The sequence below is a fragment of the Mustela nivalis genome (assembly GCF_964662115.1).
Source record: "Mustela nivalis genome assembly, chromosome: 7".
Classification (NCBI taxonomy): Eukaryota; Metazoa; Chordata; class Mammalia; order Carnivora; family Mustelidae; genus Mustela; species Mustela nivalis.
The window spans coordinates 103,333,343-103,477,521 of NC_139026.1; the positions used below are offsets into that span (position 1 = coordinate 103,333,343).

General features: G+C 41.0%; 2 protein-coding genes, 2 long non-coding RNA genes and 1 pseudogene across 25 annotated transcripts in view; 1 reads left to right on the forward strand and 4 right to left on the reverse strand.

The window, feature by feature from the left end:
* Positions 1-9,082: 9,082 nt before the first annotated feature.
* LOC309868383 lies at positions 9,083-12,375 on the reverse strand. The gene is made up of 3 exons (XR_014313671.1): positions 12,205-12,375; positions 11,742-11,831; positions 9,083-9,333 (listed from the first exon to the last, which is right to left on the reverse strand). It is a non-coding gene; the product is annotated as an uncharacterized lncRNA (long non-coding RNA).
* Positions 12,376-18,453: 6,078 nt separating this feature from the next.
* LOC309868614 lies at positions 18,454-21,060 on the reverse strand. Its single transcript, XR_014313751.1, has 3 exons — positions 20,533-21,060; positions 19,865-19,951; positions 18,454-18,713 (listed from the first exon to the last, which is right to left on the reverse strand). It is a non-coding gene; the product is annotated as an uncharacterized lncRNA (long non-coding RNA).
* A 19,167-nt stretch (positions 21,061-40,227) lies between these two features.
* LOC309869640 (antigen WC1.1-like) lies at positions 40,228-88,485 on the reverse strand. 7 transcript variants are annotated; one of them, XM_082741073.1, is made up of 15 exons: positions 88,345-88,485; positions 66,278-66,616; positions 59,199-59,501; positions 58,788-59,105; positions 52,709-52,801; positions 52,320-52,634; positions 50,939-51,253; positions 44,603-44,644; positions 44,191-44,505; positions 43,926-43,958; positions 43,257-43,394; positions 42,799-42,891; positions 42,429-42,512; positions 41,806-41,943; positions 40,228-40,513 (listed from the first exon to the last, which is right to left on the reverse strand). In XM_082741073.1, exons 1-15 carry the CDS (start codon positions 88,418-88,420, stop codon positions 40,368-40,370), a joined length of 2,748 nt encoding a protein of 915 aa, XP_082597199.1. In that variant the 5' UTR covers positions 88,421-88,485; the 3' UTR covers positions 40,228-40,367. The 7 variants fall into 7 exon arrangements, with proteins under 7 accessions (XP_082597199.1, XP_082597198.1, XP_082597197.1 ...); XM_082741072.1 differs by having other exon boundaries at positions 66,278-66,598; positions 88,345-88,467; XM_082741071.1 differs by having other exon boundaries at positions 42,420-42,512; positions 66,278-66,598; positions 88,345-88,467.
* LOC309869642 (large ribosomal subunit protein eL6 pseudogene) lies at positions 68,152-68,677 on the forward strand (annotated as a pseudogene). Its single transcript has one exon. The product of its transcript is annotated as a large ribosomal subunit protein eL6 pseudogene (transcript).
* Positions 88,486-128,930: 40,445 nt separating the features above from the next.
* PEX5 (peroxisomal biogenesis factor 5) overlaps positions 128,931-144,179 on the reverse strand; it is a 17,683-nt gene continuing 2,434 nt past the window's right edge. For 6 of the 15 annotated variants that reach the window (XM_082742571.1, XM_082742578.1, XM_082742580.1 and 3 more), the window contains exons 6-16: positions 138,621-138,726; positions 137,997-138,087; positions 137,489-137,599; positions 137,161-137,253; positions 136,704-136,823; positions 132,342-132,485; positions 132,069-132,139; positions 131,462-131,674; positions 130,952-131,117; positions 130,531-130,688; positions 128,931-130,356 (exon numbers count right to left, since the gene is read on the reverse strand). In XM_082742571.1, the coding sequence (XP_082598697.1) occupies positions 130,155-130,356; positions 130,531-130,688; positions 130,952-131,117; positions 131,462-131,674; positions 132,069-132,139; positions 132,342-132,485; positions 136,704-136,823; positions 137,161-137,253; positions 137,489-137,599; positions 137,997-138,087; positions 138,621-138,726 (1,475 nt within the window). In that variant the 3' untranslated portion in view covers positions 128,931-130,154. The remainder of the gene's footprint in view (positions 130,357-130,530; positions 130,689-130,951; positions 131,118-131,461; positions 131,675-132,068; positions 132,140-132,341; positions 132,486-136,703; positions 136,824-137,160; positions 137,254-137,488; positions 137,600-137,996; positions 138,088-138,620; positions 138,727-144,179) is intronic. The other 9 variants (XM_082742583.1, XM_082742584.1, XM_082742585.1 and 6 more) reach the window with 4 other exon arrangements.

Genomic DNA, 144,179 nt, shown 5'->3' on the forward strand with positions numbered 1-144,179 from the left:
CAGTAGTGTCTCAGATGTGCAGTTCTTTCTGTTGTAATCCCCTTACTATCTGTCAGCCCAGTATGGAGTGGTAATGTGGGGCGGGGGAGGGGAAGCCTTCTGCAGGTCTGTTATCTGGTCTCAACTGCCTAGTGATCCTGGGACCCCAGGCTGAGACCTTCAGGTGTGCCCCTCAGGTATCCGTCCCCCCACTTAGGTGAGAGAGGAAGGCCGAAAGGGGCTGAAGTTGACTCTTCCCCTGCCCACAGGTCTTTTAGGCTCTGGGAAAATTCCAGTCTCTTAGGTTCTGATTAAATAGTTTCCTTTAAGGGCAGATCTTGTTTAAAAATTTTTTTTCTTAATTAAAAAAGAACAAAGCAAAATAAATCCTGAATGTTCCAGTATGTTTCCAAATGGTTACTTTTTTTTTTTTCCTGCTGGAATCACAAGGGGATTTTTCTCTCATCCTCATGGTGAGAAGCTGGTATGACTCTTAGAGGTAAAGGCCGCAGAAGTGTGGGACCCCTGAGTTCATCCACACTGAGCCTCTGGCCATTTGTCAAGAGCAGTGTAGACGTTCCTCCATCATGACCGGTTCCCACAGAACTTTCTGCTCGTGGGCTTCTGTTCCAGTGTCTTGTACTCTGTCTCTACCTGCCAGTCTCTAATTTGGGGGGTGGGGGGCACAGTTTGCCCTGCGACCTCAATGCTCTGGCAAATCCAGGAGATGGTGGTGGTTTTCAATTTGTTCAGCTTTTTTCTTGTATGGCTAGGAATGATGAACTCCAAGCTTCTTACATAGCAGATGGGAAGGAAGTCGTTCAGACAGTCACTCTTAATAGATCCAATCCTAGTCAACATTATTAATTTTTAGGTACCTAAATTTCTCCATTTATGGACAATTCTCCATCACTCTTGATTCTGCTCTGAATGGGACTATGATATTTATATAAATGTAGATTACAGTCCTAGGTCTTCAAGACATTGAGCGTAAATCTGACCATCTAATTTTCACTGTGCTTTTTTATGGATGCTACTGGCTTAACAGTTTACCCTTTTAAATTTGATAATTCAGTGTTTTACTTCGAAACAGTATCTGAGCATGCCCTTCAGTTATGTGATAAGCATTCCTTGCTCTATTGTATTTTCCCAGCTGCTCAAAGACTGCACCTCACAGCTCCTCCTTCTGTAGGGAGGTATTTTCCTACAAGGTAATACGGATGGTTTTGTCTTTCTTTTAGATGATACTCACACCCAAGATTGTGAAGATGCCGGCCACATCGCTCTGCTGGCTGGAAGTTCCCGCTTTCCCTTGGAAGCTGCCAGATGACTTGGGGTTTCCAAAGCCCACTAGGTAATTTGAGAAGCATTACTCAGTCATGGAAACTCAACACACAGATCTCCTACTGTCACAGAGTTCAGCATCTGTTTTTTTCCCTATCTTGACATTACCATGTATATTATGGGACTGGCTTCCTCAGTCTGCTAAACATTCAGTTTCCTTCTGGAAAAGAGTATGGATGATGAGGAAGTTGATCTTTTTTTTTAAGATTTTATTTTTTTATTTGACAGAGGTAGACACAGCAAGAGAGGGAACACAAGCAGGGAGAGTGGAGAGGGAGAAGCAGGCTTCCCATGAAGCACAGAGCCTGATGCAGGGCTCGAGCCCAGGACCCTGGGATCATGACCTTAGCCAAAGACAGACGCTAAATGACTGAGCCACCCAGGCATCCCGAGGAAGTTGTTCTTATAGAAAGCTTACAGAATTTATCAGGACTGAGCATTGGCTGAAGTTGTGGAGAGTGTATCAGTAAGGTAGAGGATAATTAGATCTCAGCTTTGAACACTGCTCATTAATAACTTCCATTCCTAGGATTTCTGTTTATTTTTATTATACAGAGTAGGATATTCACACTTCATTCTCTTAAGTATGACCCAGATTCAGTGCATCGAAATTACCCTTTATTTTTTTAATCTCCATTGCCTAACACAAGATACATGCTCAATATTTGTTGAATGTAGGTGGCTTTTTCTGGTAGGAAAACATTAGCATAATAAACAAGCTCTAAAGATTTAGAAAAACAAGCACTCATTATACAATGATGTCATGTATTATATTTATAATCATATATATTTTAAAATAAATATATACACATATATATTCAAAGGGCAATTCTAAAGCACCTACCAGTACTGAGATGAGAAAAAAAAAATCTAAGTCAACCTGGAGTTCTGGCATCAAAAGAGCAGTGTTTTCTCTCAAGTTCCAAGATCATCACTTACTAGAATTCAGTTTGCTGATGATTTTTGTTTAAGTGTCAAGGAATCAGAAAGTTTAACAAGATCTGATCACTCATGGCCTGTACCCAGGATAGAGTGGATGATCCAGGCATGATGGAGAAAGAACTTGAACTTGTGGAAGGCGCACACTAGAAAGCACAATGCTTTATAAATAGCATGGAGAAGATGTTCTAATTCCCAACATGGGTAAACTAGCAATATGGAAAATGCCATTCCTATGTCATCCAGAGTCAATTCTGAAAGTGTTTATGGGAGTAAATAAATACCTGATTTTTATTATAGGACATTCAGGCAGCGTCAGCACAAAATTACTCCAGATTTGACCAAGCATTCCAGTGACTAAGCTTGAGTTTCTCTTTTTTTTTCTCCCAAAAATATATTAAAATTACAAAACTAAGAGAAAAATGTAAGAAAAAAAAAGATCAGAGGCAAGGGGTGTCTGGGTGGCTCAGTCGGTTGGGCATCTGACTCAGTTTTGGCTCAGGTCATGATCCTGGGGTCTTGGGATTGAGCCCTGCATCAGATTCCACACTGAGCCTGGGGTCTGCTCTAGTTTCTCTCTCCCTCTCCTTTTGCCCCTCCCCTACCCCTCCTAAAATAAATGAATAAATCTTTGAAAAAAAAGAAGAAAAATTAGTAGAGAAGTACATGAAGACCATTTAGATGGTAACTAGCTCAGACAGGATGTAGTAGTTATCATTATAAGTCATCCCAAGACTTAACAGTATGTATGATTTCACCTCCTTCCTACTCATACACCATTCCTTAGTTATTGATGATATTAATTTATCTATCTGGAAAAGGTCAGTGAAAAGCTTAAACAAAAATATATTTTCTTTTTTTTAAGATTTTACTTATTTATTTATTTGACAGACAGGTACCACAAGTAGGCAGAGAGGCAGGCAGAGAGAGAGAGGGGTGGGGGGGAGCAGGCTCCCTGCTGAGCAGAGAACCTGATTCAGGGCTCCATCCCAGGACCCAAGATCATGACCTGAGCCGAAGGCAGAGCCTTAACCCACTGAGCCACCCAGGTGCCCCTAAAAATGTATTCTTTAAATGTGTGCCTTATGTTTCCATCCATATGATGTGAAGGACAAAGGATTAAGTCTAGATTATTCTAAACCAATTTTAATAACCAGCAATTTGAATTAGAACAATTATCCTTTGCAAATAGATACTACAAGTATAACTGTTAACACACTTAAAATTAAGTTTCTATGTTAGAAAACATTTTCCCTCAACAGTTCTGTTTAGTTTAGCATTGTGCTTAGTCTATCAATGTGCTAAGGCAGCCATTAAAATATACCACAGACCCAGTGATTTAAACAACAGGAATGTATTTTCTCACCATTTTGTATGCTGAAAGTCCAAGATTAAGGCATCAGCACGTTTAGTTCATTTTGAAGCTTCTCGTTGGCTCGCAGATGACCACCAGCTCTCCATGTCCTTACATGTTCACCCCTTGAACTGTGTTTATGCCCTAATCTTTCCTTGTAAAGATATGTCATATTGCATTAGGACTTACCCAAATGACCTCATTTCCCCCAACTACCTCTTTAAAATCCCTACCTCCAAATACAGGCATATTCTGAGGTACTGGGGGTTAAGACTTCAACTATGAGTTTTGGGGGACACCATTCAGCCTATAACACTTGGCACATTAGTTACTGTATGAAGCAAAGGAACATCTTTGCCCTGTCTAAACCTCAGTAAATCATAAATTCAGAATTATTAGAGCCCAAACTAAAGACTTTTTGAAGATTAATTTCCAAAAGCATTTAAAAAACAAAACCATATTCAGTTTCACCTTCCTCTTTCACTCTGATGTTATTCAACTGTTTCCTTGTCAAATAAATTATTTTCACATTCTGAGACTCCAAATTCTAGATTAACTTTTGAGGCAAGAAGAAAATTGTTTAAGGTCTGAGCATAGAAGGTAACTTTAGGATACAACATGAGCTAAATGTGTCCAGTGATCAGTTCTTTGTGAGGTGTGTGTAGGGGTGTGTGTGTGTGTTTATCTTCATATATTTAGCAGCTTTACTTAGAAAAAGAACTTACCTGGGCTCCTGGGTGCCTCAGTCAGTTAAGCATCTGACTTCAGCTTAGCTCATGATCTCAGGGTCCTGGGATCAAGTACCTCATTGTCCCTGTGCTCAGCGCCGAGTCTGCTTCTCCCTTTCCCCCTGCCCCTCCCCCAGCTCTTGCTCTCTCTCTTATAAATAAACAAAATCTTTTAGAATAGGAACTTATGGGGCGCCTGGGTGGCTCAGTGGGTTAAGCCGCTGCCTTCGGCTCAGGTCATGATCTCAGGGTCCTGGGATCAAGTCCCACATTGGGCTCGCTGCTCAGCAGGGAGCCTGCTTCCCTCTCTCTTCTCTCTGCCTGCCTCTCCATCTACTTGTGATTTCTCTCTGTCAAATAAATAAATAAATAAATAATCTAAAAAAAAAAAAAAAGAATAGGAACTTACTGTTTCTTCTTTTATAATTTCACGTCAACCTCCAAGTGTCTTTGAAAGAGATTGTAACTTTTGTGGAAGAAGTCAATTTACCCTATAGAAACCTGGCCCCAACAATATTTACAGAGAGAAAAAAAAAAAAAAGAACAGCTAAATTGATAACAACAGGTGATAGTAAAAGCTAAGTTACATGTATCACTGTTATGGACTAAATATTTGTTACACTTCCCCCCACCCCACTATATTAATATATTGAAATCTTAACTCCCAACATGGTAGTATTAGGAAGTAGGGCCTTTGGCAAGGAATTAGTGCTCTTTTTTTTTTTTAATTTTATTTATTTATTTGACCGAGAGGGAGAGATAGCAAGAGGGGGAACATAAAGAGGAGGAGTGGGAGAGGGAGAAGCAGGCTTCCCACTGAGCAGGGAGACCGATGCGGGGCTCGATTCCAGGATCCTGGGATCATGACCCGAGCCGAAGGCAGACACTTAATGACTGAGCCACCCAGATGAACCGAATTGGTGTTCTTCTAAAAGAGACCGGAGAGCGCTCTCACTCTTCACCACGTGAGGATACAGTGAGAGATTAGCAGTCAACGAATTGAAATAAGGCCTTCACCAAAACCCGACCACATTGCCACCCAGATCTCAGACTAGCAGCCTCCAGAACTTGAGAAATAAATTTCTCTTTTTATAAGCCAGTCAGTCTATGGTATTCTGAGAGAGTAGCCTGAACTACTACTTCTACTACAATAAACTGAACTTCTACTACAATAATACAACGAAAATCATTATTTGAGGCCAACTAATGGCTGTTCTTATGGTTAAAGTGTGTTTAGTTACATAGAGACTTGACTGTAGAAAGCACCATTTTCAAAACTGAGTATCAGAATCGTCATTTTTATTTTTATTCCTATTGGGTTTATTCATGATGGCTTTGGTCAATTGCTCTTGCTTCTAGTTCAGCTTCTTTGGATTTTGAGCATACTGTTCTTCCCACAGGAACTGTAGTAAATGACAATCTCAAGAGTGAAATAATGGAAAAAGCAATAGGCTTCATGGAACTCTAATAAGGAATGTAATAGAGAAAAGGAAGACAAGGATATGATAGGGAAATTTTTATTTTTTATTTTTTTAAGTTTATTTATTTTTAGGAATCTATATATGCCCAATGTGGGGTTTGATCTCACAATCCCGAACTCATGACCTGGACATCAGGAGTCCTTTGCTCGTCCAACTGAGAGAGCCATGTGTTCTGATAAGGAAAATTTTAAATCTTTAAGTCCCCAAACAGCTTTTGGGGATATTATAAATCAGGACACTTTGGTCCATGAATTTGATCAGAAAGAGTAATTAACCCAGCTGTAAGAGAATCTTGTTTTGAAAGCTTCTTATCAAGAGAGAGCGAGATCCTAGTCCCGTAGGCTTGATGTAAATCCCAGGACCTAACCATGCATTATGTGTGCAGTAAATGTTATGCAGAAATGTAATAGAGAGTTTAAATATTAAAGTTTAACCCTGACCTATTAAGATATGTTTAGTTAATATTTTGTTCTTCACTAAAATATTTCCCATATAAAATTGCTGAGATATCCCTATTTCTATTTATGGAAACTTCAGTTCTTTTATTAGAAAATGACTACATAAAAAATATGGAAAATATTAAAAGTACAATAATAAATGCTAATAGTTTTATTATTCTGAGAAAACTGCTGTTAATGTTTTAGAATATTTTTATCTGGGCGCCTGGGTGGCTCAGTGGTTAAGCCGCTGCCTTTGGCTCAGGTCATGATCTCAGGGTCCTGGGATCGAGTCCCGCATCGGGCTCTCTGCTCAGCAGGGAGCCTGCTTTCTCCTCTCTCTCTCTCTGCCTGCCTCTCTGCCTACTTGTGATTTCTCTCTGTCAAATAAATAAATAAATAAATAAATAAATAAAAGAATGTTTTTATCTATGTCTGGAATATAAGTGAATAGTATATCGTTCATTTATGTAAGATAAAGATTCTTCACTCTTACCACATAATTTTTCTTTGAACGTTCATTATTTCTAGCATAAATCTTATGGCGTTCTTGTGCATGCTAAGTCATATTTCTCTTGCTGTTTTTGAGATGTTTCTCTTTATTTTTTTAGCAGTTTGATTGTGATACGTCGAGGTGAGGAGTTCTTTATGCAATTCCCTCTTTCTCCTTAACAGGATCCTTAGTGACACACCATACTCCATCCCCTTCTTAAAAGTAATATGATTTTTAGTATATGCATCAGCTATATTTCTCAGCATTTCTTACAAGTAGGTGTGATTATGTGACCGAGTCTCACCAATGGAATGTGGGCCACTTCCACGCATTGTCCATGCTCTTTCCCCTTTCCACAGAGTGGAGCCGGATAACTGGCCATCCAATGAGTGGAGGAGTCACAGGGTGGGAAGAAGTCCCATTAGCAGCAGCACCAAATAAGTCTGCTATGTGAGTGAAAAACAAATTGCGTTTTTAGACCTTATGCATTTTTTATTCTCTTTGACGCAACAGTTTTGAGGTAAACTGTTAAGTGAAAAAGGAGTATCTGAGGAAGAAGAGAGGTACAGGACATTTATAGGGGAATATTACTCAGGGAAAGGAATAGCGAACACTGGTATGAATTGGGGGGGGGGGAGAGAAATTGAGTAAAGGATTCCAGTGCCCAGATAATGGTAAAAAAGCTACCTGTTAGATACATTGAGTCTGATTGTGGTGGTCCTTGTCTGTTATGTTAAAAAACTGTGGTGTTTTAAACACTGGGTCAATGGTTCTTGTGATACACTAAATACCATGAACAGAAGAATGTAGAGTTAAAGGCCAGGCAACTCTAACAAAGACGCCAAAAAATACGGTGATTAATGAACAAATACGTTTATTCTCTCTGAGGGAAATATACAGCAGCAAGAGTTGGCCTCTACTCTGCAAATTACCCCCAAGAATCCCAGCTAGAAAAGCTGTTCTCCTTACTCTAAACAGGGCTTCTGAGGTGACCTCAATTGGTTCCATTTCCAATTCAAGAACAGAGAAAACATTTTCTTTTTAGCCAATGACATAGATTTAGCATGGATTGTTTGTTAGCATTCTATTGGTTAACACTTAGTCACGTAGCTACTCCTTGCTACAGGGGAAGTTAAGAAACATAGCCTCTTGCTGAAAAGCCATGTGCAGAAGAAAAGCACAGATTTGGGGAGGAAGCCAAGAGTCTCTGTCTTAAATGCTTCTTAAAATGTGCTTCTTCAAAATCACAGAGATTACACCAGGGAATCACTATTCTTTTTCAGTTTGGAAGTTGACCCAATGAATGCCACAGTATAAAGGCACTAATATAGTTGATGAAGAGCCTCTGAAGACCTTTATACAAAGAAAGGACATGTTGGAACATGACTGTTCGGCTACATATGATGAAATGCGGAACATAACATGAAAAGGGGACAGATTAGTTCCATAATCTGAACTGTGGGGCGGTTAGAATGGCACAGGCACACGATATATGTCTCAGGACTATGACAGAGATATCGCCTGTGGTGAGGAGAGGTGGAAAGAGAGGAAGAGCAAAGCAGGATCTGGTAGACAGATGATGTGGTAGGTGAGGATAAAGGAGACTTGTGTGCTTTTATGGAAGACAGATAAAACTAGTCTAATTCAGTAGTAGAAGAGTCTCATCTGGGGAGCCAGAGAGCTTAGGAAAGAATGAGAGGAGATGCAGCAATTCCTCCCCCACACGTCCATCCATGAAATAGTATTGCACTGTAGGAAGGGCACTTGTGCAAGAGATTGATGTAATCTGGGCAGAGCGCTTTAGAATATTTATGAGATTTGGCTGTGAAATCATTTTGGGTGGAGGGAGGAAGGGCTCAGCTCTGGTCCTGGATTCAGTGTCTGTCTATTCATATATGTATATATATATTTTATATATATATAATACATTATATGTTTATAAAAAATAATATATTTTATATATATAATATATTTTATATATATTATATAAAATATATTATATATATAATATATATTATTTTTTATAAACATATAATGTATTATTAGCCCCAGGGGTACAGGTCTGTGAATCACCAGGTTTACACACTTCACAGCACTCACCATAGCACATACCCTACCCAATGTCTTTAACCCCAGTCTGTCTATTCTTAATATCAATGAGTGTTACTTCTCCAATGAGAGTGAAATCACATGCTGCTTTGAGAAAACAAATAACACAGGTCACTCACATAGGACAATAGAAGTATGCTTGGATTTTGATTTCTTAAAAGAAATGAGATAAAAGAGAGCAGATGTTCAGTAAGGAATTCCTTATAGCACTTTTCTGAGAGTATCAAAGTATTTATTATCAATTTCATTTCAGAAAAAAACAGATAATGAGGGTCTGAGAAGTCCTCTCCTGTCTGAGACGTGAGGTCACAGAGGATTCCATACAGGTTCAGCCACAGTTAAACTGATGTTACGGGGCAGATTTCCTGGGTTTGGTCTCCCACCACTTTCACAGTGAGTGAGTGATCTTGTCTCATCCCAGCTTCTTCCTCTCTCAGAGTTTCTCTCCCAGGATTCTGAAGAGGATGGCCTGAAACACAAGGAATACTCCTTGGCTAAGACTTAATGCAGCAAAATGACAGAACCCTATTTAGGCAGACATAATTTCAAGAGACTCAGATTGCAGATATTTCAGGACATCAACAAATATTTCGCAGCATTTATATCAGGATGGAATTATGTGGCTCATGGACCATAGGATGGTACATAATCCCATAAGAGATTATAGCCAGACAACCACTATAAAACTATCTCTCCATCTACATAATCAGTAAGAACATGAGTGTGAAGATGCAAACATTTCAGTTTGCAAAGTATGCATAAATTCACAAGAAATGGAAGGTAGGAAAACACAGCTCCAGATCCCTCATTCCTGTCCTGATTTACCAAAACGTCCATGTGGATAACCCCAACCTTGCTTATCCCCAGATAGGAGTGATTACTTGACACTCATAAACAAAAGTCACCAAAAACAATGCAACTCTTATTTTTTCCATACAGCTAGGAGGAAGAGAATTTTCAAATCTGTAATTGGAAAGATTGAGGCTTATATATTCTGTGGTTCCTCCTACCTCTAATTTTCTATATGTGAATAAGAAAATTTGTGATATTGTTTTCCTAAAATCTGATGTCTGACTATTGAAACTATATATATAAGAAAGTCTCAATCAAAATTACAAGGGTCGAACATATCACAAAAGTGCCAATATTTTAAAATCTACACTGGTTACCCACACTTAATCATATCTTGAGTTAGCACAAAAAATCATGACAGTCCAAGGAACTAACATTTGAATTTAGGAATGTGTGCATAAGTGAGCAAAAATGTGGGTAAGGAGAGAGGGATAACCATCTAACCTAACCTTTACCCAGCCTCTGTGAGGATAAAGGGGAATGACAGTAACACTTTGCAAAGGGCAAAGCTGATATTTAAGAGAGATAGGAGCCCACTCGGATTCTGAACCTCCAGATGGGATAGTTGTACTAACTTACACTTTCTATGATCACTTACAAGAGGTCCTGGGTGATAAAGCTTTGTCTGTTCATCATGAGGGTAATAACCCCTCTCCCATTGCTGTAACAAGAAAAGTTCTAGACAAAACCACTCATTTGACTCTTCTGAAATTATCACTCATTTGACTCTTTTGAAATTATCACTTGGGATATTATCATTCTACTTTGGGCTCTCCAGGCAAGCAGCAATCTCCAGAACAGTAGCAGAGTGATGAAGTAGAATGCAAATTGGGAACATGGAGGCATTTATACAAATGACTGAGAGTTACAGTGATTTCATGTGAAATTTGGGGCCATTCACTTAACTTCTCCAACTGCTATAGTAAATTGTGTATTCTCATCTATACAGTGGCAATGTTGGGATAGATACTGTGGTTGCTTACAATTAAAACTACCATATACTTTGGTTATGTTGAGGATGTGACAAATACAAATACACAGTCTACCATTCTTCCCTTGAGTTGATTAAAAAAAAAGTTCTCAAGTTTTATCATTCATCCAGGCAAAAATTTATCTCCTTCTTGTTTGACTTACCTTAAAGCAACACAATAGCCTTGGTAAGGGCATCGTAGAACATGTAATATTCATTTGGAGGGTACAATATGGTGGATCCCGAGAACCCAAGAATCTGGTGTGTTCTCTCCCTGTGATGCCATGAAGAGTCATAGAACAGCACAAAGAAGAGAAGAACTGACCCCACCTGGGGAGGGAGGCCACCTCACATACACAGTCTATGGGAACCGTGGTCAACAGAAGATCAGAATGATTTTCTATTTTCTCTAAAGGTCTCATCTCCACAGATGCCGGGATCCTTCTGTCTTTATTCCTATTTCAAAAATCAAATTTATAACCACTGTCTGGTTATAAATCTTTTATTTCCTTTCACTGGCTAGCACATAATATGGAAATTTCATCTCTGAGTCAATTAAAAGAGACCTTTAATAGAAAGAGAAACATCCACAGAAATAAACAAAAAGGTGGGGCGCCTGGGTGGCTCAGTGGGTTGAAGCCTCTGCCTTCGGCTCAGGTCATGATCCCAGGGTCCTGGGATCGAGCTCCCCATCGGGCGCTCTGCTCAGCAGGGGGCCTGCTTACCTTCCTCTCTCTCTGCCTGCCTCTCTGCCTGCTTGTGATCTCTGTCTCAAATGAATAAATAAAAAATCTTTAAAAAAATAAAATAAAAAGGCGAAATGCTTCTACTCACAAGAATTAATGACAGCTCAGAACGAAAACTCAGTTTGCTAAATGTTCTCACAAGAAAGAAGTCTCTGAGAGGAAGGGGAGGTCATTTGCAGAACATGAGGGGACTATCTCAGACCAAATATTTACATGTCTAAACTATCTAGCATGTGGGCTTTGGAACTCTCCAGAGCTTCCAGCTTTTTGTGCAGAAAAACTTAGAGGTTAAAGGCAAAGAATACTCACCTGGCCTCCCTAGACTGTCCATTTTTATAATGTTGTCCTCTTTATTCTTACACACAGCATTATACAGGAACAATCTGAATCTGAACAAGACTAAGAAAAAAATTCCCTGGATCAGAGACAAATAGCTGGAAACTCTATTATAGATCCCCAGAGTCTATGAGGTTTTTCCTATTCCTAAACCTGGGCATTAACCTCAATTCAGTCATGGTCCCAAATATTTCCTTAGGCTCTATACTTGTACCAGGAACGGGCTTCCTAGCCAGTCCTGACCTCTGTCCGCCAGGAATTTCCATCATACATGAAAGTACAGTGTCTAAGAACTCTTAGCCCAGGGTCATGGAAAGACTTTAAAGCTCAGAGATGAGGAAGTGTTTTCCCAGAACATGTAGTAAGGAACATATTTTCAAGCACCTCACATTTTAATGGATTCCCCACCCCCTTCTAGGCCCCACGTAAGACTTACATTTCCTTATGGGTTCATCAACCTTGCTGAAAATGGGGAAAAATGAGAAAAAAATTACAGAAAGAATGGTCATGGTAAAGAGGATGTATAGCCAGAAGGCCACGTTGATGTGTAAGCTGCTGCCTGATTCAAACCCACCCATGAAGACACAAATAAGAATATAGGATTCTCTGTCCCAGCCCTGTCACCTCCTAAGTGACAGGGTGATGAAGTCACAATTTCAGAAACAATGGGAGTCATGAATGTCTCAGTGGGGATTGGCCAAGCCTTCCAAAAACCAAACACTGAGGAAAATCAGATAGCTTCACTCTGCCAAAGCCTCAGTGACCCCTCTGAGACTCATCTCTTTAAACAGAGCGAGGAGGAGGGAGGACTCGTACACAAACTCTCAGAACGGATGTGCTCCTGCATTGGAATCATGTGTGTAGATTAAGGAAGTGGCCTCAGATTCTTCAGCTTTAGGACCAGCTTTATCTAGAGAATAAGCTATCTAAGTTGGAGGGGGAAGAAAGATCAACTTTTCCTGAACAGAAAATCCATATCTTTCCCTAGAAGCTCCAGAATTCTCTGTCTCAGTGTACTTACTCCCATCAGGACTGGGTGTCCCATCGACTGTAGGTTATCTCCCCAGTCACAGACATCAGGGGAAGAAACTTTATTTTCTGAGATAGTTATAATGTTTTCTTCCAAACTGAACAGAATATTAGGCAGAGGCGTTGCTCTGAAATAGCACCAGAATATGTTCTCTTGCTCCTTGGCAGCAGCTCTGGAAATGCTGGGGAGAGAGTCAAGGGATCGCACCAAGAGACCTGCTTCATGAACGCGGACTTGATCACAGATGGAATTTCTCTGAAACACTACCTCCTCTCAGTTTTAACTTATTACACAGAAACAGTGTCCAGTACTGGCTTGGACACGAAATATGGAGCCTTAATTAGTGCCCTCTGGGGGCTTCTCACCCCGCTGAGGAACTAAAACCCCAGGCTAAGAAGGCAAGGATCATTATGGGTTGAGAAAATTGGGGAATTCTTCATAGAACATTAGAGAAGAAAAATAGCTATTAAACAAATGGAACTAACAGGAGATGCTCTCCTGAGAGCCGGAGTGGCTCCCTGATTACAGGGGATGGAAACAGAAATAAGATGCCTGCGTGCTTCATTGGCTTTATTTTGAGAATACTCTCAGAAACTGAAGATATCTTCACCTAGATTTTTTTTTTATAAACATATATTTTTATCCCCAGGGGTACAGGTCTGTGAATTGCCAGGTTTACACACTTCACAGCACTCACCAAAGCACATACACTCCCCAATGTCCATAACCCCACTCCCCTTCTCCCAACTCCCCTCCCCCCAGCAACCCTCAGTTTGTTTTGTGAGATTAAGAGTCACTTATGGTTTGTCTCCCTCCCAATCCCATCTTGTTTCATTTATTCTTCTCCTACCCCCTTCAGCCCCCATGTTGCATCACCACTTCCTCATATCAGGGAGATCATATGATAGTTGTCTTTCTCTGATTGACTTATTTCGCTAAACATGATATGCTCTAGTTCCATCCACATTGTCGCAAATGGCAAGATTTCATTTCTTTTGATGGCTGCATAGTATTCCATTGTATATATATACCACATATTCTTGATCCATTCATCTGTTGATGGACATCTAGGTTCTTTCCATAGTTTGGCTATTGTGGACATTGCTGCTATAAACATTCGGGTGCATGTGCCCCTCCGGATCACTACGTTTGTATCTTTAGGGTAAATACCCAGTAGTGCAATTGCTGGGTCATAGGGCAGTTCTATGTTCAACATTTTGAGGAACCTCCATGCTGTTTTCCAGAGTGGTTGCACCAGCTTGCATTCCCGCCAACAGTGTAGGAGGGTTCCCCTTTCTCCGCATCCTCGCCAGCATCTGTCATTTCCTGACTTGTTAATTTTAGCCATTCTGACTGGTGTGAGGTGGTATCTCATTGTGGTTTTGATTTGTGTTTCCCTGATGCCGAGTGATATGGAGCACTTTTTCATGTGTCTGTTGGGCATCTGGATGTCCTCACCTAGATTTTTTTTAAAAAGATTTTATTTATTTGACAGAGAGAGAGAGATCACAAGTAGGCAGAGAGACAGGCAGAGAGAGGGAGGGAAGCAGGCTCCCTGATGAGCAGAGAGCCCGATATGGGGCTCGATCCCAGGACCCTGAGATCATGACCTCAGCTGGAGGCAGAGGCTTAACCCACTGAGCCACCCAGGTGCCCCTTCACCTAGATTTTTAAAAGATATATTGACATAAAAATACATGTTTGGCCAAAATTAGCAAGACAGGAAACAACATGTGTTGGAGGGGATGTAGAGAAAGGGGAACCCTCTTACACTGTTGGTGGGAATGCAAGTTGGTGCAGCCACTTTGGAGAACAGTGTGGAGATTCCTCAAGAAATTAAAAATAGAGCTTCCCTATGACCCTGCCATTGCAATCCTGGGTATTTACCCCAAAGATACAGATGTAGTGAAAAGAAGGGCCATCTATACCCCAATGTTTATAGCAGCGATGGCCATGGTCGCCAAACTGTGGAAAGAACAAAGATGCCCTTCAACGGATGAATGGATAAGGAAGATGTGGTCCATATACACTATGGAGTATTATGCCTCCATCAGAAAGGACGAATACCCAACTTTTGTAGCAACATGGATGGGACTGGAAGAGATTATTATGCTGAGTGAAATAAGTCAAGCAGAGAGAGTCAATTATCATATGGTTTCACTTATTTGTGGAGCATAACAAATAGCATGGAGGACATGGGAAGTTAGAGAGGAGAAGGGAGTTGGGGGAAATTGGAAGGGGAGGTGAACCATGAGAGACTATGGACTCTGAAAAACAATCTGAGGGTTTTGAAGGGGCGGAGGGTGGGAGGTTGGGGTACCAGGTGGTGGGTATTATAGAGGGCATGGGTTGCATGGAGCATGGGGTGTGGTGCAAAAATAATGAATACTGTTATGCTAAAAATAAAAAATAAATTTAAAAAATAAGTAATTAAAAAAGAAAAAAAAGAAGTTTGGAAACTGAAATAAAACAACCTATTAGTGATTGTACTTTACTTATTATAACTAATAACCAGTAGAAAAATTGTTATCTACTGTGTTTTGTTTTGTTTTAAATGCTTTTGACAAAAAGGTCACCACTGTTGATGAAGTGTCTTGGGCCTAAAGACAGTCAGTGACTCCAACACCCCTTTCTTCTCCAAAAAGTCCTTTTATCCTGATGCAGAATTCTTCAATATTTTTATTATTTTTCCTTAAAAGTCTGTGTTCCCACCTATAGACAAATTTGGGGGGAAAATCACCATTTATAATCATGAATTAGATAGTTAAAAAACAAATATTTGCCTTTCTATTTAAAAACAGTGTTTGAGGGGCGCCTGGGTGGCTCTGTCGGTTAGGTGTCCGACTCTTGATTTTGGCTCAGGTCTTGAACTCAGGGTTGTGAGATTGAGCCTGGCGGGGAGTTGGCTTAAAATTCTCTCTCTCCCTTTCCCTCTGCCCCTCCCCATCTCTCTCCTTCTCTAAAAATAAATAAATACAATGTTGCATAATGAGCTAAGATACTAAAGGAGAAAAATGTGGGGTTGTTGACATTTAAATGTATATCAAGATTATGTAGAAAGACAGTAATAATAGTTCAATGGAACCTCTTTTTACTTTGATATTAAGGATTATTTTTTCAATGGAGTGGTAATTGAGGAGTGAACAACATTCTGGAAGCATCATTCCATTGTATCTTTAGCAGAAGAGATTACTCCTTATGGCTTTGAAAATGAACCATGATAAACTCTTTGTTTATACAAATACAAGGCAAGTAACAACCTTTGTTTAGGAAGAAAACTCTTGGGCTAGCTTAAATCTCAATTTAAGTCCCAGAGGTTGAGTGATAATGGGTATCTGTTAATAAATACTTCAGGCCTATCACCACGTAGGGAACATTTTGGAAGAGCAATAGTTTCCTGGGAAGGATATTAAGACTACAACTTGGTGCAGTGCACATGAAGATATATAGGTTTAAATAATCAAGATTTGGGGAAAATAAATGGAAAGCTATTGTAATCATGGTGTGCTTCTAGAAAGGTGAGAAAGACAAGGGTTTTACTCCTTGGGACTAATATCAAAAGGGTGAGATGTCATCTTGGGCAATTATTAAGCCCTCCTGACCCAGCAGCCTGAAGAATCCCCGTGGAGAAAGGTAAAAGATCAGAAAGAGTATTGTCATGTAAGAACTACGTTTTCTGCTGAAGATAAAGCAGAAACTTCTTTTGCCCTGGATAGGCAACCCAGCTGCATGACCTCCTACCAATTCCTCGCGGTTCCTGCCCTCTGGTTATACTCTCTCTGAACAGCAGGAGCTGGAAGACTGAGTACTACATTTCCACAAGAATGGACAGTTGGAATCTGGGCTCGATTCCAGATTCCAGAACCAGGCTAGGTTCTCCCATGTATGGGAGATTTCGTTTTGTAGGGCCCTTTCCACTTGCCCTAGAAGTTGCTAGTCTTGGTTTTTGCAGCAGGGTGACCTTTAGCAGTAGTTTCCTAGGGTTTTTGAAACTTCATGTTGAAGATTTTGTAAGCACACAATTTCCTGTAGTAAACCACTTCCTGCTTTGAATACCTAGAGGGTTTTCTGTTTGATGTCTAATTTTAGAGCCCTGGGTCTCCTTAAACTCATTTAACCCTGGGAAGGATTACATTTTGGGGAGCAGAGCGATAAGGCCTTGGAGCTTTTTATTCTCTTACTCTAAAGTAGTGAAACATGAAGGAGGAAACATCTGCAAGAAATTTGTTGGGCAGATAGAAAAAAAGAGAAAGTGAAAGAAATTACACTTAGTAGGAGATAATCAGAAATAGGAAAGACATGCATAAGCCTAGAAAGGAAGGCCAGAAAAATGATTTAAAACTTTTTAAACAATCAGGATATTAAAAAGAATCAATATGTTAATAAATAATATATAAAAAGAGAATAAAACGGAAAATGGGAAAAAAGAATGTGCCTGCAGAAACTGCAGGAGGATTTGTGAAGAAAAAAAGAACAAACCAAGAGACTCCCCCTTCGAAGAAACAGATGCAGACCCAAAAACCAGACTGAATTGTTGCTTAATAGATACCCATATGGTTTTATCGACATCAAAGTGAATTGGTATTTAACAGTTCTGTATCAAAAGTTACCGTATTAGACAATGAAGGGACTTTTCCAGACAGTTTTAACTTCCTATCCAGTGTAGAAATCCCTCACATAACTGTTCTGACACTGCCAAACTGATCTTTAGCATTTCCACTGATAGTTCCTTTCAACTCAAAACAACCTATCCAGTGTCTCCAACTTGGATATCACTCCCCTCCTTGTGCCTTCCCTCTCTTCTCTCTCCCTTCTCCCCTCCTCCCTCCCCCTCTCTCCTTCCTTCACCTCCTCCTTCCTCCTCCTCCTCCTCTTTCTCTCTCCACTGTCCCTTATACACCTAACTAGAGGGTTCCACATGGATGCTTTAATGACCCATTATGACCAACATTATTAAAAGAGGAGAACAGGGGCGCCTGGGTGGCTCAGTGGGTTAAGGCCTCTGCCTTCGGCTCTGGTCATGATCCCAGAATCCTGAAATTGAGCCCCACATCAGGCTCTCTGTTCAGCAGGGAGCCTGCTTCCTTTTTTCTCTGCCTGCCTCTCTGACTGCTTGTGATCTCTGTCTGTCAAATAAATATAATCTTTAAAAAAAAGAAAAGAAGAGAACAGAGAGGAAGAGCAGATAAGTAGGTAAGAATGAATTATGTGGAGAAACTTAGACAAAAATAGTTTCATTTGATAATAAAGCAATTTGGGGCAGCCATGATGGTTTAGGTAGAAAGAGAAAATCTACACCAATTCCTTCCTATGCATCTATATTGTACTATAAGATATGAAAGGAGCATGGCACTTATATAAGAAAACAATCTGGGACAGAACATATTGACAGTGTTCAGATGAATTGAGAGGAAGGATTCAGCCATGGTCCTGGATTAAATGTTTTGTAGTCTAACAGGCACTATGAGCTTTTCTTCCCCTGAAAAAATGACTCTACCTGTTGCTTTAGAAGAATAAGATAGCATAAGTCATTCACCTAGCATTTCACCTGGAAGTGGGAAATTTGTTTGGGATTTGGACTGACTACAAGCAGCTGAATGTTAGAAGCTGTAAGTTCAACAAAAAATTCCTGGATATGTAGGACTTTTCTGAGAGTCTCAAAATATTTATTATCTTTTTTTTTTCATATAAACATACATAATGAGGGTCTAAGAAGCCCTCTCATGTCTGGGATATGATGTCACAGGTGATTCCTTAGAGCCTCAGCCACTCTCAAACAGATGGTCCAGGGGTACAAATCTCAACCTCAGAACTCCTGGGCTCCCTTGCTACCCTCACAAGTAGCGAGGGATCTCTTCCCATCCCATCTTCCTTCCTTCCCAGAACTTCTCTCCTTGGTGACTCCAGAGGACAGCCTGGAACAAGAGGAAAATTATTTGGTTATACCTGTGACCCAGCAGATTGTAACTGCCATTTTGGACAGCAGAGCAATGAAAGAGATGCAGATTATAAAATTTTCTGTACATCATTAAACACTCAGAAAAAATCCTGGCAGGACAAGACTATATATATGATTCTTGACTTATTGTCTGGGAAATACTTGTCATGAGAGATTACCGTTTCTTAAGTATATAAGAAATGTTTTAAGCTCGAAAGATTTGTTCCTCAGTGACCAATCTTTTCTTGTGCTTTGGCCTGATTCTCAAAATATCTGTGAAGAGAGCTATATAATATCATTATATAATATATAATATTATATACATAATATGTAATATATGTAATATAATATTATATTATAGTTGTATTATGTAATAATTGTTATAATAACTATATAATGGGATATGCTACATGAGCTATAAGAGTCAATCCTCATCATATAGCCCACCTCTTTCTTTCACCAGAAAGAAAACAAAAGTTCAACATGAAGCATTCATATTGAGGGAGTGTTATGGTGGACACAAAGAACTAACAGAACAGTACAAAGGAGGGAAGAACTAACCTTGCCTGGAGAAGCAAGTACACAATTTGCAGGGATTATAGTCACCTGGTGGTCAGAATGTTCCCCAGAACAATGGACTTTCAGTCTCCTCAGACTGTTGGTAAGATTCTATCCCTACAAAGTCCTTCTGCAAATATCCCTATCAGAAAAACAACTTTATAACAAGTTCCTGGAGAAGAGTCACCTAAGTTTTTTCATGGGCATGAGAAAATGGTAGCTTTGTCCCTGAATCATTTGAGAGAAAACCCTGATAAGAGGAGAAACATCATAAGTGTAGATGAGAAAAGAGAAACTTTTCCACCTAAGGAGGAATTTTCTACCTCCTTTTCAATCTAAGGAGACCTTAGATTATGAAGTTAGTGAGGGCTCAAAACAAAACTGCCACTTGAAAAATGTTCTCCCTGGAAAGAAGACAGAATTCTTGAGCTAAACAGAATGTGAGGGGGCTGCCTCACAAAGACTAGGTTAGAGAGTTCCCAGCCATCTAACATGTGGACATTGAAGTAACTAGAACCGCCCAGCTTATGAACATAATAAGCCCAGAGGTGAAAGGCAAACAATACTCACCTGGCCTTCCCAGATGGTCCATCTTTATCTCATTTTCTTTATTCTTACACAGAGCATTATGCAGAGAATACCTGCATCTGAGCAAGACTAAGACGAAGCACGGTGAGTCAGAGAGCGTCATCTGGAAATTCCTCACATATCCTGAGATTCCCCCAGGCTTCCCTATATCCTTATGCCTGGGCCTTACTTCAGCTCAGGCAGGGCCCTAGATACCTCCCCACACTCCACAGATGTATCACAAACAGGCTGTCCAGACCAGTCCTGACCTATGTCCCTTGGGTACTTCCATCATATATAAGATTATTATTTCTTTTTTTTTTAAGATTTTATTTATTTGACAAAAAGATAGAGATCACAGGTAGGCAGAGAGGCAGGTAGAGAGAGGGGGAAGCAGGCTCCCCGCTGAAGAGAGAGCTGGATCCAGTGCTCGATCCCAGGACCCTGAGATCATGACCTGAGCTGAAGGCAGAGGCTCAATGAACCGAGCCATCCAGGTACCCCAAGATTATTATTTCTAAATCCTTTAGCCCTGGGTCATTAAGACCTTGAAGATCAGAGAAGAGCAGACATTGTTTCCTTGTTCCCCGCTTTATAATGTATAACTTCTCCCGCCATACACACTCATACTTCTCATTCCCCTGTGCACCAAGGCCCTCCATGGTACTTACATTTCTTTATATGTTGGTCTATCTCAAGTAAAAAGGGAGAGAACATGACAAAGAGAAAAAATACAAAAAGCATAGCAAACAGGGCATAGAGCCAAGGAACACCATTTGGGAATAAACTGGATCCTGGTTCAACCTCCGCCATTTGAGATCTGAGAGTGTACACGGAATTCCCTGCCCCAACTCTCTCACCTCCCAGGTGATCAGGATGATGAAGTCACAGCTTAGGGAACAATAGGAGGGTTGAGGATTTGGATGGGGATTGGCCAAGCCTCATTCTATACATCCTATATAGAAACAAGGACTCTCGGGAAGTTTCACTTCTACTGCAGCTCTGTTGAACCAAAACTACTAGACTATCCAGCCAGACCAAAAGGAAGGTAGATTGCTACACAGATACTCAGATGTGTGGTTCGCTGCATGGGAACCACATCCATTCACAAAATGAAGGAATTGCTTCCCTAGACTTCATAGCCCTAAAGTTAGTCTTTGTCAGCAGAATGATGTCCAGTCGAAAGACCACATTTTCCTAAGGAGAGATTTCAGATCCTTCCCTAGAAGCTCTGAAATCTCTGTCTTTGTGTGCTCATCATGACAGGACTGTGTGTCACACGGATCATGGAAACCTCTCTCCGTGTCAACGGGGAGGGAAGAGTTTATCTTCTAAGATGGGGGTTATATTCTTCTAAATTAAACAATATCAGGCAGCAGGGTTTCTCTGATTATCACTGTCCTTTAAATATCTGCTAATTCCTAAGCTACTACATAAACCCATCAAACGTGCTTCAAAGAACTTAGATCAATCAATTCTCCCCCATTCAAAAGAGCACATAAAAGCAAAAGTTGTCTCATGCTTCAATCCACTCTCTCCAAAGATTCCCAGCCCCCTGCCCAGGCAACACCCCATCCCGGCACAACTCCCCCTGCACACAAGGATCTCAGATCCTTGTCTAAACTTCCCTTCTCTATCTCTAACGTGACCAGTGCACACCCAGTCATGAGATGCTGGTGTGTCTCCACAGTCTTTTCCAGCTCCCAAAACCTGTTCTGGACCATCTCCAGGAGCCTTCATGCCTAATCTCTACCTGCCATCTGTATGTACTTCCTCTTAAGGTCCACAAACTCCCTCTTGCTCACTCACCCAGAACAACAATAAGAAGTTATTGACACAATGACACTGCCTAAGCTTCGACAAAACAGGAAAAAATATACAGTGGAAAAAAGTCTCTTCAATAAATGGTGCTGGGAAAACTGGACAGCTATATGTAGAAGAATGAAACTCGACCATTCTCACACCGTACACAAAGATAAACTCAAAATGGATAAAAGACCTCAATGTGAGACAGGAATCTATCAGAATCCTAGAGGAGAACATAGGCAATAATCTCTTCGATATCAGTCACAGCAACTTCTTTCAAGATATGTCTTCAAAGGCAAAGGAAACAAAAGCAAAAATAAACTTTTGGGACTTCATCAAAATCAAAAGCTTCTGCACAGCAAAGGAAACAGTCAAAATAACAAAGAGGCACCCATGGAATGGGAGAAGATATTTGCAAATGACAGTACAGACAAAAGGTTGATATCCAGGATCTATAATGAACTCCTCAAACTCAACACACACAAAACAGGCAATCATATCAAAAAATGGGCAGAAGATATGAACAGACACTTCTCCAATGAAGACATACAAATGGCTATCAGACACATGAAAAAATGTTCATCATCACTAGACATCAGGGAGATACAAATTAAAACCACATTGAGATATCACCTTACACCAGTTAGAATGGCCAAAATTAACAAGACAAGAAACAACATGTGTTGGAGGGGATGTGGAGAAAGGGGAACCCTCTTACACTGTTTGTGGGAATGCAAATTGGTGCAGCCTCTTTGGAGAACAGTGTGGAGATTCCTCAAGAAATTAAAAATAGAACTTCCCTATGACCCTGCAATTGCACTCCTGGGTATTTACCCCAAAGATACAGATGTCGTGAAAAGAAGGGCCATCTGTAACCCAATGTTTATAGCAGCAATGGCCACGGTTGCCAAACTGTGGAAAGAACCAAGATGCCCTTCAATGGATGAATGGATAAGGAAAATGTGGTCCATATACACTATGGAGTATTATGACACTGCCTAAGAACAGAAACAGCAGCCAGTGCTGGCTTGGACAAGGAATACGAGGGCTTAATACTGCCCTCTAGGGGTCTTCTCACCCAACTGAGGAAATAAAACCTCAGGCCAAAAAGGCAAGTGTCATTAGGGGCTGGGGAAATTGGGGCATTCTTTATAGCACATGAGAGAAGAAAAATATCTATTAAACAAATGGAACTAACAGGAGATGATCTCCTGAGAGTCATAATAGCTTCCTGGTTTCAAGGAACATCAACAGGGAATGAAAAATACCTGTGGGTCTTTATTGGCTTTGTTTCTGGTTGGGTCTCAGAAACTAAAATCCTTCAACCCAAGCTTTATGAGAACTTATCAGAGTAAAAATGAATGTCTAGAAACGGAAACCAAAAACAGCATCAGTCCCATTTTATTGTTAACCACACTAATATCTACACGATTATGTTATTTTGTTTGTGTTGATGTTCCCACACAGAAAGCCTCATGAGCCTTCGGATAGCTTTTCTTGTCAGAGACGTTTCAGTGTTCAGTAGGGACAGGCTTTGTTGGTTCTCATTCAAGGGGCTAGGTGAATTTAATAAGAGCCTCTATGTGCATTATAACATTCTATAGGCCAACGGAAGGAACAAAGACACAGCGAAATAATCACACCAGTGGAATAACAAAATGTTACCCCTTGCCCTGAGAAGAGGGAGGTTAGCAGCTTTAGAAACGTGACTCGAGTGGGGGGGGGGGTGGCACCTGGGTGGCTCAGTGAGTTAAAGCCTCTGCCTTTGGCTCAGGTCATGATCTCAGGGTCCTGGGATCGAGCCCCGCATCGGGCTCTCTGCTCTGCAGGGAGCCTGCTTCCTCTTCTCTCTGCCAGTCTCTCTGCCTACTTGTGATCTCTGTCAAATAAATAAATAAAAATTAAAAAAAAAAAAAAGAAACATGACTTGGTTGTACAAACCATTCATGTTGGCTAGAGTAGATAGCACTGCCAGGTATGAGGGGTTGAACTGGGGTGGGATAAGCCAGACCAGAACCCCTCCTATTCCCCTCTTTCAGTGGTGTTCTTTCCATTCCAAGTACAGTGCATATTCTTTTAAATATTTTATTTGTTTATTTATTTGTCAGAGAGCACAAGCAGGCAGAGTGACAGGCAGAGACAGAGAGAGAAGCAGGCTCCCTGCTGAGCAAGCAGTCTGATGCAGGGCTCTATCTCAGGACCCTGGGATCCTTGTTTCTTCAAAACAAGTAATTCAAAGATAGTGGTATAAAGAGTATACTACCTACAACAACTATTTTCCAAGACATCATGCACCTGTTCTCACATCCGCAAGCTATTGAAAAAGATCAGAAATTACATATTTCTTGGTGAATATTGGGAATGTCAGGAGCTGGATTAGGGTCAGGTTTTGTGATGGTTGATTAGGTGCTGGGCCAGTCCGATTGCCTCAGCACGTTACAGCCATGGTGAATGTGGATAGTCTTCTCAATTCATATCCTAGAAGATATCCCACCTGTGGGGTAACTAGAACCAATTTGTGTTTTCAAAATCAAGGTACTTGAGAACACAAGAAATAACATCTATTTTAGCTAAATGTGTACGTGCTATACCCAGTAATTCAACCATGAAAAGGTATATTGTGCTTGGAAGCAAGTTGAATTGTGTGTTCACAAAGTCACAAAACTAACGTAAAAATATTCAGCTTCCGAGTGACTTTCGTACTCTACTATTCCAATTATGCTTCTGAGAAGTTTTTAGATTTATTTATTTTTACTAAGAAATTTCTGAAACACCTACATGAAATCAAATTCCAGAGTCCACGGGGTAGGGACTGAAATTATGCAAGAAAAGTAGGATGGAACCTTTCTGGAATATTCACATGTTTTTACTATGGTGTCATCTTGAGGAACAATACCTCAGATCTGGAGCTGGATTCATCATCTCCCTCAGTCTGATCCTAGATCAATCACCTGGGATTTCACTCAGGAGAAAATGTATTTGGATTAAAGCAGCTGGGGTATGAATTCTATAAAAGCAGTTTGTCTTAAAGTCTCTAGATATTCACAAAGATCTCTTGATAACACAGAACTGGTCTGAAAGGACAATTTATGTGGAAATGGAACACAAGCTGCCACTATCCTATCTGGATAGAGATAGTGATATTTTCTGGACCTCTAGTCTGGACCAAAATGTAACAGGAGTTTCAGTACAGGCATATTTGTTCTTCAAATGTCATCGCAGTGGCTCTAAGCTCAGCATTTTCACATTGAAGCTCATCTTCATTCAGGAGTTTCTCCTTTCCCAGAGAGTCACCCAATGAAGATTGTGAAAACCAACCTGCAAGAGCAAATTTAGGGCCTGGTTATAATTATTTTGACTTAGAGACTAAACAGAGTCCCCCAGAGGGCATCAGAATGATGGGCAAGAAGAAAACAGCAACCCTGGGGACCCAGATTGAGGCAATTTCTGCACAATATAAAACACATCAGGGAAATCATCAGATACAGACTGATTTCAGATCAGTAACTAGGAAATATCTGTAGTAGAGACTAAAGAACTCTGTCAGTAGAGTCTGTCAGTAGACTCTTCTGTCTGAAGAGTCAGTCAATATAAACTCAGTCGATATCAACTGCAGATACAGGAAACTGAAGAAAGGAATGGTAAGTATCCTATATTTCCCAATTAGATTGGGCTGAATCATGGGAATTTGGTGACAGCAAGGTACAACTCTATTACCACCTACCCCCGGAGTTCACTTGGGCACCAGATCCTAATTTCCCAAATGTCCATAAGAATAATCCCAATCTTTTTTGAAAGTCCTCAGATGGGTATAGCTGTTTCAGCTTCTACTGTTTTTCTCCTCCCAAGGAACCCCACCACCTTCACGTAGGCTGTGGTAAAAGATGATCCCATTGGGACTACCAACTCTGAATTGTGTGGATCCAGCTTCATGGGCATGTAACTTCATGCTCAGGAAAGCCCTATGTTTGGCCTGCTCTTACCATCTTCAAAGTCTTAGTAATTTTTGAACAAGGAATCCCACATTTTCATTTCCCATTGGGCCTGAAAATTATGAAACCAGTCCTGCCATGGGTCTTGAGGAAATATGGAATAATTCCTGCCCTTTATCCAAAACCTGCCTCCATGAAAACACATAACTTTTTAGAGTAATCTTATTAGTAACCTTAGACTATCAAAAGAGAGTCTCACATCAGTGTTTTGACCTTTTTTTTTTTTGATTCAATATTAGAACTAATCAGATTTTTTAATTAATATATTTAAAAAAAAAGAGTGGAGAGAGTGTTTTGACCTTTTAAAGACAATTTCACTTTGTCACATTTTGAATTACCCCCCCCCAAATATTTTGGTCATCTATATGGTGGTTGTGCTTGGGAAAATAGGATCACAACATCAAAAAATACATGCGTGGTTGGAACTGCAGAAAGTTTCTTTCATGGAATCCTATCTATTCCTATCCTCCCTAAAGATGCCAATTACTTGAAAAGCTAATTCTGGCTCTAAATAAGAAATCTTCTTTTACTTGTCTATAAGGGACTACTTTTTTACTTGTCTAGGAGGGACTATTCTTTGGGTTGTGTAATTTGTGGGGCCAGGTGCAAAACAAAATACCGATCTTCTTGTTCAAACACTATCAAGAAGTTCAAGATGGCAACTGGAGGGCAACAAACCAAGTGTGCGGTCCTTTTTAGTGCAGGGAGCTGGGCAATTACCCATAAAGATGGCCCTGAGCAGGTCCATCTCATCCATTCCACATAAGTAAGTCTCGGGAAGAATTTCAGGCACAGAAAACCTTTCATTTTTGTGATTGTATTCTAGACCATCTGTCTCTTATCATCTAAGAGCAGGCTAAGGCTTCTGGTGGAGATATAGGTGGAGTGGACCTACCCCCAGGGATCAGGATAGAGTCATTCTGGATCTAAGAGTGACTTATGCATGACTTTGAGACAGTCACATCTTATCTACTTTCAGTTACTTTATTTATACAACAGTATTTGACTATACAATTCCTATGATCCTTTCAAGTACCAATAATCCAGAGCCTATAATTAAAGGCATTCTGGATAATTAGTGGATCTACAATCTTAAAAATTTGGCAGCATTATTCCCATAAAACACCAAAATGTTCACCAAATCCCAATATATTTCATTAAAATGATGTTTCTCAGTTGTTTCCCACCCTGAGGTATTACAATGTTTTATTGAACCAGGTATCTTGGTTTGGGAAATACAGTCACATTACCAATACATGAACATATGCCTAAAACTCTTACAGCAGCTAGGTACACATAGCTCTCTAAGATCATGAGGCAGTTACTGAGGTGTTGTGGAAAAAGCACTTTAAACCAGCTGGAGAAATAGTCATTCAATTCTTCAGAAAATGTTCCCCAGAAAACCAGACTTCCCCTCTCAGAGGACTGAGGTTACAATCTCCCAAAGCTCTATTCCCTCTTCAGTGTCTCTTCCAAACAGGCCTTCCTACCCTCACCCCAATCCCAAGATCAGATTGGCCTGCCTTGCCTGCAGTATGTCACAAACTAACTTTGTCTTCATACTCTTGGGCACATGGTGGCAGCTTGGTCACAGGATTATCTGCCAGGTAAGAAACTTCCCAAGAATAGACATGAAAAGATAAATTTGCATCTGTGAAAACTAAGTAAGGGCCCAGAACCAAACCTCAGGCTTGAAATAATTTCTTTCCAGAGAGAAGACTTAGTATTCACTGAGGACCAGAGATTTTTGTTGATAGCCTTAGAGCATGGAGAAAGGTATGGTTCTGAGGAGGGATACAGGAATGCCATGTGTAGAAGCTGCACCCAACGATCCTGTTAATCCCCCCAGATAGTGGTTTATGGTCATAACATGTTAGAGAAGGCAGGGACATCTGCCTAAATCCAGCTGTTTCTCCTTTGTAGTTTCATGGTCATTGATGTCCTCACGTGCAGCCTCACATAGATAATATTCACAAGCAGGCAAGATTGATACAAAAGTCTGAGTCAGAAACTCATATAAAACCATCTTTGAAGTCTCTGAGTCTGCTCTCAGCTCATCAGAGCCCCTTTACTTTTCATGCTTTATGGGCACATCCTAGTCCAGTCATAACTTGTGTCCCTATCCCTGGTGCTGAACTCATTGCTGTCATATATGATACCGTATTTCCTTGGTCCTGCTAGTCCAAGGTCATTGAAGCTTAGAGTCCAGAGCAGTACAGATATCATTTTTCAGAAAAATGTAATAAGGACAAGAGGCAGCTCAGTATCTCACATCACAATGGGTCCCTTCTTGTCCACTGCCCACAAGCTTTTCTCAACCCTATCTCCTTTTTATTTTTTTTTAAAGATTTTATTTATTTATTTGACAGACAGAGATCACAAGTAGGTAGAGAGGCAGGCAGAGAGAGAGAGAGGAGGAAGCAGGCTTTCTGCGGAGCAGACAGCCCGATGTGGGGCTCGATCCCAGGACACTGGGATTCTGACCTGAGCCGAAGGCAGAGGCTTTAACCCACTGAGCCACACAGGTGCCCCCTATCTCCTTTTTAAAGCTTACCTCGGCACTTCATTTTCTTTCTGCATTGCTGAATCACCAGGAAAATGAGAAAAAGGAAGATGCAGGGTCCAAAGATGAAACTGAGGATACCTGTCACAAAGAAGATTCCAGGGCCAGGATCTGATCCTGAATTGGACTCTGAAAAAAACATATCTTCGGGATGGGAAAAGACATGGGGAAATCCTGTCCCTACTGTCACCTGTTGAGTTTTCAGGAGGGTGAAGTCATAGCTGAGGCACAATGGGAGATTGTGAGAGCCTGGTAGGTACTGGCCCAGCCTTTGTCCTTGGGGAAGCTCAACCCCATCCAATACTCCCCTGTGAAGTTACATGAGAGAATGCTAAGGTATCTCAGGAAGCTTCACACATTACCACAGATTCATAGGCTCAGAAGCACTATATCTAACCCCCTTTTCAGGGATAGAGCTCACCCATGTCAGAGCAGGGGGGAGAAAGCTCAGAACACTCTTGCTTAGGATGAGAATATTCCCAAAGCAAATAAGACCCACATGCATGGCAAGTGGTTTATTTTCCCAAATTTCCTGTCCTAAGTCAACCCAAGGAAGGGAAAATTTTCCCAAAAAGAGACTCCTGATCATTTTCTGAAGGGTCCAATTTCCTCAGAGCACATCTAATCTTCTCAAAAAATGTGTGCACCAAAGAGAATTTAGAATAGCTCTGATCATGGGGAAAAAAAGAAGGGAACACTCTACCTATGTGAATGAGACAGATTCCCCTATTGTCTGGATAGTAAAGAAAGAGCTTAAGGTTGTCCAGTTATCACCAGGAAGACCACCTCACTCCTTCACCCTGTTCCTGGGATGCCCTAGGATTCCCTTCTTCCAAAAGTACCTAGAGAAATCCATCAATTTAGGCACAGAGCCTGACCTGATATAAGAACCCTTATAGTCCCACTGAGGCACTTTCTGAAGGAACATTTTTACCTCCCCGCCCTGTTTCCTAAGGCTGCCATGACAAATTGCCGTAAACTGGGTAACAACAGAAACTTACTCTCTCCCAGTTCTGGAGACTAAGAGCCCAAAATGAAGATATCAGCAGGGCTATGCTCTCTCAGGAGGTATTAGGAGAGGATCCTGCCTTGTCTAGTTTCTTGTGTTTTTTGGCAATTCTTGACATTTTTTGGCTTGTAAATTCATCACTCCAATCCCAGCCTCCTTTGTCACATGGCATTTTCTTCATGTGCCTCTGATCTTTACACAGTGCTGCAACTACATGCCACTTTTCTTATAAGGGCACCAGTCAGTGGATTACAGACCACCCTAATCCAACATGACCTCATCTTAACTCAATTACATCTACAAAGATGCTATTTCTAAATGAAGACACATTCTGAAGTTTTTGGCATGAATTTTTGGAGAATACTATTCAATCCACTATAGAGCTCATCCCAAAAATTGTCAAAACCAGTTTTTCTTTAAAGAGTTTCAGTCTACAGCCCAGACATCTTCACTCATCAGACAACCTCACTCTAGGATTCTCTTTGCCCTTATGTTTTGTCTTACAGTGATGGCAAGCACTGGCTCGTGGGGAGGGATTGTCTAGCTTTGCACTGCACCTCACCCTGCCAGAGATTTCCATTCCCCAGACCAAACACAGCCTCCCCAAATAACCAGAGCAGGTATATGCACACCATGGTAGAAAGCACAGAGAAGAGAAACCACATCTGCAGGAATCCACTGATTTGCATGAACACATCCTAGATAGCATCATGAGTTGTATAATAAAATCAAACTGTCCAATCCTTTTTGGATTCCCAACAGAATCGAAACCAGGGGCCTGTGATCTGCAGTAACCCATATCTCAGGGTATCAATATACTTTATAGCTTACAGAAATGTACACATTAGTAAACCCTGAGCCAAGTCCTCCAATGCTTCATACCTGGTACCAAAATAAGAACCAAGAGCTAATACTTCAAATAGTAACTATGTTACAAGCTGAGTACCCCCAGAAAATAGGCTTGGGATGAAGATTTGAGAATAGGAATTTTATTGAGGAATACTCTCTTGGGAGAACGAGGGAGGCAGAACTATAACGTAGTCATGCAGAGGCTCAGTTGATATCACAGGGAGATGCCCTTCATTGTCATCCCAAGTAGAGACAAAAGAACCCATGCACTGAAGAGCCTCTGGATAAGGACTGTCACCAAGGAGGGGACAGCTACCAACACCTACAGCAACTAGGAAATTAGGGCCTTAGTCAGAAAGAGGGCCACACCACAGCTACCTTGGAACCTCTCCAGTTCATTTACTTTAAGCATTAATTACACATTTTACATTAAGTTATGAGAGCTTATTCTTGTTGGATTCTTGTATGCTTCCTTTCCTGGGATAATTTGCAAGAGAAAGATTAGTTAGGACAAGGCACAGATCCACAACTGGGTCTCGAGTCCACAACTATAAATCATCATCTCCCTTCTCTACCACATTCTAGATTTTCTTCATCCTTTGTTAGCACCTCTGCTGGTCTAGGTAGTTTAGCTAGTGGGGTGATCTCGACACTCATCCTGAGGGATCTAAAACCCTGGCTACCATATACTTCTCAGACAGTGGCTGCTGCACTGGTATATTTGTTATCAAAATGAGGCAAGAGAATACCAAGAGATATCCAAATATAGGTGCCAAGTATATTCTTGTCTCCACCTGTTGTGCAGCAGTTCTCCTCTCCCTGATGATTGGGATCATTTACCCCAGTAATGGGGTTATTTTTTTCTTATTTAATGATAATTTGTCCTGAATATCCTGATGTGATTGGAAAGCAGTCATAGCTTAAAGTTTAATGCGATGCTTACTGTGACCCCTGATGAAATCATTTTTCCTTCTAGGAACCAGAGCTTCTAAATCCACAAAGCCAAGACTTGGAAGATAGAATTCCCAAATACCTCAAGGGGACCACTGGGAATGAAAGTAAGCATTGTCACTCCTGTTTCCACTAATTCTGGGATCCATGTATTCTTACCTGTTGGTTATATCATGGATAACCATATAATGAAACTGATTTTGAGAATATGTATTGTGGTGTGGCTGGTGGGCCCATTCTTGGAGGGTATCAACTTCAAGCTGGTTTCAGCTATACCTTCAATAGGCATTTCCATCTCTCTGTCAGTGGATAGGTGATAGGAACTTTGGATCCCACAGTCACATAACCCCTGACAAGTCTTTTTTGCCATAAAATGAAGCCCTGATCTGAAGCATTGTGGTGCAAGATCTGACATTAATGAGTTAAACACTTTATAGGACCCCAAATAGTGGGGTCCTATACTGGCTGAAATCCTGCAGGATTTCGTGATACCCTAAATAGAAAAGGACATTACTAGGAAAGAACTATATAGGCCAATGTGCCTGATGAATATAGAAAAATTCTCAACAAAATATTGGCAAACCATGTGTCTGATAGCCATTTGTATGTCTTCATTGGAGAAGTGTCTGTTCATATCTTCTGCCCATTTTTTGATATGATTGTCTGTTTTGTGTGTGTTGAGTTTGAAGAGTTCTTTATAGATCCTGGATATCAACCTTTGTCTGTACTGTCATTTGAAAATATCTTCTCCCATTCCGTGGGTTGCCTTTTTGTTTTGTTGACTGTTTCCTTTGCTGTGCAGAAGCTTTTGATTTTGATGGCTATCAGACACATGAAAAAATGTTCATCATCACTAGCCCTCAGGGAGATTCAAATTAAAACCACATTGAGATATCACCTTACACCAGTTAGAATGGCCAAAATTAACAAGACAGCAAACAACTTGTGTTGGAGGGGATGTGGAGAAAGGGGAACCCTCTTCCACTGTTGGTGGGAATGCAAGTTGGTGCAGCCTCTTGGAGAACAGTGTGGAGATTCCTCAAGAAATTAAAAATAGAACTTCCCTATGACCCTGCCATTGCACTCCTGGGTATTTACCCCAAAGATACAGATGTCGTGAAAAGAAGGGCCATCTGTACCCCAATGTTTATAGCACCAATGGCCACGGTCACCAAACTGTGGAAAGAACCAAGCTGCCCTTCAACGGATGAATGGATAAGGAAGATGTGGTCCATATACACTATGGAGTATTATGCCTCCATCAGAAAGGATGAATACCCAACTTTTGTAGCAACATGGACGGGACTGGAAGAGATGATGCTGAGTGAAATAAGTCAAGCAGAGAGAGTCAATTATCATATGGTTTTACTTATTTGTGGAGCATAACAAATAGTATGGAGGACATGGGGAGTTAGAGAGGAGAAGGGAATTGGGGGAAATTGGAAGGGGAGGTGAACCGTGAGAGACTATGGACTCTGAAAAACAATCTGAGGGGTTTGAAGTGGTGGGGGGATGGGAGGTTGGGATACCAGGTAATGTGTATTATAGAGGGCACGGATTTCATGGGGCACTAGGTGTGGTGCAAAAATAATGAATAATGTTATGCTGAAAATAAATAAAAAATAAATTTAAAAAAATATATTGGCAAACCAAATTCAGCAGCACATTAAAAGGATCATTCACCATGAACAAGGGAGATTTATCCTTGGGATGCAAGGGTGGTCAACACCCTCAATTCAGCCAATATGAAGCATCATATTAATTGAATGAGAGAAATGAATCATGATCATCTCAATGGATGCAGAAAAGACATTTGACAAAATTTAACATCCATTCATAATAAAAATCTTTAACAAATGAAGCATAGAAAGAACATAGCTCAACATAATAAAAACCATATATGACAAGCCCACAGCTAATATCATACTCAATGGTGAATCTCTAAGATCAGGAACAAGACATGGGTGCCCACTCTCAACACTCCAACATAATATTGTAAGTCCTGTCTAGAGCAATCCAAGCAAGGAAAGGATATAAAAGATATCCAAATCTGAAAGGAAAAATTAAATTATCTCTTTTTGCAGATGACATGAGTTTTATAAAGAAAATCCTAAAGACTCAACTGAAAAATGGTTACATCTAATCAATGAGTTCAGCAAAGTTGTAATATCCAAAATTAATGTGCTAAAACTCAAAATCCCTGTACACTAACAGTACGTTTCTTTTTTAAAAAATGAAGAAATGGGTCCTATTTATTTTCTGTTTCTATTCTATTCTATTTTTCTCTACTCTGAAAACTATAGGATATTGATAAAAGAAATGAAGAAAACACAAACAAGTGAAAAGATCTGTGATCATGGATTGGAAGAATTAGTGTTAAAATATTCGTATTACTCAAAGCCATCTTTCAATTAAACACAATCCTTATAAAAATCCCAATGGCATATTCACAGAAATAGAAAAAACAATCCTAAATTTCACATGAATCTTATGTGAAACCACAAAAGACTCCAATAGACAAAACAATTATGAGAAAGAACAAAGCATATTACAGCTCCTTATTTCAAACTATGTCACAATGCTATAGTAATTTAAACAGTATGGTACTATATAAAAATAGACACAAGGGCACCTAGGTAATTCAGTAAGTTAAGCATCTGCCTTCAGCTCAGGTCATGATTCCGGGTCCTGCTCAGCATGGAGTCTGCTTTTTCTTCTCCCTCTGCTGGCCCCACCTTGTGCACTCTCTCTCTCTCTCTCTATCTCTTTCTCTATCTCTCTGGCTCAAGTTCTCTCTCTCTCTCTCAAATAAATAAAGAAAATCTTTGAAAAAAATAGACACACAGACCAATGGAACAGAATATAGAGCCCAGAAATACATTTCTACATACATGGGCAACTAATATTTGACAAGAGATCTAAGAACACTCAATGGGGAAAGGATCATCTCTTCCACAGTGGTGCTGGGAATGCTGGATACATGCAGAAAAGTGAACTTGGACCTCTGTCTTATATCAATCAAAAATTAATTCAAAATAAAAATTTTGACACAGGCTGATAAAGTGAAACCCCTGGGGGAGGTGGAGAATGGGAAAGAAGTTCCTTGACATTGATTTTGGCAATGAATGATTTTTTTTAAATATGACATCAAAAGCAAAAATCAACCAGTGAAACTACATGGTAAGAACACATTATGCTAAATGAGATAAGTCAGAGAGAAAGACAAATATTGTATGATATCACTTTATGTGGAGTTAAAAAAAAAAAAAAAGCAAATTCCTAAAAGCAGAGAATACAGTAGTGCCTACCAGAGGCTGTGAGTTGGGAGAATTGGGAAGATATAATTTAAAGGTATAAACTTGCAACCAACAGGTAAATCCTGGAGAATTCGTGCATAGCATAGTGATTATAGATAACTATACTGTGTTATAAACTTCAAAATTGCTAAGGATTAGATCTTAATTGTTTCCACCATAAAAAATAAATGAAAATTATGTGATATGATAGAGATGTCACCTAATGTTAAGATAGTGATCCTACTGCAATATATAAATATATTAAATCAACACGTTGCATGTTAAATGTACACAATATTATATTTCAATTATATCTCAAAAAATAACTTTAAAAAAATGACAGCATGGTGAGTTCTTGTTTTTTTGATAACAAGGGTGTAATGAGCAAGTTGTATAAAACTGACTTCATTTCCAAACACCATAATGACAGCCCTCTGATTTATATACTCAGAGACCTGGAAAGAATGTGAAAGTAGACTCACTGGTTTATATGAAAATGAACAGAAGAAGGGGAGAGGAGGCATAGGGACAGAAATGTTGAAAAGAGGACCTATGAGTAGGAGGGCAACCACCTTCTAACCACTGAAGACTAGATTGTTAGGAACAGAGTGTAAAATAGAGATTCTTTATTTATTTATTTATTTATTTTTTAGTAAACATATAATGTATTTTTATCCCCAGGGATACAGGTCTGTGAATCGCCAGGTTTACACACTTCACAGCACTCACTGTAGCACATACCCTCCCCGATGTCCATAACCTGACCCCCCTTCCCCTAACCCCCCTCCGCCCAGCAACCCTCAGTTTGTTTTGTGAGATTAAGAGTCACTTATGGTTTGTCTCCCTCCCAATCCCATCTTGTTTCATTTATTCTTCTCCTACCCCCTTAACCCCCCATGTTGCATCTCCACTTCCTCATATCAGGGAGATCATATGATAGTTGTCTTTCTCTGATTGACTTATTTCGCTAAGCATGATACCCTCTAGTTCCATCCATGTCATTGCAAATGGCAAGATTTCATTTCTTTTGATGGCTGCATAGTATTCCATTGTGTATATATACCACCTCTTCTTTATCCATTCATCTGTTGATGGACATCTAGGTTCTTTCCATAGTTTGGCTATTGTAGACATTGATGCTATAAACATTCAGGGGCACGTGCCCCTTCGGATCACTATGTTTGTATCTTTAGGGTAAATACTCAGTAATGCAATTGCTGGGTCATAGGGTAGATCTATTTTCAACATGAGGAACCTCCATGCTGTTTTCCAGAGTGGTTGCACCAGCTTGCATTCCCACCAATATCCATCAAAATCCTTGAGGAGAACGCAGGCAACCACCTCTTCGACCTCAGCCGCAGCAACATCTTCCTAGGAACATCACCAAAAGCAAGGGAAACAAGGGCAAAAATGAACTATTGGGATTTTATCAAGATCAAAAGCTTTTGCACAGCAAAGGAAACAGTTAACAAAACCAAAAGACAACTGACAGAATGGGAGAAGATATTTGCAAACGATATATCAGATAAAGGGCTAGTGTCCAAAATCTATAAGGAACTTAGCAAACTGAACACCCAAAGAACAAATAATCCAATCAAGAAATGGGAAGAAGACATGAACAGACATTTCTTCAAAGAAGACATCCAGATGGCCAACAGACACATGAAAAAGTGCTCCATATCACTCGGCATCAGGGAGATACAAATCAAAACCACAATGAGATAACACCTCACACTAGTCAGAATGGCTAAAATTAACAAGTCAGGAAGTGACAGATGCTGGCGAGGATGTGGAGAAAGGGGAACCCTCCTACACTGTTGCTAGAGATTCATTTTGTAACAGATTTTAACTGTAGGTCCACCATGTCCTGGGGAACACAACTAATTCCTAGGTGACATGTCTACATGGGTCATGGTAGTCTTGCGAGCAAAAAGTTCTCTGTGATTGATGGAAAGGAAAGACATAATTTGTATTTTTTCTGCTCAGGTGCCCTTTACAAACATAAATGAGAGGAAACCCATGTTCAGACCAAATAATCACGTTTCTTTGATGACCATGAATTTTTGTATCCATCTAATCCCAATTTTTTACTCACCTGACCTTTTGTTCTGTTGGATACTTCTCATTTCTTTGGAGCCACAATACGTTGGTCACTTGACATTAGAGACCTAGGCTTAAATAAACAACAACAACAATAAAAACATCTTTTCTTGGGTTATATGTGGTAGAACTGACCCCAAAACAATGCATCTGACTGTCAAGTTCACCAGCTGAGCTGAACCAGCCATTGAGCCAGACCCCTGCGATGGAGAAAAGAAAGAAAGAAATATATATTTTTGATAGAGCTTTTCTGAGCAGCTTTGGAGACAAAATAGCACCTAATATTGGGAAACCTTGTATCTCATATAAGGAGATATTTAAAAGATTCAGCATGCAGTTGGTGCTTGTATTTCAAAAAGCTTTCTTTTTATGTTGTCTCTTATGGAAGAGAAGATAGTAAACAGGGTTTCTCTTGGTTTCCAGAAAATAGTGATACCAGGGTGGGACTATATAATTCCCTTCCTTCTGTATAAGCCCCACTGAGGAACAGGAGGACAGGAGAGTCCCTAGTATGGTTTGAAGAAGCTGATGCTGTTACCTGAAGGCGTGAAGCTCTGAACAACAATGAATGGAGTCTGCTTTCTCCAAGGACTTGCTTTTCTCAGTGTCCTCACTGAACTCACAAAGCTCAAGGTAAGGACAGCCTCACTTCTAAAATATCAGCAGAGATATATATTGGATTAGCTCAAAGACTCTGGGGAGATGATCCCTGGGATTGTAAATTCAATGCCTTTTAATTGACCATTTGGTTCTGACCAAATGTGATCTTTAGTGATGATGAATGTTGATTTTTTCTTTTGTGAGAAGGGACTCTGTTTTTCAAGTTCGGCAGTGAGATGTTGCAGACATATAAAGTTTGTTTTCTAAATCAGCCTCAATCACCTAAAACCTCAGATCATTTCCAAGGGCTTCTCATACTGGATTATGGCTGAAAGACTACATCAGGCTGGACCACTGATCTGTCCTTTCTATACTCTATTATAGAGTATAGGGCATGTGCATGAGAGAGAGGGTTGGGGCTAGAGTGGAGGAATCAGATGAAATGGAGTCTTAAGAGTATGTGAAGGCTAAACGTGGTAAGCAGGAATATGTCTACCTGGTGAAAGTCAATTTTCTTAGAAACAAGGCCATAGAACTCACATTCTCTAAACCAGATTGCTGGATTTGGTGATGGAGGTAGTAGTACTGATGATAATATGTGTGTATGTGTATATGGTACCACAGATATGGAAACCTTTCTGTCTATAAAGAAAGTCCTTCCAATAGGAACTATAACTAAACTCCCAGATAACCCTGCATTTGTAATATAAGCCTGCTTTTTACTTTCTTTTTCTTCCCCACAAACCTATAGCTCAGATGTTTTTCTGATTTACAGTGATCTTTCCCCGGCACTGGATTCTTTCTAGAACTCTTCTCTTCCTGCCTGTATGTTTTCCCTTCTGACATCTTGGACTGATCATCCCTCAACCTCATTGTGCACCAGAGAAAAGTGATGCTGAATGCAGGTGTTCTTAGATGGACTGATATTAGCATAGAAGGCAGAAGAGGGATCTAGCCTTGGAGACTTCAGGATGTTCCTCTTTGGTCACTTTTCCCCTGCCCTAGTGAGGTATACAAGCTTATTTTGTGACATCCTAATGGATCTGCTATTTAGGAAGAACTCTGTGCTTATTAATGTACTTTGGCAAATTTTCTCCCTTGTAGCATCCTCAGATCTTATAAGAAATCTTGTCTCTGTTGGGCCCCTGACTCAGGAGAATGCAAGGTATCAGGACTTAAGCTCCTGAGAGGAGAACAATCTAGTCACATGGCTGGCGAGCCAGGCCCAGGTGTGGACCTTGGTTCCTGATCTCTCTGACCTACAGTTCTTCCTGTTTCAAACCCCTCCAACCATGAGCCTCTGTCTCTCTTGGATGGAAAATTCTATGCCTCCAACAGGAGTAAGAGGTTCCACTCTTCATTTCCTTGTTATATTTCTTGGAACTTCCAGTTGCTTGACTTTGGGCCATATGCTTATGACAGTTGTCCTTTTTTAGACTTTGCAGGCCCTTAAGGGTAGAAGTAGAATCAAAATGAAATATAAAATTGATGCTCTGATTCCAGGTTGGTCTCTCCAGCTCTGACAACAATGAATACATTTCTTATTAGGCCAAGAATAAATCACATTTCATCAACCAAGTATATTTTTTCCCAGAGATAACTTTTTTAGAATCATGTTTTTAAAGAGTATGTTCACATATTAAAGCATTCAGTTCACTTGAGTTTTCCCCATCTACTTGTGGAATTTCAACCTCGTTATCATGGTATCAAAGAGTATGAACTATTTCCCAAGCCCTGCCATACATTCCAGAGTCCCTATAGTACAAGTCAGGATCTGACAGCTCCCTTTAGATTCTTCCTGAACATACAAGCCTGCTTTAATACAGGGCACATCTCAGTCTACACACATGTATGTGCACGCATACACACACACACACACACACATAATTGGATCGTAAAATTCCTGTATGACATTTTATGTGCACTTTCAAAATTAACAATATATTTTAAAATCCTTTCTGTCCTATTAGAACATCTATGTTATTTGTATGGTTGCCAGTACTTCCCTGTATTATTGAGTCTTAACTTATTTATCTAATTCCATGTGTTGTATATTTATGTTTTCAATTACAATGCTATGAAAAGGTTTTATGAACCTAATACATTTGTTCTACATTGACCTAATGGAGAAGTCATTATTATTTTCTCAACATGATCACTCTGAAGGTCTCTGATATAAATTGTCTAATAGAGCATCAAAATACTTCAATCATGACAAGTCCCTCCACCCACATCTATAAGACCCAATAGTTCCTGATTTATCTATCTATATTCCTTTTGGATCTCCTCTACCTGGGTCTCTTCTTTGCCTTCTTCTTCCACTTGGATACAGGTCTATGGGTCAATGCCAATTTGTCCTTTATCAACTTGCAGTAAAGAAAGATACCAGTTGATATAATTCACTTAGAAGGCTTTACAATTGGACAGACAGGAAATGACAATGTCCTGAAGAAATAAGAAGTGATGGAGAGGAAAGACAGAATTTAAAAGGAGATGATAACTCACCAAATATGAGAGAAGAATGAGAAGGAATCTGTATGGGCTTGAGAAATAAATAGGAAAAATAACCTAGGGAATAAGAGATGAAATAAGAAAAGATAGTTATGAAGAATTGGATTTTAAAAAGGTTTTGTGTTTTTTCTTTTTTGAGAGAGAGTGAGCAAGCACATAAGCATGCTGGGCGGGGTGGGAGAGGGAGAGGAGAGAGAATCCTAAGCACACTCCACACCAAGCTCAATGCTAAACCCAAGACAGAGCTGGATCTCATAACTGTGGGATCATGACCCGACCAAAACCAAGAGTCAGACGCTTAACCAACTGAGCCATCCAGGTGCCCCAAATTGGACTTTTAATTGATCCATGAATTTCTCTCTCTCCCCTACCCAATCTCCTATCCTCAATTTTTTAAATTCCTAGGCACATACCACATATGGTATCCAGATGATACCATATCTCAAGGAAGAGCATACATGAATGTTCGGGATTGGTTTTTTTTTTCCCATGAGTTAGTCTTGGTAAGAATGAGGGTATGAATATGGACCAAGTTTAGAGTCCTTTGTCTAAGAAAGAGAGACTGGAACATTCATGAACCCACGCAAACTAAGGCCTTGAGTAGCCCAGAGGAGAGATAAGAAAACAGGTTAGTATACTCACCTTGTATTTCTTTGGAGGGAAACTGAATTGAGACAAAACTTGCAAAGTAATCAACAAAGCAAAAAGTAGTTTATTCAGAATATTTCATTTTAAGTAATTTCACATAATACAATTATAAGTCAGCACTATTCTACTGAAATACAGGCAATTAGAGTATCTGAGGCCTTATCTTATTTTCAATTCAACATCATGAGAAAACCATAGTAGATGTTTGAGGGGCATTTAGTTCAATGTCATCATATCCAGGATCCCCCTCTTCCCCCTGAAGCAGCCAGGGACTAGCTTCTTCTTTCCCAGGACCAGCTATCCCTCTGGAGAACTGTAGAGAAGAGCCTGAAACATTAAAGAGAAGTTTGATTAGAATTAGGACAAAGAGACGGGACAGTGCCCCATGGTGGAAGCAAGTCAAGTCATGATGACAAAGCATCAGGTAATATTCAAGAAAGCTCAGACAATTTAATATAGTTACAGCAAAGATATATCAAGATTATCCTATCAGGATCCAGTCTATGTGGGTCTCCAGAAACACTATTATCACAGGAGATCTATGGCCAACACAGGTGCTCTATAAAGACATGTTTCTCAGCAAAGAATGGCCCAAGAATGGTAAGAATCAGAAGAAGGGACATGCAAGTGTGCCTGGGTGGCTCAGTGGGTTAAAGCCTCTGCCTTCGGCTCACCCGGGGTCCTGGGATCGAGCCCCACATCAGGCTCTCTGCTCAGCAGTGAGCCTGCTTCCCTTCCTCTCTCTCTGCCTGCCTCTCTGCCTACTTGTGATCTCTCTCTCTCTCTCTCTCTCTCTCTTTCTCTCTCTGTCAAATAAATAAGAAATAAAATCTTAAAAAAAAAAAAAAAGAAGGGACATGCAAACTTCTCCTTTCACAATTGACAGGTCTGAATTCAGAAACAGAAGGGTACAGGAGACCTGGAAAAATCTCAGGTCCTCACTGACAATCCCACTCTGTTCTTGCTGGCCTTGACTTGTGTTCCTAAATGCACCCCCCCAAAACAATCACAGCATCCTTCCATAGTTGCCACATCCTCAGGGTCACATTGGCCCTCAGAGGGAGAAATACTCTTCTCTGGAGAATGAGTGTCTTCATTTGACCACTGAAATGTCTGGAACAGATTGGCTGAACTGCCTACAAATTGAGACTCTATAATCCACCACCACGGCTGTAATTTTCAAAGCTATCATATATGATAGACTTTGTACATATTAGTGCTAACATGATTGGAGTGCTTCTCAAATGATCAAATGCCTCACAAATTCCAATATTGCAATATTTCTTAAGTCTCTGAATGCCTTTCAGAGATAGGACAGTGCAAAAGTGTTATAAGAACAGTCATTCTGTTTTTGGACTTGGTAAACTAACCTATGTCTCAAGGCAATCACCTCAAAGATGAAGTTATGCAAATGCAGATACCAAGAATATAGTGGGATTCTCTCCCCCCACCAACACCGCCCACAAGGAATGTGACAGCACAAAAGAGAGGAAGATGGTCAAAGGATATGAGGTCATCTGAATTTTGAATCTATAAGAAGGATCAGCAATGAGGAGCTCAAATTAACCCTTTCCAGGACAGAGACAAAAGATTACAAGAGATCAATCAACCCCACTCACCTGTTGGAGAGGCCCTCACCACATTCTCCTCCCCTGGGGGCACTTCCCCCTCATTCACCCAGGAGGCAAAAGGAGCCTCAGGCACTGGGACCTCTTCAACATTATCATAGTCCTCACTAGGGGCATCAGTCTTCTGAGCTGGGGGTTTAGATGGAATCACAATAAATGGGTTGGCCTGGAAAATATCTAAAATCCCTTCTGCCACAGAGAATCTGATAGCTGCTAACCAGAGGCACTATTCACTCTGTGCTTTAAAAGTTCTTTTCCAAGGTCATGTATTTCATTTTGATGAGTCCATAAACCAGAAAAATAATCCAAACCTCTCAATATTTCCTGATTAAAACTACATATTTTAGAGAAACCCTTGCACCAGTATGCCTTAGTAAAATATTTGGTCAGTTACACTTTCCAGATGCTATTTTTCAAAACAGTGTGTATGTTGCAACTGAATGAGGATTGTTCTGGACACAGACAACCCAGCCTCACCATGAGGCACATCAGAGCAAGCAGAGAAGAGATCCCACTAATCCCGGTCAAAGGAAGACTGTCCCTCTTGAATCTCATCTCTATGAAAAGAAGTCCCCTGCCCCCAATACCCAGCTGAGACAGTTCACCTCTACTACCTGGAGCAGGTTGAAAGTCAGTGTTGTCCTCACCATCCCCAGTGTAATATGGCAGTTTAGTCACGGAGTCATCTGACAGGGCCCCTAATGTGGAGAAAAACACAAAACGAAAAAAATCATAAAGCAGACAGCACAAACCCGTGGGACCTGTGTGAGAAGAAATGCTGGAGCACATGTGCTCCTGTGGTATAAAGAGAAAGCTCAGAGCTCACAGGAGCTCAGCAGAAACCCATCCATTGCCTTTGGAGGGGCTGCTTCTGTGAGCATGAGGGAGTATAGGGTCTGCAGAGAAGCCTTGGCTCACAGACAGTGGGCCTGGGGGAGGGGCTGACATCTAGAGGGCCCAGGAGGGCAAGGAAGGGATACACACCAGTACTGCCCAGCAGATCTTCCTTCGTTGCCACAAGATAGTCAATCTCCTCGTACACAGCCTCGTTGGGAACATCTTCAAAACTGGGTAAGGCTGAGCAAACCACCAGCAAGTGAGAAATGTCCCTGAGTTCATCCCTGAACCAACAAGCAAATCATTCTCCCCAGTGGTCAACATGGAAAAAGCCTCAGGGCCGCCAGGACTCCGGTAGAGTCTCCTCACACCCCATGTGCCGTGTCTGCACCTCTCTGCCTTGTCTGGCCCTGCGTCCACAGCTCAGCCCCTATTTTTTCTTGTCTCACAGAGAAGCCATGACTGACGTGTGTTCAATCCTAAGACAGCTCTTAGAGTTTCAGGTGGGGCAGATGGAGGTTTTCAAACACAGCTCCCCCCTCCCACCTGGCCCTGTCTCTGGCCTCCATACACTTTCCATGTTACCCTGTACCCCTGTAGCCCACCTCTGCGCTTTGCTCTCCATCTGTACATCTGAATCACCAGGATGACGAGGACCAGGAAGAGAAGGGCCCCCAGGAAGAAGCAAAGCATCTCAGACAGGGAGAAGATACCACGGACGAGATTTGGGCCTTGTCTGATCCCTAAGGAGAATAAAGCCAATAGGATTTGGAGAAGGGCAAGTGCCCAGGGAAACTCCTTCAGCATTTCCAGCCTGGGCAAGTCCCGGCCTCAGACATAACAGGATTGACAGTGACCCTGGTGGACACTCCCCCAGGCTTTATTCTGAGATAAACTGAATTCTACTCCACTGAGGTCCAACAGAGTGCTGGGCCAACTTACACAACTGTAGCCCCCTTTCTTCACGCTTCTCCAGACCAGAGCATCAAGCAACTCCTGCGATAAGCATCTTGCTGCAGGGGAGTGACACTCATGGGCAAGTGGGGAAACCTTAGATTCTGAAGCACAGGAACCATCCCCCCTTGGCCCAAGGGCAGTGGAAATTTGAAGGGAGTGAAGGGAAGTTTCCCAAGGAAAATGCCCTAAGACCTCCCCGCCAGCAGATGGCTCTCTGGGGTCTTTCCTTTCCTGAGTTGGCTAATTCTGTCAAATTCCACAGAACAGGTCCCCCAAATCTGAATATTCTCCCCTGCCTCCAGATTGTGGCACTGTACCTCCTGTAGGAGACTGCAAAGTTGTTCTTCCACCTAGAGAGAAAAATAGGGGTTTGCGGTCCAGGATTGGATCAGAGGGCAGGGCAGCCCATTTTCTCTACCTGAGCCCTGAAATCACTCCTCAATTACCACAACCTCAATGTTGAGACCTCCCCCTCTCCCAGATCCAGGGCTGACAGCATCTAGATGCGAACGCAAACTTCCCATTTTAGCTGAGCTCACCCCACTGGCCCACCCTCGCTCCAGCTCAGCCAGAGCCACTCACCAGAGCACCGCACCCCAGCGTCCTCCTCGTGCTTGCAGTTGTTCTGGCCCCAAGGGTCCGCAGCACAATCCCACAGGGAAGGCTCCCTGCCCCTGCATTTCACCTCATCCAGCCAGATGCTCCCATTTCCCGGCCCAAACGCTGCCTTCTGCAGTGCCTCGAGGGCAGAGCCACAGCCCAGCTGCTGACACACCACCTCGGCCTCTGCCAGGCTCCAGGAGTCATCACACACCGTGCCCCAGGAGCCCTCGTGCCAAACCTCCACTCGCCCTGAGCACTCCGTGTCTCCTCCCCTCAGTCGGAGCTTCTCTTTGTCTGAAAAGGCAGCAGCATCTTCTGTTACTCCCCCTGGTGGGAAGGAAGGAAGGAGCCCTTGGGAGCCAACAGGGGACAGGGGAGGGGCTTTATGTACCTGTGCAGGGGGCAGCAGTTGGACAGCTCCTGGGTCTCACTCCTGCAGAAGCAGACAAGGGGGCACTGCTAGATCCGGGACAGCTGGGGGTGCTCTTCCCCAAACAAGATTATCTGAAGTGCTTGCCTTCAGCCCAAAGGACAAGTGAAAATAACAGCCTTCCTAATTAGTCTAATGGGCTGAATTACTGAGACATTCGCTAGAAATCATAGCCATTATCTGTTTATTTTGTTTACTTGTTTCTCACTTTCCACATTGCACAATAAATAAAATGCAGACATGTGTGCATACACACACACACACACGCACACAAACTCCATGAGAGGAAACACTTTGCATGTTTTATTCATCTCTATGTTTCTGCTATGTATACATGGTATATTGTATGCATTCATTCAACAAGTGTGCATTGAGAACCTTTTATAAATACTATGTATACGGGCTTGATAAATATTTATTGAATAAATTGGTGAATAAAATCCAGTAAAACATAATTCCTTTAAATTCTTGCTAATAAGTAAGTTAATAAAGGGAATACAAATTGATATTAATCGTTTGTGGTAATAATAGTGGATTTTTTTAAATCCTGAATCAAAGATAATTTGCATTCACTATTCCATTTATATTTTTAATGGAAAATTACATATTATAAACTTTTCTTATCTATTTTTCAATATGACGTGCACAAGCAAAGATTACTATGTTAAGAGGATACTTTTTATAAAGAACTGGAATAAAGAGGATTCAGAGAAAAACAGTTAGGTAGACAAATGGCTAAGGAGTGAGACAGAAATGTTTACATGATACTCAAATATATTGACAAAAAACTACATGGAGAGAGGACACAGATAACAAACATGAGATGAAAAAAAGACAAAAAATGGAAACCAAAGGAAGAACAGAAATTCAAAAAATTACAAGAAAACAGAAGCATACATGGTACTTGTCATAAAATACCAGAATTGGCATATTCTTTCCATGTGATCCTATCCAACTTCCTACCCTGTGAACATCTCAGAAAATGATGGCAGGACCTCTTTGGGTGGTCGCTCACTTTCAGCACTGGAGTCTTCACTATCACTCAACTCATCATGTTTGATTGTAGAAAATTATCATCAATATAAGGTCTTAGAGTTTAATATCCCTTCGGCTTTTAGGGACACAGAAACAAGAAAAGGAGGTAAGGAAAGAGAAGCAAGGAAGGGAGTGAGCTCAGCCTTTGAAATATCTATCACCATGCTGTCCCCTGGCTGTGGACTTCAGGCAACTCCTAGCCTATCCCCCAAGATACACCTGAGCTGGCAGGGAAGGGGGTGGGGGAAAGAAGGAACTGGAAAAGAATGTTAAGGGAAAGGAAAACACTATGAAAATGCAAAAAAAGTAAGGAAGAAGAAGAGGCCATCCCACCATGACTTCAGTGTTCTTTTACCTCACATTATTGTTCACTCCCTGGGGGACCATCACAAGGTGAGATACCTTTATGCTACTTTTACTTAGAATGAACTCAAATCTGCCTCCTTGTAAGCCCCATCGATCAGCTTGGTGTCCTGCCCCCTGCATCAGCTAGTTCATGGTGAGTCGTCTCCTTCCACGGTAAAGTCTTTCAAAGTTCAACAGTCAAGTTACATCTATTCTGGCATTTTTGCTAATTAGCCTCGTTACAGACTTCCTGTGACATGGTTTCCAGTTGTTTTTGCACTGGAGACACATAACCCAGAAAATGAAATGTGCCAGTGTCACTTCTAAAAGTAGATCACTGTTGTATCCAGGATCTATAATGAACTCCTCAAACTCAACACACACAAAATAGACAATCATATCAAAAAATGGGCAGAAGATATAGACAGACACTTCTCCAATGAAGACATACAAATGGCTATCAGACACATGAAAAAATATTCATCATCACTAGCCATCAGGGAGATTCAAATTAAAACCACATTGAGATACCACCTTACACCAGTTAGAATGGCCAAAATTAACAAGACAGGAAACAACATGTGTTGGAGAGGATGTGGAGAAAGGGGAACCCTCTTACACTGTTGGTGGGAATGCAAGTTGGTGCAGCCACTTTGGATAACAGTGTGGAGATTCCTTAAGAAATTAAAAATAGAACTTCCGGGCGCCTGGGTGGCTCAGTGGGTTAAGCCGCTGCCTTCGGCTCAGGTCATGATCTCAGAGTCCTGGGATCGAGTCCCGCATCGGGCTCTCTGCTCAGCAGAGAGCCTGCTTCCCTCTCTCTCTCTGCCTGCCTCTCTGCCTACTTGTGATTTCTCTCTGTCAAATAAATAATAATAAAATAAAATCTTTAAAAAAATAAAAATAGAACTTCCCTATGACCCTGCCATTGCACTCCTGAGTATTTACCCCAAAGATACAGATGTCGTGAAAAGAAGGGCCATCTGTACCCCAATGTTTATAGCAGCAATGGCCACGGTCGCCAAACTGTGGAAAGAACCAAGATGCCCTTCAACGGATGAATGGATAAGGAAGATATGGTCCATTTACACCATGGAGTATTATGCCTCCATCAGAAAGGATGAATACCAACTTTTGTGGCAACATGGACGGGACTGGAAGAGATGATGCTGAGTGAAATAAGTCAAGCAGAGAGAGTCAATTATCATATGGTTTCACTTATTTGTGGAGCATAACAAATAGCATGGAGGACATGGGGAGATAGAGAGGAGAAGGGAGTTGGGGGAAATTGGAAGGGGAGGTGAACCATGAGAGACTATGGACTCTGAAAAACAATCTGAACGTTTTGAAGGGGCTGGGAGTGGGAGGTTGGGGTACCAGGTGGTGGGTATTATAGAGGGCACGGATTGCATGGAGCACGGGGTGTGGTGCAAAAATAATGAATACTGTTATGCTGAAAATAAAAAATAAATTAAAAATAATAATAAATAAAAATAAAAGTAGATCACTCTATTACACAACAACAAATAAATCTATTTCCCGCACCGAACACTACACTTCAGCACCTTACTTCTCACTCTTTGCCCTTCACAGTTTCTCAAAAGTGCTGTATGCTTTTCTAACCATCACCTCATTGATACTTTTATTTCTGGTTTCTACCCTGCCTCAAAAGTGTTCTTATTAACCAGTCGATAACACACAATGCCCAAAATCTGTTGGGTACTTTTCAGCTCAAGTGTTCTTGAAACCTCAGTAGAATTTAATATATATAAACATCCCCCTTTCCTTGAAAGGAACCCTAGTTCCAAACACAGTATTGGTTGGGTTCTTGTTTCTCTGTCTGCTCTGCATGAGACTCCATGTCTGTTCACAGACTGTACTATATTTAAAAAGTTAGGTTCCCTGGAGTCTGTTTAAGGAGCATTTATATTCCCAGTGATCTCAACTCTATCTAACAATCAGGGAGATGGAGTGACAGCCAAGAGAAAAAAAAAAAAATGAGAAGGAATGAGAAGCGAACCTGCTGAACACTGCTGAAAATTCATGAATACTGGAGAGGAAAGTCTGCTACATTTCATTACCAGTTCAGAGGAATAGTGGACCCTAACGCTTAACTGGATGAGTTTAGAATAGTAAAAGAGGGGAAATTATTGAGGACCCTGAGTGGTTACTGACCATATTTCCATACTTTCAGAAACTTGGCTGTGGACAAAGGAGAAGAGAGAGGGACAGTAGCAAGGAAGTCAAGGAAAACTATTCAGGTCTTTTTCAAGATGAGAGTCATACAAACCCATATATATATATATATATATACATATATATATATGTATATATATATTCTCATCTATATATAGATGAGAATAAACCAGGAGATGGGGAAAGTTGATGGCACTAGAAGAGGGAATAAAAGTGAAGACTTTGACAAGTGCAGTTAGGATCCACAGCCTGAACAGAAGAGCTGGCCTAATATGAGGCCTGAGGCCACTGACCCAGGAGGTCAAACAAGTACAGAGTGGGCGAAGACACCACAAGTAAGAAGATTTGGTGAAAGGCAGAGGAGGAGTTTGCAGCCAACTGTTCTAATTTCTCAGTGAGGTAAGAGGCAAGATCATGATTTGAGACTAGATGGTGGGGATCAGGTGTTGACAATGTGAGGAAAGCGGAAAATACATAAAACACCATTTTAAATTTAGGGCAAGCACACATATTGAAGATGTATAGTAGTCCTCAAAGACACTATGGAACCCCCAGTAGAGATTGGGTCCATGAATTCAAAAGTAGAGTAGCCACTTGACTATGTGTTCTTTCCCCACCTTTGCCTTAGTCCAGTGCAGACAAGGAGTACTCAGGTAGTTGACTTTAACCAGGTCTGGAGTTTGTCAGGTGAGGCTGACAAAGATGAGGCAAGGGAATTGTAGAAATTAAAGGAGAAGAATTATCATGTTGGATCATATTATCTAATCTGACTAAGAAAAAAATGTGCAGATAGATGGAGAGTAGAAAAGTAAGAAAAAACTGATAGGGGAAAAGTTCGGGCAACTCCATGAGCAGAAGAAATTATTTGAAATGAAGCATATGGGTTAGGAACCATAATGATAGGAAACACTGGTCAGAGAATGGAAGAAAAAAATCAAGATTTCAAGCTGTACTGTAGTTGGAGGTCAGTGGTGTATGCATAGGCAGAGATAGGAGGAAGTCAGTGAGCTGAGAGGTGAGGCTGCTCTGTCAGTTGTGTTTAAGGGTATTGGAGGAAGTACCAATGGTTCCAGGAGTAAGACAGAGATGAGAAACTTGGTGAGTCTGGTGTTGCAGTCTTCAGTGGACAGGGGAAGTGACCAGAAAGTTAGGATGATGATAGCAACAAGCAGAAGTACTAGGTGGTATTTATTGCCTCATGGCATGAGTTTCAAGTAGCTGGATGTTAAAAGAGACACAGAGGAGGAATCATTGAAAATGGCAACTGAGAGCAAGAAGTATATCTATCAAGTCTTAGAGAAAAGAGTGTTGAGAGGAGGAAAAAAAAGAGCCTCCAAGTGAGGAAGAAATCGGTGTCTTCAGGGAAAAAGCAGGTTTTGGTCCAAACACCAAAGTGAAGGGAACTTGGAGGACATAAGAGAGTTTGAAGATAATGGGCTCCAACTTCCAGAAGGCTCTGTAGAACATTTTGGGAGAGTGAGATGAGGGGGACAGATTAAGCACTTGGTAGTTAATGAAAGGCTCAGAGGATACAGGATCAGCCCTGAAAACTGAGATTCTGAGGGCCTCTTGGAAGACAGAAATTCAAGCAGAAAGTCATGGGGTCATGGGGCTACTGACTTCTCAGCAGTTCTCCATGATGAGGCAACCAAGAAGATAAACAAATGCCTCTTTAACAGGAATGTGTTCCTGGGCTCTGCCTCAGAGAGGTCTCTGGCTCTGCTCATCATTCCAAGGGAACCCTGCTCCCCTCTACCTCACCATTTTCTGCTCTGGCCATGATGGGATTTTTCTCGTGCCTCAAAGATGCCATGTTTTCTCCTACCTCAGTATGTACACTGACCCAAGCTATCTCTCCACTTTCCTCTGAGAAATTCTTATTCACCCTTCACCTTTCACTCTAAGTATGATTTCCTCTTTTACACCAATTCCACAGTTCCACAGCACTTTCTAACTCTTCATGAAATTTCTGCCTAATGAGAGTTTCAAAACAGGACTGTAAGCTCCATGATGGCAGAGACTACACTTTCTTCTCTTCTCCATCCTCTCACCTGCAGCATAAACTTGTGCGTACAAGGCACTCAGTTACTATCTACCAAAAGGCTGACTGGAGGGCTAGTCTGATTGGTGTGGTTACATTCCAGGGTAAAGTTACCATTAGCTTAAGAGACAAAACAATTAGGGTTGATTTCTTACGTGGCCCCTTATTCACTTTAACGTGTTGGGATATCACTTAACTGTTCCTAACTAATTGGCAATTGCTTAGAAAGTTTATCAGGGTATTGCTTGTTTTCAATGCAATCCTTTTGGTTTTTTTTTTTTAAAGATTTTATTTATTTATTTGACAGGCAGAGATCACAAGGAGGCAGAGAGGCAGGCAGAGAGAGAGAGAGAGAGAGAGAGGGAAGCAGGCTCCCTGCTGAGCAGAGAGCCCGATGCGGGACTCGATCCCAGGACCCCGAGATCATGACCTGAGCCGAAGGCAGCGGCCTAACCCACTGAGCCACCCAGGCGCCCCCCTTTTGGTATTTTTAATGTAAACTGCTCTTGATACCGGTTTCTTTATTTTTTCCTGTGAAACAAGATTGGAACATGTAAATTAAATAATCATCCAAACTTCATGTTGTACTCTTACCTTAAACTCACCCTTTGATTTGATGATAAAATCTCACTAACAACATCCTACAGGACTGGGACAGACACATGGAAACAGTAAATTACCTGCACAGGAGATATAAGCTTCCTCTTGTAAAAAACATGAATTGCGTCTCCAGGGGTCAGAAGGACATTGCCAGAGAGAGGAATCGGTTTTCCGACACTGGATTTGATCCACCCACCGAGGTCTAGAACCTTCCCTGGGAACTATGGAGTCGCTGACCGTCCCACTGTCTCCACAGCCAAGATGTCTACAGATGATGGACAAGGTGATGTCTGCCATGGGGCTGTGGCAGACACTGCCCCAGGTCCCATTGTAGAAAACTTCCAGCCACCCAGCACACTCCTGGTCCTCGCTCACCATCCTGAGCTTCAGGAAGTCTAAATTGGAAGGCGAGAGAGGGGGAAGGAGTCCACAGTAAGCATTCACTCAGTGCCCTTGATTTTTTTTCTCCGTACCAGAGACTATTAACATTCATCCCTGACTCTGCTGAGGAAGGACCCACTAGGTGGCAAGACCGAAACTGACCTCCCTTTTCCCTGATTTTGTGTGTTTGTGTCTGGGTTTCTATTTCCCCCACAGCGATGTAGTAGAATATGAACAGAGAAGAATAGCCACCTGGGCACTCTACCCAGAGGGAAAGCTGAATCCTGCTTCCTGAGTGTGGAAAGTGGGGTGATAAGCTGAATAATGGCCCCCCAAAGGTGTTGTGTAAATATGTTACTTTACATGCAAAGGACACTTTTCAGACATGATTAAGATAAGGACCTTAGGATGGTGAGATTAACCTGGAGTAGTGTGGGTTGACCAGGTTAAGCCCAAGTCCGATCACCTCTTTGACCTACTATCCTTAAAAATGGGAAATCTTTCCCAACTTCAGTCAGAAGGAAACGTGACTGAGGAAGAATGGTCAGAGGAAGGCAATGTTTTCAGCCTGAAGAGAAAGAAAGGGATCTACCTCCCACCCACTGAATGCGTGTGGCCTTAGGAAACTAGAGAAGACAGGGAAAAGAAATCTCCCCCAAAGCCTCCGGAAAGAATGCAGCCCTTTTGACACCTTGATTTTAGCCAGTGAGACCCTTGTTGGACTTCTAATGTACAAAACTATACATCAATAAATTGTGTTGTTTCTACCACTCATTATATAGTAATGCATTTCGACAGCAATAGGATCTCAAGACTTTACCACCAAAAAGATCTGAAGACCAAGCCCTGCTTTCAAATGGAAATTGTAGGAAATGGCTCTGTCAGGAGCTCTTGCTGTGAAGGAAGGACCTGAACCTCAGATGCCGCAGGAGGAAAAGAAGCACCTTATCTTTATATCTAAAAAGGCAGTGTGGAAGGAAGTCTCCTCTGGCCCTTTCAGCAACACCCTTCAGGGCTCACACTCCCATCCTCCAGAGCCCACACCTCCTCTCCCAGCCTATAGACAGCGTGCAGGCAGACCTGAGCAGATGACCCCTGCATCCTCCTTGTGTCTGCAGTCGTGCTGTCCCCAGCCCCGGGAAGGACACTTCCAAATGTGGGACTCCTTTCCTGTGCACTCCAGGTCGTCCAGCCAGATAGGGTCCGATCCCTCCCCGAAGTGAGCAGAGACCGTGGCATTGAGGGCTTCTCCGCAGCCCAGCTGTCTGCACACCACGTGGGCATCACTCAGGTCCCAGCTGTCATCACAGATGGTGCCCCAGGAGCCCTGGTGAAGGATCTCCACTCTGCCGGCACAGGGACCGCCTCCGTCCACCAGGCGGAGCTGTCTGCTATCTGAGGAGAAAACCAAGCCACTGGAGCATTTCACAGGAAAGGAGAAGGACTTTCTTGCCCCTGGGACCCCTCACCTGAGCAGGTGACTGCACTCTCCTGTGAGGCTGCAGAGCCCTCGGGTTCAGACACAGAGTCGTTGCACTGGGGTAGCACCTGGGTCTGGTTTCCTGCAGAAACAGCATGGTCAGAGGGTTAGGAGTGTTGAGGAACAGGAAACTGAATTAAACTCAAGAGTAACCTAGTGCTGGGGTCTGAGATGAAAACTGAAACATAACAGCAAGTTTACTAGAATTGTAGATTTCACCACTTTACGGAAAGTTCTGCTTCTGACAATGCCAAATTTTTGTTATGCAGCGTTAGGAACCAGAAAACTTATACATGCCATAATACTGAGCATTTACTGAAGACAAATGAAATGTTTGTCTTCAAAAGGACTTGAATAGGCATGGTTATAGTATCTTTATCTGTAATAGCCCCAAACTGTGATGCCACCTAAAACATGTGACATTCTTGAAACAAAGTAACAGGCAGAAGCTGGATGGGCTGGGTCGATGCTGTCAATGAGGACTTAAAGGAGGTAAGGAAAATGTGACTGGAAGCTGGAGGGGAAATGAGCAGTGATCTATGTTATGTAAATTAACATATAGTTGCTTTAAGTGGCTAGATTGGGAAGAAATTTATTATGCAATAGTAACCAGAAAATAACTTCCATCAGTCTCAGTAACTGAAAGCAACCAGCAAAATCAGTCAATAAATATTTATTTGCTGATAAATAAATATTGTTTATTTACAAACCCAGTAAATATTTATTTACTGATAAATAAATATTGTTTATTTACAAACCCACAGAATACATATTATTCCCAGGGCATACAGCTCATTTAGCAAGGCTGATCACATCTTATACTCCACCCACCCACACACAAAATGACATTTTAAAAATCGTTAAATTTGTTTTATGAAAACAATTTTGAAAAATCATTAAAATGTGTTTTTTTAATATATATATATATATATATATTTTTTTTTTTTTTTTACCAAAATAGGATTAAGCTGGAAACACAGGATTTATACTGTGCAACAAAGGAAGATTGGTGTTCAATGATTGACTTTGCTAATACTTTCAATTTCTACTTTGAAAACAGCCAAATCCCAGTTTGCATTCAGGCAGGATGGTATGTAACACCAATTTACCATGCTTCCACTTATTTAATTCTCCTGATTATGACCACAACTCAAATTGAAAGGAAAGTCTACATAATAATTGGCCTGTATTCTTTAAAATGTTGATGTCACGAAATACAAAGCGAGATTCAGGAAGAGTCCCTGGTTAGAGAACACTGAAAGGAAGACAACTGAATGCAGCATATTTCCTCAACTCTTTTTTTGTTGTGAAGTTCACATTAGGGACAGTCAGGAAATTCTGAATCAGACTTATGAACTAGAAAACAGAATTACAACAATGGTAATCAGTCAGAAGATGAATAGCTAAAGAAGATGTACCATATATAATGTAATATTATTCAGCCATGAGGAAGAAGGAAACCCTGCCACTTGGGACAACAGGGATGGACAGTGCAGGCATTACACTAAATAGGATTAGCCAGAAGAAAGACCGGTATTACAGGATATCATTTTTAGGTAAAATCCAAAAAAAAATCAAAATCAGTATGATGCTAATAAGCAAAATAAGTCAGTCAGAGAAAGACAAATGCCATGTGTTTTCACTCATATGTAGAATTTAAGAAACAAAACAGATGAACAAAAGGGAAGGAGAAAAAAGAGAGAGAGAGAAGCAAACTCTTAACTACAGAGAATGAACAGGGTTGATGGAGGGAGGTGGGCGGGAAGAAGGGCTAAATACATGATGGGCATTAAGGAGGGCACCTGTGATGAGCACTGGGGGTTGTAAGTGATGAATCACTAAATTCTATGAACTAGAATTTAAATAAAAATTTGAAAGAGAAACAAAATCAAAATCACAGAAATGTGGAGTAGCATAACTATTGCCAGAGGCTGAAGGATGAGGAAGTAGGGAGAGCTGTGTAAAAATGTACAGACTTCCAATTATAAAATAAATCAGTTCTGAGGGTCTCGTGCATAACGTAGTGACCAGAGTTGATAACACCATATTGTATAATTGAAATTTGCTGTAAGAGTCTAACTTAAATGTTTCACACACACACAGAAAGGTAAATTTGTGAGGCCATAGCTGTGGCTATGGGGGGAATCCTGTCACAAAGTATATGTATATCCAGTCACCTCATGGTACACTTGGACGGTCTTACAATTTTGTCAGCTATATCTCAATCAAGCTGAAATTTTAAAAAATTTTTGCTAAGAAATTGTCCATTTTGATTGAGATTGGAGTTAATTTACAGATGAACTTTGAGGTAGCTGACTATATTTAATATTTTCAATTCATTTATATGCTGTATCTCTTCATTTTTAAACATCTTTAATCTCTCTTGAAGATCTTTTATGGTTTTTTTTTTTAAGACTTTATTTATTTGACAGAGAGAGACAACGAGAGAGGGAACACAAGCACGGGGAGAGGGAGAGGGAGAAGCGGGCTTCCTGCTGAGCTGGGAGCCCAATGCGGGGCTCAATCCCCTGACCCTGGGATCATGACCTGAGCTGAAACAGAGGCTTAACCAACTAAGCCACCCAGGTGCCCCTATTTCAGTACCTTTAATAACACATTTCCCCCTGCTTTTTTTTAATTTATTTTTATTTATTTTCAGCATAAACAGTATTCATTATTTTTGCGCCACACCCAGTGCTCCATGCAATCCGTGCCCTCTATAATACCCACCACCTGGTACCCCAACCTCCCACCCCCTGCCCCTTCAAACCCTCAGATTGTTTTTCAGAGTCCACAGTCTTTCATGGTTCACCTCCCCTTCCAATTTCCCCCAACTCCCTTCTCCTCTCTAACTCCCCATGTCCTCCATGTTATTTGTTATCTTTTATATTTTTAACCAGATTTTCTCCCTGGTGGTTTATGTTTTTTATCTTATCATGACTAGTATATCTTTTCATTTTATCATCTTTTTATTGATACTATTTGCTAATATTAATTTTAAAAATTTTGTATATATTTTGCACATGATTTTGTATCCAGCAATGTTATAATTAGACTGTAACTTCTAGTAATCTAACTACAGATTCCTTTGAGTTTTATGCATTTGTGCATTTTTTTGCAATCCTGTTGTAAATTTTATTTCTTCCATTTTAGTTCTTTTACTTTTAAATAATTTTGCCCCCCAGTAAATTGTTGGATAAAAATGGTAATAGATATTAATATCATCTCCCTCATCCCAGGGAAAAATATTTCAATATTTCACCATTAGTGTGATATTTGCTCTGGATTTTTGTAATATGGTCTTTAACAGACTGATGAAAACTCCTTCTATTTTCAATATGCTAAGAGATGTTATCATGTATCATTCTTGAATCTTTCCAAATGCCTTTCCATATCTGATGAAAAGATTATGTGATTTTTTTCTTGTTTAGTTTCGTTAATTGTTACATCTTATAATAACTGCATTTCTGGGACAAACTCTGTCTGGTTGTGGTGTATTAATTTTTTTACATCTCCAGATTTAATTTGCTTACATTTACTTCATGAATTCTGAATCCATAAAGAAAAAGTGGTCTGTAATTCACCTTTCTTCTAATAACCCAGTCATATTTTTATATTTATGGGTCCTTTCTGATATTTACATGATTTTTGCAACTTTTCTGTAAGTTTATGTTTGTTTAAAAATAAGAAGTTTAATGCAAAGGAAAAAAGAATTACACCCAGTCTTCCAAAAAATTAAAAAAGAGAGAGAGAATAATTCCTACCTCACTTATAAGAGTTGGAAATGTGTGTCTGTAAGAGGTGGTAAGCTCTAGAGTCGCTAATGTAACCATCTTGGACAAGATCATCAAGCTCTTTTTGGTGAAAAATAACAAGCTAATTATAAAATTTATATGGAAAAAGCCAAGAATGTTCAACACTGATCAACAACGATCTTGAGAAGAAAAACAATGAAGTTAAAGGTAAAATTTTACCACATATCAAGACATACTACATGGACATTGGGAAGGATATGTGCTATGGTGGGTGCTATGAAGTGTGTAAGCCTGACAATTCACAGACCTGTATCTCTGGGGCTAATAATACATTATATGTTAATTTAAAAAATTTTTAAATACATACTACAAAGTTATAATAATTACTGAACTGAGGCATTCATGCCAAAATAGACAATGATACAATAAAAGAGATTGGAGTCCAGAAGATGACCCAGATATACTGTAGACTCATTATGACCAAGGTGGCACTGTAGTGGGGAAAGTGTCTTTTTAAGGAAGGATTCTGAATGGCTAAAATTAGCAAGTCAGGAAATGACAGATGCTGGCAAGGATGCAGAGAAAGGGGAGCCCTCCTATACTGTTGGTGGGAATATGAGCTGGTGCAACCACTCTGGAAAACAGCATGGAGGTTCCTCAAAAAGTTGAAAATAGAGCTACCCTACGACCCACCAATTGCACTACTGGGTATTTACCCTAAAGATACAAATGTAGTGATCCAAAGGGGCATGTGCACCCAAATGTTTATAGCAGCAATGTCCACAATAGCCAAACTATGGAAAGAACCTAGATGTCCATCAACAGATGAATAGATAAAGAAGATAAGGTGTATACACACACACACACACACACACACACACACACAATGGAATACTATGCAGCCATCAAGAGAAATTAAATCTTGCCAATTGCCACGACGTGGATGGAACTAGAGGGTATTATTACTGAGTGAAATAAGTCAATCAGAGAAAGACAATTATCATATGATCTCCCTGATATGAAGATTTTGAGAGGCAAAGTGGGGGGTCAGGGGAGTAGGAAAGGAATAAATGAAACAAGATGGGATGGGGAGGGAGACAAACCATAAGAGACTCTTAATCTCACAAAACATACTGAGGGTTGCTGGGGGTAGGGGGGGTAGGGAAAGGGTGGTTGGGTTATGGACACTGGGGAAGGTATGTGCTATGGTGAGTGGGTGAGTGCTGTGAAGTGTGTAAACCTGACAATTCACAGACCTGTACCCCTGGGGCTAATAATACATTGTATGTTAATAAAAAATTATAAATTATAAATTATAAGAAAGAAGGATTCTGGGTCTATTAAATATTCATGTAAAAATATAAAATTTGATCCCTATCACATATGAAAACCAATTACAGGACTATATAACAAAATGTGAAATAAAGATAACTAAACCATAGAGGAATATCTTCAGGATCTTAGGGCAGACAAAGTTCTCTTCAAAGGACATAAGAAGCAGTATGTGGGGGAAAAAAAGTTGATAAATGGAACCTTGTTAAATTCAAGAACTTGGCTTATCAATGAACACCATTAAGAGAGTAAAAATGAAAGGGCAAGAGTTAAACACCCAAAATAAATACATACATATTTATACCACAAGTCATTGTCACAGTTATCTGCAACATCACTATTTGTAATCACTGAGAAGTGGAAATAAATAAAAACTCCACCATTGGTTGATGGATCAATACCTGGTCACATGGTCATTCAATGGGATATGTCACAATAATAAAAATGAGTGAAACACAGCTATAAACAACTACATGCATGAATCGTGCACACAGTATGGAATCAAAGAAGTTAGGTACAAAATGAAACATACTATATGATTTTATATAAAGTTCGAAATAGAAAAAAAACTATTCTATAGCATAGAAATGAGGAGACTGGTTTTCTTCAAAGAAAATGGTGGGCATAGGGACTGGTAGGGTATGAACGTGGCTTCCGAGATGCTGCCAATGATCTCTTTGTTGATCTGGGTTGGGGGTACACAGTATTCGTGTTGTTATGATTCACTGAAGTACATGCTTACTACTTACAGACTTTCTCTGTAAATAATTCTCAGATATATTTAAATAATAGTGTTAATTTTAAAAGATATCCCTCTTAACATTCCTTGCCTTGAACTGAAAGGCAAATGAACAATGAAAAGAACTATGTTTTATCATGGACTATCTCATTTTAAAAATAATTTCTCCACAGTCTCTGCTCTTAAGGACATTTCACTCAAGAAGCATCCTGATTACCAGTTAACCATTTCCTCTCTCTTACCTGAGCAGATCACCGAGGCTGTGTTTCCACGGGTACAACTAGGAATGCCCAGGGCAGTCACAGGGCAAGTCCACAAAAAAGACTCAGCCCCTGAGCAGTGAAATCGAGCTTCCCAAATGTTATCACCTCCTTCCACAAAGTATGCTCCTTTTGGAGTAGAGACAGCAACTCCACAGCCAAGCTGTTGACAAACAACATTGGCATTGGCCATATTCCAATGTGAGGCACAGAGTGTTTTCCACTGTCCAGAAATATGCATTTCCACTTGTCCCTCACACTGAGAGATACCATTTTTCATGAGCCGGACTTCTGTGTACACTAATGGGAGAAGACAATATTTCAGACAAATCTCATGTCTTTCTTACCCCAGGAGAGTATGTGGCAAGGTTGAAGTCCCACTCTGCATCTCACCTGAGCAGAAAACTTGAACAGCCCCACGGTGGCATGCATCTCCTGGACAGGACTCGTTGTGGCAAAACCAGAGCTCAGGTTCATGCCCCTTACACTGGAATTCTTTAGGCCAGACTCTATATGACTCTTTGATAGACATATCTCCCAGGAAAGACACAGCTTTGCCACACCCCAGCTCCGCACAGATGACCTGGGCAGTGAGTAGCGTAAAGTTCCCATCAGACAGTGGAACCCAGTCTTTTCCAGAATGCACTTCTACCCGCCCTAAGCAGGGTCCATCCCCTCCAGCTAGACGCACAAATCCTAAAAGAAAAAAGAAAACCAAACCAAGTAAATGTTCATGATTCTGGTTTGGCAGTTAGAAGTGGCATGGCATGCGTAATAGTATATGACCATTAGATGTCATAGTGAAAAGTTTTCCTTTTCCCAGGCATTGGGAAGGAGAAGAGGACTTGACAGTTAGTATCAAGAATGGGACCTCCCTGAGTCAGTTTCTGAAGGCAGATTATTTGTAGTAGCTGAATACTAGGGAAATATATTTTGGGGTTGTTTAGAGAAGCGAATTCCTCATCTGAGCCCAGGGAAACTGCATAATATGTAGGCATTCAAACCTGCCTACAGAAGTATAAAGAACAGAACCAACAGAGGACATGGGCTATGAGGGGGTAGAGATCTATCAGCCAGACAAGGTTAGAAAGTCATCCTGAGACTTGTGGGGCTCAAATTCTGGTCAAATTTCTTTCCTAGGAGCCAACCTTCAAATGACTGAGGATTAAGAAAACCATGAGATCTGAATCCATGAATGTATGACAGCCTGCAGACAGACTGACGCCTTGATATGCATATTTATACAAATAAAAGGAAAAGTTATCTTGTGTTCATGGATTTATTTGTATATTCTTTCATTTTCTTCTTAAATTTTTTAATCTCTTTTTAAAGATTTTATTTATTTATTTGACAGACAGAGATCACAATTAGGCAGAGAGGCAGGCAGAGAGAGAGGAGGAAGCAGGCTCATTGCTGAGCAGAGAACCCAATATGGGGCTCGATCCCAGGACCCTGGGATCATGACCTGAGCCGAAGGCAGAGGCTTTAACCCACTGAGCCACCCAGGTGCCCCAATTTTTTAATTTTTAAAAGAGTGAGCATTTAGGGGTGCCTGAGTGCCTCAGTCATTAAGCGTCTGTCTTCTCCTCAGGTCATGATCCCAGAGTCCTGGGATCAGGCCCCGCATCGGGCTCTCTGCCCAGCGAGAAGCCTGCTTCTCTCTCTCCCACTGTTCCTGCTTGTGTTCTCTCTCACTGTGTCTCTCTCTGTCAAATAAATAAATAAAATCTTTTAAAAAAATTAAACAGTAAGCATTAAAAATACGCAGAAATTAGATGACTGAATTAGCTGACAAAGTCTTTAAACCATTCATTAAATGTACTTAATGAAACATAAAGCAGCTTTTTAAAAACTAGAAAAAAAAAACAAATGGCGCTCCCAAAACTAAAAAATATAATAGCTGGAATGAAAAAATTATCTAATTTACTTAAAAGATTAGACATTGCAGAATAAAAGAATTATGAAATTAAACACAGAACAGTAGAAGCTTTCTCTCTGAAGTCGAGAGAGAAAAGGCAGAAAAATCACCTATGAAAATGCATCTCAAAACTGAATGAAAATAAAAACATTTTCATACAAATAAAAAGTGATAGAATTTGAGGCCACCAGAACTGCATTACACAAAAATGTTAAAGTTCAAGCTAAAAGAAAATAGTAACAGATAAAAACATGAATCTATGTTTTCAAAGCTATAAAGACCACTGTAAATTATAAATCTGTGGGTATATATAAAAAAAATCTTGTCTCATTTCTAAAATAATAGAATATTTAAGGCAAATATAACAACCATGTGTTATAAGATTTATGATATATTTATAAGTAAAACATATGACAACAATAGCAGAAATGATGAGAGAATGGAAGCATACTGTGTAAGGTCTTACATTATATGTTGTGATACAATATCATTTGAAGGCAAAATGTGATTACAGAGTAATAATTTCAACATTATGGTAAACTCTAAGCAAAGCAATATATCTAATAAACCAATAGAGTAAATAAAATAGAATACTAAAAATATTCAAAGATTAAAATAGTAATAAAGAATACATAAGACAACTGCAAGTCAGTAGACTTACACCCAAGCATATCAACAATTACATTAAATTGAAATAATTTAAATACTTCAAATAAAAACAAGATTACCATACTGGACAGAAATAAGACATCACCTCAATTATATCTCAATACAACTAGGGAAAAAGAGTAAGACACACCATATGTTGTCCACAAAAACATATACATTAAATATAAACACAGAAACAGGGGTGTCTGGGTGGCTCAGTCAGTGAAGCATCTGAATCTTGATTTCAGCTCAGGTCATGATCTCAGAGCCCTGAGATCAAGTCCCATACCAGCTCCATACTGAGGATAGAGCCTAATTGAGATTCTCCCTCTCTCTCTGTCCCTCCCCCTCCCTCTCCTTCTAAAATAAAATTAAAATTTTAAAAAATTAACACAGAAACCTATTAAAAGTGTCAGAAAAGATAAGCCATGCAAACACTAATCTAAGAAAGCTGTTGTTATCTATGTTAACATCATACAAACTAAGACTATATGTTTAAAAATAAAGAAGAAACATTTCATGATGATAAAATACAAAAGAAATCATTTAATACCAAAATTAGTGGGACACCACTAAAGCAGTGCTTAGAAGAAAATCTAGAGCCTTGCCACTTCCTTGATACATACATTAGAATACAAAAGAAAAATTAAATATAAATGATCTAAGATTCCAACTCAAGAATCTACAAAAATAACAGCAAATCATAACCAAAAGAGAAGAATGTAAACTAAGAAACAAATCAGTGAGGTAGAAAACAAATAAAATAAAGAAAATCAACAGAGTACACTGGTGATTCTTTTTAAAAGAATAGTAAAACTGATCATCTTCTAGTAGATCTGATCAAGCAAAAAATGAGGAAATAAACAAATTAACAATATCAGGGATGAAAAGGGGGTTATCATTATGGATCCTATCAATATGTAAAAGATAATAAGATATGAACAAATTTTGTCCTAATTTGAAAATTTTATTTATAATAGTATGAGTTCTTGAAAACGAATTACTTATCAAATTTATCAAATTTATCAAAAACTATATAAAAATTTATGGAAAATCCAAATATTCTTATATTTGTTAAAGAAGTAAAACGCATATTATATTGAGGCAGGTGGGTGGCTCAGTTGGTTAAACATCTTCAGCTCAGGGGTCAGGTCGTAGTCCACGGGTCCTAGAATCTAGCACCTTGTTGGGTTCCCTGATGAGCAGGGAGCCAGCTTCTTCCTCTCCCTCTGCCCTCCACTCCCTCGCCCCACCCTGCTCCTGCTCGCTCTCGCTCTCTCTCATTCTCTCTCCCTCAAATAAATAAATAAAATCTTAAAAAAAAAAAAAAAGAAATAGAGCTCATATTGTAAAAACTTCCCACAAATGAATTGCAAGCTTCAAATACCTGTGGAGCTCAAAAACAACTCCTACACTCCCACAGAGGAAGAGAAGGAAAGAAGAAATGAGAACAAGAAGTCTAAAACAGTAGCTGTAGTGAATGTATGAATTAACATGGATCTCCAGTCCGCAGCCTCTCCTCTTGAAGTTAATTGTGTCTTCCTACCCTTGCCATTTTGTACCTCAGAGCTGTAGCCCTTCCCAAGTTGTGAAGCCCCTCCCTAATCTTTTTCCTAGAACCCTCTGAAATCCTCTCTATTTCAAACAAGCTCCTCTGTACTCTTCACAGATCATTCTTTCTACCTCTGGATTTTTGCTAAACACAATATTTCTAACAATCTACTAGAGGCTGAAATTTCTCTTTCAAACCCCTTTCCTAAAATTGAGAGAAAGGAATTCCAAGAACCAATTTAAAATTCTGCAGAAGGGCGCCTGGTGGCTCAGTGGATTAAAGCCTCTGCCTTCTGCTCAGGTCATGATCTCAGAGTCCTGGAATCGAGCCCGCATCGGGCTCTCTGCTCAGCGCGGAGCCTGCTTCCCTTCTCTCTCTGCCTGCCTCTCTGCCTGCTTGGGATCTCTGCCTGTCAAATAAATAAACAAAATCTTTAAAAGTAAATAAATAAAATAAAATTTTGCAGAAGGTGTGGTTTCCTATTCTTATCAATGCTACATCACCACCACTTTGACTTTTCTTTACATCATTAAAACATGTTCTGGAAAATATAGAAACAGACCAGAGAGTAAAAACTGAGGACAAAGAGATCAGTCAAAGAAAACTGAAACAGTTCATTAAAATATGAGAATTTAAGTTAAAGCAATGGTAATGGTAATCAGGGAGTAAAAAACAAAACCAAAGTTCAGGTGCCATACCACTCTCAAACTCTTTTTATCTTTACATGTACCTTAACTGGAATTAATATCAAAAGCATCAATTCTTTTTTTTTTAATTTTTTATTTTTTATAAACATATATTTTTATCCCCAGGGGTACAGGTCTGTGAATCGCCAGGTTTACACACTTCACAGCACTGACCAAAGCACATACCCTCCCCAATGTCCATAACCCCACCCCCCTTCTCCCAACCCCCCTCCCCCCAGCAACCCTCAGTTTGTTTTGTAAGATTAAGAGTCACTTATGGTTTGTCTCCCTCCCAATCCCATCTTGTTTCATTGATTCTTCTCTTACCCACTTAAGCCCCCATGTAAAAGCATCAATTCTTAAGATAATAATAGAAGTGGCAGCACCACATACTCCATTTTTACTCAGATACTGGTTTATCAAAATAAGGCAGGTCCCCTGTAGTGTTACCACGACTTTATATTTTTCACAGTTAATAACCATGACTATAATACTGACAATAGGAACATTACTTGAAATGTCAGAAAACAAGTTTTCTTTAAAAAAAAAAAAAAGTCCTAACTGAAGGTAGTAAACTCAAATGCCCCTTGAAAATAATTATTTTTTTAAATAATAATAAAGAGGATGAGAGGAAACTTTTGAGATGATAGATGGCTTTATGACACAGATCATGCTATTTTCACAAATATATACTTACCTCCAAACTCATCAAGTTGTATACATTAAATACATACAGTTTTCTGGATGTCAATCACACCTCAATAGAGTAGCTCTCAAAAAAGAAAATAGTTGTGTTTTTAGGGACCTGAATTAGTATCATCAAAGATCTACTGAAGTTACAATTTGAAAAGATCATTTTTCCAGTGATTTTCCTCATGCAGATAACAAAAATACTGACTGGTTATAAGATCATGCTGTTAGGTTGCCATAGACGTAGTCAAATATTCTCAAGTCTCCACCTGTCCCACCACTCCATCAGATGGGATGGCCCTTTTTTAAGACCCAAATACCTATCTTAAGGAATTCATTGTGATATCTAATAATATCTTCCCAAGTCAAACTGGTTTTTTTTTTAAGGATTTTATTTGACAAAGAGAGAAAGAGCACAAGCAGGGGGAAGGGCAGAGGAAGAGGGAGAAGCAGGATCCCCACTGAGCAGGGAACCCAATGCAGGGCTTGATCCTAAGACACTGGGATAATGACCTGAGCTGAAGGCGATGCTTAACTGACTGAGCCACCTCAGTGGCCCCTCTTGTGGTTGCATCTGTGGCCCCTCTTGTGGTTGCCCCAAATCAAACTGTTCTGATGGCATTAGTGATGGACTTTTCATCAATCATTGTGATAACTACTGAAAACATCTCTGACAAATACAGACACTACCCACTCACACTTTAGTTTTATTGCTGTCTTTACTGCCTCCACTTCGGCACACGCCAAATACACTTAGGTGGCATCGAGCACGTCTTATGTGCCACCTCAGGTTCTCTTGGCTTCACTGCCCTTACTGTCCTTTATCCAGCTATTGTATTCCTCGGCTCAGATCTTGATCCCAGAGTCCTGAGATTGAGCCTCAGGTCAGGTTCCCTGCTCAACAGGGAGTCTGCTTCTCCCTCTCCCTCTGCCCCTCCCCACTGCTCAAAATCTCTCTCTCTCTCTCTTTCTCTAATAAATAGAATCTTTCAAAAATAAATAAAATAGACTCTTAATCTCACAAAACAAACAGGGTTGCTGGGGGGTGGGGAAGTAGGGATAAGGTGGTTGGGTTATGGACATTGGGGAGGGTATGTGCTACGGTGAGTGCTATGAAATGTGAAATGTGCAAGCCTGATGATTCACAGACCTGTACCCTGGGGGCAAATAATACATTATGTGAAAATAAAATAATTTTAAAAAATTAAAAGTAAATTAAATAATTAAAACAAATTTTTTCATATTTTCCTGCTGCCTCAATGTCTTCACAAACAGGCTGTAAGCACACCACCCAGGTGACCAGGTGTACCAATGAGTTAACAATGACACCTGCCACCAGTCCCCTCCTTTCCCTCTCCTGAGTATGAGCTACTAACATTCAAATATATCAATGAAATCCCCTTATGCCCTTTGCTTGTATACTCTCCTTTGACCCCCAATATGGTCATTTACCCACAAGTCTTTACTCTCTTCTTTGGATCTTTAACTGCTTGGTTGAGCTGGCTCCCTTGGCTCCTCTTCCATGTGGCCCCCTGGCAACATGAAGTGACTCTATCTCTCTAGGAGTATAATAAACTTTGTTTTCCTGAATCTCTCCCATGGCCCCTCTTGTGGCTGCATCTGACTGACCATCTCATGAAAGAAAAAAAAAGAAAAAAGAAAAAAAAAACAGCTGTCATGATGAAACTTACTTCATACAGGAACAACCCAGCAGTTGTAACTGTATGAAACACTTGACCCCACCTTCCTACCTCTTATGACACACCACAGAGATCTGAAGGGCCCAGTGATCCAAAGGTTTAGATCCTTCATTGTCCAGGACCAAGCAAGTCCTTAGGCTGCCTTGAACACCTAAAACTCTAGGAGTCATTGTGTGACTGGGGTCTTCACCCAAGGATGTGATCCTGTTAGTTATTCTGAGAATGAAACCAAGGCTATTCCTACTGGGTATTTCCTTAACAGATCAGACAGACCTTACCTGAGCACACTACTCCAGCGTCCCTACTATGGGAGAAGCCTAGAAAACGGTAGTCTTGAAGAGTATTATGAGAACAGTCATTGAGAGTTGGTTTTGTCCCTTTACAAACAGTATTTACAAGCCAAATGGGCCCAACCCCTTGTCCAAAATAAGCGTCTCTGCGAGCATCAATAGCATGTCCACATTCCAGCTGTTTGCACACCACATCTGCAGCCTGCAGGTACCACCTGTAATCATATACCGTGCCCCATTTTCCTTTGTATTTCACTTCCACTCTCCCCTCACAGCGGTGGCTTCCATTCACCAGCCTCAGCTCCGTAACTGTAAGAGAGACACAGACTCAGAACACAAGACACGGGAAAGATTTTAGGATCTTAGCAGTATGTTGGTAAGTCTTAAAAAATGAGGTCTCTGGGAAAGAAAGAAAAAAAATCCTCTCATGTATAGCAACTGTTGATTTCTGTGGTATAAATATTCCCACTGTGGTCAATTTTAAGCTACCGCTGTGGCATCACTGAACATGGAGTTGGGAAAAGATGCACACAATTATTTCTCACAAGCAGGTAGACTCAACTCCATGCATACCATTAAGGACAGGCCTTTAGATGACTCTAGATGCTGCCTTCCCAGCAGGTATGCATAAGGCTCATAAGGGCCCAAATTCCCCCACCTCAGTTACAGTTCATGGCCCATGAAGTCAGTGGAAGAATATTCCCATTCCTTCTCTGTCCCACAGAAACTACTCTTTTTTTTTCTTTTTTTTAATTTATTTTTTATTTATTTTCAGCATAACAGTATTCATTATTTTTTCCACCACACCCAGTGCTCCATGTAATCCGTGCCCTCTATAATACCCACCACCTGGTACCCCAACCTCCCACCACCCCGCCACAGGAACTACTCTTATCTAGCTTTGGAAGAGAGTGGTAAACGACCTCAAAAATGTCCTGATTATTCCTGCTTCCCAATATTCACACTCATGAAATCCTCCTTGCACGTGAATATGGCTTAAACCTAGTAACATTCATCTAACAATGGAATTTGGTAAAAGTGATGCAATGTCACTTTAAAAATCAGGTTTCAACAAGATGAAACCAGAGAGGGAGACACACACCATAAGAGAGTGTTAATCTCTGGAAACAAACTGAGGGTTGCTGGAGGGGAGGGGAGTAGGAGGGATGGGGTGGCTGGGTGATAGACATAGGAGAGGGTACGTGCTGTGGTGAGGGTTGTGACTTGTGCAAGATTGATGAATCACAGACCTGTACCCCTGAAACAAATAATACATTATATGTTAATTTCTAAAATTGGGGGGGGGGGGATTGGGTTTCAAGACAACTCTGGTTTCTCTTGTTGACGAGTCTTGCTCTCTCATTTGCTTGCTCCAGTGAAGCCAGTTGCCATCCTGTGAGCTGCATGTGGAGAAATCCACATGATAAGAACCTGAGGTAGGCCTCTAGTCAAGAGCCAGCAAGGGACTGAGGTTCTCAGACAGTCCACTAGGGACTGAATGTTGCCAATAACCATGTAAATAAGCTTGGATGGTCCCATCTTGCAAGGTGGCGGATGAAAAAGCTAAGAAAGCAGATACTAAGGAAAAGAAACCTGAAGCCAAGGAGGCTAATGCCAGTGGCAAAGCTAAGAAGGGTAACCTGAAGGCTAAAACGCCAAAGAAGGGGAAGACCCACCGCAGCCGAAACCCTGTCCTTGTCAGAGGAATTGGCAGATACTCCCAGTCGGTTATGTATTCCAGAAAGGCCATGTACAAGAAATATTCGGCAGCTAAGGAGAAGAAAAAGAAGGTTGTTGCTACTGTCACAAAACCAGGTGGTGGTAACAAGAACGGTGGTAGCCAGGTGGTTAAACTTGGCAAAATGCTGAGGTATTATCCTACTGAGGTATGTGCCTCGAAAGCTGTTGAGCCTTGGCAAAAAACCTTTCAGCGCATGAGAAAACTGCAAGTTAACATCACCCCTGGGACCATTTTGATCATCTTCACTGGGCACCACAGAGGCAAGTAGTTTTCCTGAAGCAACTGAACAGTGGTTTGCTACTTGTGACTGGACCTCTGTCCCTCAATCCAGTTCCTCTGCATAGAACACACCAGAAATTCGCCATTGGTACTTCTACCAAAATTTATATCAGCAGTGTGAAAATCCCCAAACATCTCATTGATGCTTTCTTCAAGAAGAAGAAGCTGCATAAGCCCAGACATCAGGAGGGTGAGATCTTTGATACCAAGAAAGAGAAATATGGGATTACAGAGCATGGCAAGGTTGATCAGAAAGCTACAGACTCGCAATTCTGCCAAAAATCAAGGCTGTTCTTCAACTTCAAGGCTACCTCCACTCTGTGTTTTCTCTCACAAATGGAGTATACCCTCACAAATTGGTGTTCTAAATTTCTTACAGAGAACCTAATTAAATAACTGGTCTATTTAAAAAAATAAGCTTGGATGGTATTCAATCCCATTTGAACCTTAAGATAATTGCAACCTTGTGAGAGATCAGGAATCAGAGGACCCAATAACCACGCCAAGATTCCTGGCCCACAGAAACTATGAGATACTAGATCGTTGTTGTTTTAAGCAGCTGAGTTTGGAAGTAATTTATTGTACAGCAATATATTACTAACTTAGGGGTTCCCTCCAGAGTCAGAAAAGAGCAAGTTGGACATGCTAGAGATATATGTATAAGTGACTTAATCACTTCATCCAAATAAGACTACTTCCTAAGCGGCCAGTTATGTGACCTTGGTCCTACCTGGAAATGGGACCTAAACCGCCTCTTTCTTATCATATCAGTTTCTTATCCAGTAGAATAGTTTCCTTCTCTCTCGTCCAGAACAGAGAAGTGGGAAGAAGGTAAAGGGTACAGTGCAAGAAGGGAGCCATCCTGCCAAGCTTCCTCAGTTTTTTTTAAGTCTAACATTGAGGTAAGAGTAAAAGATTCAAATGGGATCCTAGAAGTGTGTAAGAAACTACTATTATCGCGGCGCCTGGGTGACTCAGTGTTTTCAGCCTCTGCCTTCGGCTCAGGTCATGGTCTCAGGGTCCTGGGACCGAGCCCCATGTCAGGCTCTCTGCCCAGCAGGAAGCCTGCTTCCCACCCCACCCCCCCTGCATACTTGGGATCTCTCTGTCAAATAAATAAATAAAATCTTTTTTAAAAAGAGACTACTTTTATTAATAGTAAAATCATCAAAATAATAATAATAATAAAATCATCAAAGGTTCCATCAGCTGTGTGTCCAACTCTTGATTTCAGCTTAGGTCATGATCTCAGGGTAGTGAAATCAAGCCCCACATCAGACTCTGTGCTGGGTGTGGAGCCTGCTTAAGAGTCTCTTCCTCTGCCTCTGCCCCTCCCCCTCCTCAAATAAATAAAATCTTTTAAAATAATAGTAATAAAATAATGGATGGGAGAAGCAGGTCCTGTGCTAAATACTGTAAACACAGAAAATAACTAGACAATTTTCTTGCCTTCAGGTGGTTTGTATTTAGTTGGTGACATAAGCAAGCAGATGATTTCATTACTCTGAAAAGTTCCAAGAGACTTTCTTAGTAGTAATAATCTTGGTTATTTGAATTTATCTCTCTGCTGAAAATAAAATAAAAAGTGAAATAAAACATAGTAAAAATGATCATTAAAGATTAAAGACATGATAAGATGGGAAGAAAAAATCAAGTCAAGTCTGAAGGGAAAATGGGAATTCATTGAGACACAAGAGCATGGAATGGTGCTTTTGCCTGACAGCATTAGCCTATTTAAGAAAATGCATTTTTTTATGGCCTTTGGTGGTAAGGAGGCACAAATCAAATCCCAAACCCATACCCAGATGAGATATTAGTAGAAGCCATTCCCCACAATAAGCTGGGATATCAGTTGAAGTAGACATGCCTTGTATAAAATCACATTTAAAATCTGAATCTCAGGGCACCTGGGTGGCTCAGTGGGTTAAATCCTCTGCCTTTGGCACAGGTCATGATCCCAGGGTCCTGGGATCGAGTCCCACAACAGGCTCTCTGCTCGTTGGGGAGCCTGCTTCCCCGTCTCTCTCTGCCTGGCTCTCTGCCTACTTGTGATCTCTCTGTCAAATAAATAAATAAAATCTTTAAAAAATAATAAAAATAAAATAAATAAATAAATAAAATCTGGAAGAGGTTTCTGCTCCTACAAATGCACAGACACCTGTGCAGAGCTACAGGAATCAAGGAGAATCAAGGTGAAATGATTCCACTAAGGGAATACAGTAAACCTCCACCACATGGTCCCAAAGAAATGGAGACACAGGAATTACCCAACAAAAGATTCAAAATAAATGTTCTAAAGATTCTCAGGGAACTACAAGAAAACATAAGTAAACAATAGAATAATATTAGGAAGCCAATACACAAACAAAATGAGAATATCAACAAAGAACTAGAAAACATAAAAAAGAACCAAACGGAAATTTTGGAGCTGACAAATACAATGACTGAGATGAAGAATTCAATAAAGACCTTCAACAGTAGTCTTAACAAAACATAAGAAAGAATCAGTGAGTTAAAAGGCAAATCATTCGAAATTATCCAGTCAGATGAGCAAATGAAAAAGAATAAAAAGGAATGAAGAAAGCCTATCAGATTTACAGGACACCATCAAAAGAATCACCAGAGCCACAGAAGAAGAAGGGAGAGAGAATTGGGTAGAGAGCTTATTTAGAGAAATAATGCCTAAGAAGTTCCTAAACTGGGAAAGAGATTTAGACATCCAAGTTCATAAAGCTAACAGGTCATCGCAAAATTTCAATCCAAAGTCATCTCATCCGAGCCAAACTGTAATAAAACTGCCTAAAATCAAACATAAGGAGAGAATTTTAAAAACATCAAGAGAAAAAATTTTCAATACAAGGAAATCCACATAAGTCAACCAGTAGATTTCTTAGCAGAGTTCTTGCAAGCCAGGAGAGAATAATATGATATGTTCAAAGTGCTAAAAATAAACTTCCAATCAAGAATGCTTTACCCAGGGGCACTTGGGTGGCTCAGTTGGTTAGGCAACCGCCTTTAGCTCAGGTCATGATTCTGGAGTCCCAGGATCAAGTCCCACATCAGGCTCCCTGCTCAGCGGGGAGTCTGCTTCTCCCTCTGACCTCTCCCCTCTCATGGCCTCTCTCTCTCTCAAATAAATAAATAAAATCTTAAAAAAAAAAAAAAAAAGAATGCTTTACCCAGCATGTTGTCCTTCAAAAATGATGGAAAGATAAAGACTTTTGTTAACAAATAGAAGCTAAGAAAATTCATCACCCCTAGAACTGTATTTAAAAAAACACTGAAATGAATTCTTCAAGCTGAAATTAAAAACGTTTATTTAGTAATATGAGAACATATAAAAATATGTAACACACTGGTAAAGTATATAGTCAGATTCTGAATACCCAAACACTATAATATGGTGATGTATTAACTACTTAACTCCAGCATTAAGATTAAAGGATACAAGTATTAAAAGTAACTACAGCTAAAGGATGCTTGGGTGGCTCCGTCAGTTAAATGTCTGACTCCTGATTTTGGTTCAGGTCAAAATCTCAGGGTTGTGACATCAAGCCCAATATCAGGCTCCGGGCTGGGTGTGGAGCCTGCTTAAGATTCTCTCTCTCCCTGTCCCTCAGCCCCTTCTGCACTCATGATCTCTCTCTCCCTCAATCCCTCTCTCTCTTAAAAAAAAAAAAAAAAAAAAAAACTTTAGCTAAAACAATTTGTTAATGGATATACAATATAAAATGATGTAAGTTGTAACATCAAAAACATAAAAGAGGAAGTGTAAAAGGGTAGAGTTTCTATATGAGATTAAAGTTAAATTATTACCAGTGTAAAGCAGACTGGTTTTGTTTTTCTTTTTTAATATTTTATTTATTTATTTACTTGACAGAGATCACAAGTAGGCAGAGAGATAGGGAGAGAGAGAGTGTAGGAAGCAGGCTCCCTGCCGAGCAGATTTGGGGCTCGATCCCAGGACCCCAGGATCCTGACCTGAGCTGAAGGCAGAGGCTTAACCCACTGAGCCACGCAGGTGCCCCTAAAGTAAACTGTTTTATATTAAGGTGTTTTATGTAAGCTCATGGTAACCACAGAGAGAGAACCTATAGTAGATTCACAAAAGATAAAGATAAGAGTCAAATCATACCACTATGAAAAATCATCAGTTTACAAAGGAAGACAGCAAGAGGAAGAAAGGAATAAGAGAACTGTACAACAGCCACAAAACAATAAGAAGGCATTAGTTAATTCCTACAGATTAATAATTTCTCTAAGTGTAAATGGACTGCGCTCTCCAATCAAAAGACTTAGAGTAACTGAAAGGATAAAAACAAAAAGACCAGATATATGCTGCCTACAAGATACTCACCTCAGCTTTAAGTACCAACACAGAATGAAAGTGAAAGGATTAAAAAAGATAGTCCATGGAAATGGAAACCAAAAGAAAGTAGGGATAGCCATACTTATAAAAGACAAAATAAACCTCAGTCAAAAGCTGTAAAAGAGACAAATAAAGCCCTTATATAATGATAAAGTGGTCAATTCGCCCAGAGGATATAATAATTGTAAATATGCTTCCAACACTGGAGCACTACATATATTAAGCAAACACGAACATATCCAGAGGGAGAACTAGAAAACAATAAAATAATAAGTAGAGAGGACTTTCGAAGATGGCGGGGAAGTAGGAGGAGCCCTTTCAACCTGTACCTTAAAGTGAGCTGATTACCTTCCAAAGAACTCTGATCACCCACAAAATCAGCCTGAGATCAGAATTATACACATCTGGATCTCTACCAGAGCAGAAGACGCCAGTGGGCAGGTAAAGCGGAGTGGGAAAGTCGGACTGACATCGGAAGATAAACAAAAGGGGGAGGGAGCCACCAGAGGCGACCCATTGGAAAGTAATTATCCCAATAAGAGAGTGCCCTGCACCTGGGGACCAGCATTAACTTGGGAGTCTGGTAAAAAGCACTCAAAAAGAGCCAAGGATCACCGGGGGGAAATTGTGGGAATCGGGGTGTTAGGGACAGGGGCTTAAGTCCCCAGACCCAGGACAGCCACCCCTGGTGCAGAGCCAGAGAGTGCGGCAGAGAAACCAGGTCTTGGTCCCTGAACCACCATTGCGCCTGAGAGCGCGTGGGGCCTGGCTCCCGTGAGGGGCTGGGAGCCTCGCCAGCCAACAGAAGACAGAAGCACAGCCTTTTTGCAGTCCCCAACGAGGGCCCTGCTGTGCCTTCAGAGTCTGAGTCGTGCCCCACGCCCTCCCCTGAGAGAGGTGCGCACAGGCGCCAGCCCGGTGCTCTCCGACCTGGAAAGACCTGGCACTCCCAGCCTGGGCCAGCGATCGCTGCTTGGAACCTCTCTGGCAGTCTGGAGCTGCCCAGACAGCCGCCGCTGCCTTGGTTTTGGGTACAAGCAAAAAAATCCTAAGTCCCCAGGGACTGCGACTGGGAACCTGCTCTGCCAGTGGCCAACGGGAGATTTATTTGGGCTCTGCAGCCAGACTGAGGCTTCTCTCTGAGAGGGAGGTCAGGGTGCAGTTTGCTTTCCTCTAAACCTACAAAAACCATCAAAAGCGGTCAAGGCGAAAGAGAAAAACAAAAGTGAACAAATATAAAAACCTCCAGAGGGGGCACCTGGGTGGCTCAGTGGGTTAAAGCCTCTGCCTTTGGCTCAGGTCATGATCCCAGGGTCCTAGGATTGAGCCGGATGTCGGGCTCTCTGCTTGGCAGGGAGCCTGCTTCCTCCTCTCTCTCTGCCTGCCTCTCTGCCTACTTGTGACCTCTCTCTCTCTCTGTCAAGTAGATAAAAAATATCTTTAAAAAAAAAAAAAAAAAAAAGCTCCAGAGAGCAAAAGCCTGAAAGAGCCCACCCCCTTGAGCAGGGCGGGAGGACTTAACTCAGAGAACATCATTGACTGAACACCCACGTGGCAGGCCCCTCCCCCAGAAAACCAACCAGGAAAGGAAAAAAAAAAAAAAAGATGACAAGAGAACAACCACCACTACTTCATAGGACAATTTTTATTATTACTTCGTTCCCACTACTCTGGCTCATTTTTTTATATAGATAATTTTTTATTATTATATAGATAATTTTTTAACATATTTACCATCACAGTGAGATGTCCAGTACATCAAATTCCATAATAACCTTCTAACCTGAACTTTTTGATACATACACCTGTGTTTTCCTTTTGCATTTCTATTTTTTTAATTTTTTTTAATTTTAGTTTAGTTTAGTTAATTCCTTTATTAATTTTTATTTTCTAATATTCATATAGAATTAAACTTCAAGGTAATCCCCTTTCCCCAATCAATGCCATCCCTATAGGTAAACCAATTCCTAATCCCCCTTTATCTTAAGAAAGTTGAGTCCTTTAACAAAGATATCAAGATACATCCAGGAAGAATCAAAACAACCTTCCTCGCCCACACTGAGAATTTACAACCACTCTCCCATCTTTTTCTTCCACCAGTGTTTCTGTGTTTTTGTGTTTGTCCTGATAGTATATAAACCTTACACTTGGAGTTCTTTTTGACAAGGTTCTTCCTTTATTTGCATATATATATATATGCAAATATATATATATTTTTTCTCTTGTCATATACTTTTATCAGTCTTTTTGTTTGTCTGTTTTTGTTTGTATACTTCATAAATCTTACCTTGGGGCCCATTTGGGCTGAACCTTCTCTTTTATCTCACCTTTCATTCCTGTCTCTTTCTCTCTCTCTCTCTTTTTCTTTTCCTTTTCTTTTTCCTCTCATTTGGGTGGGGAACCCTGATTGCTCAGAAGCGCTCCAGGGTGTATCTTGACTGCATCACGGTCGATACATCCAGCTACACCCGTTCAGCCATCTCTCAACAAAATGACAAGAAGGAGGAATGCCCAACAGAAGAAAAATACAGAGGATGGGCCTTCTGCAACAGAGCTAATGGCTATCAACATAGACAATATGCCGGAAAGAGAATTCAGGCTAACAATTATCCAAGCAATAGCTAGGTTGGAGAAAGCCATGGGTGGCCAAACGGAATTGATTAGGGCTGAACTGAAAACCACCAGAAATCGTGTTTTCAGTGTTAGGGAAGAGCTGAAAGCTACCAGGGATCAGCTTCACAATGCTCTCAATGAGTTCGAATCTAATCTAAATTCTCTCAAAGCTAGAGTAACTGAGACAGAAGATAGAATTAGTGATTTGAGGACAAACAGATAGAGAGAAAGGATCAGGAGGAAGCCTGGAACAAACAGCTTAGAAGCCACGAAAACAGAATCAGGAAAATAAATGATGACATGAAACGTTCCGATGTCAGAATTATTGGAATCCCTGAAGGGGAGGAGAAAGAAAGAAGTCTAGAAGATATAGTGGAACAAGTTCTTCATGAAAATTTTCCGAATCTCATGAATGGAACCAGCGTTCATGTACTAGAGGCCGAACGGTTTCCCCCAGAGATTACAGATTCTTGAAAGACACCTAGTAGTCTCGAGACACCTAATAGTAAGAATGAAGAATTATAATTGTAGGCAGAACCTCTTGAAAGCAGCTAGGACAAAGAAGATCCTTACGTACAGAGGAAAGCCCATCAGAATAACGTCAGACTTGTCCACAGAGACCTGGTAAGCCAGAAAGGGCTGGCAAGATATATTCAGGGCACTGAATGAGAAGAACATGCAGCCAAGAATACTTTATCCAGCAAGTCTGACATTCAAAATGGATGGAGAGATAAAGAGTTTCCAAGACCAGCAAGGCTTAAAAGACTATGCAACCACCAAGCCGATACTGCAGGAAATATTAAGGGGGTTTCTATAAAAGAAGAAAAAGCCTAATAATAGCATTGAACAGAAATACAGAGAAAATCTACAGAAAGAAAGACTTCAAAGGTAACACAATGTCAATAAAAACGTATCTATCAATAATCACCCTCAATGTGAATGGCCTAAATGCGTCCATAAGATGGCACAGGGTTGCATATTGGATAAAACGACAAGACCCATCCATATGTTGTCTACAAGAGACCCATTTTGAACCTAAAGATACACCCAGACTGAAAGTGAAGGGATGGAGAAGCATCTTTCATGACAATGGGCCTCAAAAGAAGGCCGGAGTAACGATGCTCATATCAGACAAATTAGATTTTAAACTAAAGACTGTAGTCAGAGATACAGAAGGACACTACATCATTCTTAAAGGGACTCTCCACCAAGATGATCTAACAATTGTAAATGTCTATGCCCCCAATATGGGAGCAGCCAATTACATAAGAAAACTGTTAATCAAGATAAAGAGTCATATTGATAGGAATACACTAATTGTAGGAGATCTTAACATGCCTCTCTCAGAAACAGACAGATCATCAAAGCAGAAAATCAATAAAGAAACAAGAGCATTGAATGACACATTGGACCAGATGGACCTCATAGATATATACAGAACATCCCACCCCCAAAACAACAGAATACTCATTCTTCTCAAGTGCACATGGAACCTTCTCCAGAATAGACCACATACTGGGTCACAAATCAGGACTCAACCGACACCAAAATACTGAGATTATTCCCTGCACATTCTCAGATCACAATGCTTTGAAACTGGAGCTCAATCACAAGGAAAAGATCAGAAGGAACTCAAACACCTGGAAGCTAAAGACCACCTTGCTTAAGAATGCTTGGATCAACCAGGAGATCAAAGAAGAACTGAAACAATTCATGGAAACCAATGAGAATGAAGACACTTCAGTCCAAAACCTATGGGATACAGCAAAGGCGGTCCTAAGGGGGAAATACATAGCCATCCAAGCATCCCTCAAAAAAAAATGAAAAAACCAGAACACACCAGCTGTCTCTACACCTTAAAGAACTGGAGAATCAACAACAAATCAAGCCAACTCCACACATAAGAAGGGAAATCATCAAGATTAGACCTGAGATCAAAGAGGTAGAAACCAGAGATACAGTAAAATGTATCAATGAAACTAGAAGCTGGTTTTTTGAAAGAATCAATAAGATCGATAAACCATTGGCCACACTAATCCAAAAGAAAAGAGAGAAAGCCCAAATTCATAAGATTATGAATGAAAAGGGAGAGATCACAATGAACACCAAGGAAGTAGAAACAATCATCAGAAGTTATTATTAACAGTTATATGCCAATACGCTAAGCAACCTAGATGAAATGGATGCATTCCTGGAAAACTATAAACTCCCAAAATTGAACCAGGAAGAAATCAACAACCTGAATAGACTGATATCTAGTAACAAGATTGAAGCAGTGATCAAAAACCTCCCAAAAAACAAGAGCCCAGGACCTGATGGATTCCCTGGGGAATTCTACCAAACTTTCAAAGAAGAAATAACACCTATTCTCCTGAAGCTGTTTCAAAAAATTGAAGCAGAAGGAAAACTTCCAGACTCTTTCTATGATCCTAGCCAACAGGATCCAACAGCACATTAAAAAGATTATCCACCATGATCAGGTGGGATTCATCCCTGGGTTTCAAGGATGGTTCAACATTCACAAATCAATCAATGTGATACAACAAATTAATGTGAGAATAGAGAAGAACCACATGGTCCTCTCAATTGATGCAGAAAAAGCATTTGACAAAATCCAGCATATGTTCCTGATTAAAACGCTTCAAAGTATAGGGATAGAGGGAACATTCCTGAACCTCATCAAATCTATCTATGAAAGACCCACAGCAAATATCATCCTCAATGGGAAAAAGCTTGCAGCCTTCCCGTTGAGATCAAGAACAAGACAAGGATGCCCACTTTCACCACTCTTGTTCAACATAGTATTAGAAGTCCTAGCAACAGCAATCAGACAACGAAGGGAAATAAAAGGTATCCAAATTGGCAATGAAGAAGTCAAACTCTCTCTATTCGCAGATGACATGATTCTTTATATGGAAAACCCAAAAGACTCCACCCCCAAACTACTAGAACTCATACAGCAATTCAGCAACGTGGCAGGATACAAAGTCAATGTGCAGAAATCAGTGGCTTTCTTATACACTAACAATGAAAACACAGAAAGGGAAATTAGAGAATCGATTCCATTTACTATAGCACCAAGAACCATAAGATACCTGGGAATAAATCTAACCAAAGAGGTAAAGGATCTGTACTCGAGGAACTACAGAACACTCATGAAAGAAATTGAAGAAGACACAAAAAGATGGAAGACCATTCCATGTTCTTGGATCGGAAGAAAAAACATTGTTAAAATGTCTATACTGCCTAGAGCAATCTATACTTTTAATGCCATTCCGATCAAAATTCCACCGGTATTATTCAAAGAACTGGAGCAAATAATCCAAAAATTTGTATGGAACCAGAAGAGACCCCAAATCGCTAAGGAAATGTTGAAAAACAAAAATAAAACGGGGGGCATCACATTACCTGATTTCAAGCTTTATTACAAAGCTGTGATCACCAACACAGCATGGTACTGGCATAAAAACAGACACATAGACCAGTGGAACAGAGTAGAGAGCCCAGATATGGACCCTCAACTCTATGGTCAATTAATCTTCGACAAAACAGGAAAAAATATACAGTGGAAAAAAGACAGTCTCTTCAATAAATGGTGCTGCGAAAACTGGACAGCTATATGTAGAAGAATGAAACTCGACCATTCTCTTACACCGTACACAAAGATAAACTCAAAATGGATAAAAGACCTCAATGTGAGACAGGAGTCCATCAGAATCCTAGAGGAGAACATAGGCAGTAATCTCTTCGATATCAGCCACAGCAACTTCTTTCAAGATATGTCTCCAAAGGCAAAGGAAACAAAAGCGAAAATAAACTTTGGGGACTTCATCAAAATCAAAAGCTTCTGCACAACAAAGGAAACAGTCAAAAAAACAAAGAGGCAACCCACGGAATGGGAGAAGATATTTGCAAATGACAGTACAGACAAAAGGTTGGTATCCAGGTTCTATAATGAACTCCTCAAACTCAACACACACAAAACAGACAATCATATCAAAAAAATGGGCAGAAGATATCAATAGACACTTCTCCAATGAAGACATACAAATGGCTATCAGACACACACACACACACACACACACACACACAAATGTTCATCATCACTAGCCCTCAGGGAGATTCAAATTAAAACCATATTGAGATATCACCTTACACCAGTTAGAATGGCCAACATTAACAAGACAGGAAACAACGTGTGTTGGAGGGGATGTGGAGATAGGGGAACCCTCTTACACTGTTGGTGGGAATGCAAAGTTGGTGCAGCCTCTTTGGAGAACAGTGTGGAGATTCCTCAAGAAGTTAAAAATAGAACTTCCCTATGACCCTGCCATTGCACTCCTGGGTATTTACCCCAAAGGTACAGATGTAGTGAAAAGAAGGGCCATCTGTACCCCAATGTTTATAGCAGCAATGGCCACGGTCGCTAAACTATGGAAAGAACCAAGATGCCCTTCAATGGACGAATGGATAAGGAAGATATGGTCCATATACACTATGGAGTATTGTGCCTCCATCACAAAGGATGAATACCCAACTTTTGCAGCAACATGGACGGGACTGGAAGAGATGATGCTGAGTGAAATAAGTCAAGCAGAGAGAGTCAATTATCATATGTTTTCACTTATTTGTGGAGCATAACAAATAGCATGGAGGACCGGAGAGTTAGAGAGGAGAAGGGAGTTGGGGGAAATTGGAAGGGGAGGTGAATCATGAGAGACTATGGACTCTGAAAAAGAATCTGAGGTTTTTGAAGGGGCAGGGGGTTGGAGGTTGGGGTACCAGGTGGTGGGTATCATAGAGGGCACGGATTGCATGGAGCACTGGGTGTGGTGCAAAAATAATGAATACTGTTATGCTGAAAATAAATAAAAAATAAATTTAAAAAAAATAATAAGTAGAGTCCTTCAATATACCATTCCAACAGTGGGTGGACCATCCATGCAGAAAATCAATGAGGAAACACTGGACTTGAACCATACTTTAAAACAAATGAACCTAAGAGACATGAACAGAAAATTCCATCCAACAGAAGCAGAACATATTCTTACCAAGAATACAAGGAAAATACTCCAGAATAAATCATATGATAGGCAACAAAACAGCTCAACAAATTTAAGAAGACCAAAACCATAACAACTATCTCTTCCAATCACAATGGTATAAAACTAAAAATCAATAAAAGGAAGAAAGCTGGAAATTCTGCAATAAAGTATACATTAAACAGCACCTTAAACAACAAGTGAGTCAAAGAAAAATTCAAAAAGGAATTCAAAAAAAAATCTTGAAACAAATAAAAATGGAAAGACAACATATTAAAACCTATGGAATACTAGAACAGTTCTGAGAGAAGTTTATAGAAATGTTTACATTACAAAAAACATGAAGATCTGAAATTGAAAACCTAACCTTATACCTCAAATAACTAAGAAACCAAGCCAAAGTTAGCATCAGAAGAAGGAAATAACAAAGATCAGAGCAGAAAAAATGAAATACAGACCAGACAACCAATAGAAAAGATTAACAAAAGTAAGATCTGGCATTTTGAAAAGATAAACAAAACTGACAAAACTTTTAAAGAAAAATTAACATTAATCCTTCTTAAACTCTTCCATAAAATTGAAGAGGAAAGGGTGGCTCAGTCAGTTGAGCGTCTGACTCTCAGTTTCATTTCAGGTCATGATCTCACATTTGGGGGATTAAGTCCTGAATCAGGCTCCATGCTCAGTGTAGAGTCTGCTTCAGATTCTTTCTCCTTCTCCCTTCCCATCTGCCCTTCTCCACTCTCCTCTCTCTCTCTAAAAAATAATAATAATAATAATAAAATCTTTTTTAAAAATTGAAGGCAAAGAACACTCCCAAAATCATTTTACATCATCAGTACAAACATGACACTGAAGCTACATAAGGACACTACAAAAAAAGAAATCTATAGGCCAATGTCCCCAGTGAACGTAGATATAAAAACTCTCAACAAAATATTAACAAACTGGGGCGCCTGGGTGGCTCAGTGGGTTAACCCGCTGCCTTCGGCTCAGGTCATGATCTCAGGGTCCTGGGATCGAGTCCCGCATCAGGCTCTCTGCTCAGCAGGGAGCCTGCTTCCCTCCCTCTCTCTCTGCCTGCCTCTCTGCCTACTTGTGATCTCTCTCTGTCAAATAAATAAATATTAACAAACTGGGGGTGACTGGGTGGCTCAGTGGGTTAAGCCTCTGTCTTCAGCTCAGGTTATGATCTCAGGGTCCTGGGATCGAGCCCCACACTGGGTTCTCTGCTCCATGGGGAACCAGCTTCCTCCTCTCTCTCTCTCTCTGCCTGCCTCTCTGCCTACTTCTGATCTCTGTCTGTCAAATAAATAAATAAAATATTTTAAAAAAAATATTAACATGCTTAAATGATCAAATCTCTCCAAAAATTGGGTATAAACGTACCTCAGCATAATATAAGCCATATGTAAGAAGCCCACTTAGTACCATTTTCAATGGTGAAAAGTTGAAAGTTTTTCCTCTAAGATCAGTAACAAGTAAGGATGTCCACTCTCACCACTTTAATTCCACATAGTACAGTAAGTCCCAACCAGGGCAATCAGACAAGAAAAAGAAGTAAAAGTCAGTAAAAGACTTGATCCAAAGCACAAAGGAAGAAGTAATATTGTCTCCATTTGCAGATATCTTTACATAAAGAAAATCCTAAAGACTCAACCAAAAAGCCTATTTAATCAGTGAGTTCAGTAAAGTTGTCAGATATAAAACCAATATACAGAAATTAGTTGTGTGTCTATACACAAAAAATGAAATATCTGGGAAAAAAACCACCTCATTTACAATAGCATCAAAAGAATAAAATTCTTAGGAATAAACTTAACCAAGGAGGGAAAGTTCTGGACACTGAAAACTATAAGACTTTGATTTTAAAAAATTGAAGAAGACCCAAATAAATGGAAAGATATAACTTGTTCATGTTTGGAAGAATTAATATTTTTAAAATATCCATGCTACCCACAGTCATCTATAGATTCAATGCAATTTCTATCAATTCCAATCACATTTTTCACAGAAAGAGAAAAAAATCTTAAAATTTGTATGGAACCATAAAAGACACTAAGCAGCCAAAGCAATCTTGAGAAAAACAAAGCTGAAGGTATCACTTTCAAACTATACTACAAAGCTAAAGTATGATACTGGTATGAAAATAGACGCATGGACTTTGGAAAAGAATCAAAACCCTGGGGGAAAAATGCAATATGGCCAACTAATATTTGACAAAAAAGTCAAGAATACTCCAAGGGGAAAGGACAGTCTTTTCAATAAACAGTGTTAGGAAAACTGAATGTTTACATGCATAGAATGAAATTGGGCCACTACCTTACACCACTCACAAAAATTAACTCAAAAGGGATTAAAGACTTAAATGTAATAACTGAAACTACAAAACTCCAGGAAGAAAATATAGGGGAAATCTTGACATTTACTTGACAATGATTTTATAGATATGACACCAAAAGCACAAGCGGAAAACAAAAAGAAACAAGTAAGAATATGCTCAACTAAAAATCTTCTGTAGAGCAAAAGTAATGACCACCAAAATGGAAAAAGAACGTATGAAATGGGAGGAACTATTTGCAAGCCATCTATCTGATAAGGGGATCAAAAATATAGGGGTGCCTGGGTGGCTCAGTTATTAAGCATCTGCCTTCGGCTCAGGTCATGGTCCCAGGGTCCTGGGATCAAGTCCCACATTGGGCTCCCTACTCAGTGGGAAGCCTGCTTCTCCCTCTCCCACTCCCCCTGCTCATGTTCCCTCTCTCGCTGTCTCTCTTTCTGTCAAATAAATAAATAAAATCCTTTAAAAAAAAAATCCAAGGGCGCCTGGATGGCTCAGTGGGTTAAGCCTCTGCCTTCAGCCCAGGTCATGATCTCAGGGTCCTGGGATCGAGTCCTGAAACAGGCTTTCTGCTCAGCAGGGAGCCTGCTTCCTCCTCTCCTCTCTCTCTCTCTCTCTCTCTCTCTCTCTGCCTGCCTCTCTGCCTGCTTGTGATGTCTCTCTGTCAAATAAATAAATAAAATCTTTTTTTAAAAAAATCCAAAATATATAAGGAACTCATACAAATCAATAGCAAAAAGAGGGAGAGAGAGAGAGAGAGATAAGAAAGAAAGAAAATAATGTAACTAAACCATAAAAGACTATTAAGTATAGAGAACAAACTGAAGGTTGCTGGAGGGAGGTGGGTGGGGGATGAGCTAAAGGGACATTAAGGGGGACACTTGCGATGAGTGCTGGCTGTTGTACATAAGTGATGAATCATTAAGTTCTACTCCTGAAACCAGTACTACACTATATAGCTAACTAGAATTTAATTTGGAAATTTTTTTTAATTTTATTTATTTATTTGACAGAGAGAGTAAGAGAGCACAAGCAGGGAGAATAGCAGAGGCAGAGGGAGAGGGAGAAACAGGCTCCCCACTGTGCAGGTACCCCCATCCAGGATCCCCAGATCACAGCCCGAGCCAAACTATCTGAGCCACCCAGGCATCCTGAAAAAAAATTTTTTTTAAGTTTTTATTTATTTATTTCACAGACAGAGATCACAAGTCGGCAGAGAGGCAGGCAGAGAGAGAGGAGGAAGCTGGTTCCCCATGGAGCAGAGAACCCGATGTGGGGCTCGATCCCAGGACCCTGGGATCATGACCTGAGCAGAAGGCAGAGGCTTTAACCCACTGAGCCACCCAGGTGGCCCCCAAAATTTTTTTTAATTAAAAAATGGGCAAAGAACTTGAATAGACTTTTTTCCAAAGAAGACATACAAATGGCCAACAAGTACATTAAAAGATGATCAACATCACTAAACATCAGGGAAATGCAAATAAAACCACAATGAGAAAACCACAGAATGGTTATTATCACAAAAGCAGGAGATAATAAATGTTGGCGAGAATGTAGAGAAAAGAGAACCCTTGTGCATTGTTGGTGGGAATGTAAATGGAAAACAGAGTTTATTCTAAATTATAAATTTTTGTTTTGGTGCCCAGCCTCCCTGGACTCTTAGCTTCCGGGGTCAGGGAATGCCTCCTTCATCCCCACTAGGGCCTCTGCACCTAATGAACTGCAAAGGGTATATATCAACTTCATATCCCTCCAGCCCACCTTAAACTCAATAAACAATTGTGGAATTAAAGTCTAAATAGATCCAAAAAGGATATAATGGAAAGGCCATGGTGTGATTTAGCATATTGGGCTTTTTTTTTTTTTAAGATTTTATTTATTTGTCAGAGAGCATGCACAAGAAGGCAGAGTCGCAGGCAGAGGCAGAGAGAGAAGCAGCCTCCCTGTTGGACAAGGAGCCCAATGCAGGACTCGATCCCAGGACCCTGGGATAATGACCTGACCCAAAGGTAGCAGCTTAACCGAGTGAGCCACCCAGGCATTCCTAGCATGTTTTTTTTTAAGATTTTATTTATTTATTTGACAGACAGAGATCACAAGTAGGCAGAGAGGTCGGCAGAGAGAGAGAGAGGAGGAAGCAGACTCCCTGCTGAGCAGAGAGCCCTACATGGGGCTCGATCCCAGGACCCTGGGATCATGACCTGAGCTGAAGGCAGAGGCTTTAAACCACTGAGCCACCCAGGCACCCCCTAGCATGTTTTTAAAGTGGCATTCAAATCAGTGACAAAAGACAAAAACGGAATTCAGGAAATACTATTGGAAAAAATAAAATAATGTTAGATATCACTTCATATGCTTCAGTAAACTAATTTATGCAGTTAACTAGTATTGACATATATTTTTCCAGATTTTTTAAAGATTATTTATTGAGAGAGAGCAGGCAAGCAGGGAGAGAGGCAGAGAGAGAGGAAAAGAGGGAATCTCGAGTAGATGTTATGCTGAGCACAGAGCTTGACTCGGGGTTCAGTCCCAGGACCCCAAGATCACGACCTGAGCCAAAATCAAGAGTCAGATGCTTGACTGACTGAGCTACCCAAACACTCGCTAGCATTGATATATATTTAAATATATTCACAAAATTATTAGAATAAAGATGAAATAATCTAAAGTTGAAACAGAGAAGAGCTTTTTTTTTAAATTTTATTTATTTATTTGACAGAGAGAGATGACAAGCAGGCAGAGAGGCAGGCAGAGAGAGAGGAGGAAGCAGGCTCCTTGCTGAGCAGAGAGCCCGATGTGGGGCTCGATCCCAGGACCCTGAGATCATGACCTGAGCCTGAGCCGAAGGCAGCGGCTTAACCCACTGAGCCACTCAGGCGCCCCAGAGAAGAGCTTTTGTAACAAGGCTCTGAAAGTGGGTGGAGGAATTTTTATAGATTTGACTATTAACATTAGACCTTTACTTGCATCTCAAAACATAGGAACAATAAAATGAAAACAAACTGGGGAATATATTTGCAGCCTATAAAGGGAAAAATTCAATAGGGACAATGATTGTGGACCCTGGTTGCCTGGGTTCAAGTCCTGCCTCTAATCTACTTACACCTGTCTCGCCTTAGACAAATGATTGAACTTTGTTTTCCTTGAGTTTTCTGATCTATTTTTTGAGATAAAAACATTGCTTGCCTTGTAGGGTTGTTGGACACTCACAGGAGTTCACAGAAGTGAATGCAGTGTCCAATTATCTGTCGATAATCATAGTCACAATCATCGTGGTAGAAATAGTATAAAAAGCTCCAATATAAATAAATCATGGCAAAATGTCAAACATCCCAAGTTTAAAAGCACAGACGTCTTTAGCAAGTAATTCACAAATGAAGGATTAAATTAGCTAATATATACCACTTTTTGCTTATGAAACTGGCCAAGTTTTTAAAACTTGATAAAAAGCCAATGTTGGTGAGGAGCTATTGAAACTAACATTCTCATACAATGTTGGTGAGCATAAAAATTTAGTGCAAACATTTCTGGCAGACAACAGCTCTTCATGTATCAAAAGCTCTGAAGGTATTCACAGCCTATAAAACAGCAATTCCGCTTTTAGAATGTCATTAAGAAAAACAATCATGAGGTCATTTACACATTTAAGTGCAAGGAAATTCAGAACATTTTTCATAAAAGCCAAAACACTGAAAACAACTAAATGATCAAAGCAACTGGTTAGGTGAGTATATTGCATTTTGGTCATATAATGAGATAATTGGAAGCAAATAAAATTTTCCATAATACTCCTGAAATGTCTATATTTTTGTCATACTACCATTAAATATTTTTAGTGTGTAAAACAAGAATAAGATGTCCAAAATATATTGTTCATTTTTTTACAAAAAGTTTACAGACTGAATACTGAGTTATCCAATCTTTGAGAGTCTATGTTTCTGTGTATAATGGCATAAACTGTGTTTCAAAGAATAATCTTTTGCCAACACCCATCATGGATTTCACAGTGGAGACTCCTGTAGTGTGTGCCCAAGACAGAAATCATCAAATGCAGGCGCCTGGGTGGCTCAGTTGGTTGGGCGACTGCCTTCAGCTCAGGTCATGATCCTGGAGTCCTGGGATCGAGTCCCACATTGGGCTCCCTGCTCAGCAGGAAGTCTGCTGCTCCTGCTGACCTCTCTCCTCTCATGCTCTCTCTCATTCTCTCTCAAATAAATAAATAAAATCTTAAAATAAAAAAAAATAAACCATTAAATGCTCTGAAAGGCCAAGACTATTGTTTTACAAAGAGCAAGGCCAATGTTGTATGAAAGAGAATACATTTTTAGTAAGCTACACTGAATGGTGTTGGTTCTGGGAAATTAAAAAGAATGCTTGCTTTGGTGAAATGTTCTTGCAACTTAAGTTACTACTGAAGAAATTTCCTATAGTTTTCCTAGTCAGAAGAGGGGGCCTTATATGAGAACACTCATTGTCTCTCGTCCTCATGGACCCAAACCCACCCCTGCACCTCAGAGTCATCAAAAGAAGAATCTTCACTAGCATCTGACCAACACTCATGCAGCAGAAACTTGGAGGGATGGGGTTTCCCAAGGAGAGTCAGGGAGGGACAGAGACTGAGCTCTAGAAGGAAGACAATGAGAGCACTGAGAGCAGTCAAAGCTGTAAACAGTCTCAGCCTGGACCCGCACCCAAATCTGAAAGAGCTGCCTCCTCCAGACTGAAGCCTAGGCTTTTTGTAGCCCTATCTCTGATGCCCATAGTCCTCGGAGTCCAAGGCTCAGTAGAAACCAGCTTGCAGAGAGGGATAGAAGAACGCAGGAGAGAGAAAATGTACCCTCCAGAATTCAGAAAGGACCAGTCCAGGATCCCAGTAAGTCAGGAAATGATTCACAAGGACAGAGGCATGGACTCAGAAGGCTTAATATAACTAAGCTGTGCATCAGTTAATCTGTGTTAACAAGAGGCCTCCTGACATGGCTGCAGGCTCCTCTGCACTACAACAGACACTTGGTAGGAACAAGCGAGGCCAGGAGGCAAAGCCTCTCCCAGAATCCAGTGCGGGGCAAACACCAAAGTCAAGCAGAGAGAAGACAGGGGCACTGAAGGAGAGGTGCTAAAGAGGAGAGCAGGTGTGAGATTATCTATGATCTGGTTACATATGGGACATGGCACTGCCAACAGTGTGGGCTTCACAGAGCAACCGACCCAGCCGCTTCTCAGCAGCCCTGTTCCTCCCGCACAGACAGCCCTTATACCCCCTCAACCCACACACGAGCACATAGCCTACAGTTACATAAACATATCAAACATGGAAATCCTGATGAGGTAGTCCTCTGCAAAGTGGACAAATCCAGTGTGCAAGGACGCCAGGGACACAGCTGAAGTCAATCGCTGGTCCTTCCCACACACAGGGACCAACAAAACACTCCCTGAAAACAAGGGAGACGTTGACTCGGACCATTACTGACTCATCTCAGTCTGGGTTCAATATCATTTCTTACCAAAGCTCCCACCATGATCAGTTGACACCCCCTAGGAGAAAAACCGGTATTCACAGTCAGTGTGGTTCCTTTTTGGTCAAAAACACATGGTTTCCACTGAGGCTTCAGCTTCCTGACTCCAGAAACCTTTCCCTTCACCCCTTACTACTGATCCCAGGAAACTCACTTTGAGCAGCCACCATGGTGCCGAGGAGGACACAGAGTCCCTGAAGAGAGAGATTCAAAGCCATCCTGACTCCCATGTCCTCAAAGTCACAGTCCCAGCTGCAAAATAACCCTGTGAGGAGGTACCAGGACACCAACAAAAGTCTACAGTAATGGGAGGGGAGGGGGTAATATAAACACATCCTCTGACATCCTCCCTACTGAGAGCCAATAGAGACACACTTTGCCATTTAAGATGTGATCGGAGACCTCATCTGCCACTTTCTGAAGCTCAAATACCAATTAGATTCTGAATCTCCAAAATCTCCTTATATGAACAACATGGCCTTTTAACATCATGTTTCCTTAGGTCTCTGAGAACCAGGTCCGTGTAGAAACTGAAATCTTGGAGGGTCAGGGTGCCCTGATCAGTTACCCTTTGGCGCAGGAGAAGAAGTTTTTGGTGCAATCGAGCATTGTTCTTCCCTGTGTCTTACCTTATGGCTGAAATAGGGAACCACAAGGAGGTTTGAAATACAAGAATAATTATCAGATAAGCCAGCAGAAAATGAGGATTGGCAGCACAGGAATTCACAGGTGAATGTGAAGGGCTGAGGTGAGAGTTAAGTGGACGTGTGATTATTGGTCTTTCTTCATTCTGCTCAGAACAATCTGGACACTGAGGACCTAAAGCAAGAGGGGCTCATAACAAAAAAGGGCTTTGACAGAATCTAACTTTTCCTCTTTAGGGATCTTTCTGAGCCTATAAAACCACTCTGTCCTGCCTACACTTGTCACCCGGGGTTAAATTCTCCTTTATGGGATGAGAAGGAGCTCTAACCCACAGGGTATTTACAGACCTGATCTTCTAGAGAGCCAGGCTGGTGCTCGGGGCTCACAGTCCATGGCCTCTCTGTCCCTCACAACCCTTTCTTCATTCCGAACCGATCCCTGGGCATCCCTAATTTTCCCATCCACTCCAGCCTAACGACTGACCCACTTACACCATTTTTCTTCCTGCATTCCCCACCCTCCACCACCACACTTTTGGAATCTCTCTAAATTTCTACTTTGGTGTAATGTGAAGTTGAACCCTGAATCCATCTTATCCTTGCTATCCCTAATACACATATTCACTCTCTTCATTTTTAATGGTTTTACTCTTAGTCACACCAGAAAAAGAAACAAGGGGAGACAGAACTAATCAGCACTCAGAAGGTATGAGTGTTCACTGAGGTAAAATTAGTGAGTTACTGGGCACCACGCAGAACACACCATCAGCTAACATTTACTAACATCCTCTCTACACTATTACATAAAAACACTGTGCCACAGACTCAGAATAAAACACTGAGGAGGACAGACACTATCCCTGAGCTCACGGGGTTCCCAGTCTAGCTGGTGGCCAAATATGTTAAATAGACTAAGTGTATATGAAATGGTTTCACAAAGATGTGAAAAATCTATAATGAAAAAATTCTGTGCGTAATAAGACGTTACAACATGGAGACTGTGGGGAAGTCAGCTCTCACCAGGGGAAGTTTCTCTTTGGAAGGGATATCTCAGCTGTTACAAATGAAGGAGGTGGAGCATACCAGAAAACTCAAGTCCCTCAACTCAAGCCTCATGGCCTCTCTCTCGACTCTGCCATTGCTGGTAACCACATCCCAGAATGTTTATATACTGAAATTCTCTTCTTCTAGTTCTTGGTCTTATTTCAACCACCTGTCCTTCACCTCGACCTCTCTCTTCCCTTGAATCTCTTGTTCTACTTGAGATAGAATGCACTAAGATTTGGAGAAAGAACTAAAGATTAGACCACCGAGAGGCATATGTGAGTTGACTGGGGCTTAAAGATGTAGAGCCGGGCCCCAGGAGGCTCAGAATTTGCAAGAAATAAGCTGATATTATTGAATTTGTAGGGAATGGTGAACCAGAACAAGTAGGACAGCAACGTTACCATTTTCCTCAAATGTGTAAAATGCCACATAGAGCGATGCTACTTAACGGGCCTTACTATGTTCATATTTTATTGTGAAACATGACTTCCCATAGAGCAATGCTTTGGTGTAGTCACGGGAATGGAGATTTAACCTCTAACCAGTAGGAGCCTAAAGTTTGGGAGAAAACACATGAAACTCTCAAGTTGAGCCAGACACTACTACGAGGACAAAGATAGATGTAAAATTTGTACAGTAAGCCTAAATTAAAAAAAAAAAAAAAAAGATAACCAGTGGGAATTAGTGTGATGGAAGAAGAATGGCAAACTACTTTCTACAACTTGCAGAGTCACAGCAGAATGAACTCAGTCAAGCTGGTCCACTGATATTACTTATTGTCAACAGGTACCACTATTAAGAGAAGTTATGTTTCCTCTACCTGGCAGGCATCAAAACAAAAGAAAAGGAAGCTTCCTGTCAACAAGGTTTCAAATTCACTGCTTTTCTTCCCTTCGGCATTATTTGATGCTATTTCAAAATCACACAGAATCTTTGCACCCTAGCCAACAGGTTGACAACTCCACTCCCTTACTCCAGCTCACATTCCATTGATTATTTTATCCTCCCTGTCATCCACAGAGTATGAGTGGCATCCCAATATTGGACCCAGTCTGTTGAAAGGGTCCTCTAAACACCAGACCCAAGGTTCATCAGCTCAGTACCCCCCTATATAAGTAGCTCTGAGCCTCAGGTCCATTGCTGGTTCTCTCATGTGGCAGTATCTGGTGGTGAACTCAGGGGTCAGCCTACATCCTCTGAGATTAAACAATTACTTCCTGTAACACCGGTTCTAGCTGGATCCCTCCTCAACACTCCACTGCTCCCCACAGCTGCCTCTCAATCTTTACTCACCAGTGTAAACCACTATTAATCCAGAAGCTTCTGAGGCCACTGAGCCAGGCTCATGGTCAAGCCTGGATCAAAGGCAGAAAGACCTATGGGTAGTCAGACAGCAGGCCTAGACTTCCTCTTCTGCTGGCCCACAGAGTTAGGGTGGGCCCTAACACCTTCACTTCCATCGAGCATAGAAAGTCCCAATTACTCACTTCCATGGTCAACCATTTTTCCTTGGCAGCCATTTTCTCTACATTCAGTCAGGAGAGGAATATAGTAAAGCCACAACATCAGATTTAGTGGTAAATGTGAAAATTCTCAGGACTTTGTACATATTCCTGTTCAGGGTCAGTTCACATCTAGATTGGATAGAGATGGTCCACACGGCCCTCAGAACATTTGCTCCTTACCTACCTCTGTGGAGTAGATGGCACTGGGTTAGGCCCATTTCTTCATTTGGTTCTTGTTCTTGAGATCTAGAACAGGAGCAGAGAGACAGGCTTTAAGCTGAGAGGAAATGACGCTGGTCTTGGGGGGAAAAGGGATGAATAAGCATTGTGATGCTAACACTTGCAGTGAAGAGAGAAGATAATGTATTAAATCATTGATTTAATACATTAAATTGATTTAATACACGGATTACTTCTCTCAGTAAAATAGAAGACAAAAATACTGGAAGGAAGGAAGTGGTTTGTAAAAGGTTTAGAGAGAGAAGCAAGTTTGCAATTACACCTGATGAGAACTGCATTATTATTCAAGTTACATTATTTCATTTATCTGTTAGAACACTGAGTTTCCAGAGTTAGAAACCTAGAAATCCTGTTGACAAAACAAATACAAAATTTATTGAAAAGGCATGAAGCAGTTTATTGAACCACTGAACCAAAGGAAGAGCCTCTGGGTATGGAAGCTGGGACCAGCCACTACCAGGAGTCTCTGCACTGACCTCTCAGCTGTCCTGTTCTTGCCTGGTTCCATTCTTTGCTACTGTAGACCAACTCTAACCCATTCTCACCCCAAGAAGCAAAGCTGTCTCTCCTTCTAGCTGTGGTTTGACAAACCCAGAAGAGGACACTGGATGGCCTGGCTTAAGTTCTATGCCCATCCCTGGACCAGGAGCTATGCTCAGAAGGAGGAGCTACTGTCTTCTGGCTCAGCTTGCATCAAGTGCTCAGGGTTTGGAGGGCATTTCCAATAGTTAAGAAGAGTAAAAAAAAGACAAGGGGATGGATAGGGGCATGCTGTGCACAGTCGTGGCCTCAATTCTAACAGAGGATTGTGGAGGGGAGGGCTTCTCATATAATACCAAACAATTATCCAACACTAGCAAGGTGTCTAAGAATTCAACTCAATTCTGACACAATCTACCCAGAGAGTATATCAGATTCCAAAGCTTAAGGGTTCAATCCTACAAGACCGCCCCCACTACCCCTCTTCCCCATGCACACACACACTCACGTCCCAAGTCCAGGTTGTTACCTGTGCTCCTGACAGAACAGCTACAGATGAAGTTTTACTGGACCTCCTCCCTGGGTTCCTTTAATTTGCTAGAGCATCTCACAGAACTCAGAGAAACATTTTGCTTCCTAGATCACCAGTTTATTACAAAAAGATACAACTCAGGAACAGCCAGGTGGAAGAGATGCATGGGGCAAGGGACAGGAGAAGGGATGCAGAGCCTCCATGGTCTTCTCCAGATGGGCCCCTCTCCCTGCATCTCCTTGTGTTCACCAGCCCAGAAGCTCTTTGAACCCAGTTCTTTTGGGTTTGTAAAGCTAATATAGGGAAAACTCACTAAAATGGAGTTGGAAGGTTCAGCAGGGGTGCATTCATGCCTAACCACTGGTAGTCAACCGCAAACCCAACAGGAAGAATAGACTTTGCATTTAGATATTACTTTACTATCCCAACAGGAAGAAAGAAGGCTTCTTCTTCCCCCAGCAACAGCCCAGCCAAATAAGACATAGTCACTGTTCAGCCAATGAAAAGCCACCATACTTAGAACCCCCAGCTTACTCCAAAGGACTTTCTTAATAACTGCCTCCTAACTTCCCACTCTCTTCTATAAAAGAGTATTCCTCTCCTTTGGCAGACTTGCTTATTGTTTTGCCATAAGTTCCTTGTCCCAGATTATGATTCCCTGTTACTTCTGAATAAACCATCTTTTGCTTGTAAAATAACTGGCAGTTTTGTTTCTTTAAGGTTAACAGGTTTTATGGAGACTTCATTACATAGTCATGATTTATTATATCATTGACCATTGATTGGTGATTGATTTAACCTCCAGCTTCTCTCCTCCCCCCAGATGTCAGGGGATGGAACAAAAAGTTCCAGCCCTCTAAACACAATGGTTGTCTCCATTGGAAACCAGTTTCCATCCTTAGATGCTTTCCCAAAGCCACCTCATTCACATGACAAAAGATGGCTTTATCACTTTGTATCACTTATCTCAAAGGTTTTGGGGGCTGTGAGCCAAAAAATGCAGATTAAAAACAAATATATATGAAAAAATATGTATTTGGACCAAATAGTATTTGTTGGACCAAATACTAGTTATTATAAATCAGAATGTCATGGCTTCCTAAGGGAAAAGTAGAATGAATCCTGGTAAAGACCATGTCATTAAGAAAGATTAGTCAGCCATGGAACATAAATGGAATAATGAGCAAACACAACTGATGAAGAAATGAAAACTTTTTTACTTGACTCATTTCTTAAAATTAATTCAGAGGGAAAGTTTTCTCTGCCCCCGTGGCAGATCCCAGGACTTCTCACTACTAAATAAGGCACAGTCCAAAGTCACTTTAAGTCACAAAATACAAGCTCAGTGCAATAATTAGACCATATCCAGGCAGAACTCCCTTAGACTCAGTCCACAGGATCCTGTACTTTGTAGGACAGTGCTATGGCTGTCCCCTAGCCAGCCCCTTTCTGCAGGTAGGAGAGTCCATGGGGTAGGTGAATACCCCACCAAGACAGAGTCCATGCCGTCCCCTACTAGACCACCTCTGGGTTCTCAGAACCAGGAATTCCCTGCCCAAATGGAGCCCAGCCTGCTCCTAGACCTGCACCAACCTCTTCCCAACACATCCTCCTAAGAGTGGACACAGAGTAAGCAACCCCGGCCCTGAAAAGGCCTGGTGTTTGCTGTGGAAGTAGGGGTGCGATTTAGACCATGGCTCCTCAAAGTAGGTCCATCGACACACAGGCTGTATCAGCATCACCTGGGAGGTAGTTAGACTGAAAATTCTCAGACCACACCGGGACCAACTAAATTAGAATCTGGCTGTCATAAACTTTCCAGGTTATTCTTATGCACATCAAGATTTGAGAAGCCCCGGGTTATGTGGAGCAAGGACACATAGGCTGGACTGAACATACTGCCCTGGACTGAGGAAAAATATCTGGCTTCAGCACTGAGACACCAAAGGTGTTCAAATCCTCCTTCAAAAACTCCACCTTTCTTGACACTATGATCTCTTTCCTATCCTTAATCTCCTTAATGGGGCCAAGTGCCATGGAACCATATCTAATATATTACCTTTGCAAATTTGCATTTAGCTGTCTGGCTTCAGAATTTCCTATCTATTACATTTTGATGTCTCGGTGGCAATTTCAGCTTTTTTTTTCTTTTTTTTTGACAGAGAGAGAGAGATCACCAGTAGGCAGAGAGTCAGGTGGGAGAGGGGGAAAGGGGGAAGCAGGCTCCCTGCTGAGCAGAGAGCCTGATGTGGAGCTTGATCACAGGACCCTAAGATCATGATCTGAGCCAAAGGCAGCGGCTTTATCGACTGAGCCACCCAGGTGCCCCAGCAATTTCAGCTTTAACATCCTATTCCAGAAACATAAAAGAGCTGTCGAAAACAAACAGTGGCTATGCCTTTGCAGGGCTTATTGAAGCCAGAGGATCACCTTACTCACTGATATTATGGTCTGGTCTCCTGAAAGTCATCTGACATTGTCTTGTTGGAATGGAAGTGCCATCCATCTTTGTTGGAAAGGTGGGTTTGTCAGTTTGTAGAGCTTGAGGCCATTAAAACTTCCAACTAAATATCTAGCTTCCTCTGTTCATTAACTAGGTTTTCAATCATCTCGTGCCAACCCCTCCCCCACCTGGAGGTTACAGGTAGAGGTGTTTGGTTATAGCCAGGTAACACCCAGCTAATCTGACAGTTACATTTCCCAGTGTAAATGAATAAAAATGGTACTCTGACTTAAATTTTAAATTGTTTTCTGAGAAGTCACAGTCAGTAAACAAGTCTTCTTGAAAATAAAAACACATTAACCACTCTCTTAATGATAATAATTTATCACTAATCATCAGCGAGGAAGAGAAAGAAAAGAATGAGGACAAGGAGGAGGGTGGAAAAGAAAGTTCCACCTATTCATTTTCATCTAATTAACGTTATCATAAAAATATTTTCACATAAATTTGTACACATTTCAGATTATTTACATGTCATAATGCCCAGAAAGGGTATTATTTTATATTTGCAGGAGAGCAATTTATTATTAGTTAAATGACAAAAATATTGTTTCTTGTCATATTATCATTGAAGTACTTGGAAATCCTTCCATTCTCCTCTAAATCACCCAAACTTTCTTGAAGGAGGAGAAAGAAAATAATAAATTTATCTCCTTCATCCCACTCCACGTCTAAGTCACTATGTCTTCTAAGAGTGGCTGGAATGGGGAGTATTTCAGGCACAGGAGATTGTTGACGACTTCCCTCCAACCCCCAAGGTTCACTGCCCACCCTCCCTTCACCTAAGACATGAAATCTTTACATAGCCTTCATTGGGTTCTGGACTTCTGAGTTGCAAATACTTAAATGATTAATTTTTACAAAGAAATATCCAAGTCAAACTGTAATCCACCCCCTGTATCAGTGTACTTGTCCAATGTGTGAGAACATCAGCTTCTGCGCTGGCGCCGAGGTTCCTGGTCAGAAGTGTGCCAGTTACAGGATCGCCACGAGACGGCAGAACTGGGAATGACAGGTATTGTAAGCCAACTGAGCCAAGTCAAATGTCAACACTTGTTTCTCAAAAAGATCACAATATCTATTTCATGTTCAAATGTCCTAGAATGGTCTATTGACTAAGATCTCAAAGCTCCATTGTTTGAACCCTGAAAGATATTAATGAAGACAGAAACATAGAAACTAAACGGATGGACTAGATATATGGTATGATTGATGATGGTGGTGATGGTGATAGATGATACATAGATAGATACATACATACATAGACAGATGATAGACAGCCAGATGGATACAATGTCTAGACATAAGAGGCTTTTTAATTATGCTACCCTTTTCTTTTATTGCATTTCATTTTATGTGAACTATCCTTTTCAGCTAGTCACAAATGATCTTCAGTGAGAAAGAGGCTGTTATAACAACAGATAGAGAATGAAGGAGTCAATGTTCAACTCTAGCCTACCGAAATAAGATGTTTAGGTCCCAAAAAGAAAATAGTTTCTAAAGACTATGGTTCTCTAAACTTCAGATGTTTCCCCTTTGCATATTGAGAGTTTGGTTTGGTTCCTATCAGAACACAGTTGTATTATAAACCACAGCTAAGGAAGACATAAAATATAATTTAAGGGAACCACCCCAGACAGAAAGGGAAGAAAGAGAGTCTTTTGCTAGAGGGTGGCTGCAAAGGGTAAGGGTCAAGGGAGAAGCATGTGAAACAGAAAAGAGAAGGGGGCAAATGCTGCCTGAAAGCACCAGTGAACCCCTACTTCACCTCCTTAGACCTAAGGCCAAGAGAAAAGGTGGGGGCAAAAATGAATGCCCAGATGAGTTGAGGGGAAAGCCAAAAGCAGCTTGCACCCCATTTAGCCCATTGCTGCCTTACTCTGGCTCCCAGGATCAGAGATGTTCCCACATGTTCCCCCAGGGTAGATATAGTAGACGGGCAGTAAGGAAATGCAAGATACAGCCTCCTATTTCAAAACTCAACCTTGGTAACACCACTACCACCCCATTCTTCATGCCCCCTCAAGCTCAGAGTTCCCATAATGCACCCCTGCAGTACACACAAACCCACCCTGCGACCCCCTCACTCTGACCCTCAGCAGTTAAGCACAGAGATATGGAAGGAAGCATTTTGCGACCTCCTCATCCCCAGAGTACCCCCCCAAAACCTCAGAGACAGCCTCATGCCCCACCCCAACCTACACAGGAAGTTCTCAGTGGGACAAACCCTGTGAGTCAGTTCACAGCCTTGTCACATTCTCTGCTAGAAGGACCCATCTCATCCAGTTCAGTAAATATAGTTTCTCTGTCCCTACCAAGCCCATTCTTTGTCCTTGAGACTTAGGTAAATTAAAAGGGAGAAAAAACAATTGAACACATGTACATCTCCCCTAAATATTCTAGTAGCTACTTCTTAATTTTCCAAGCATCACACACTTGTCATCTGTTTCTCCCACTCCTAAGTCCCATGGCTATACGTAAGCCCTGTCTTCTCCTATGTCTGTCATCTTATCATTGTAATGAAAATAGCTGATTATAAATCCGAGAAATGGGATTTGATCTCAGGTGCCACAGTTAGGATGAGAATCTGGTCACTCAGAGTCGATGCTATCCTCCATCTGGAACCCAGATTTACCATTCCCTCCCCAGTTTGAGTCTCTGCATCCTCACCAGAAACCCTTTACCTGGACTCCTAGAACACAGGGTTTGCTGGAGTCCAACTATCCCTTCCCACAAGATGACAAAGGCATGCATTTAGTGTAACCAGTTTCATAGGGTCTCACTTTCGTCAGCACTGAAATCTCAGAGGGAAGGCACTGTTCTGGGCTCCAGACCCTGTTCAAAGGAATGATGGACTGGAAAGGAGGAGTTCAACTCAGGGCTGGCATGCGGTCTCCATGTACTGCCCTGTACTACTAGAGCTAGGGTACAGGGTCAACATAAGCCTACTTGCCCTCCAATAAAGATAAGATCTTCTTTGACTCATGAGGAAATATCAGTGTACAATCTCTTCAAAGATGAAAGGGAGGAAAATTTGAGAGGCTATTCTATTAATATATTTCATACAATACCATTAAATGGTATGAGCAAGGGGTCAAACAACACAATGAATATAGTCAATTCCAGATTCCAGAAACCAATGCAGCCCCATTGCCACAGCAGTGATGAGGCAGCCAGTTTCAAAAATATACAGATGCTGCAGGTTTCTCTGTGTACACCGAGATACAGAAGACAAACCTCAACATCGACATCTGATGTCCATGAAGCCTCTTACTCTAGCCTTAATCAGATAAGGCTAAGGTGACAGGATGTTACATATTTATCATTTGACACGTTTCCAATTAAAACCACATACAACTGTAACAGTAAGAAAATTTTGTTATAAAAATATTAATTCAGCATCTTTTATATTGAATACAAAATATAGAAGTAAAGAGCAGAAAGAATTTGAGGTTTTGACTTGGGATACCTGTTTGATTGGCCTTATGGATTGTAAAACAATGTGGTATGTTACAACAGTACTGTGACATGGTGTTATGATTTCCAATTGGTCTGTGAGAAAGGGACGTAAGAGGTTAAGTAATCTCTTTTCTGGAAATGTAATAATTAAACATTCTTGCATGAGGGATAGTTGTCAAGAGCTACCAGAAACAGAGTGACCAAGATACAAAATTTTCCCACTATGATATAAAATATTCCTTACAAAAAAATAAAATAAGTCCTTCTGAATTAAAAAAAGATCTATACAACATTAAGAAGAAATTATTAATTGAGTTGTTTGACCCAAGCATTGGAGATCCAACTCACTCATTTGTATTCCTTATGTGGATGGTTTCAGGGTTAGGTAAGGCTCCTTTAGCAAAGCCCATTTCAAGGGACCAGAGGCATAAGTGGGCTCTGTTGCAGCAGCCCAGGCTTATGTAGCCTGTTGCAGCATGGTTAGCAACATCTAGCAAAGAGCTTAGCTCTCAATAGGTCTCATTCATTTCTCCACAAATCCAGTGAATGATGCCCAGAAACCAGACCAGATCAAACCTATTAAATTGAAGACAAGCAGACACTAAGTGGAGAACAAGGACTCTTTATCCACTGCCATTAAAATAAGTCCCCCTAGCTTTGGAAGGAAAAACAGAGGAAATTCGTCCTGAAAAAAAGAAAACCAACTCCAACTGAGAATCTCCATCTGGAATTGACCAAGTGTTTATTGCACTGAACCTGAGCAAACTTAAAGAACACATTTTCAGTAGGAGAGCATGAGTTAACTTTTAATTGGAAATTGGAAGTTGGAAATTTTTAATCCATACAAAAACCCTTGCCAGTGAGCAAGATGAAATCAGTTACAAAAATAGAAAACACTACATTTGTGCATATTTGAGCTCTAGAGGACATTCTCAGGTCCACTAAAGATAGATAATTCCCACACCTTCCCAAGTTTTTTTTTTTCATTTCATGTTTTTTCATCATGATAACTGTACTCTTTAATCCCCATCCCCTGTTTCCCCCATTTCCCTACACACACCTCTCCTCTGTGAGCCTGTGTTCTCAATAGTTAAGAGTCTGTTTCTTGGTTTGTCTCTCCTCTCTTTCTCTCTCTCTCTTTTTCTTTTCCCTTTGTGCACTTGTTTTGTTCCTGAAATTCCACATATGAGTGAGATCCTATGGCATTCACCTGGTGTTCTCTGACTGACATATTTCATGTAGCAATATACTCTCTAGTTCTATCCAAATTGTTGCAAATGGCAAGGTTACATTATTTTTATGGCTAAGTAATATTCAATTGCGTAGATATACCACACCTTCTTTATCCATTCATCAGTCCATGGACACTTGAGCTCCATAATTTGGCTATCCTAAATAATGCTGTTATCAACATAAGGGTGCACTTATCCCTTTGCAGTAGTATTTTTGTATTTGGGGGGTAAATACCCAGTATTGTCATTCCTGGATTATAGGCTAGTTCTAGTTTCAAATTTTTGAGGAAACTCCATACTGTTTTCCAGAGTGGCTGCACCAGCTTGCATTCCCACAATAACATAGGAGGGTTCCCCTTTCTCCACATCCTTGCCGACACCTGTCATTTCCTGACTGTTTAATTTTAGCCATTCTGACTGGTGTGAGGTGATATCTCACTGTGGTTTTGATATGTATTTCCCTGATGCCAAGTGATCTTGAGAACTTCTTCATGTATCTGTTGGCCGTTTGGATGTCTTCTATGCACAAATATCTGTTCATGTCTTCTGCCCCCTTCTTGATTGGATTATTTATTCTTTCGGTGTTGAGTTTGGTAAGTTCTTTATAGATTTTGGATACAAGCCCTTTATCTGCTATGTCATTTTCAAATATCTTCTCCCATTCTGTGGGTTGTCTTTTGGTTTTATTGACTGTTTCCTTTGCTCTTCAAAAAGCTTTTTATCTTGATGAAGTCTCAGTAGTTCATTTTCGCTCTTGCTTCCCTTGCCTTTGGTAATGTTTCCAGGAGGAAGTTTCTGTGGCTGAGGTTGAAGAGGTTTCTGCTTGGGTTCCCCTCAAGGATTTTGATGGGTTCCTTTCTCACATTGAGGTCTTTCATCCATTTTCAGTCTATTTTTGTGTGTTATGTAAGGAAATGGTCCATTTTCATTCTTCTGCATGTGGCTGTCCAATTTTCCCAACACCATTTGTTGAGGGACTGTCTTTTTTCCAGTAGACATTCTTTCCTGTTTTGTCAAAGATCAGTTGACCATAGAGTTAAGGGTCCACTTCTCAGTTCTCTGTTCTATTCCATTGATCAGTCTGTTTTTGTGCCAGTACCATACTGTCTTGATGATTACAGCTTTGTAATAGAGCATGAAGTCTGGAATTGTGAGGCTGCCAACTTTGGTTTTCTTTTTTCAACATTCCTCTGGATATTTGGGGGCTTTTCTGGTTCCATATAAATTTTAGGATTATTTATTCCATTTCTTTGAAAAAAAAAGTTGATGGTATTTTGATAGGGATTGCATTAAATGTGTAGATTGCTCTAGGTAGCATAGACATTTTCACAATATTTGTTCTTCCAATCCATAAGTATGGAACATTCTTCCATTTTGATGTGTCTTCCTCATTTCTTTCATGAGAACTTTATAGTTTTCTGAGTACAGATTTTTTGCCTCTTTAGTTAGATTTATTCCTGGGTATCTTGTGTTTTGGGGTGCAATTGTAAATGGAATAGACTCCTTAATTTCTCTTTCTTCTATCTTGTTATTGGTGTATAGAAATGCAACTGATTTTTTTGCATTGATTCTAAACCCTGACACTTTGCTAAATTCCTGTATAAGTTCTAGAAGTTTTGGAGTGGAGTCTTTTGGGTTTTCCACATAAAGTATCATATTATCTGCAAAGAGTGAGACTTTGACTTCTTCTTTGCTGATTCAGATGCCTTTTCTTTTTGTTGTCTGATTGCTGAGGCTAGGACTTCTAGTACTATGTTGAATAACAGTGGTGATAGTGGACAGCCCTGTCATGGTCCTGACCTTAGAGGAAAAGCTCTCAGTTTTTCCCCAGTGAGAATGATATTCGCTGCAGGTTTTTCATAGATGGTTTTTATTATATTGGGGTACATACTCTTTATCCCTACCCTGTGAAGAGGGTTTTTTTTTTTTTATCAAGAAAGGATGCTGTACTTTGTCAAATATTTTTCAGTGTCTATTGAGAGTATCATATGGTTCTTGTTCTTTCTTCTATTAATGTACTGTATCACATCAATTTGCAAACTTTGAACCAATCTTGCAGCCCAGGAATAAATCCCACTTGGTATGGTGAATAATCCTTTTTAATCCTATTGGCTAGTATTTTGGTGAGAATTTTTGCATCCATATTCATCTGGGATATTGGTCTGGAATTTTTCTTTTTGATGGGGTCTTTGTCTGGTTTGGGTATCAAGGTAATGCTGGCCTCATAAAATGAGTTTGGAAGTTTCCTTCCATTTTGTTTTTTGGAACAGATTCAGGAGAATAGGTATTAATTCTTCTTTAAGTGTTTGGTACAATTTCCCTGGAAAGCTGTCTGGCCCTGGGCTCTTGTTTGTTGGGAGACTTTTGATTACTGCTTCAATCTCCTTACAGGTTATGGGTCTGTTCAGGTTTTCTGTTTCTTACTGGTTCAGTTGATAGTTTATACGTCTCAAGGAATGCATCCATTTCTTCAAAATTTGCTGGCATATAGTTGCTCATAATATGTTTCTATAACTGTTTGTATTTCTTTGGTGTTGGGTCCTTTCTCTTTACTTTTTGAGAAGTATGGCCAGGGATTCATCAATCTTATTAATCCTTTCCAAGAACCAGCTCCTAGTTTCATTGATCTGTTCTACTGCCCTTTTGGTTTCTACTTCATTGATTTTTGCTCTGATTTTTATTGTTTATCTTCTTCTGTGTTAGGCTTCTTTGCTGTTCTTTCTCCAGGTCCTTTAGGTGTAGGGTTAGGATATATACTTGAGACCTTTCTTGTTTCTTGAAAAAGGCTTGTATTGCTATATTCTTTCCTTTCAGGACTGCCTTTGCTGCATCCCAAAGATTTTGGACAGTTGTGTTTTCATTTTCATTTGTTTCCACGGATTTTTTAAATTCTTCTTTAATTTTCTGGTTGGCTGATTCATTCTTTAGTAGGATGCTCTTTAGCATCCATGTATTTGAGTTCTTTCCAACTTTCCTCCAGTGGTTGAGTTCTAGTTTCAAAGCATTGTGGTCTGAAAATAGGCAGGGAATGATCCTAATATTTTGGTACTGGTCGAGACCTAATTTGTGACCCAGTATGTGATCTATTCTGGAGAATGTTCCATGTGCACTAGAGAAGAATGTGTATTCTTGTTGCTTTGGGGAGGAATGTTCTGAATATATCTGAGATGTCAATCTGGTCCTGTGTATCACTTAAAGCCCTTATTTCCTTGTTGATCTTTTACTTAGATGATTGGTCGATTTCAGTGAGGGAGGTGTAAAAGTCCTCTACCATTATTATATGACTTTCAATGTATTTCTTTAATTTTGTTATTAATTGGTTTATATAATTCACTCCTCCCGTGTTAGGGGCATAGATATTTAAAATTACTAGATCTTCTTGTCAGACAGACACTTTAGGTATGATAAAGTGTCCTTCCTCATCTCTTATTATAATCTTTGGCTTAAAATCTAATTTGCATAATATAAGGATTGCCACAGCAGCTTTCTTTTGATGTCTATTAGCATGGTAAATTTTTTTCCACCCCTTCACTTTAAATCTGGAGGGGTCTTTGGGTCTAAAATGAGCTTCTTGCAGACAGCATGTCGATGGGTCTTGTTTTTTTAATCAATTCTGATACTTGTGTCTCTTGACTAGGGCACTTAGCCCATTTACATTCAGGATAACTATTGAAAGATATGGATTTAGTGCCATTGTATTGCCTGTAAGGTAACTGTTACTGTATACTGTTTCTGTTCCTTTCTGGTCTGTTACTTTTAGGCTCTCTCTTTGCTTAGAAGACCCCTTTCAATATTTCCTGTAGGGCTGGTTTGGAGTTTACAATTTCTTTTAGTTTTTGTTTGTCCTGGAAGCTTTTTTCTCTCCTTCTATTTTCAAAGATAGCCTAGCTGGATATAGCATTCTTGGCTGCATGTTTTTCTCATTTAGTGCTCAGAATATATCATGCCAGTCCCTTCTGGCCTGCCAGGTCTCTGTGGATAAATCTGCTGCCAATCTAATATTTCTACCATTGTTTATTACAGACCTCTTGTCCTGTGCTGCTTTCAGGATTTCCTCTTTGTCACTAAAACCTGTAAGTTTTGCTATTAGATAACAGGGTGTGGACCTATTTTTATTGATTTTGATGGGGGTTCTCTGTGCCTCCTAGATTTTGATGCTTGCTCCCTTTGCCATATTAGGGAAATTCTCTACTATAATTCGCTCCAATATACCATCTGCCCCTCTCTCTTTCTTCTTCTTCTGGGATCCCAATTATTCTAATATTTTTTCATCTTATGATATCACTTATCTTTCAAATTCTCCCCTCATGGTCCAGTTGTTGCTTGTTTCTCTTTTGCTCAGCTTCTTTATTCTCTGTCATTTGGTCTTCTACATCACTAATTCTCTCTTCTGCCTCACTTATCCTCGTAGTAAGAGACTCCATTTTTTATTACACCTCATTAATAGCTTTTTAAATTTCAACTTGGTTAGATTTTGGTGAGGTTTTTTTTTTATTCTCCAGAAAGGGATTTTATTTCTCCATAAAGGGATTCTATGCTTTCTTCAAGCTCAGCTAGCATCTTTATACTCATAATTCTGAACTCCAGTTTCTGACATCTTATTAATGTCTGTATTGATTATGTCCCTAGCAGTTGATACTATTCTTTTTTGAGGTGAGTTTTCCTGCCTTGTCATATTGTCCAGAGAAGAATAGATGAATGAGAGAACAGAACACTAAAAGGGTGGCAATGACCCCATAAAAATATACACTAACCAAATCAGAGGAGACCTGAAACCAGGGTAGGGTGGGAGGAGAAGAAAGAAAAAAAAAGTATGATTAGGCTGGTTACTAAAACAGAGCCACATATTTTATGAGTGTATTTTGGTCTGTTATGAGAAACTACCTCCGAAATTTTTAAAGAAAGAAACACACACACACACACACACACACACACACACGGGTAAACACGATGAAGGGATGAAGTATGACTGTAAAAATGAAAATTTAAAAAGACTTTTAAAAAGAAATTGATAAGGGCGCCTGGGTGGCTCTGTGGGTTAAGCCTCTACCTTCAGCTCAGGTCATATCTCAGGGTCCTGGGATGGAGTGCTGCATCAGGTTCTCTGCTTGGCAGGGAGCCTGCTTCCTCCTCTCTCTCTGCCTGCCTCTCTGCCTGCTTGTGATCTCTTTCTGTCAAATAAATAAATAAAATTTTTTTTAAAAAGATAAAAATGAATTGATAAGAAGTTGGTTGAAAAAAAGAAAAAAAGAGAGAGAATGTGATCAGGCTGGAGACTAAAATAAAGCCATATGCTAGACTTAATATACATTTCAGTCTATTAGATCAAAATCAAAAGCTTCTGCACAGCAAAGGAAACAGTCAACAAAACAAAAAGGCAACCCACGGAATGGGAGAAGATATTTGCAAATGACAGTACAGACAAAAGGTTGATATCCAGGATCTATAAAGAACTCCTCAATCTCAACACACACAAAACAGACAATCATATCAAAAAATGGGCAGAAGATATGAACAGACACTTCTCCAATGAAGACATACAAATGGCTATCAGACACATGAAAAAATGTTCATCATCACTAGCCATCAGGGAGATTCAAATTAAAACCACATTGAGAGACCACCTTACACCACTTAGAATGGCCAAAATTAGCAAGACAGTCAACAACATGTGTTGGAGGGGATGTGGAGAAAGGGGAACCCTCTTCCACTGTTGGTGGGAATGCAAGTTGGTGCAGCCACTTTGGAGAACAGCATGGATATTCCTCAAGAAATTAAAAATAGCGCTTCCCTAGGGCCCTGCAATTGCACTACTGGGTATTTGCCCCAAAGATACAGATATCGTGAAAAGAAGGCCATCTGTATCCCAATGTTTATAGCAGCAATGGCCACGGTCGCCAAACTGTGGAAAGAACCAAGATGCCCTTCAACGGACGGAATGGATAAAGAAGATGTGGTCCACATACACTATGGAGTGTTATGCCTCCATCAGAAAGGATAAATACCCAACTTTTGTAGCAACATGGACGGGACTGGAAGAGATGATGCTGAGTGAAATAAGTTAAGCAGAGAGAGTCAATTATCATATGGTTTCGCTTATTTGTGGAGCATAACAAATAGCATGGAGGACAAGGGGAGTTAGAGAGGAGAAGGGAGTTGAGGGAAATTGGAAGGGGGAGGTGAACCATGAGAGACTATGTACTCTGTAAAACAATCTGAGGGGTCTGAAGGGGCAGGGGGTGGGAGGTTGGGGGAACCAGGTGGTAGGTATTAGAGAGGGCACGGATTGCATGGAGCACTGGGTGTGGTGCAAAAACAATGAATACTGTTACGCTGAAAATAAATTTTAAAAATTAATAAAAAAAGAAGAAGAAACTGTATCTCAAAATTTTAAAGAAAAAAAAACTTAGATGTATACAAAAAATAAAGTAAAATACAATAAAGGGTTAGAATATGACTATAAAAATGAAAATTAAAAAAGATTTTTAAAAAGGTATTAATAAGATAAAATAGGTTAAAATAGGAAAGAGGAAAAATTCAAAAAATAGAAAAAGAAAAAATAATGAAAATTTTTAAAATTGAACTTTGAAAAACTAAAGAATCATAGGGGAAAAGCCACGGATTCCATGTGCTGCATTCCCCTAGTGCTGGAGTTCCAAGATTCTTATTGATCAGGGAACTTGGTCTTGGCTGGATGTTCTTGCTGATCTTCTGGGGGAGAGACCTATTGCAGTGATTATCAAGTGTCTTTGCCTGAGGCAGAACTGCACTGCCTTTGCCAGGGGCTGGGCTAAGTAATCTGCTTGGGTTTGCTCTCAGGAGCTTTTGTTCCTGAACACTTTCCATACCACTTTGGAGGATGGGAATGAATGTGGGGACCTCACAATATCCGCTCTGGAGGAGCCGAGAGCTCAGAGCCCCACTCCTCAGTGCTCCCTCAGAGAAAAGCAGTCAATCCTTCCTGTCTTCCTGGCTGCACTCTGAGCTCACCAGGCCTGTGACTGAGCCTTTCTGTCTCTGGTGCACAGCCCCATTTGGAGTCTCCAAACCCAGCAGATTCATGCCATGCTCTCCCACATGGCTTCTCCCAAAGGATGAAGGTGAGTCTCCCCAGATCTTCCATTTGTGAGGTCCCTGCTTGAAGAGCAGTGGCCCAACTGTGCTTTGTATTCCAGTTTAAGGTAGCCCCAAGCTGAGAGTCCACTGATCAGCTCCATATCTACAGCCAGCTTCCCCACTCTGATACCTGGGAGCTCTGCCACACTCAGATACCCCTGGCCTTTCTGTAACCTGAGACCACATTGTCCCCACAAGGACTCCACCCCCCCCCACCCCCGTTTAGCCTCTGGAACCTTGTCCCTCAGTGGACCAGACTTCTAAAAGTTCTGATTTTGTGTTCTGCTGCTCTACGGCTTGCTGGGAGCAAACCCCTCCTCCGTGGTCTCTCTTCCCATATGTTGCCTTGGATTCACTTCCCTGCACATCTTACCTTCCAGATAGTGGTCGTTTTTATGTTCCTAGAATTGTTGCTTTTCTTCTCTTTGATATCCTTTTGAGTTTGTACGTGTTCAGAATGGTTTAATGACTATCTAGCTGAACTCCTGGGACCTGATGATACTTAAGTCTCCTACTCCTCTACCGTCTTGCTCCTCCTCTCACATTTAAGTCTTTCCTGAATTTATAAATGCTCCAAGCTATCATCTCTATGAAGCACTTTCTGATCCTTCCAGCTAGAAATCACTGCTGTGTCTAATTAATCTGTACAAATGTGTTTACTGTCTCCAAATTGGAAACTTCTTGAGAGCAGGGACTGTGTCTTATTCTTCAATGTCTCTTTAAGACCAAGTAAAAGTGTATAGTAAAAGCTTAATAAATATTGGGCAAAGAAATGGAGGGGTCCCTGCATACTCAGTCAGTTAAGTGTCTGCCTTTGGCTCAGGTCATGATCCCAGGCTCCAGAGATCAAGACCCACATCCAGCTCCCTGCTCAGAAGGAAGTCTGCTTCTCCCTCTCCCTTTGCTACTCACCCTGCTTGTGCTCTCTCTCAGATAAATAAATAATAAAATCTCTTTTAAAAAGAGAGAAAGAAAGAAAAGAATTGGATACATGAACAATGATAAAACCTGCAGTTTATAACTATTGGGGTTCATGGAAGCTAGGAAACAGGGAAGACACAAATCTGACTAATCACATTCAGCACAGACTAAATTGGAGGTGAGAAGTCAAAGATCCCATCAGTTAGAGAAATCAGATATAAAATGTCTTCAACACCCACTCTGGGGAAGTTCAAATGTGTTCAATTTCTATACAAAGTTAGACTTTACAAGCTTCTCCAAGAAAAAACTGATAGCAGTGCTATCAAAAGTTTGAAGGGTATGGCATAGACAAGAAATAACCATCCAATATTCCCTGTTCTAGGCACTAATGACTATTTCTGGCCAATGAAATGCAGGTAAGTATCACGTGTGTCCCTTCCCAGTGGAGGAAGTGAGAAGCCCGGGTATGACTCTCTAGTCTCTCAATTTCTTGCCATGGATGCTGCATGTTCCAGATGGGACATTAACAAGATGACAGAGCCCTCAGTCAGCCTGGGTCCCTGATTTCCTAAGGAGCACATAGCCCTCCACTGACTGCAGCAGATTTTAGCATGGTGATAAATAAGTCTCTGTGTGTGTGTGTGTGTGTGTGTGTGTGTGTGTGTGTGTGTACTACTGAGACTTTTTTTTAAAGATTTTATTTATTTGTCAGAGAGACAGAGAGCAAGCACAGGCAGACAAAGTGACAGGCAGAGGCAGAGGGAGAAGCAGGCTCCCCGCTGAGCAAGGAGCCTGATGTGGGACTCCATCCCAGGACACTGGGATCATGACCTGAGCTGAAGGCAGCTGCTTAACCAACTGAGCCACCCAGGCATCCCACTACTGAGACCTTTGTGTTCATTTGTTCCAGTGGCATAATGTAGTCTATTCTGATTGAGGTGAAGAAGAAAGACTTGGAAAGAAGATGGAGTCTGCCATGTGAAGAAGGTGCTTCTTTGTAGTTTCTTGCATCCAGGTTTCTTCTTCTGTATTCATTACAAGCTTCTCTCTCAGATCTCAGTGTGCTTCCTCTGTTGGACTCTGTTGGTTCCCAGTTACTGTTTCTGACTTACTGACAACTACATGAAAAACCCCCCTTTTAAGAACAACTGGACTTGACTGCACCTCCTTTCTCCTTTTACCCCAGTCTGTGCTAATAGCCACACTCCTATTTCTCTGCTTTCATCTCTCAACATCTTGATCTTTATCCTTAACCATCTCTCCTTTCTGCAAGGTTACTCAATTTATCACCTTTGACTTTATTTTTATCCTTCCACATTCCTATATTAATGAAAAGACATTGTGTGCTTTAAACCTCTTCCATTGCTTCTTGGTTTCCTGAGCAAACCTGATTCCTGGATTTAGGGCTCCATTTTCTCCATTTTCAGGTTTTAATTACTTTCATGGCCTTTGGGTAAAAAATAACTTCCCCAAATTGATTTTTTTCCTCATTCCTAGAAATGGCACACTCAAACCATATGCCCTTGTGAACACAAGGTTGGAGCCCCTCCCAGGGCCTCGGAAGGGCCCATACAGTACAAGGCCAGGAAGTTAGGCTTTATTAGCTTCATGATTAATCCTCCTCTGCTCAAAACTTAGGTAATTAGCCAGTCCAGAGCAGTTTGAGTTCTCATGGGCAGTGATTCTTTTTTTGTTTTTTTTTTTTGTTTTGTTTTGTTTTTGTTTTCGTTTTTGTTTTCTATTTACGATGCCACTTTATTTTTATTTTTTATAAACATATATTTTTATCCCCAGGGGTACAGGTCTGTGAATCACCAGGTTTACACACTTCACAGCACTCACCAAATCACATACCCTCACCAATGGAAGGGGGTGGGATTATGTTTTTTTTTTTAACTTATTTTCAGCATAACAGTATTCATTGTTTTTGCACCACACCCAGTGCTCCATGCAATCCATGCCCTCTCCAATACCTACCACCTGGTTCCCCCAACCTCCCACCCCCTGCCCCTTCAGACCCCTCAGATTGTTTTACAGAGTACATAGTCTCTCATGGTTCACCTCCCCCTTCCAATTTCCCTCAACTCCCTTCTCCTCTCTAACTCCCCTTGTCCTCCATGCTATTTGTTATGCTCCACAAATAAGCGAAACCATATGATAATTGACTCTCTCTGCTTAACTTATTTCACTCAGCATCATCTCTTCCAGTCCCGTCCATGTTGCTACAAAAGTTGGGTATTTATCCTTTCTGATGGAGGCATAACACTCCATAGTGTATGTGGACCACATCTTCTTTATCCATTCCGTCCGTTGAAGGGCATCTTGGTTCTTTCCACAGTTTGGCGACCGTGGCCATTGCTGCTATAAACATTGGGATACAGATGGCCTTCTTTTCACGATATCTGTATCTTTGGGGCAAATACCCAGTAGTGCAATTGCAGGGCCCTAGGGAAGCGCTATTTTTAATTTCTTGAGGAATATCCATGCTGTTCTCCAAAGTGGCTGCACCAACTTGCATTCCCACCAACAGTGGAAGAGGGTTCCCCTTTCTCCACATCCCCTCCAACACATGTTGTTGACTGTCTTGCTAATTTTGGCCATTCTAAGTGGTGTAAGGTGGTCTCTCAATGTGGTTTTAATTTGAATCTCCCTGATGGCTAGTGATGATGAACATTTTTTCATGTGTCTGATAGCCATTTGTATGTCTTCATTGGAGAAGTGTCTGTTCATATCTTCTGCCCATTTTTTGATATGATTGTCTGTTTTGTGTGTGTTGAGATTGAGGAGTTCTTTATAGATCCTGGATATCAACCTTTTGTCTGTACTGTCATTTGCAAATATCTTCTCCCATTCCGTGGGTTGCCTTTTTGTTTTGTTGACTGTTTCTTTTGCTGTGGGCAGTGATTCTTAAGCCACTTAAGCCCAAGGTTACTGCTAGGATAGTTTGCTCTCCAACCAGAAGGCATTTCAAAATCAAATAAAAAAAGAGCAGAATCTGGGCATCTGAACCATCTATGGTTGGCATTCAGACCTCAAAGCTGGGTGCTCCCACAGGGGTGCTGCATTGCACATGGAGTTTTGATGCAGCTTAAGGTCCTGCCTGCAGACCTGCTTGAAAGCACTGAAAATACAGCAAAATTTCTTCCTCCTTTTAACATCTAAAAGTCTGCAAACAGGCTCTTTTTTATTTTTCTTTGAATTCTTCCCCACCTGGGCATGTTATCTAAAGCCCCTGCAGGCTGCAGACATCTGCTGAGGTCCCGTAGGGACAAAGGTTGGAGTAAAGCCTATATTCCCTATTTTACCTCCCAGGTACTGCTACCAGAGTGCCTGAAATTTTTAACTCATTTATTTATGTGCCACTTAATCTCCTAAACTATATATGGAGGGGAGGCGCTCTGTATTTCCAATGTCTATAACTTACTAGAAGCTCAACTAATGTTTGTTGAATGAGTAACACTGTATTGGACACTTAAGAGAAATGATCATGTGTAAAAAGAGCTCTTTTTGAGAATATTACTTAGGTAACTGATATTTTAGCTTTAAGGGCATACGATTTCAGCAATTAATAAATGCCAAATTTAAGAACAGAAAAAGCTTATCATCCACGAATGTATATTAGCAGAAAATGCTGCCAATCTCTCTGCCTGCAAAGATACCCAGGACAAACCACAACATCCTAACAGGTGGAAACTTATTACATCTTAATCAGATACAACGGAAGAGACAGGATATTTACATATGTATTTATCATTTGGCTGTTTTTCAAGTAAAACCACACAGGAATACAACAGGAAGAAAAGTATATTACTAAAAAAGTTCTGCAATACTGTTTATATGATATAGAGATGAGGTAGCGAGAGAATCCTTTTGCTTATGCAAATAGCTTAATTAGTCTTTCACATCTTCAAAGGAGAGTCCTCTTGAGCTGATCTTGAAGTATACTGTAAAGAACAAGACAACTAAATTGTTCTGCATGATAAAGTAAACTACCAATAGGAGTAATAACACTCAGAGAAGAGGAGCCAGAAGGTCAGACTGCAGGAGTAAGAGATGTGTGCACCTCACAGATTACTATGAGGATTTTCCCAGGAGACTCAGTGGCTCAACAAGTCTGACCCTCCCTGACCTGAAACTTACGGCTGCTCTCCTGAAGTAGAAAGAAACTAGTCATTCAAAAATGAAATGGAATTATCATCCGCAAACCTGTTACTACATAATACCTCATCAGCTCCAGTAACGTGGCAGGAAGTCACCTGAACAGTAAGAAGGGACAAAAAGGAATCAAAAGAAAATATGGAAGAAAACCAAGAAATAGGGACTTATCTGTACCCATGTAAGACTCTGTAGAGAAAGGGGCAACAGTATAGAAAAGTTAATAGAAGAGTTAATAGATGATCTCTTCCATCCTTTGGATGTCACAGATGCTCATGAAGTTTGGGTTCTTTTTTTTTTTTTAAGATTTTATTTATTTATTTGACAGAGATCACAAGTAGGCAGAGAGGCAGGCAGAGAGAGAGGGGGGGGAAGCAGGCCCCCTGCTGAGCAGAGAGCCCGATGCGGGACTCAATTCCAGGACTCTGGGATCAGGACCTGAGCCAAAGAAAGAGGCCTTAACCCACTGAGCCACCCAGGCGCCCCAAAGGGTTTAGGTTCTTTTTGAAAATGAAGGGTTGCATGGCTTTCCAATTGTTAGAAGTCATGGTGGCTTGTAAGGGCTTATTTAGCCAGAGCAACTCCATCTTGGTTAAATAGCCATTTTGTTGTTTGTGCAGTAAACTTAAATTAAGCCCCCCGCCCCGAGAAACTTACTTAGAAGCAAGTCCAGGAAACCAGTAAAATGTAGTTGGCTAGCTCCTGATAACAGCCCAGAATACAAGGATGAGTCAGGCCAGATGGAGACATCTAATCAGTACGAAGCACTGTTTGTAACAGTGAGAAGGTCCTGCCCAAACCAAAATGACTCCATCCTGGGAAGGACAACCATCTTATTATTCACACTGAATATGTTAACTGACTAAGCCTTCCCGGAAAGTACTATTTGTAACAGTTCCTGGTATGGGGTAATCTTGAATAGCAAGTCACCAGACCAGATGGAACTAGCCAATCAGCAAAAGACACACAAACCTAGTGGGTTAAAAGAACAAGATATGGGTTGCAGTTTTACCCAACAAAAGGCAGCATGTGAGAGGTCGCTGTCTTTAGAGGCAGCCCTGACCAGTCAGTCGATTCTTGAGCCTGTAAGCTGGGGGTGGTCACTCTCTTCGGAGGCGGCCCTTGCCAGTCAGTCTGACTTCTACTGCTTGGCATAGAATAAAGCTTTGCATAACTTTCACTTTGTCTCAGTCTCATTCCTTTAAAACGGACCCCAACAGGCTTTTCCACATTAGCTTTTCCAAGATGGGTAAACACTGTTATATCAACAGGAAACCTGCTTACCCAGTCAAAGCTCTCAAAAGAAAATACCAAAGGGTACACCTGTGTGCCACCCAAACTGTTAGCAAAATGGTACTTGGTGGGGATAGAGGAGTGTCAATGAGATTCCGTACAAACAATTATGGTGCTACAAATAAATTCTCAGAGAAAAAGCAATTGCTTGGGTGAAGAAAGGATCAAGGTATTGGAGCACAGAAAAGAGTAGTTTCTAGAATCCAGCTAGAAATCCAGAACAATTTATTATACGAATTTACTGGAAAGTATTGCAGAATTTTCCCCACTTGAAATAGTAGAAGAGAAGCCCATAAAAAATGCTCACAACAAACAACATATATTTTTTAAAGAAAGTTGTATTTCTCAAAGGAGAAAGAAGATCCCTGGATGCTATGGTTAAGATCCTTTGGCGCCCCCTGCTGTTGGCCCAGGGTTGGCAATACCAAATGGTTTGGATTCCTTCTATCAGCTGTTTTTTCTTCTGCATATGACGTTTTCTTCTGTTGGGTCATTTATTCAAACAAAGAGATTGAGAGTATTTGGTTCTTTCTTAGACAAACAAACAAACAAAAGTTCCTTGAACTAGCTGTTTAAAGTGAGAAGAAGCAAAGGGCAGAGAATGAGGACTTCATGGTGAGTTCACCTCCCTTTGAATCTTGGGTATGACTTGTGCTTTCTGCTAACATGATCCACACAACTTAGGGTTACTTGAGCTGAGAGCCAACAGAATGCAAGAGAATTTCCAATACGTAAGAGCGGTAGTAGGAGTTTTTGCTGCATAGTAATGGTTGCCAGATGCTGTTAGTGGAGTCAGGACAGGAACTTTTTTAACTGGTAAAGCCTATGTAATCCAACTCAAAGGAAAAGTGATTGAAACTCTGCCCTCTTGGGAGCACCCAGATGGCTCAGCTGGTTAAGCATCTGAGTCTTGATTTCCTTCAGGTCATGGTTTCAGGTCATGAGATCAAATCCTGCAACAGGCTCCATGCTCAGTGGGGAGTCTGCTGGAGAGTCTTTCTCCCTTTCTAGGTCTGCCTGCTCCTCCCTCTTCACAAATAAATAAATAAACCTTTAAACTCCGTCCTCTTGGAAATGTTAGCAATTATTTGAAAATTTTTATCAATTTAGATAGATATTAACCTACTTGGAGACAAATGGGTTCTTTCTTTGTGACATTTGAGATTAAGCCACTCAGCAGGAATCAGGGGATAAGAATTCCCAGGCTACCAGAAAACTTTTGCTAGAGTAGAGATTAAAGGAGAACAGAAAGATTGGGCCCTAGTGGCAGCCCTTCATCAAGACAAGGGACCAACTGCTGTAGAGGATGGAATAAATGTATGGTTTGCTGGAAATCCTAGAACAAGCTGTTTTATGTGGGTTTTTTTTTTAAGATTTTATTTATTTGACAGACAAAGATCACAAGTAGGCAGAGAGACACGGAGAAGCAGGCTCCCTGCTGAGCAGAGAGCCTGATGCAGGGCTCGATCCCAGGACCTTGGGATCATTACCTGAGCCGAAGGCGGAAGACTTAACCCACTGAGCCACCCAGGCACCCCTGTTTTGTGTGTTTTATTCTGAGATTGGGGATGGCGTTTTCCCCCAATTCAATTATTTCTTTTCTTTTCCTTTCTTTGAAATATAAGTCTACCATGAATAACTGGAGTGACCAGACAACAAGTAAAGGTTTGCATTCCCATATGAGTGTCCAAGAAAACTAAAAGATGTTGAGTAAAGAACTCAAGACGACTTCAGTATCCCAAGGAAACCCCAGCCTTTTGATTCAGAAGTAGCATGTGCTATATGTTTTTACAGAAAAGAAATAAGTAAATTGAATAAAACCTGCAAGTAGAAACTTTGGAGATTCCAGGTCTAATACCTTTCAAAGGTATTATTAAAAACTGAAAGATATTTTATTGAAAACCTTCTTGTTGGGATCCTAAGATCTTAAAACCCAAAAATAGAAGTTATGAGGGCAAAATAAATTTAAGAATTAAATTTTAATACAAGTTCCCTTGGATTAAAGAAACTGGTGTGTGAATTTTAGATATACAAGATTTCTATATATATTTCTCCAGGTTTTCCCACAGTATAAAATAAAACAGCAAATGTAGCATTATAGCTTGGTAAGACTTTGGATTTTTCTTTCTAAAAGGCTAGATTAAATGAAACCTACTAAATTATATACACTTGCTTTAGAGACATAGTTGCTACCTTTGTCATTATTTAACAGCATGTAAATGGGTGTTTACATAATTTTATGTAATTAATATTTAAATTTAATAATTGATGTAATTAGTATCTTTATAAAAGGGTTTTCTTAATCTTAGTCATGAGCACAAATTATGTAGACTGCAAAGTTACCTTACATCCACAATCTGAGTAAAATTTTAGGCTGCCACATTTCTCTGATAAATTCAGATTATTGACAGTAATTATATTGTTCATTGAAGCTAGCTTCTCTATAATTCCTAAAATTCCAAAATGACTTTAGAACTTTGGAATAATACAATATGGTAATAATTCGTTGAGTCTATATTTATGTAAAGATTTCTCAAGTCATTGAATTCAATACCTATTCATGTCTTTTAAATGTAACATTCACAATTTTTTAAAAAAATCTCTTAGCAAATGAGGAAGCTTCTGTAAACTGATAAATTTTTTACTAAAAAGATTGCAGCCAATCATGCTTACTTGTGAAAAATAGGAAGCATTGAATGTACAAGCAAGAACAAACACTTTTTTTTTCAATGACACTTTTCCTCGCTTCAATATTTTTTGTCTTTTTCTGTTTTTGAAATGAGCTCTCCATGACAAAATATCAACCCACACTTAAAAAAAGCCAGCCACTGGCCCACTATGGAGAAGCTCACAAGTAAGGACAGATCACAGCAGCAGGTAGCAGGAGGAGGGAGGTGATCCAAGCAGTGGTTACAAATATTGACACGAAGCTGAAACTATCCAAAAAGTTGTGCCTTAATGTTAGCACAGGTTAGACTCGTCACTACCTTGGTGGGCGGCCTCAGCACTTTTGTGTTCAGATTCCACACAGCGATACAATTTCTGCCAGTTAAGAATTCTTGGCTTGCACCAATCACAGGGCAGGCAGAGGGCCATAGACTAGTCTATTGATTTTTCAAAATGCTGTCCTAGACCTGGTAATGTACTGAGGAACCCCAGGAGCTCGACTTCTGCAACAGCGTATAATTTGGGTTTCCTGGCTGAATACGTAAACCAAACACCCTTAGTGAGCTTCAGGGATTGGTCGGGCATGTTCTGCCCTTCCACATTCCTCTCGGCAATAGTATAAGCACTGATGTTTTGCAATTGCTGGAAACAGTGCCATTATTTAAATGACATTTCTTAATCTGAAACTGAAGTTCATTTTCATCGTGAATATCCTTCCATGTGGCAAGGAAGACCGGGCGATCCATTTTGCCATCTTCTACAAAAAGCGCATTGAATGGGATGAGGCAGCCTAAGCAGAAGATCTCAGTGTTGTTCTCACAGCCAGCCGCAGGTTATTCAGAGGTTCCATCTTCATGACTGGGCTCACGGTGTTGAAAGGCAGGGAGACATCAGTGCTGTGGCTTGGCATCAGCCGTGGATGGATGGTCAGGGGAGAGCTGAGTGTGACACCAAAGCTATTCTTGTTAAACTGGACTAAGAGCCTGTCCTGTGCTGCAGAGCTTTGTAGGTGAAGTTTGCTTTGTTTTGTGAAGTCCATTTAGTTTGTTTTGTGAAGTTTATTTCCATCAATATGCACCCTTTGCAGTGAGTAAATGTCCGGAAATCTCCAAGCCTTTAGCTTTTACTGCAGGCAGCCAGACAGCCTTAGGAGGGCATATCCACCAGGTGCCATGCCTATTCCTGGGGAGAGTTCAAACAGGTCGTTGGGACCCCTGCTGACTACAGCAGGAACAGGTGATCCTTCACCTGATGCGGGGATGAAGGATTGTCCCACCAGACTGTCTAGGTCTCCTCCCAAGACTTTTTTTAAGATTTTATTTTTTAAAGATTTTATATGTTTATTTGAGCGAGGGTGCATAAGCAGTGGAGGAGGGGCGGTACAGCGGGGCAGAGGGAAAGGAGAAGCAGACTCCCTGATGAGCAGGGAGCCAGGTAGACTCAGGTCTCAGTCCCAGGACCCTGGGATCATGACCTGAGCTGAAGGCAGACACTTAACTAACTGAATCACCCAGGTGCCTCTTTAAGATTTTATTTTTAAGTAATTGCTAACCCAATGTGGGGCTTGAACTTACAACCCCAAAATTAAGAGTCATATGTTCTACTGACTGAGCCAGCCAGATGCTCCAAGAACAAACTCTTATTTAAAATTCTACTGGAGGGGCGCATGGGTGCCTCAGTGAGTTAAGCCTCTGCCTTCAGCTCAGGTCATGATCTCAGGGTCCTGGGATCGAGCCCCACATGGGGCTCTCTGCTCAGCAGGGAGAATGCTTCCCCCTCTTTCTCTGCCTGCCTCCCTACCTGTGATCTCTCTCTCTCTGTGAAATAAATAAATAAATAGTCTTTAAAAATAAAATAAATAAAAAATAAAGTTCTACTGGAGGTTCTAGGTAGTACAGTATGATAAGAAAATAATTAAAAGGAAGAGGAAGAGGAAGAAACAAAAAGGTCATTGATTTTATATGATTGTCTAAGATCTAAAAGAATATAATGTCAGATTAAGTAAATATAATGTCAGATTCACAAGAGAATTTGGCAACTAGATATAAGTTAACTATACAAAAAATAAAAAATTGGGGTGCCTAGGTGGCTCAGTCATTTAGCGTCTGTCTTTGGCTTCAGTTGTGATTCCAAGGTCCTGGGATCGAGCCCCACATCAAGCCCCACATCAGGCTCCTTGCTCAGCAGGAGGCCTGCTTCTCCCTCTCCCATTCCTCCTGCTTGTGTTCCCTCTCTCGCTCTCTCTCTGTCAAATAAATAATAAAAAAAATAAACTGCATTTTCATACACCAGAAATAAACAATTTTAACACACAATTTAATAAAGACAATAGTAACAATAACCATAAAAATCGCAAGTACCTAGAAACAAATCTAACAATTCTAAAATGTTACATTAAAACAATAACAAAAATCAAAAAAAAATAAAAATAAAAAAATTTTTTAAAAAACAATAACACGGGCGCCTGGGTGGCTCAGATGGTTAAGCCTCTGCCTTAAGCTCTGGTCATGGTCTCAGGGGCCTGGGCTCTCTGCTCAGCAGGGAACCTGCTTCTCCCTCCCTCTCTGCCTGCCTCTTTGCCTACTTGTGATCTTTCTCTCTGTATCAAATTAGTAAATAAATAAAATCCTTAAAAAAAGAAAAAACAAAGATCTAAGTAAAACTGAAAGTTTTAGTTCTGTAAGTTTCACAAAAAAATCATTGTAAAGATATCAGCTTTCCTAAAATTGACCTACAACTTACATGAAATCCTGATTAAAGTCTCAATAGGCTTTTGTGGAACTTTCTTAAACTCTTCATATATATATTATATAATAGATATACATATAACATATATGATATATAAATAAATATGTAATAAATATATACAATATACATATAAGCAAAGTCTCAAGAATTTGTGTTTAAAACTTAAAATGAATAAACTGAGAGAAGAGACTTTCTCTGAAATAAAGACTATGACAAAGTTAGATGATGAAAGCAAGCAGTCTTGGCATAGAGATAAATAAAAAATAAATGAAACCGAATAGAAAGGCAGATATAGATCCACATGTATATGGCTCTGAAGAGATGACTAGAGGAAGCATTGTAAATCACTAGAAAAAAGAAGTTTTTCAATGTACGGTTCTGGAGTGCTGGGGTAATTAATTATCCAAATAGGAAAAAATTAATTGGGTCTTTACCTCACACTATATGTGAAAAAATCAATTTGAGATGGGTTAAAGTCTCAAATGTGAAAACCAAAGCATTAGCATTTACAGAATAATATATAGGGTATTTCTAAATCTTGTTATTTACACACAGAAAACTCTACTCATTTTTCTAAAAGAGTGAGAAATTCAACGACATTAAAGTTAAAAACTTCTGTTAATCAAAAAATACTAGAATGTGACTGAAAAGACAAGCCACAGACCATGAGAAGTTTTTTGTAATACATATGGATTAGTCTCCAAAATATATAAAGATCTTCCTTAAAATCAGAAATAAAAAGACAGCCCCATGGGAAAATGTGCAATAAAAATAAATTGTGCAATTCACAGAATGGGAAATACAAATGGCCAATAAAAATGGAAGCATACTCGATCTCTCTGTTAATCAGAGAAATACAAATTAAAATCACAATGCAAGACCACTTTGAAATCACTGCAATGTAAAAATTAATGTCTAACAATACCAAGTTAGAGAACAAGGTATCCACAATCCAAGGTATGGAAATGATATAGATCAACAGGAATTCTTATACACACTGACAGGTGTATATATGGAATGGAAATTGGCACACTCACTCTTGAAATAATTCAGCATTACCTTATAAATTAAACATTCATAATTCTACTCCTTCGTATATACCCCAAATCGCTGGCATATGTGCACGAGGAGACAGTTACAAGAATACTTCAGCAATGATTTGTTCATTATAGCCAGAAGTAGAAACAATCGAAGTGTTAATCAACAAAAGAATGAAATAATTTGTGGTATATTTGTAAACTGCAGCTGTATATTGAAATATGAATGAGTCTGATATACAATGTTAAATGAATAAAAGCAGAACCCAGGAAACTACAACAGAATGATACCATTTTTAGAAAACTCGAATATACATGCACTATTGTTTAGGGAAGCATGCATGTGTGATAAGAAGTATTTTTGGAAAAGGGATAGTAGTTACTTCTGAAGAAAAGTCAAGGAGAGAAAACAGAGGAGAAGCACAGAGTTTCAACATTACTGATAACATTCTGGTTGTGACCCTTGAAGGGAATGAATTTCATTACTGTGCTTTGTAAATTACATGTTAAATGTGTTCTTTGTATCAAATGTTATATAATAAATTATTTTAAACAATGAACAAGAAAGGTTCAGTTACAACTTAGTACCGGATGGGATGTGGGAGTGAGGAGGAGTCGGGAACGAAGGTTTCCAGAAGTTTTCCAGTCTGGGGAACTGAACAGAGGTGAAAGTTTTCATAATAATAATTGTGTTGGTCAGGAAAAGCTAACTGTTGAAAAAAAAATCCCATTAGATCATTTGGGTCAGGACTTTCATTCACATCCCAGTATACCAACCAAGGTCATAACAGCACTTAAATTCCCTGAAAATCTGGGTATTCTCCTTTCCCTTGTATACAATTACTCTGGTATATGGCCATCGGTCCCTTTAGAGAAGATTTGGAGTCTCTTTATTGAATATACTTGTGGTGGTATTGCAAGTTTCCTTTTTAAAGGGAACTATGCTCTCTTTCAATTGATAACTGACACAGATCTGGAACCTGGGGGAAGGATCATGATTTTCCACTGTAGAGGCTAACAAGAGTCCTCTGCAATACTTTCTTTATTTTTTTTTTAATGGTGCAAAAAGTTAATTTATTTATTTATTTTTAAATTTATTTTTTATTTATTTTCAGCATAACACTATTCATTATTTTTTTAATTTTTTTAAATGTATTTTGTATTTATTTTCAGCATAACAGTATTCATTGGCTACCCACCTCTTACTCTTAGGAACACTATATGCTATTAACTTTCACCATAGTTTCCTAGGGCTTAGAGTCCCCTGATTCCCACCCAACCTTACCATCTATATGGTAATTATGCCCACCTTCCTCTCTCATGCTTAAGTGCTTCCCTACAGCTTCTGCTGTTCTAGAATCCTATCATTCTACTGACTCAAGGGAACCGAGTCTCATATGGGACTCCGTATAGCTTTTCAATCAAGTCTCGAGCCCAGGGATATTTTCTATTATTCATTTATTTGATTGAATTTATTCTTCTTTTGGAAATTGTCTAAGTTCTGTATATTAGATTTCCTTGATGGGTCCTAATCCTGTCTTTCCCTCATTTTCATTCCTATGGGGTTTTTTTAAATTTTTTTATTTTTATTTCTATGGTTCTATAGGTAGCGATGATTTTTATGTTTAGTTTTCAGTGGTGATCATCTTCTGTTTCTGTTTCCATATTGCATTTTTACTTAGAAAATCATGTCTAATGGTCCTAGGAAGTCCTTTTGTGCTCTATTGGCATTTTCTTAAGAATTCCCGTGTGTGTGTTATGTGTGTGTGTGTGCTGTTTGCTGAGATTCTCTTCTGATTATCTTATCATTCGTTCAGCCACGAGCTGTGGTTGAGTTCTACCCCAATACTTTCCTCGTCCCCACCCTGTGTAAATGAAAGCAGGACTGTCACAAGCGCAGCACCCCAGGCACCAGAAAGCAGTTCATCCACATCCAGTGGCCTTTGCCATGCCACTGCTGGTCAAGGCAATCACTGCTCAGTTATAGTGCGGTTCCCTGCCAGAGCCACTGTCGCGCTGGGGCTGCACTCTGCTGACACAAAGCTTACTCAGAAGAGCTGTTGCCAAGCTGCAGCTTGCAACAAGCTCTTTCGCACACCACACGACTGCGGACACCGAGCCCTGGCACTGAAGGGCCTCTGTGCAGGACATAGACCCCATCCCTGCACAGGTCCCTCTCCACAAGCTGTGTTCTCCCTTCCATAACAAAATGAGCTGGACAAGGTCTCTAGCTCCCTCACTCTACGGTTTTGTTCTGAAAGACAGTATACCCTTAAGAACATCTCCTTAAGTGGCGTCTGGGTGTCTCAGTCAGCTGAGTGTCCAACTCTTAATTTCAGCTCAGGTCATGATCTCAGTCAGGGTCGTGAGATCAAACTCCACATTGGGCTCTTCATTGGGCTCTGTGCTGGGCATGGAGTCTGCTTGGGATTCTCTCTCCCTCCCTCTCTCCCTCTCTCTCTCTCTCTCTCTCTCCCCCTCTGCCCTTCTCATCCCCACTATCACTGACTGACTGACTGAATAAATAGAAAGTACATTTGTTTCAGTGATGAGGGGTTGCTAACAAATGAAAAGAAGACAAACACACAAACATGAAGCTATCACAGCAATCCAAGAGACATGATATGCCCCTAAACAAAAGTAACAGTAACAATAAAAAGACCAGAGGACCCTTGGGAGCTAGATTGAGGAGGGAGATCCTGTGGGACTGGGTGACTGAAGAAGTATAACAGGACCATAAGGAGTCATCCAGATCCATTCATTGTTTTCTCTTGTGACGTTGCCAAGAGTATACAACATGAGGAGCAATTTTTAGAAGGGAATTCCTGTTCTGAATATGTTGAGTTTAAGGTAGCTGGGGAACATCCAAATGGAGGAGACAGAATGTAAGTGTGCAACATGTGTAAGGCCCAGGGTGAGATCTATGGTAAATTATCATCAACATTTAAATGGTAGGTACAGGGGCGCCTGAGTGGCTCAGTTGGTTAAAGCCTCTGCTTTCGGCTCAGGTCATGATCCCAGGGTAATGGGATCGAGCCCCACGTCAGGCTCTCTGCTCTGCAGGGAGCCTGCTTCCTCCTCTCTCTCTCTCTCTCTCTCTCTGCCTGCCTCTCTGCCTACTTGTGATCTCTGTCAAATAAATAAATAAAATCTTTTAAAATAAATAAATGGTAGGTACAGCTACAGGGTAGATGAAGCCAACAAAGAATCCTGGAAAGCAAGGAAAGCAGGTAAAGAGAATTTAAGGAACAGATAGACACAGAGACACAAAGAGGAGACTAAAAAGAAGAGAAAAAAGGAAGAGAGACACGGAAGAGAGTTTAAAAGAAAGTCATCATCAATGCAGGCCAGTGAGTACAGCCATATAGATTGCACACAGCACAGCCCTGGCTAGCATCATTCACATGGACCACGTTAATGGCACCCCCAAGATATGCAGTGTACCCTCTGCCCAACCAGGTATGGCAGAGTTGCTTAGGATCAAATGTCAGAGTTAGATCAAGCAAGATCAGAAATGTGCATTGGCTTTGACAATGAATGGAAGTCATTGGTAACCTGAGCAAAGCAGTTTCGGTGGTGTAATTAGGGCAGCAAAGAATACAGAGAACAACTCCATGAAGAAGCTTGGCTGTGAGGAAGAAGGAAGACACTGGTGGGGGTAGATTGGTGGCTAAGAAAGGATTATTTGGGGTGCGCCTGGGTGGCTCAATGGGTTAAAGCCTCTGCCTTCGGCTCAAGTCATGATCCCAGGGTCCAGGGATTGAGCCCCACATTGGGATCTCTGCTCAGCAGGGAACCTGCTTCCCTCTTTCTCTCTGCCTGCCTCTCTGCCTACTTGTGATCTCTGCCTGTCAAATAAATAAATAAAATCTTTAAAAAAATAAAGAAATGATTATTTTGTTTGGTTGATCTAATGGTGGATCAGTTAGATTTTTATTTGGTTAAGGATGGGAAATAGTTGAGCATGATTACTTAATGAAGAGAAAGGGCCAATAGGGATGGAGGAATTAAAGGTAAAGGCTAGATGAGCAATTCTGCCAAGACTGAAACTTGAAAGCCTGAATAAGGGATTATCCTTGAGGAGGAAGATGGTAGTTGTTCCCCTGAAATGCAGCAGGGAAGGAGGAATGACCCAATGGACACAAGTGGAGATAAACTTGTAGGGGGCAGATGAGAACATTTATACAGTGTTTTCCTGATGACCTTGCAGGATCTCTGCTGCGAGAAAAAAGGGAGTTGCCAAGTAGAAACCTGCCCAGGAAGGCCTCTGAGTACAGAGAGGGAATTTAACAGCTCCTATGCAGAAAAAATAACTTAAAACTCAGTTCAAGGTTTTAAAGAAAGTATGTAGGAGAACACGGCTGGCTCAGTCAGTAAAGCGTGCAACTCTTGATTTTGGGGTTGTGAGTTCGGGCGCCACACTGGTTATCGAGATCACTTAGAAATAAAAAAGTCTAAAAAGAAAAGTGTCTCAAGATACAATCATTAGGAAGAGAGACTGTAATCAAGAAAGCAAAGAGTACACCTCATCCAAGAAGATACACAGGTGGCAAATAAGCCCTACAAAAAGGTGTTACACATCATCTGTCATTGGGGAAATGCCAGTGAAAATGATGACATACCACCACACACCTATTACAACTGCCAAAGTTCAAGACACTGACAACACCAAATGTGTGAGGGTGTGGAGCCACAGGAACTCTCACCCACTGCTAGTGGGAATGAAAAATAGTACAGTCACTCTGGAAGCCAGTCTGGAAGTTCCTTACAAAAAGGAGCCTGGAGGGCTCAGTGGGCTCAGATCATGATCCCAGGGTCCTGGGATGGAGCCCCACATCAGGTTCCCTATTCATCAGGGAGCCTGCTTCTCCTTCTCCCTCTGCCCGTCCCCCTGTTTGTGCTCACTGGCTCGCTCTCTCTGTCTTTCCATCAAATAAATAAATAAAATCTCTGAAAAAAGAGGGGTGCCTGGGTAGCTCAGTCATTAAGTGTCTACCTTCTGCTCAGGTCATGATCCCAGAGTCCTGGGATTGAGCCCCACATTGGGCTCCCTCTTCAGCGGGAAGCCTGCTTCTCCCTCTCCCGCCCCCACCTTGTGTTCCCTCTCTCACTCTCTCTCTCTCTCTGTGTCAAATAATAAACAAAATCTTTAAAAGGAAGGAAGGAAAGAAACATACTCTTATCATACAATTCAGCAATCATGCTACTTGGTTTTTACCCAAAAGATATGAAAACTTTTGTCTAAACAAATATTTATAGCAGCTTTATTTGTAATTGCCAAAACCTGGGAAAAACCAAGATGCCCTTCAGTAGTGAATGTATAAACAAAGATACATCCAGACAATGGAATATTATTCAGCGTTTAAAAAAAAAAAAAAAAAGCTCTATCAAGCCATGAAAAGACATGGAGGAACCTTAAATGCATATTGCTAAGTGAAATAAGCACATCTGAAAAGCTGCATATGGTAAGATTCCAACTCTATGACATTCTGGAAAAGGTAAAATCATGGAGACCACTAAACGGTCAGACTTGGGGTGGGGGAGACACAAATGAACAGAGCACAGAGGACTTTGAGGGCAGCAAAAATACTCTGTGTGATACAACAATGATGGATATAGTCATTATGTGTTTATCCAAACCTATGTGATGCATAACACCAAGAGTAAACCTTAAAGTAAACTATGGACTTTGGATGATTACAATGTATCAACAGAGGTTCATACTTGGTTAAAAAAAAAGAAAGTCCCACTCTGGTGGGTGACATTGTTAATGGGACAGGCCATGCCTGTGGGGAAGCAGAGGGCATGAGGGAAATTTTTGCACCTTTCTGTCAATTTTGTTGTAACCCTAAAACTGCTCTAATTTTTTTTAATTTAAAGTAAAAATTAGAAGTAATATTTTAAATTAAAAAAAGAAAATAAAGAGGAGCTCAAGGAGGCCCTCAGGACTTTGTGCAAGCTCCAGTTAGAGAAGAGGGTGTCTGGCGTGCTTCCCTGCCTCCTTCCCGCCCCCCCTTGGTTACGGGATAGTGGGGTCAGCCCATTGGCAACAAGGCGCAGAGGCCATTAACCCAAATTCCCACACTTGCCAAGAAGGCCTTTTGTCCTTCAACTCCCATCAGTTTACCTACAGAGAGAGAATACCCAGAGGGAAAGGGTCTTACTGAAATGAACACACAGATCATCTGCTGGTTATACTTCTTCCTGGAAAAAGAAAAACTTGGATTAAAAGTTAAATTGTTTCTTTAAAGTTGCAGACCTCCAAGTCATTTTTTTAAAGATTTTATTTATTTATTTGATAGAGAGAGATCAGTAGGCAGAGAGGCAAGCAGAGAGAGATGGAGAAGCAGGCTCCTTGCTTGCGGAGCAGAGAGCCCGATGCAGGGCTTGATCCCAGGACCCTGAGATCATGACCTTAGCCGAAGGCAGAGGCTTAACCCACTGAGCCACCCTGGTGCCGCCTCTAAGTCATTCTTTGTTTTTGTGTTTTAACAAGGTCACCCTTAACAGATTTGTATCCTACAGAACAAACAGCTGCTTCAAGCCATTCTGCCTGCCTGGTAATCAGTGCTTCTTGGTAAGCCAACCACCACCACCACCACCACCACCACCACCACCACCACCACTACCACCACCACCCCGCTCTTATTTACATTCTCCCAAACCTTCCCAGTCCCAGGGCTTTAAATGCAGTCTCTATAAACAGGACTCTCAAATTTAAGCATCTAGCCCTGACTTCTCCCCGAGACTTATATACCCACTTTATCTACTTGACATCTATTTTTGGAGAGATCTTGGCCTTTGATCTAATGTGTTCAGTATAGAGCTTTATATTTGCCTTACCAAACCTGCTCCACCCACCATTTCCCCTTCTCTGTTAAAGGCATCACCATTCTTGCAATTGCTCAGGCCAAAAATCTAGGAGTCATCCTTCATCTCTTACCCTAGCCCTCTACATCTACCCAATCCAGCAGCAAATCCTACAGTTGTACCTACAAAATTTATGCTGAATTTGTGCAACTTCCTCATCTGTGTGCCATCCATCCATTCCTCTCCTGCCCTCCATCTCCACCCTAGACTAAGCCACCAATATCTTTCAGTGGGCTGACTGCCTAACTGGTCCTCCTGCTTCAGCTCCAACCCACCACAGCCTCATGCATCCATTCTTTATCCTGTGGCCAGAATGGTCTTTTAACACGTAATCACATCACATCACATTTATTTAACCTCTCCAGTGATTCCCTGGAACTTAGAATAAAACTCAGATTCTTCTCCATAATCATGGCTCCTGACCACTCCTTTCTACCCTCTGTCCTGCCACTGTCCTCTCCTCTACAGTGCAGGCTCCTTCCTGTTAGTGTGCACAGAGAGCCCTTTTACCTTCAGATCCCAGCCTTCACATTTGCCCCCTGGGACCTGGGCCCTCCCAGACACTCAGCTCACCTCATGAGAAAGGCCTTTCCTGACCACAGTGTTGCCCGCAAGCCATCCCCTTTATTCTCTAGTGCAATGTGCCATTGTGATTTCTTCATAGTACGTAAAACAGGCATTTTCTTTTTAACTTGTATATTCTCTCAGTCAACTCATATGTAAGCCATGAGAACAGAGCCCTGGTGCCTGAACAGCACCTGGCACGTGATAGGGGCTCAATTACCACCAGATGGATCTGACTTGGGTTCAAGAGCTGCCTCGCCCCGGCCATGCAAGAAAAGCATCCTCTTGACCACCTTCATGCCACCAAAGGCAGGCAAAGTAGGTAAACCTGGAGACTTCAGTGAAACCAGGCATTAGCTCGCCTCTCACACCAGGAGTTTCTCCTTTTATCTATACATTATAGAAATTGCTGCATCAGTTTGTTGCTTTGCCTGCCTGCCATTCAGAGCCCAGGACACAGCTGTCCCAAGATCACCCAGGTAACAACAACAGATGCCCCTCCCTTCCCCCCGAAGGTGTATTGCTGGGTTTTTCTATGGAAGTATTACCCATGCACTAAGAAAAATTGAAAGTTACAGAGAAGTATGACAAAGCAGGAGAAAAATCACTCATAATCACAGTTTTAGCATAATGGAATATTTCCCTCGTCTCTTTTCAATGCATGCTTTTCTTGAGATAACCTATAGTTTGCCAACCTTTTCTTTCCCATCATGTGTTTTATGTTAGCATTTATTGTCATTGGAAATAACTAAATATTTCACTATCTGGATAATTTACTGAACCAATTCCTTTTAGATATTTTTTTAAAGATTTTATTCATTTATTTGACAGACAGAAATCACAAGTAGGCAGAGAAGCAGGCAGAAAGAGAGAAGAGAGGAAGCAGGATCCCTGCTGAGCAGAGAGCCCGATGCGGGGCTCGATCCCAGGACCCTGGAATCATGACCTGAGCCGAAGGCAGAGGCCTTAACCCACTGAGCCACCCAGGTGCCCTAGACATTTTTTTATTCAATTCTAACATGGCCATGGACGTTTATTTCCAAATATAAATATTCTTTGTTTTAAAAATTTTCCCCAGGATAGGGACACCCAGTGGCTCAGTGGGCTAAGCATCTGACTCTTGATTTGACTCAGGTCATGATCTCAGGATTGTGAGATCGAGCCCCACATCAGGTCCTATGCTGAGCATTCGGTCTGCTTGATTCTCTCTCCCTCTGCCCCTCCCTATTGCTTGCACAATCTCTCTCTTAAACAAACAAAAAAAAACTTCCCCAGGATCAATACCCATCTTTATATGGCTCTTGATACAGTTTCTAATAAAACCAGGGAGAGCCAGATGAAAACCTTTAGAAAGCATAAGTATTGGCAAAACTACCATAATCCTCCCATGTAATTCAGAATGAAAACAATACCAATTGTATCACACCCCATATTTCCCTTTATAGTACTATCACAAGTATGAAAAATGCATGATTATTAACCAGTGGTCTCTCTTGCTAAACTTTAAGTTCCATGAACATAGGGACCTTGTCCATGTTATTCACAGTACCAGGCATATATTAGGTACTCAATATTATTGGATAGATGGATGGGTAATCAATACACCAAGGAGAAGTTGAGAGACAAAGAAAGAGGAAGAACACTCTTAAATACCTGTCCTTCAGACACCAACCCACCTCCACACCCCAACTTCATACCTGGCAGAACTCACACCCAGATCAGCTCCATTTATTCTTCATACAAATTTTATTCATACAGTTTTATTTTTAAATCATTTACACATATTCATACAAAGAAAAATAAATTTCAGGATGGAACCTTGGGACCATGGTAGTTTAAAAAAAAAATCTCTCTGATCATTAGCTACTGAAGACAAGGCAAAAGGCTTAGCAGTCATTTCTGGGGGTTAGTGTATCTCCCCATACAGGGGACAGTTGAGAAGAGTCCAACCTGCTCCCTCAGTCTTCAGCTTGTGGAGGTAATAAGGGGGGAGGGGTTTTTTCACTGCTTTCCCCTAGAAACATTTCAAGAAGTACAACAAAAGGCTTATGGTAACACTGAACTGCCTCTTTGCTAGGAATTTGGCAAGACTATTTCTGAACCAACTTTCTAGAAGAGTTAGCTCAAGGCCTACTCACAGGCCTTTCTGAGAGGAGGGCTGGCTGCACTCACCACACCCCCAGGCCACCTGCTCTTCCTCCCACCAGCGCCCTTGATCTGACCCCATCTGGTCCCTCTTAGGCTCATTCCACAAATACGCCATCCTCCTACCCTACATACAAACACTCTCTGTACAACTGACCCCAGCAACTCCTATGGACCCCTCAATAATGATGCCAGCAGCACCACATGCAGCATTGTACCGAGAGAATCTGAACTACAGCCAGGAGAGGTCCAGGAGCAAGAGAACTATGAGCAGCCCTATCAAACTCAGCTCTGCTGAGCAAAAGCAACATTTCAACCCAACAGGCCAACTCCTAACATCCTGTCCCAGGTGGAGTCATCTCAGAGATGGATGGTAGAAGAACCTGCTGCACACCATTGACAAGAAAACTGTACTATTATCAGTTCCCAGTAAGTAGGGGAAAGGACAGACATTACGAATGTGGTAGACCCTATCAGAAATGGCAGCTGATGACAACAGTTACCCTAGATCTTCGGGTCCTACCCAAAAAGCAGCACCAAGAAAGGGCATGATGAGCAGAGAGATCTGGAGCTCAATGTACATCCCTTGAATTACCAAGGGACTCAGAGATAACACAGCTCATTTCCTACAGTGATGTAGGAAGAACATGGACTACCCCCCACCCACTACGTTGAGGCAGCTCCTGAGGGGCCACACCGCTTGTGGTCATCAGCCCACCCCCTTAGTAGCCCATTTGGGGAGAGAGAGTCACGTCCAGAGCAGGGACCCCTCCAAGCTGACACTCACAGGGCAGCCCATCCCACTGTCACTGGGGCAGGCCAAACATAGCTAGGAGGGTGGGCAGATCCCGGGCATCGGCTGCCCCATAGGCATCGCTCTGGCCTAACATGGACAACGCCAAACGCAGGGTGCTCCAGATATTCTCTGACATGGCACCCCCTTCGCCCCGAGGGCCCCGGCTTTTCCTCTGCATGTTCAGGGCCTCCAAAAAGTGTTCCACAGCCTCCCTGTGGGGAAGAAGAAGGAGAGCTGGTGAGCAGAACATTACTGGAAGGAGGCAGATCAGCTGGCATGGGGAGAAAGCTGGGGCTGTTTAGTCAAACAGAGGATTGGAGAATGAGGAGCTACGGCCAAAGGCAGGGAGAGAGTTCATTCACTAATTACTCCATAGATGCTCTCACCGGTGAGCTCCAAGGTTGATGCAGCTGATGCCCAAGTTATAGCGGGACCGTATATAGCCAGGCTGTAGCTCGAGGGCCCGACGGTACGCAGCTACCGCTTCCTCACTCTGGTTTCCGTTGGCCAGGGTGGCCCCTAGCTTATTCCACAGCAAATAGTCCTGGAACACAGATGGGAAAGGAGTAGCAACAACAACTAGGCTCAGATCCAACTCTGCCCGTCCTCCCCGGGTCACCGTTCTGTTTAGCTAATACATGTTACTCTCCCTTCCTTTCTTCTCAAATGTTCCCAGCCTTCTCTGCCCAATTCTCCCAAGGCAATCAGTATATGGAACGGAAGCTCCCGTGACTTCGAAGGTCCCAACAAATGACCCTTCAGTAAGATGCAATCATGTGCTATTTCCATTCCTCCCCTGAGGCTCACATTGGGACGAACACTGAGGGCAGCTGTGAAGCAGTCCACCGCTTTGTCGTACTCCCCACTCAGGTTGAAAAGGACTCCTAAGCCACACTGCACATCCGGGTCAATGGATGTAGGGTCCAGGCGCACAGCAGCCAAGAAGAGCTCTTTCACTTCAAGAAAGAGGGAGCTAGATCAATAGGAAAGAAAAAGAAAAAAAAAATGCAAAAATAGGTGGATGGATGTGTCTGGATTCTTACCCTTCCAAAATAATTCCTTAATTCGTCACTCATATACCCAAGATTCATCAATCTATCAGTCATCCTCCTACTCTCAAATTTCATTTTAGAAACGGGTTTTTCTGTTTCATCCCAGCACTGCACCACACAATGCAGACCTCCTTCAAGTGCATCCCAGGCTTCCTATCCCACTCTGAGGTCCTTGAGTAACAATCCAGGCAGGCTTCCAAAACCAAGGCCCTCCTTCTACTGGGGCTCAGGTTATCATCTGTCATCCCAGGAATCCTTCACTCACTCGGACAACAGAGACCCGAGGATGCGCTTGCTGGGGCCCTGTCCTGACCCCCCAGCCCCTTCTTCACCACGCACGACCAGATGGGCATAGGCCGGCGTGTAGCGCAGCCAGTCTCGCAGGGTTTCACAGGCCTGTCGCTGCAGGGACTCGTTGGTGAAGCTCACGGCCAGCGCCATGAGTGCTGTCCGGTTATCGGGCTTTAGCTCCAGACACCTGTTCAGACAGAGTGGGCAGAGTTGGTATCCGCAGTGATGCTGGAATATAGTCCTAGAACACAGAGTCACAATGGCCTCACCTGCCAACTCCCTCAGATTAAAGACACAGAGGACTCCTCTACAGGGGTGTTATTGAAAAAAATTACAGATACAAGAAGGAGAAGGTTTTAGCAGCCAAGGAACCAGTGAGGGTCCTACATACAAAATTAAAGCTGATGAAGGAATGGAACAAGATATCTCCAATTCACTCCAAACCTTAAGAGTCTCACCACAAGAAAACACTCTTGCTAGTGACCAAAAAAAAAGACAAGGATCTGGGTCTGGAATCCTATCATTCCAATGGCTATTTACAGAGCCCAGGAACCACCTCACCCCACCGTTCATGTACTCACTTGCGCAGCGCACTGATGGCTAAGAGTTCCTGTTCATTCTCTGCCTGGGTGGTACCCAGATACTGCCAAGCCTAGAGAGAAGGTGTCAGATTCTATCACTGCATTCACCTTTCCAACCTCTCTTCCTCTGGCTCCCCCACTCACCCTCTCACTCCTACTACCCCATCCCAGGCCATCACCCAGGCCCTAATCCACCTGCACTACTCTGTGGGGTTTCCCTCAAAACTGACAGAAGGGGGCTCTCATATGAAGTCAGAGTAGTGCGGCACTCACTTCCATGTGCTTAGGATCGTGCTGTACGGCCGCCTCAAAAAGCAGCACAGCGTTTGGCAGGTCCCCCTCCTGAAGTCGCCGGAGCCCCTCCTCAAAAGGCTGGGGGTGGTCACGCAGGGGGTTCTCCTCCTCAAACTGGTACCCCTAGAGGGAAAGGAAGCAAGTGAAAACCTAAGAAAGAGCCATCACAGTCAAAGCACCGGGATGGCAGATGACAACCAGGACAGAGGTGGAGAACTTAAAGGCCTCCAAAAAGGTATCTGAATTAAATACGGGCAAATTTTCCCTATTAGAAAGAAGATCATCTAGGACCGCAGTAAATCCATTCAGTATCACGCTCATGCTGCTATCTCCTGAAAAGCTAACAGTCTACAAACTCTGACCCAGGCTGGAAATAAGCCAATTTTTGGATGTCCTTATAGGCCTGTATTTCCACATCCTTGATTCTCACCACTGGACAGAACACATTTCTTACAGGATCTGCTCCAGATAAGCAGATCTTATGAGATCTTACCTTATGAGATAAGCACTCTTTAGCTATTCAAAGGGCACTTCCTATTTTCCTGCAACAGTATGAAAACGAATAATGGAAATACAATTTGGAATGAGAGGCTGCACCACTCAGATGACACTCTTAGCCAGCTCACAGAATCACTGTGCGTGTGACTGGATAACATGTGTTCAAGCACTCTGAAAATTTTAGTTGTTCACTAATTTCACTCTTAGAAGCTACTAATATTAATCTCTATCTGATAGTAAATGAAAGCTAGATCCCCAAATCCTGATGGCAGAAAATGCTTCAGAAAGACAACATTTTCTCATTGAGGATTTCTAATTTGAGGAAAGAATGATGCTACATGCAAAGCTCTGTCTACTGGTATTTCATGTCAGGCAAAGAGTAGTAATAATAAGATAAAATGGGAGTCATGAGTAAGCCCCATGACTTGGGACAAGCAGATAAAATGTTCTTTTGGGGGAGTTCTTTTGGTGAGTTACCAACACAAACAACACACCAGAATGAAAAGAAGATGCAAACTACCAGGCAGAGCCCTTCTAAATGCAGCTAAGGACACGTAAGAATGAAACCACACATAATACAGACAAGAGCGAGGCCCCTTTTCACTATTACCATGGAACTGTTAAAAAAAATTGGCAACACTTAAATCTTATCAGCCAAGTTCTAAAGCATGATAAGCGATCAGATGTAAATTATCTGTGACGAACCGAAATTACATAATTACGATGGAAGTCTAAAAAACAAGACATATTATAGGAGCTGGATTAAAAATAAACATATTTAAAGTCTATTCATGTTGAGAATAGGTAATGTGCCTGGTAAATCTCTGTACAATATGAAAACTTAGAAGGTAGACAATGACCCCAGACCAGGAAATCAGCAAGTCTTTTCTGTAAAATGCCACAAAGTAAGCAAATAAATATTTTGTCCCAACTACTCAACTCCACCTTTGGAGAGAGAAAGGAGCCACAGATAGGTAAGCAAGTAAGTATGACGGTGTTGGAATAAAACCTTATTTATAGACAGCAAAACTTGTATTTTGTATAATTTGCACATGTCACAAAATAGTACTTTTCAATTTTTTTCAACCATTTAAAGCCACTATCAGCTCACAGGCCAGGCAAAAACGGGTGACAGGCCAGACTTACTGCAGGCCATAGTTTGCTAACCCCTACTCCAAACTACCAGTTTACCACATTCAACCTCAATTCCTATCTATCAGCGATCCACGCCTTAAGCCACCCTGTAGGAAACAGAGATCACCGTCAACTATAACACAATTTCATAATGAAATTAATTCCTGCCTCTCAGAGCTATTGAGCGCATTGAATAAGAATATTCACCCAAGTCGTATTATCAAAAAGCATAAAATGGGGTGCCTGGGTGGCTCAGTGGGTTAAGACTCTGCCTCCGGCTCAGGTCATGATCCCAGGGCCCTGGGATCGAGTCCCGCATCCAGCTCTCTGCTCGGCAGAGAGCCTGTTTCCCTCTCTCTCTCTGCCTGCCTCTCTGCCTACTTGTGATCTCTCTGTGTATGTCAAATAAATAAATAAAATCTTCCAGAAAAAAAAAAGGGGGCATAAAATACTATTTATAAAATAGGTATTATCCTGAAAAGACAATGTAACACATCAAGGCCATCAGATTGCAACCACAGGGTTCCCTAAGTGCTCCCTCATCTGTGCTGTCTAGGCTCCTTGCCATTTTATCAACTGCTGATCAGAGAGGAATTGTTCACAATTAGAATACGTGCACAATAGGAACAAGAATATGCTGAAGGAAGCTTCAACAGCCCGCCAAAGAATGCAGCATGAGTTTATGATCACTGCTGCAACCTAAAATGTCTAACCTGAGCTAGTCATTAAGTCTGATTCATTGTCTACTCTGAAATCTCAAAGGATCACACAGCTTCTGCTCTTCTACTAAGAGTCTGTCCCATCACAGAAACTTCTCTTTATGCTAAAAGAATACACTATCTGCTTGAGGTACACATGTTAAGTTGTCTTGAAAATTTAAGGACCACCCAGTAAAAAATAGTATTTTTCAGAGACCCATGAATTTATAGAACAATCAGGGTCAGAGTCACATTTAAAAGCAAAAAAAGCACTACTGACATATAATTCAGTAATAGTTAGAATAAAGCCAGATAAAATCTGAATCATTCATTATTAGTGAGTAACAAAGTAGAGCACATTTCTGTGGAACATTAATGCAAATATTTCTAGTCCTGGGGCACCTGGGTGGCTCAGTGGATTAAAGCCTCTGCCTTCGGCTCAGGTCGTGATCCCGGGGTCTGGGGATCGAGCCCCGCATCGGGCTCTCTGCTCAGCAGGGAGCCTGCTTCCTTTCCTCCCTCTCTGCCTCTCTGCCTCCCTGTGATTTTCTGTCTGTCAAAATAAATAAAATCTTAAAAAATATATATGTATATTTCTAGTCCTACATCTGCAATATCTCAAGGTATCAATAATATCAAATAGGGTTCAAAAATCTAAAAACATAAGTTCTGAATTTAAAACTCTATTAAAAAAAATTATATTCCACTTAGCAAGTCATTAACATGAGAGTAAAAAATGCTGCTCATACAAAATCAGTGCTATATCTGTATTTATCAAAGCACAGAAATTTTCACCTAAAATTTATAATTTGCCATTTGTAAGCTAAGAGAACCTATGCAACTTACCAAATTGCTAATACAAATTAATAAATGTATTATCTCCAGGTATTACCAGGTATTATACTAGGTGTTACCTTGAGTTCTTCCTCCTCAGAATTCTATAGAAGAAACTCATTTTGGCAAAACACAAAGCAGGATCCAAGAAGTAAGCTGTTTTCTACTAACAGGATAGCTCATAAAAAATCAGACTGCAATAGTAAACAAAACCCCATTTTTCCCAGTACTAAGTTTTTCATTGGCTTTCAAATGCTAACCCTTTTAAAGTTATCTTGAACTTAACTCTTCTTTATCTTTGCACACACAGCTCCCTGATGTCAAGATCTACCCAGCATCCAGCTCCACATCTCAGGCCTTGGTTTTAGCGCCAGAATCCTTTCCCAACCAGATCTGAGCTGGGAAGAGGCATCGCTACTCACCTCCTCAGTTCCTGTTTTGCTTCTTTCAAAACCCATTAATTCTCTCTCTTCCCTCTCATGCTTCAACTTAGCAGTTCGATTATTAACTACATCCCTAAATACCCTACAACCTCAAAGTACATTTTTTTCTACAGTAATACCTCTGAAATAGCATACACTTCTAAGTCTAAGTCTATGCTGTGTATGAAACTAGATTATCTTTGACTAGCTGGGAAATTTTCCTAACATTTTATTTAATCTAATTCTTTGCAAACACCCTAAATTGGCACACATGGTCAGTACTTAGAGAAACAGATCCATTTTTTATAATAATTTTTTTTAATTTTAACATAAATTTTTAAAATAAATTTGTGAGTTAAAAAAAGTAAATAGATACTAAGATGTAGCAACAGAGACATAGTCTACCAATTACTACTCTCTACCAAAGGAATTACACCGATCCCCCAATCAACCTCCAAAGCAGAGCTCCTTCATCTGTTTTCTGAATGCATCACATGCAAATCTCTGTCACAGGTATTACATCACTGTCTTATCATGATTTGACAAGGACAGTCTATTATTATTAATCTGTATGTTCTAAGAATAAAGCATACCTTCAATTTCTAAAGAGGAGTGGGACAAGGGAATGATTCAGATTTCCTTTCACAGAAAGGGGCTCAAGGAAGTAATTACTTGCAAGGAAGTACCCTTCATTCAGGATGAGAGGAGAAACAACATAACAAAGAAACCCTGTGATCTGAGAACGGAGTTCCTACCTTATCGTAGGAAGCAGACGTGAGGTCATCATAGTCAGAAAGCCAGGGGTGAGCCTCAGCATCCCGTTTCGCCATCTCCTCCAACTCTGCCTGCAACTTGTCCCAGAAATCGACATCAGACTGTAAGGAAGGGAAGGCAGGTAGAAAAAAGGAGATCCATCATGACCACCCCACTCCACCCTCAGCGCCTCTAGGATGGCTTCCCTACGACAGTAAATCCTAAATGTCAAAGCGTCCAAAAGCCTCTGGATCCTACCCCCAGATTCCAATCCTGCAGTAGAAGGTGATGACCTGGGACTGGCATTTTTGACAGTCACCCACCCTAGCCCCGGCAGTTCTGACACAGAGCGTCCAGGAACACTACAGCATACAACGTTCATCATTGGTGATGCTCACATGACACTGTCCAATGGAGTGCGTTCCCTTAGGCGTCTGCTCCTGTGCTACCTGCTCTCACCTCTATAGCTGACTTGGCTCGTTCAAACTCCATATCAAGGGCAGCTGTGTTTACTGGTCTTGTGAACTGGTCAACCCAGGCCTCTGATGTACCCTGTGACAAAGAAGGATGGTCATACCACCACCAACTTTCTACCCACTGAACACCAGCAACCTGGACGCTTCTGAGGACATTCTCAGACTCTCTTTCCCACCCGCTCAGGACCTGGATGCTACCAAGACACGTTGGCAATAAAATCGCTTCCCCATCTGGGACCCCTGAACACTGAACCCGAGGCCTGGGGCACCAGCTGGCTCTGAAGTGGGACTGGGAAGTGACAATGTCCTACCTGCTGCTGTATAAACTCTGCTGCCCACTGTTCTGCCTGAGCTCGGCCCGACCCTGCACCGGACTCCAGGGACACCTGCCCCTCGCCAATCTGCCGCACGAATTTCAGGAACTGGGGCACAGAGACACACAGAGGCCACTTGGGAGAGGACTTCCAGGTGTGCACTCTCAACCATGCCCAAGAGACGCCTGCACTTCCCCCTCCCCCTGACCATCTCTAGCTGCAGACAAGACTTGCTAAAGAGCCTGAAAAATGTCAAGAGCAAAAAGAAAGGGATTTCTGGCCTTAAAGATTTGAGAAGACACAGAAAAGTGAAAGGGTTAGTATGCAAGGAAATGAGAGAAAGGATGTTGGAAGGAAGAAGAAGGATCCTAAGTCTCTGTTCTCCAGGAAGAAGGAATGGACTTCAGATCTTATTTCCTTCTCTTTAAACTGGGGTAAGAGAAGCTAGACTCTTGACTTCCAAGATCAGCTCTGCTGGGCAAAGCAACAGTGGGATGTGGCTCACCTCGGAGTTAGCCAATTTCGGGTCATCCACCTTGGCCACAAAGTCACTGGCTGTGTGCTGCAGGTCCTCTTCGGGATGATATTCATCATACCTAGAACAGGTAAGGACAAACCAGTTCCACACACTAGTCTGACACCACCTTCCCCACACTACTGCCTACTCCCAGCCCATGGCAATCACAGTTCCTGGGTCCCGGGGCAGGGGTGGGGGGCTCGGGAGGGGGCGGGGGTTCTACTCTCTCATTAAGGACCTACAAATTCCAAGTTACATTAAAAAAGGACACCTGGCCAGAAGTGGCAAAGCACTAGCTACATTCTTTTATCCTTCCCTTTCCCTAATACTCATTTATAAAGAGAAGGAATACAGCAGTAGCCTCTAAAGTAAAAAGGGAACAGGGTGCATAAGCTAAAGTTATGAAATTCTAGTTAAGACACTTAGGATTCTTGACTCAACTGGATGTGAGACAAACTTCTAGGGTAATAATACAAGTGGGAACCTTAACACAGAAAATGAGGGGACTGCAAGTCGGTTTGAGAATGTGGATGGAGGAGGTGAGGGAGGCTGGGAAAACCATCTAGTACTCCTTTCACAGGGATCCATCCAGAAAGAAGTAGCTGGACTCACCAGCGATCTGTGGAAGCTGTTCCCTCAGGCTCTCCCAGCCACAGCTTCTCCTCTGACTGTTCCAGATACTCCTCAGCCCAGCGGGCAGGGGAAACAGACAAAGGATCTACAAGGGACAGACATGGAGAAATCACACAGGGCTCAGGGAGGGATCAGGGAAAGGGAGAGTACGACACGTACTCCACTGACCCTCTTACCCAAGTCAAAGCAGATGAGATCCTACTGAATACCTCAGATTCCTGGCCAAAAGAAAACACTAATGAATTCTCAATACGCAACCTACTTCCAAGGGGCCTAGGGTAGAAGTTTATGAAGCTGGAAACAAGAGAACAAATTAGGAGACTCAGGAAAGGAAGACAGACCAAACCTTTTTGCTTGAAGTGTCAGAGACTTCAGTAAGAAATAGCGGGTGCTGAGGGCCTCCACCTTCCTCAAAGGTACTGCGGCCAGCTGGTAAGGAGCTACGGGAGAATACAAGAGCCCCTGCTCCTTAACCAAAGCTCTGGTGCGTTCCAATCAACAGAGTTCACGCTATCCCAAGAAAACAAGCCTCATGTTTCATCTTATACCTAGAGACTCTGAGAAGCAGAACGCAAGGCTAGAATTTAAAGATACATTGGTCCACTCTTCCCATTTGATGTCTGTTCCATTTTTTTAGCTAAGATGGAACATGCAAGCATGAAAGTACATACAGTGCCCCAAACATAACCGTGCTGCCTGATGAACTCTGATGTGAGTGCACTCGGATCACCGCCACCCAGATCAAGATGCAGAGGTTTACTGCTCTCTCACAGGCTCCTGCAGACCACCCCTCCCCCAGGAAAAAACACTAGTCTGACTTTTGATTCATTCTGTGGGCTATGTTTTTAAGTGTAATTCTGGAAACTGTCTCAGAAGCTCTAGTGACAAAGGGCGTCACTGCAACATCATAATAAACACACCAAGGTGACAGATCAGATCAAACGAGGGCACTAAACTCTTTCTCAACCTCCAGGACTTTGTCCTGAGCTATTCCAGGGCCAGAAAAAAAAACCCAAACTAAAACAAAATGAAAGCATTAAGACATGGTTCAAAGGTGCCCTAAAGAACAAGTAAACACCCAAAAGTCAGGAGCCTCGGTATCCTTTCCATCTGCTCTGCATCCATACCTTTCCACATCAACACCGAAGTGCTCATCCTATCTTTGTCCCCAATTTAAAGATCTGCCATTGATTTTAACACTGAGAAGGCAGATTCATCCCCTCAGTATTAAGTATGTTAACAGAACAGTCTATTCTATTTACCGAGACTTTGCCTGAACAATTTCAACAAAGTAAACCCAACATCTGAGAAAGTAATGTCAAAATCTGAAAAAAAAAAGCGGGGGGATCCAAACTCTCAAAATACACTTAATTATAAATAATAAATATTACTAATATAACAAAAGATGTGGTTGGTGATTTTTTTTTTAATCAACCTCTTAACTTCAAGGACTCTCAACATTTTTATCCAGATTCCCTCACCGTTCTCTTTTCTTTGCCCCAACTAGACTGTTGGCTCAAGAGTGGAGACTTAGTAGGGAGATACCTTAACACTTAAGTAGACATTACAACGCCTCCTGGTCCCTTTGTCCCATTCTGTTGAAAACTAGTCACTCCTTCCTCTCAACTAGAGGATTTTGCGAACCCGACTCTGGCCAAAAGTACTCCTCAAATTATAGAGAATACTGTTTCTGTGAAATGCTCCTTTCAAGGACAAGAAGCAATGGAAAAAATACAAACCACCTGGACTTTAAAAGGGACATGAGGCAGATTAGAAAAAAATCCCAGAGGTGAGAAAAGTCATCTTCAAACAGCCATGATCTGGTATTTTACCATATTAGCCACAAGCCTCAGAATTTCCTGGCACTGGAAACCTGCTCCAAAAAAGGAGTCAAAATGAAATGACCAAAAGAATTCTATTTGGCCTTCACACTTTATTCAATAAATTCTTACAGAAAATGAGATCCTCTTGGATACCTGAGATTGAAACAATTAAGACCTACAGACAGGAAAGGACTATACCAGGTCACATAAATTAGCAGAGTTAGAACCAACAACCTAGATACCAAATATCCAACTCAGAATGTCGTCTTAGTTTCTCATTGGGTGCTCCTTGGCACATCCAGCCCAAGCTCCAAAGTTAAAAACTCCGAACTTCCCACCCTTATCTGTAAAGGTTTCTGAGTTTACTAAAGAGCCCGATCAATGGGAAAGAATGTAGGTTCCAAATCAGCCTACTGGACACTCAAATCCCAACACCACCCACCACTTATTCACTGTGCAAGGTACTTAACCCTTAAGTTTCCCTTTCCTTATCTATAAAATAGAGATAATAATAGCAACTACATAGGAATTGTTGTAAAGACCAAGTGAGCTAATGCACACATCAAGCACAGAGTAACAAATGTTAGTTATTATTATCATTACTGTCTGCTCACAGCAAACCCATACCGAAAGTAGAAAACATCACATCGAGATTGTTACTCCTTTTCATCCACAGTCTCTTCGGCTGCTGTCGGGGGAGACGGATTGCCATTTACCACCTGCTACTGCTGTATACTGCCCTTCCTAGGAAAGTTCAGGTTTCTCTCTCATGATTACCTCAGGAACCTCACACACGTTAGCTGAAGCTGTCTAAATTCAAAATCCCTTAAAGACGTATTTCATCCCTACAGCTGAGTCATAAGATGGAGCATTATTTGACCCAGGAGATTTAAGGGCATGGGTGGAGGCTGGATTGCATCAAGAAATATGGCAGACTCAAAAATGAGCTTCAGGGCACCTGGGTGGCTCAGTGGGTTAAGCCGCTGCCTTCAGCTCAGGTCATGATCTCAGGGTCCTGGGATCGAGTCCCGCGTTGGGCTCTCTGCTCAGCAGGGAGCCTGCTTCCTCCTCTCTCTCTCTCTCTCTCTCTCTCTACCTGCCTCTATGCCTACTTGTGATCTCTCTCTGTCAAGTGAATAAATAAAATCTTTATGGGACGCCTGGGTGGCTCAGTTGGTTAAGCAGCTGCCTTCGGCTCAGGTCATGATCCCAGTGTCCTGGGATCGAGTCCCACATCGGGCTCCTTGCTCAGCAGGGAGCCTGCTTCTCCCTCTGCCTCTGCCTGCCATTCTGTCTGCCTGTGCTCGCTCTCTCCCCATCTCTCTCTCTGATAAATAAAATCTTAAAAAAAATAAATAAATAAAAAATAAAATAAAATAAAATCTTTAAAAAAAAATGAGCTTCATGTGGTGATGGATTAATTATGTAACTTTATTGTGGTGGTAGTTACACAAATCTGCACACATGACAAAATCGCACAAAACCATAAACACACACAAAGACCTATAAAACTGGTGTGATTTAATAAACTCTATGGATCGTAACAATGGCAACTGCCTGACTTTGATACTGTATATAACTAACAGTTATGTAAAATATTACCACTGGGGAAAACAGAGTGAAGGATACACAGAACTCTCCTCTACATTTTTTTGGCAACTTCCAGTGAAACTATATTTCCAAATAAAACACTAATACAAGAAAAAAAATGAACTGTCAAGCCTCCTTTTAAACTTGAGTCTAGAATCTTAACAACAGAGACTTGAAGATAAAAAGGATTTAAATATAACCTCCTTTCATCTTGAAGTCTACTTATCCATAAAGCAATTGTTAACCTATATCATCAATATAATATCAGCCACAAACATTATGATAATAAAAAATGAATTATCAGAAAATTAATTTCCTTTAGCTTTCTCCCAGATCTCAATTCATTTGTTCAATAAATACTGAAGGTCCAGTACCTACAAAGCAATATACTGCTGCAATTGGCATTTTTATGAAGACAGACCCCCAAAAGCTCAATTTCCCTTTCCAGCTCTCCATCGTCTTGCCTCCATGAAGCAGGCACAGTCCCAAAAGAATGTGTAAAACAGAAGAAATCTCCCAAAGAGGACTTAACAAGTTAAGAGAGGTCCAACTCATTTTTCTAAAGTTGTTTTTCACTTACAGGTTAAGGAAGCTTTCACTGATTACAAGCAATTTTGATCATTATAACAAAAATCTCATCAATCTCAATGCTCATAGTAGTACTTTTTATTTTTCTGAGTTACCAAAAATGACAGATGCCCACACATTACAAAAGAAGTCCCTCTACGATAAAGAGGTCGCATTTAAGTCTAAGGTTTGTATGAAAACTGAGTTTGTTTGGTGGAAGGTGTTTGTTACAACTCAGATTTTCACTTGAGGCAGTTCCCTGAAGAGGAGTCTCAAAGATAGAGTAATGGTTTTTAGTATGGAGTGTAGAGAATGTTCCTCAGTGACTCTAAACAAAGTAGTTAACCTTTCCAAATCTCAGTTTCCTTATCTATAAAATGGGGAAGGAATAACTACCAGCTAAGTGTAACCATGAAGACCAAATGATTATTATCAAGTGCAAAGTACCACTAATGAAACTAAGAATATCTATTGTTCTACCTTAAACTTCCAACTTAAGAGTGGGAGAGGGAGTCACTATAAAAGAGATCAATAGCTTTTACTAAAGATGAGCTTTAGTTGTTAGATTTGGGATTTTTTTCCTAGAGAGAGAAAGCCCTATTTTTAGAGAATAAAAACGATGGCGGGGAAAAAAACAAAGAGCTGCCATTAATGATCTCGAGAATGTTCAAGAACTAGGACGATGAATGCCCTGAGAGTCTAGAATCTTTGTAACTTTTTCCATTTGTATCTCTTGTTATTCTTAATTTCTTAACTTGGAAAAAAAGCTAGCAAGTGCTTCTCTTTGAAAGCAATGAGGAAGAGGAAAGTTGAAGAGACAGAGTGCCTTTTCCCCATGCCCCTAATCAGACAGGCTTGGGGAAGAAGAATCAATTCCAAAGGATAGGATGAGCATGGATCCTCTCAAAGACAGAGAACGGAAATGAGGCTGGGAATCTGAAGAGCTCCAGGTGCAGGTCTGGCAGTAGAGCACCATGGTTCAGCCAACCGGGTCTGGAATCGTTCAAACCCAGAGCTAAATCCCAACTCCACCACTTACAAAACTGTATCACCTTAGGCAAATCACTTAATCTCAAAGCCTGTTTTCTTATCTATATGCTAAGAACAGAAACAGTGGCTACCTCAAGAATTCTCATAGGGATTAAACAGATAATACATTGAAAGCACTTAATACAAAGCCTAGAAGATGGTAAATACACACTGGTGATTATTATGAGTATTTATTATTATCATCAGGATATGGTCTTTGCCCTCTAAAACCTCATACTTCAAGCCCTTGAACACAATTCCATTTTCTAAGGCCCCAACTCTCTTCAAGAGGAGTTTTTATTTTTTAAGATTTTATGTATTTGTCAGAGAGACAGTGCATACACACAAGCAGGGGGAGCAGCAGGCAGAGGGAGAAGCAGGCTCTCCGCTGGCAAGGAGCGATGTGGGACTTGATCCTGGGACCCTGGGATCATAACCTGAGCCTAAGGCATATGTTTAACCAACTGAGCCACCCAGGCGTCCCTGTTCAAGATGACTTAATGCCAGAATCCCATTGGCTATGCCTAGC

What these genes read in the sequence shown, in the direction of transcription:
- LOC309869640 (XM_082741073.1), bottom strand. Translation starts at nt 88,420, where the DNA reads ATGGGAGTCAGGATGGCTTTGAATCTCTCTCTTCAGGGACTCTGTGTC. An exon ending in ATGGAGAGCAAAGCGCAGAG is followed by an intron (nt 42,892 to 43,256) that starts GTGGGCTACAGG and finishes TGGTTTGCTCAG; the next exon opens with CCTTACCCAGTTTTGAAGAT. An exon ending in GGTGAGGGCCTCTCCAACAG is followed by an intron (nt 40,514 to 41,805) that starts GTGAGTGGGGTT and finishes TTAATGTTTCAG; the next exon opens with GCTCTTCTCTACAGTTCTCC.